The 139,561-nt window shown below is 51.8% G+C and overlaps 4 protein-coding genes across 9 annotated transcripts; 2 read left to right on the plus strand and 2 right to left on the minus strand.

Annotated features, from left to right (window-relative positions):
• Positions 1-7,170: 7,170 nt before the first annotated feature.
• Positions 7,171-88,944, minus strand: COL28A1 (collagen type XXVIII alpha 1 chain). 4 transcript variants are annotated; one of them, XM_021000067.2, is made up of 37 exons: positions 88,792-88,943; positions 75,883-76,071; positions 74,833-75,389; positions 71,314-71,334; positions 69,896-69,952; positions 68,724-68,777; positions 67,700-67,741; positions 67,389-67,415; positions 64,197-64,241; positions 62,187-62,231; positions 61,645-61,698; positions 51,441-51,509; positions 50,549-50,617; positions 49,393-49,461; positions 48,005-48,073; positions 46,861-46,929; positions 44,721-44,789; positions 44,044-44,112; positions 41,546-41,617; positions 40,368-40,436; positions 38,414-38,485; positions 36,124-36,192; positions 35,382-35,450; positions 33,768-33,836; positions 32,674-32,742; positions 29,806-29,874; positions 28,019-28,087; positions 25,081-25,149; positions 24,428-24,508; positions 24,305-24,340; positions 23,107-23,143; positions 21,673-22,227; positions 18,667-18,824; positions 12,209-12,413; positions 9,865-10,039; positions 9,246-9,290; positions 7,171-7,619 (listed from the first exon to the last, which is right to left on the minus strand). In XM_021000067.2, the coding sequence occupies exons 2-35, from the start codon at positions 76,010-76,012 to the stop codon at positions 9,867-9,869; spliced, it is 3,456 nt and encodes a 1,151-aa protein (XP_020855726.1). In that variant the 5' UTR covers positions 76,013-76,071; positions 88,792-88,943; the 3' UTR covers positions 7,171-7,619; positions 9,246-9,290; positions 9,865-9,866. The 4 variants fall into 4 exon arrangements, with proteins under 4 accessions (XP_020855726.1, XP_020855725.1, XP_020855730.1 ...); XM_021000066.2 differs by lacking the exon at positions 7,171-7,619 and having other exon boundaries at positions 8,066-9,290; XM_021000071.2 differs by lacking the exons at positions 7,171-7,619; positions 9,246-9,290; positions 12,209-12,413 and having other exon boundaries at positions 9,930-10,039; positions 88,792-88,944.
• Positions 88,945-96,385: 7,441 nt separating this feature from the next.
• On the plus strand, positions 96,386-110,575 carry MIOS (meiosis regulator for oocyte development). Of its 2 annotated transcripts, XM_078150618.1 has the most exons (12): positions 96,386-96,482; positions 97,033-98,364; positions 98,624-98,722; positions 99,902-100,162; positions 100,684-100,853; positions 102,590-102,655; positions 103,496-103,654; positions 103,898-104,050; positions 106,090-106,294; positions 107,359-107,601; positions 108,182-108,407; positions 109,584-110,575. In XM_078150618.1, the coding sequence occupies exons 2-12, from the start codon at positions 97,068-97,070 to the stop codon at positions 109,732-109,734; spliced, it is 3,030 nt and encodes a 1,009-aa protein (XP_078006744.1). In that variant the 5' UTR covers positions 96,386-96,482; positions 97,033-97,067; the 3' UTR covers positions 109,735-110,575. The 2 variants fall into 2 exon arrangements, with proteins under 2 accessions (XP_078006744.1, XP_020855709.1); XM_021000050.2 differs by lacking the exon at positions 109,584-110,575 and having other exon boundaries at positions 107,359-107,488; positions 108,182-108,372.
• Positions 110,576-113,274: 2,699 nt separating this feature from the next.
• On the minus strand, positions 113,275-116,555 carry RPA3 (replication protein A3). The gene is made up of 4 exons (XM_021000062.2): positions 116,421-116,555; positions 115,333-115,407; positions 114,693-114,801; positions 113,275-113,552 (listed from the first exon to the last, which is right to left on the minus strand). The coding sequence occupies exons 1-4, from the start codon at positions 116,517-116,519 to the stop codon at positions 113,470-113,472; spliced, it is 366 nt and encodes a 121-aa protein (XP_020855721.1). The 5' UTR covers positions 116,520-116,555; the 3' UTR covers positions 113,275-113,469.
• Positions 116,556-116,658: 103 nt separating this feature from the next.
• Positions 116,659-128,923, plus strand: UMAD1 (UBAP1-MVB12-associated (UMA) domain containing 1). 2 transcript variants are annotated; one of them, XM_021000060.2, is made up of 4 exons: positions 116,659-116,766; positions 118,467-118,596; positions 123,969-124,039; positions 128,042-128,923. In XM_021000060.2, the coding sequence occupies exons 2-4, from the start codon at positions 118,515-118,517 to the stop codon at positions 128,294-128,296; spliced, it is 408 nt and encodes a 135-aa protein (XP_020855719.1). In that variant the 5' UTR covers positions 116,659-116,766; positions 118,467-118,514; the 3' UTR covers positions 128,297-128,923. The 2 variants fall into 2 exon arrangements, with proteins under 2 accessions (XP_020855719.1, XP_020855720.1); XM_021000061.2 differs by having other exon boundaries at positions 116,726-116,830.
• Positions 128,924-139,561: the final 10,638 nt, after the last annotated feature.

The raw sequence follows: 139,561 nt of genomic DNA on the forward strand, positions 1-139,561 counted from the left end.
CCAGACCTTTCTTTCCCTGGATAATGACAGCTCAGGCTGTGGCTGGGAGACTCAATGGGCAGAAAGGCCTGTGTGTGGAGAAGGCCCCAGAGCAGGGCTTTTGCCACAGCAGCTCCATGGCCCCTCCGGCCGGCATAGCAAAGGAGCAGGGGACACGGCTGAAGGGGCCTTGTCCACCAGTACCTCTGTTGTCTTCTCTCTGACTCCTCAGCCAGGGAGTGAGGAGGGACCACATCCCAGGGGCACAGATGCCATAAGGGATTAGGCCCAGCTGATGGAAAGAGAGATGGCAGCCACCATCGGCAGAAGTGGGGAAAGACAAGAAAAACAGGTTTAGTGGGGAAGGTGTCCGGATGAGTCCGCTTTCCACCACGTGGAGATTAGAGCACAGATGGGGCAATCTCAGGAAAGATTCTGCCAGCTGCTGAGTGTGGGCCTGGGGCTTGAGAGAGCGAGACCAGAGTCCCCTGCAGCTGATTGAAGTGGCTGAGGGAGACAAGGGAGACGGGGAGAGGAGAAAGAGAAGAGGGCTAAGGGTGCAGACACACAGTGGGGGCAGGGTGTCAAAGAGAGCTCCCACAAGCAGGACCCCAGGCAGGACCCACTTTGTGCAGGAGAGGGAGGGAGGGCCAGACCAGGAGACAGAGCACCAGGCTGCCCCTGTGGCCCCAGAGCCCTGGCCGCTGGCCCTTTCTGCCCACAGGGGACCCCGTGTCTCCTGTTGTCCCTCTTCCTCTTAAAGGATGTTTTCCTTAAATTTCAGTGGCTCCAGTCAAGTACTGGCTAAATTAAGTTGATGACTAAGTGTTTTCAATTGCCAGTGTTCAGCAGGGTGGAGCACACCCAACCCCTGAGTCAAATCAATTCATGAAACTAAAATGAACCCAGTCATAATGATCTGTCCTATTGAAACGCGAACAGTTCGGTCTATAGTCCAATTATCAGGGGCTAGCATGAGAGGCAGTGTGGCATAATGGCTAGAAGGATGGATGTTTTAGCTTCAAAGTTTTCATTTTTATTTATTTTTAATTCTTTTTTTAGAGTTCCAAATTCTCTCTCTCCCTGCAGCCTCTCCCCCACTCATTGAGAAGGCAAGCAATACGATGTAAACTGCCTATAGGAAGTCATGCAAAACACTTCCACATTAGCTGTGTGGCAAAAACAAACAAAAAAGCAAGGGAAACACAGGAAGCGAACAAAGTCGGCTTCAGCTGCACGCGGGGCTCCTCAGTTCTCTCTCTGGAGGTACAGAGCCTCAGTGGGCCCTTCAGAACTGTCTTGGGTCATTGTACTCATCAGAGCACTAGGTTTTCACAGCTGATCACTGCACAAAGTGGCTGTCACTGTGTACGATGTTCTCCTGGTTCTGCTCACTTCACTCTGCAATCGGTTCATCTGAGTCTAGCCAGGTTTTTCTGAAGCCTGCCTGCTCATTTCTTATAACACAATGGTATTCCATCACAGTTATGTAGCACAACTTGTCCAGCCATTCCCCCATTGATGGACATCCTCTCATTTTCTAATTCTTTACCGCCACAAGGGGAACTGCTATAAAATATTTTTGTACAAATAAGTCATTTTCCCTTTTCTTTGATCTCTTTGGGATACAGACCTAGTGGTGGTGCTGCCTCGTCAAAGGAGTACTTAACAGTTTCATAGCCCTTTGAGTGTAGTTCCAAATTGCTCTCCAGAATGGTCGCATCAGTTCACAACTCCACCAATAATGCGGTGTCCTTATTTTTCCACATTTCCTCCAGCGTTTGTCATTTTTCTTTTCTGTCATGTTAACCAATTTGATAGGCATGAGGGGATGCCTCACAGTTATTTTAATTTGTATTTCTCTAATCAATAGTGATTTAGAGCATTTTTTAATGTGACCATTGATAGCATTGATTTCTTCTTTTGAAAAACTGCTGGTTCATACCTTTGCCCATTTATCAACTGTGAATTGGCTCCAATTTTTATATGTATGACTCAGTTCTCCCTATGTTTTAGAAATAAAGCTTTTATCAGAGAAAATTGCTCTAAACCCCCCCCCCATTTCCTACTTTCCTTCTAATTTTGGCTGCGCTGGTTTTGTCTGTGCAAACCCTTTTTAATTTCACGTAATCAAAATTCTGCCTTACCCTTCACATGATTCTGTCTCTTGTTTGGTCACAAGCTCTTCCTTTATCCACATTTTTCCATGCTCCCCTAATTTACTTATCACTTTTTATGTCCAAATTATGTATCCATTTTGACTTTATCCTGATATATGGTGTGAGATGTTGTTCTAGGCCTAGTTTCTGCCAGATTGCTTTCCAATTTTCCCAGCAATTTTTGTCAAAAGGTGAGTTCTTACTCCAAAAGACTGGCTCTTTGGGTTTATCAAACACTAGACTACCGTGGTCATTTCCTGCTGTATACTGTGTACCTGATCTATTGCACTGATCCCCCCTCTGTCTCTTAGCCAGGATCAGATTATTTTGACGATCATTGCTATGTAGCATAGTTTTAAACCTGGTACTGCCAGGCTGCTTTCCTTCGTGGTTTTTTTTTTGCATTGATTCCCTTGATATTGTTGATCTTTTATTCTTCCAGATGAGATGCTGTTTTTATTTTTTCTAGCTCTATAAAGTGATTCTTTGCTAGTTTGATTGGTATGGCACTGAATAAGTAAATTAATTTAGGTAGAATTGGCATTATTATATTCGCTCAGCCTACCCATGAGCAATTGATATTTATCTAATTGTTTAGATCTGTCTTTATTTATACAAAAAATGGTCATTGTGCTCATATAATTCCTGAGTTTAGGCAAAAACACTCTCCAGTACCTAATGTGGTCTGCAGTTACTTTAAAGTGGGGTTTCTCCTTCAATCTCTTCCTGTTGGGTTTTGTTGCTAATAGGTGAAAATGCTGATGACTCAGATGGGTTTATTTTATATCCGGCAACATTGCTAAAGTTGTTAAAAGCTGTTCATTGTTTCCACTGCAACCTCTTTCTGACCAGTTTTCCAATCCCCTTACCGCCTCTGGGCTGAGGGCTTCCAAGCTAGCTGCTACTTCCATCTGTGCCCCAAGCCCCATCACGGGTGTGGCTACTGTGTGTGCTCCAGGCAGGCGCCACCTCGGTGTCCCTCAGTGTCCAGGACCTCTCCTCTAAGCTGTCTTAGGCTGGAACGTCTCTCACCCTGCTGCTCCAGAGTTCAACTTGAAGGGCTATTTTAGAGCTGTTTGGAGAGGAGTGAGGAGAGCTCAACTGTAAAGCTTCCTCTGTCCTGCCATCTTGGGCACAGTCAGGAAAGCGTGGATTCAATAGCCCAATGGTGCTAGGTAAGTCAGGCAACTTTAAGACCACAACTAAGGTGGAGTGACCTGGGCTTTGCTTCAGGGCAATAGTCTTTGGAAGGGTTTTCCTCTTTTTCTGGTAGCCACTAACTCTCTCCACCAAGTTCTCATTACATCCTGGTGTTGGGAGTATAACTTCCACCTGGCAATCTTCCCCTACTGTGTCCCTCATCGTGCCCACCCCACTTCTCCCTCTCCCCCACGGTCACGAGATCAGGTGGCATTGACTACACTGCCAGAATGGGAGCTAGAACCTTTCTCCAGGCATCACTGTGCCTAGTCTCATATTGTTTCCATGAAAGTCAGCTATGTGGGATGAGGCGCTGGAGCAGGGATCCCTGGGCCTTCTCTCCCTCGGGGTGACTTCTCCCCAGCCCAGCCACATCCTACCCATTCTTCTTCTCCCAGAGGCAGCTTCCTCGTCATCTGCTTGGAGGGCTCCCCTTGCCCTACCCCCCAACCATCCCTATACTTGCCCCTCTGCTAATCCAAGCTAGGCCTCCTCCACATAAGCAAGCCAGACCCCTTGGGAAAGGCCTAAATGAATAGGATGGAGCTTTAGCTGTGGAATGGGCAAAATGAGCTCCAGACTCATTCAGATGTGATCTAACTGCTCCGACTGGCTTCACGTGAAGATTTTGGAGTGGGGATTGGGGGAGGCAGGAGGGAGAGGACCTAGGGGCCAGAGTATATGAAAAGCAAGGGACTTCACCTGGGATGGAGTTACATGGTGTGCTGCTGAAGAGTCATTAGACAAGATCTGGAATGGGAGGGGAGATTCCTTGGAGAAGAGAGAGCCATTGGGAGGGGAGCTCCACTGGATGGGAGAATCCACTGGGGGCTTGTGTTGAGGCAGGCAGGGCCCCTAAAGACTCTCCAGGCTGCTGGTCCTTCCAGGGTGGTCCTACCCAGTGCGGAGGCTCCCTTTGCTCTCCATTTATGGCCCCCCAGAGGTCACAGCCCACTGAACCTTATGGACATCAGCCTGTTGCTCACTCATTCAGTTGCATCCCACTCTTTGTGACCCTGTGGACCAGAACATGCTGCTGCCGCCCATGGAAACAGTTTTCTTGGCAAAGATACTGAGGCTGGTTTGCCACTTCCTTTTCCAGCTCACTTTACTGATGAGGAAACCGAGGCAGACAGAGGTTAAGTGACTTGCCCAGGGTAATACAGTTACTAAGTGTCTGAGGTGGTGTTTGAACTCAGGTCTTCCTGACTCCAGGCCCAAGCACTCTCTCCAGTGTCCCTGTCGCTGCCCCGGACATTAGCCCCAGCATGGCTCTGAGGTCTCGCTTTGGACATCACAAGCTCACTCCCTCCTAATCAAAGCGCTCCCTCCAAGGTGACCCAATGGCTGGCTCCAGGCTCCTTCTCAGCCTTCTTTCTACCAGGCTTCTCTCAGCTTTCAGCGCCACAATTCTGTCCCTTTCCTGAATTTTTGGTTCCTCCTTGGGGTCCTGCAGCTGAACAGATGTGGCTCTCCTCCCGCCTGTCTGTCTGCTCCTTCTAGCTGACCCCTCCCTGTGCCCACCTCTGTCCTAGGACATTCCTTTCCCCTCCCCTCCCCTCCCATCCCTTTTCCCTCCCTTCCCACCCCTCCTTCCTTTCCCTTTCCCTCCCCTTCCCTCCCCTCCTCTCCCTCCCCTTCCCTTCTCTCCCTCCCCTCCTCTCCCATCCCTTTCCCTCTTCTCCTCTCCCTCCCCTCCCCTCCCATCCCTTTCCCCTCCCTTCCTATCCCTCCCCTCCCATCCCTTTCCTCCCCCTTCCCACCCCTCCTTTCCTCACCTTTTCCTCACCTTTCCTCCTCTCCCTCATCTCCTCTCCCCCTCCTCTCCTTCCCCTCCCCTTCTTCCCCCCACCCAACATCTATATCCATATATCTCCTCTTCTCTGCTTCTTGGAACACCCCTCTTCCTTCAGCATGCAGCTGTCGCATCCACATGAAGATTGCTCTGATCACTGCCCTCCACTTGTCCCTTTGGAGGTTTACTCCCTGCCTCTTGGAATCACCGGCATTAAGACCAGAGTTCTAACCTGACGTTAGAGACTTGCTAGCTGGGCAGATTACCCAACCTCTGTTTGCCTCAGTTTCCTCCACCATAAAATGGAGATGAAAATAGTGCCTCACTTCTTGTGAGGACCAAATGAAGTAACATTTTTTTTGGAGGGGGGCTAGGCAATGGGGTTAAGTGACTTGCTCAGGGTCACACAGCTGGTAAGTGTTATGTGTCTGAAGTCAGATTGGAATTCAGGTCCTCCTGATTCCAGGGCTGGTGCTCTATCCCCTGCACCACCTAGCTGCCCCTGAAATAACATTTCTAAAGCGCTTTGCCCAGTGCCTGGGAGGCAATGAGTGCTGCAGTCACCATCAGCATCACTGTCTCTTTAGCGGTGTGTATATGCCCTCTCCTCTGCCTGGGGCAGGGATTGTTCTGTTGGGGGTTTTCCTGAAGAATTTTGGGGCCCTAAGGTTTACTCCTATGAGCCCGGGACAGGGCCTTCCAAAGGCCCTTTTGGCTCCACTCCCCACCCGGTGTGATGGAGAGGACTCTCTGGGCAGGAAGATTGGCATTTATCCTGAGTGATTGATCCTCATTAGAGGTGGACTCATGTGGCTTTGCCTAATTTCTGATCGCCACTCTGACTGATTGTGAACCTGCTTAGCAGGGGGGAGCAGGCCAGATGAGCTCTTGAAGTGCATTTTTAGGTGGTCAGATTTTGAGTGAAGTGTATTATTTCTCCATTCAAACCGTTGGATTCTCTCTTGCTTTTTTCAGAAGCTGCTAAGAGATTTATTTTCCCTGAATAACGACTTGTTCTGTGACTTCTAAGGACCGAGATTGTCCGAGCCACTGCTCACTGTCCAGTTCACTGGAGCGCGCAGCCATTTGCTAGAAATTAGCCCACATCCTGAGGAGTACATAATGCTCATGGCCCCCAGGCCATGAGGGGCTGGTTTTTGTCTAGGAAAAGATAGCTGGGTTTCATGACAGAGTCCCTTGTTTCAGGCACCCCAGGGAGTGTTGGCCAAGAGGGTCTTGGGAATCCCCATCAGAGAATCACCGGAGGGTACCTCAGCAAGCCCTGGGAGCAAGCAGACCCTGCCCTGCTCAGCCTAGCCTTCTCTGCCTCCTAGAACCATGGGCACCTCTCTGTGGGCACAGAGCCCGACATTGTATTGGGACGTGAGGAGCTGGAGGCTGCCCGACTGATCGTGGACGGGGTACATGGCGCAGATCTGGGCTGCCACGCAGGCGGCCTGGACAGTTTCTGCTTCTTACAGAACTCAGCCCAGAAGTGCGGCAGTGCCCTCTCATCATTCTGTTTGGCTGGCTCAAGCCCATGAGCCCGCTTATTGCTACCCAGCTTCAGAAGGCCCTGGCAATCCTCTGGGCAGCCTCTACGGTGCTGGGAGTCACGAGGAAGCTGGCTGTGGCTACATTTGCAATCACCAATAGATAACCACACGAGCTCCTAAGAGAACACAGGGGGCACAGGTCTCAGAGAACAAGGGTAACGTGGTGGGAAAGGCACAGGAACAGGGACCCTGAGCTTTTGCTCTACAGCCAGCTTGGCCGAGCCCCTGGGGCTCTGACAGTGGTCCTGGCTAAGAAATCAGTGGCTTCAGCTGGGCCCGACTGCGAAAACCTCCCATTACTGAGAGGAAGTGTGATCCGGCCGGCTCTGGGCCCTGGCTCCCCTGTCACTTTCTAGGTCCCCTTGCTTCTGCCATTACTGTGCTGTGCCATGCTCCCTCCCTCAGATGTCCATCACCAGACAATCCTCCCCCTGGCAGATAGCATCACTACTATTAAAATAATTGGTAGTAGTAGCCAGAATTTATATAATGCTACTTCATTTGATCCTCACAAAAAACCTTGGGAGCTCAGTGCTCCTACTGCCCCATTCTACAGATGTGGAAGCTAAAGCTGAGAGAAGGCGGTGACCTGCCCCTGGTCACACAGCCTGGAGTGTCTGGGCATCATTGGAACTTGGGAACAGCACTCTATGTGCTGTGGTGCCACCTTGTAGCCAAGTTAGGAGCAGAGGATGGAGGCCACTAACAATGTCCACACCACAATCCTGGTTTCCGGCTTCTTTGTTTTCCCTCTGAGCGGGGCACAAGAGGCTGCAATCATCACCACTGGAATGAGCGTCCCCAGTGAGGACATTACCACCCCACCAAGGGATCACAATGTGGATTTGCATGAAATACAAACTGCTGATATTTGAGGGGCGAAATTGCTTTCTGGGGGTGGCTCCCCTTTCTGACCCTCAGTTTCCTGACCTGTAAAATAAGAGGGTGGGGACAAGGCTTGCTTTAGGATCCCTTCCTAGCCGTGAATTTCCCCGCAGTGGTCCATGCTGAGCTCCCCTCCTTCCACGGTGACTGCTCCAGAGAAGGAGCTCTGAGCCCCTGCTCCAAGGGCCAGGAAGCAATGCTCTGCCCGCACGGATGGATCTGTGAGATCCCTAGTGTGCGTAGCCCCTCCGACCCCCAGGGCAGATTGTGACCTGTCCATCCAGGCCATCTCAGCCTGCGTGGCTGAGGTGCCACCATTGATCTTTCATGGAGAAGCCACCCCACGGCGTGGTTACCATTCTGTGGGATGAATGCTACCCTTGAGTATTCCAAATGCTCTCCCCTTCACTGAATTCAGCACTACTGAGTGCTCTGTGCTGTGCTAGGCAACGGGGTTACAGCGACAAGAAGGGAGGACAGTCCATAGGTGCTGGTGGTAGTCGCGGCCAAAGAGTACGTATTTAATGCTCACACAGACATCCATCAGAGCAGCAGCCGAAGCAACCGGGACATTTAGGAGCATCGCCAATGGGAATCCGTCACCCCGGTCAGTGAAAATCCTGCTCTGATCAAGCTGGAGCTCATCGGTCTAATGAATGCTCCCCCGCCCCGCCAGAATGTCCAGCCTTGTTTTTTAGGGAGGGACATGTCTGCTCCAGAAGCTGGCAGAGCGCTGTGCCCGCCCCTGCTTCCTCCAGAGCCAGGATTTGTAGTTCAGAGACCAGGGGGAAGCGTCCCCTGAATTCAGAGAGAGGGAAGATGAGGCTGGGACAGACAGTCCGACACACGGGGTGATGCTTGTGACGGCGTTCAGCCTCAGTCTGGTGACTGACAGCCCAGAACTAGCGCCCCTCCTCCACCTCCATCTTAATGACAAAGGGAGAGAGAACAAACATCTGCCTTCCCAACCCAGTGGTCCCATCCAGAGGGTGTTGGTCTTTCAGGGTTATGCCTCATCTTATCCTGTAACCTCCAACAACGTCCCCACGGGTGATGCTAGTGAGTCCATGACTCTCTAAGGGTAGGGAGGCAGGAGGGGGAGGGGAGAAACCAATGTCCCCCACCCTGCATCCCCTTCAGAAAGTTCTGTAGGGACAGAGCATCAGTAAGCACTCCCACCCCCACCTGACCCTTACAGTGCACTCTGGAGGATGGACACACACACACACATACCACACACACATGCACGCACACACACACACTCGGAGCTTGGCTTCTTTCCTGTCAAGATAAGATAGAATCTGTCCCAAGCTAGTCTTTTTTGACCAAGGGGAACCTTCTCAATATGAACCCCTTGACCCCACAGCCATCTGCGGCCGCCTGCTGTCTCTGCTTGGCCACATTCTGACTGCTAATAATCCCTGCTCTGTAAGCAGGGAAAATGCCAGGCTGGAGTGAGAGGTAGGAGGGGGAAGAGGGAGGACCAGGACCCGGCTTCTAGGACCCTAGATTCAGGAGGTTAGACAGATGTGCGTTTAGCTTGTGGTCACGTGCCAAGAAAGACACGCATGCGGGCGACGTCAAGGGAAGCAAGCAGGCAGGCATGCAGGAAGGAAGATGAATGCAGTGTCCTCTGGTGTGGGGAATGGCCCGTCTCCCAGAAGTCCTCACCATGAGCCTCCTCACCACTCCTGAGAAGCCTTCTCTGGCCGAGTGCTGGAAAGAAGGAAGGGGACAAGCTTGCCAAGTGCCTGCCACGTGCCAGGCCCTGGGCTAAGCCTCTCAATGCGTCCTATCTCAGATTATCTCACAACAAGCTGGGGAGGTAGAGGCTATTATTATCCCCACTTTCCATTACAGGAAACTGAGGAAGGAAGAAGTTAGTGATTTGCTGAGGGTCACACAAGCTGATGAGAGTCTGGGGCTTTGGAGACTGGGCTCCTGACACTACAAACAGAGAGAGCCCACGGTGGAAGTTCAGTTATCAATGTCAAGGGGGGGGGGAGGTCCCACTTCCAGAACACCCACGTGGCCCCGGTGGCACTTTGGGCATCCAGCACCCTTGCAACACGCTCTTCCTTCTGCCTCCTGGGAGGGTGCTCCAGGGATTGGGTGCCCTGGAGCGGGGAAGGGTGCAGAGAAACAAGAGTCAGGGATGGGCAGGGCCCAGAATCCTCTTGGCCAAGATAAGACCATCCTGGTTGCGAGTGGGCCAAGGGCTCCAGGCTCCACTCTGGGCTTGGCTGTGTCTTAGGCAGAAGCAGGGTGGCAGAGAGCCAGGTACGCTCACCTTCATCCTTGAACGCAGGCTTTGCGACATTCCCGTTCACTGTTGAACCGGTTGCTGGTGCCTCCGCAGCCGCCGTACCAGAAGCGGGCACACGCATCCACCTCCTTATCGTAATACCACCGGACGACGTACTCCCCACAGTCTCCGGGTCTCAGGGCCTCCAGGCACCGGGGATCTGGGGGGGCCCGAAATGCAGCGAGTTAGCTTTGAGTTTCCTCTATAGACCAGGGGATAGAAGCAGGTCGTTCTTGGAAGACAGCTGGAGGAAGCGACTTGGCTCTTAGTAGGGGGTTTAAAAGGCTGAACACAGGATGGGGCACTTGGGGAGCATAAGCTAGACCCCAAGTGGGTCAGTCCCTTCGTTAACTTAGCAAGGGCTGTGAGGGCTTCCTGCACACATGAGCACAGAATGAGTGCGTGAGGTGTGCTCACACTAAAAGGAAGTGGAGCGTGACCTGGGTTCGAATCTGATACCAGTGCTCATTTGCTAGCTGTGTGATTCTGAGTAAGTGGCCCCACTTCTCTATGGCTCCACAAATAATGCCAATTAATGACAATATCCACATGCTCTGCCTCACAGAGGGTGAATAAGGAAAGCCCTTCGACCACTATAGAGCCAGAGAAAACACTGATTAAAGTCTTCCTAAGGGCCAAGGCATTAGTTTGGAATTAGGGTCCAGGAAACAAGCATTTATTAAGCACCTACTGTGTGTCAGGCACTGTGCTATGCACTTTACAGTATTACCTCATCTGAACCCCAAAACATCCCTGGGAGGGAGTGTTATTATTACCTCCATTTGCAGTTGAGGAAATGGAGTCAGATAGAGATTGAGTGACTTGCCCGGGGTCATACAGCCAGTAAGTATCCGAGGCCAGATTTGAGCTCAGGTCTTTTTAATTACAGGCCCAAGCGCTCTGTCCACTGTATCATCTGGCTGGGGTCAGAGTTAAGAGTCTGAGAGGGTTAGGGATCAAATGGGGTCCAATAGAGGTAGCTCTCTGCAATCGAATGCAAAGGGTGTGATGTCTGGGGAAGCACCTTTGGGACAATTCCAGGAGGTTCCCAGGAGACAGGCCCCTCATCTCCTTCTCATCTATTTTCGGTTTCTTCTGCTGAGTCTCTAGACTTGGGCGGGCTTTTCCTTTCACATAAATGGGAGTCAGTACTATGAGGCAACACTCTATAGAGGGAAATCTATCAAAGACAGCTTCTTCCTGTGTTAGGGTAATGAGGTGTCCACACAACTGTGGGACATTAGCCGTCTTGTCCAGGCCGCTGTCGTCCCACTATGGTTTATTTATGGGGTCAGAATTGAGGGTTCACTTTTGTAGCGTAGGGACTCCCAGAGCTCATCTGTGGGTTTTTGTCTTCTCCCTCCTCTGTCTTGACATCTACCAACCCTCTTCTTCCTCTTTGACAAAAGTATTCCTGTTTCCATAGCTGTCTTGGGCTCATAGGCCTTGTAGGCTTTCATCTAGAAGCTTCCAATTCTACTCTAATGCTCCAAAAGCGCATAGGAAGATTAATGTGTTTAAGCTGTCTGTCTGAGGCCTGGGACCAGCTGAGTCCTCCTCACACCTCATCAGTCCCTGCTTTGAGAGGAGGAGGAGGACGGGACAAGAAACGCCCCGTAGTGGTGGGGAATGTTTGCAAAGGTGAACCAGTGAGACAGTCTAGGGGGCAGCTCCTCTCCAGGGAGACAGGAACGAACCTGATTCAGGGCATAGCCCAACAATGGCCATGACAACGGTGATGACGATATTGTGCTGGCCTTCCTGCGCGATGGGGCAGGGGGCCTCCGGCTCCATTCTCTGGGAGCCCCTGTTCTGCATCATCCCACAGACAAGAAGCTGAAGTGGAGAGGCAAAGCGGCGCCCCAAGGGTCCGAGAGCCGGTCCTCCACCGACCCTAACACCTCCTTCTCTGTTGCTCTCACTCCCCACACCTGGAGGCCAAGGCAATCTCGCTGACGATGAGAGCTGTCCCAAGGGGCTGGTTGGGGTCTCCTCCCTGGGGTTCTCAAAGAGAGGCTCGATGCCCTTATGTTGGGGACGATGTTCACATGGGGCCTGGTCTGGGGTGGCCTCGGAGAGATTCTGGGGTTCCGGGAACCAGATGCCAGGTGTCCTAACCTCGTGGCCCTAACCCAAACTCCAGGCCATACATGGAGAAATCAGAAGATGGTGGTCTGCTCAACCCGCTAAGAGAGGAGAGGTGAATACACTGCTCCCCCTCCCAGTCCCATTCAGTCTGAGACACTTTAGAACATTAGCAGGTCTAGACATCATTGCTTGTTTTATAGATGAGGAAAGGGAGGAGCGCGTCACTAGTCAGCCTTCTCACCTCGGCGTGCAGTCTTGGGGGTGGCCGCAACAAAAATGGGCTGACGGGTGCTAGCGTCCTCCTCCTGTGTCCCGCCACCGTCCAAGGGGCCGACTGACTGTCTGTGGTCCACAGGCACGTTGCTTGGCGTCGTCACAGCAGGGACTTCACTCCTGAGGGACGGGAAAAGGCCGGGTCCTTCGTCCTGGGCTCCTGGAGGACTGAGCTACAGGAAAACTGAGTCAGTCCCGATGCTCCCTGCTCCAGGGAGCTTTCAATGCCTCTGTCCTTGACACCTCTCCTGCCCCCATCAATCAGTGACCACTTACAGGCATCGTCTCTGGGCCAGCCCCACACTATAGCAGCTGGCAGGACAAAGATGGCACAGGAGAGACCCCTCTTGGGGGTACTATCCCCAGAGCCTGAGGTGCCAGCTCTCCAAGCCCTGCCTCCAGCCCAAGTGCCTCCCAGGAAGACAGGGTTCGAGGGCACAAGATGGAAAGAAGGGAGAGGGCCCAGGAGTGACCCTTTGCTCAGCTCCCTCCCCTGTGCCCCATTTTCAGAGTCATTATGACTTGTCAATCCTACTTCCATGACAGCCTTCATATCACTTGACCACCAGCTCTGCTTCCAGACCTGGCCCCTCCAGTCATCATCTAGGAATGTGACCCATCCCTACCACCGCTAACACCAACAGGGCAGGCAAGTGTCCCAGGCAAGGCAGACCACCGTCACCTCCCCTCAAACCCCAGGCCCCAGACCTGAGAAACTGGCACTTCTGCTTCTAGCCCAGCCCTGAAGCCACTGTCCAGTGCTGTCACTCCTCTCCCCACGGTAGTCAGAGCTACTGAAGACCCAGGAAAGATAGTCTTTGGCTCCAGAATGTGGCTTCAGCAGGAGAGCTGGGTGTATCTCTCCTCAGAGGCAGCTCAATGGATAGAGTGTTGGGCCTGGAGTCAGGAAGACCTGAGTTCAAATCTAGCTTCAGATCTGACTAACTTTGTGACCCTGAGCAAGTCACTTAATTTGCCTGAATCCACTGGAGAAGGAAATGGCAAACCTATCTTTGCCAAGAAAACCCCATGGATGGTAGGGTCCAGAAAATTTTGTGTGTACTTTTAATGGAATTTGTTGTTATTGTAGGTCAGTCATTTTCAGTTGTGTCTGACTCTTTGTGGCCCCATATGGGGTTTTCTTGGCAAAGATAATGGAGTAATTTGCCGTTTCCTTCTCGAGCTCATTTTACAGATCAGGAAACTGAGACAAACAGGGTCGAGTGACTTGCCCAGGGTCACATAGCTAATAACTGTCTGAGGCCAGATTTGAACTCAGGTTTTCCTCCTCTGGGCCCTGTGCTCTATCTACTGAGCCACCTAGCTGCCCCATTTGATAGAATGCTAGCATTTCAAAAGTGTTTTAAAATGAGCATTGGGTGTGACCATCTGCTGCTGTTGTCACAAGTGAAAATGCTCAAGGACCAGTAGCCAAGTAGATGTTCTTCAAAGGGAGACTGGTTGGGCCATGCAGAGGTAGTAGACAGGCCAGAACATTATGGCCCTGTGAGCGAGGACAAGCCTGGGAAGGCTTCTCTGAACAGATGCAAAAGGAAGTCAGCAGAACCAGGAAGACAATCCCTTCTGCGCAACAGACGATGGTGTGCAAGATGGTGCCCTCGCTCAGACCCAGTGGACGCACCGGTTAATTGCGCTCACTTGCTTTTGTCCTCTCTTCTTTTGGTCCTTCTTTACAAGGGCTATGTCTCTAGGGAGCGGAAGAAGAGGGATACACTTGTAAAGGAAAGTGACGTAGAGATGAATGGATCAGGAAAAAGAACTGTAGATGAAATGCTTAGTAAGAGCTCCAAACCTCAGCCCCTGCTGGGCTCTCCCCTTCCTCTACCTCCACACTGAGTCTCACCTAATCACTGGAAGCAGGCAGGTGCTCACAAGATACACACTTCAAGGAAGGGCCAGTGATGAAGCCTTTGGACTTGCAATTCTAAGTAGGAGCGCACAAAATGCAGGCAATGGGCGGGGTGAGCTAGAGATACTAAAAAAGCCAAAGTCCTGATTAATCTTATAGGTATCGCCTAGACTAGGGGGACAAGGCAAATGGTCAGCACGTGGTCCTGGAAGAGTGCACCTCATAAAAGAAATAGGACAGGTGCTTGGGAAGGGGGGAGGGCAGCACGTTTGTGAAGAAGACCTCTTCATGTCAAGAAATCCAGGGCCCAGAATCATGTGGAGGTGAGCAGGATGTAGCCACAACCTACTGCACAAGAGACCCCTGGGACACACAGAGGAAATGGAAGAGAAACTGAGGAAACAGAGCCTCTGCAAGCCCAGGGATTCCAGGCTGCGGCCACGATGGGACCGTTGGCCTTCTTCTGCTGGCTCTGATTCTCAGCATGAATTGGAAGGAGGTGGCAGCTCCAGGCGCAGCAATGGGATCCTTGCCAGGGAGCCCCTGTGCCATGCACGGTTTGTGAGAAAGGAGAAGAGGGAAGCTGGGCCCCGTCAGAGGGGAGCCCAAGACTTGGGAAGAGGCCACTTCTGAGGAAACATAAGTGGAGTGCGGCAAGCACTAGGTTCCTGCCAGGGAAGTCTGGGCAGAGGGAAGCTCCCCAGAATGACTTTCTCAAGGCACAAAGAGGATGATTCCAAACAGGGATCGTCTAAAAGGCTGATATGGGCACGCAGGGAGCTCAGTGAACTGAACTTTGAAAGAAACATGCCCCCAAAATGGGAGCAGAGGCCCAGAGAGCCAGGGACACCTGTCCCACCATCCCCCCACCAAATGTCATTACCCAGAACGTATGGCACAAACTCCATGAAGACGAGACCTGGCCTCATGTGCCCATGGCTGGCTGTGGGTGGGGACTGGGTGTGCGGGCTGCCAGGCGACTCCATGCCCTTCCTCTTCAGGGGTGTCCACCCTGACTGACCACACACCCCTACGCTCAGCCTTGAGGCTCTCGGCCCATCCCCATGCCCCGTATCTGGGGGCCTTCACTCTGCAAGGGTTTTTAGGCCCTTCAGCTGGTTCCCCTAGCCATAGCCATCCAGCAGCTTCCCAGAGGTCCAGAGCCCTGCTGAAGAGGACAAGGTCTCAGGAGACTTTGCCCCAGTGGGCTGAGGAATCTTGGCTGAGTCACTCCACTTTATCCTAGGGTCTCTTGCAGCTCTAAAGGACTGTGATTCTACGATAAGAAGATGTGCGTCCACCCCACAGCTGGTTGGCAGCGGCCCCAGGTCCCAGCTGGCTCTGGACGCCCAGCCCCACACTGCTTTGCTGCAGGCCAGTGCTGCTGGCCAGTCCTTCCCCGTGGCTGAAGGGGGAAAGGAGAGGAGCAGGGTCTCTTCCCCCCCAGCTGCCAAGGGGACAGCAATGGTGTGCCCCTTCCCCCTTGCACCCTGAGTCTTAACTGGGGTTCAGGCCAGGGCAGCAGCATCTCTGTGCTTGGGGAGGGAGGTCGCCCAGACCTGGGCCACTCTGACCCATCATCCCTGATGGAAGGGGGAGGCCTGGTTAAGACAGAGCAGGGGGTTGGGGGGGGGGAGAAGGTCCTGCCCCCAGGCCATTCTAGACCCATCAACAGTCCCTGAGGCCACCTCTCTAGGACATAACTGCTCCATGCTATTGACACCACTGTCCTCCCTGGTGCATTGACCCCAGTGACTTCATGCAGGAAGTGACCCCACCTGTCTGTCTGTGTGGGCAGATGGACCTGGCACGTCTCTCTGTTATGTCTCGTTCACTTTCCTTACCAAGTTACCTGGGATCCTTTTTTTTCCTAAAGTGGGGCATTTGCCCCAGACAGTCACCTCCCCAAGCAGCCCCAAGACAAGAAATGGCCCCACCCTAAGCCCCATGATTGCCTGAGATCCCCAGGAGGATAGGGGAACGCACAGACACACATACATGTTGTATGTACATGTATAATCACAATAAAATCCTCATTATCTGAAGAAAACCTTCCATTAGCACAGTGCAGCCAACGACAGTTCCACCCAAATTTGGGGGGAGGGGAATTGATCTCCAAGCTGTGGCAAAGGTACCAGAAAGCCCCCCAGCACCCCCCAGTGGCTGCCCCAGCGTTAGAGCCTTCCCTCTGCCCATTCTTCCCCCTTTCTTCTCTCTTGATCTTGTCTGTACATAGGTGTTTGCCTGTTGTCTCCTCATTGGACCGTGAGCTCCTTGAGGGCAGGGACTGGTTTTTGCCTTTCTTTGTATCCCTAGAACTTAGCCCAGTGCCTGACATGCAGTAGGTCCTTAAGGAATGCTAGTGACTGGCTGGCTGACTGATGTCTAAAGTCCCCTCTCAGCGAAGAAACCCTGCCATTCCAATATGAAATTTGCTTAGACATGCAAGTTCTCCTGAGAAACCTGGCTCCACCAGAGGTGCCATTTGAGAGCCATCAAGCCCACGTCACCTGAGAGGAGGCTTGCCCATGACCCCAGAGCAGGGAGAGGTGGGGTTGAGCTGGGGAGCCCGGGGCCGATATTGAGAGCTCAAGCGCTGTGGACTTGTGCCAAGGACAGGCCTGGAGGAACTAGACGTTTCTAGACAACTCCCCTTCTTTCTGCTCATCAGAGTCCTTTCCCTTGGTGCTCCTCCTGGCCGACTTCCTTCTCCATGAGAATTTTAGATCCTGCTCGTCCTTTCCTGGAGCCCTCTGAAATCGGTTTTCCCAAACCTCTGGGACAGGTGAGTCACCTCCCAGTTTTGCTCCCAAATTCCCTCCCCCTGTCCCCAGGTTCCATCATTTGCACCCCTGCCATGATGTCCTCCCTTTTGGTCAGAACTCAGGCCAGAAGAGGATGTGGCCCTTGCTGGTTTCTCGGTTTCTGAAGGATGGACTCATTGAGGCGTGTCAGATAGTCCTGAGCTGGGCTGCTCTGCACAGAGGGTCTGAGACGAGGGTTAGGGTTAGCACGTCTTCCCTAGGGTCCCTCATGCTCCCCACCAGGTCTCTGCTTATCACATCAGGAGTAAACAAGCACAGATGTTCCAGAAATAACAGCCTGGACACCCTCACTTCCCATCCCAGGAGCTCATCTTGCAAACCCTCACTCCCTGATTGCCTTTCATGATGCATCTGCCCAGGATAGCTTGGTCTCTGGGGGCCACAGACACCAGGAGGCAGCACTGAGGAGGGAGCAGTCCTTGAGACCCCCACCACCTGGATGGTGGGCTTGCTTCTGCTCCCACAGAGAAAAGCAGGAAGAGTTTGTGAGGATCCTGGCCAGAGGCCTTAGGCACCCAGGTGGGAGCCCCCCAGGAGCCGTTGGGCCAGGCTTGCTCCAATGCCCCAGCAAGGTTGTTCCATGCAGGAGTGGCTGGGGATCCCTCAGAGAGAGCAGCCACCCTGTCCTTTGAGCATCTTACAGTGCACGTGGAGGCTCCCATTGGAACCATTCTGATCCAACACACATTTGTTGGTAGAGCAAAAGCTTCCTGAGGACAGGCACATTTTTCTCACTTGTATTCCAAGGCCTCTCACAGGACAGGCAGATGGGAGAGGGGCAGGGGATGGACAGACATCCATGAGAGAGGTCTGGGAGCCAGAGGGCCCAGGAGATGAGAGGTGGAGAGGAAGTGTGGTGGGAGAGAAGAGGAGGGTCAGGATGCTTGGGAATGATGCCAGTGAGCTCATCTCACCAAGGCTAGGCAGCCAGCCTGCACCTGAGCAAGAATCCCCCTCGGGTATCCAGCCCTGGGCTGCTGTGTGACTGTGACCCTGCACAAATGTACCCCCTGCCTCATTTAATGTAGTCACCACTCACACAATCGGAGGAAATGGACGGCTGTCACTCTTTTCAAAGCAAGCACACAAAGAGCAGCTCAGACCCAGGACCCCACCCCTCAAGCAGCTGACATTCTGCTGCACCAGCTGCCTGGGGGCCAGCTTTTATTCACCTGGGCATTAGGTAGAATGGAAGATCCCTGAGGGCCAGGGCCAGGTCATGCTTTGCCTTCCTATAGGAAGCACCTATCATGGGGACTGGCACACAGTCGGTGCTTAATAAATGCTCGTGATCATTTGGCATCTCAAGGTCTGCTCAGGATAACCTCAGCAGAGCTAAGCTTCAAGGCACCGACAGAATCAGTCAGTAGACCACCTAGGCACTATGCTAAGTACCGGGGGTGCAAAGAAAGGCAAATCCACAGTCCGTGCCTTCAAGGAGTTCCACACAGACAGAAGGTAACTGTGGAGGGGAAGTGGGGAGCGGGAGGGGCTGGCCTCTGAAGAAGGTAGAATTACAAAACCACATCACCTGCAATCTACATAGACCTAGCAGCAGCACCCCAGAAGCCACGGAGCACAGCCCACTCATTTCTCCCAGATGGGGGAACTGAGGCCAAGAAGTGACTTGCCCAGGGTCACACAGGGAAGAGGCAGCAGAGCTGGAATCTGGTCCTCCACCAGACGAGAAGGCTGGTCCCACGCTTTCCACTTGGGAAGGTGCTAACTTACCGACTCGGCGCTCTCCAGCTCCTCTAGCTCTGTGGGGGTGGCCACAGTTCCTCTTAGCTTAGTACCAAATCCAGAATGAAGAACTGAGGAGCCCAGAATCTGGTCGAGGTAAGAGTTAAAGTCCTCACAGATTTTTTGGAGCAATTTGTCCTCCAGGGCTGCCAAGAGAAATGGGAGACTTAAGACACGAGGCTGACCCCCTGAAGGTGGCTGGCCCCTTCCTCCTCAGCCTTCCAGGCTACATGTCTCAGACTGGTGAAGGGGGAGGGAGGAAGTCCCCCAACGACCTCGCCAGTCAAGAAGGCCTCCTTCCCAAGGAGCAGACTGCCTTGGTCCAGAAGGATTTGTGGAACGCCTGCCCTGGTGGCTGAGGGCTCTAGCTAACCCCCACCCCAGCCTCGTGGGCTCTGAATGTCCATGACTCCCACGTCTCTGGCCTTTGTTTGGGATGAGATCTTGAAGACACTTTTCCTCAGGGACACGAGATATTCTGCTCACCCTATGTCAGTAAAACAGGTTTGCTTTGCAACCCAATGTAGTTTATTCTATGCATTTAAAATGAGACTTTATTTATAGCAGCTCTTTTCTGGGGGCAAAGAATTAGAAACTGAGGGGATGACCATTAGTCGGGGAATGGCTGATCAAGTTGTGATACGTGTTTATGGTGGGATACTATGGGAAAGACTTGCATGGGCTGATACAAAGTGACATGTACTGTGTACAAAGTAACAGCAATATTGTGCTGCGAGTGACTTAGCTCTTCTCAGCAATACAACAACCCAAGACAATCCTGAAGGACTTACGATGAAATATGCCCAGAGAAAGAACTGACAGGATCTGAATACAGACTGAAGCACGCTTTTTTTTTTTACTTCCTTTGTTTTTCTTGAGGGTTTTTTTTTTGGTCTATGTTTTCTTTCATACCATGACTGTTACAGAAATGTTTTGCATGACTACACATGTAGAGCCTATATTAAATTGTTTGCCTTCTCAATGAGAGAGAAAGGGGGAGAATTTGGAACTCAAAGTTTTAAGAATGAATGTGAAAAATGTTTTTTACATGTAAAGGGGAAAAATAAAATACTAAAAAGGAAAAAGAAGGATTTTGAGAAGGGGTTGTCTGTAGGCCTCACCAGACTGCCCAAGCGACCCACAACATACAAAAGGTGAGGAACCCCGGGCATTGCTTAAGCTGGGACAAACCAGTGACCACTGGGCTGCAAGGAAGAGGAGATGCCACGAGAGGGGTTTGATGTGTGTGTGGCTGGGATGGGGGGCCCCAGGAAAAGGAGAAGGTCCAGGCCTCAGACCACTGCTGAGGGAAGATAGCATCAAACAGGATCCCTGGCGGGGTGAGGAATAGGGCTGAAAGCAGCCTCAGCTGCATGGATTCCCGAATAAAACACACTTGATATTAAACCTACAAGGTAGCCCTCTATCCGAGCTGGTAGCTCAGTGGATGGAGTGCCAGCCTCAGAGTCAGGAAGGCCTGAATTCAAATCCAGTCTCTGACACTTCCTGGCAATGTGACCCTGGACAAGTCACTTCACCTGTCTGCCTCCATTTTTTCAGCTGTAAAATGGAGATATAACCAACATCCCAGGGTTGTTGTGAGGACCAGACTCTGAGAAGGCTTTCAATGCCCAGAGAGTTGAAAGCGCTTCTTTACCCAAGGCCACATCCCCAGCTAGGAGCAAATCTGGCCCCAGATGAACTTTCTTTTTGGGCTCCCCCCAGGCCTGGCCTCAAGGAGTGTCCATTCTCCCAGGACCTTCCCAGGCCACGGGCCACAGACTGTGGCTGTGGATTTTTCTTGATTCCCTCCTCTTAGAGTCTGGGCATTGGTGACATCCGAGGATGGCCCGAAGGCAGCTCACCTGACCTCACCTTGCAGGCAGACATCCAGGTGAGAGCCTCCCATCTGACATTAGCGTGGGCAGGTAGCTAGGAAGTATGGCTTTGTCTCCCAGAGTGGGCGGCTCAGCCTGTCATCTGTGGGCATGGTTGGTTCAGGGGCTGGGCAGGGCATGCTTTGTTTGACATGAGTGGCTGGCACGGTGGATCATTGGCCAGCCACTTCCCCAGAGTTCACAGGGGATTTGTGGTCTTTTGTGCGCTGGGGCTCTTCCTCCTTCCCTCCCTTCCTCCCAGGTGTGTAGAAGGCTGTGTACTGTGGTGGGAAGTCAGGAGACCTAATCTTGAGGGGGACACTGGCTGTGTGACCGTGGCTGAGTCCCTGCCCCTTGGTGCCACCTGTGACTCTCACTGGGTTTGTCAGCTCGTCTCCGGAGCCCAGAGCCTGAGGCAGTCCTTGTCCTTTGGAAGTCCTGCCCACTCCCTGCTGGGCAGGCATGGCATGGCCCGCTCCAGGGAGGCCCTGGCATCATGTTTCCCCTGCTGGCTCACCAGGCTCTGGGGGTGAATGAGGAGGGGCCCTGTCAGTGTTCCTGGGGCTGGCAATGGCCCAAGCTAAGATAAAGCAAGGCACCTCCCAATGTGCCCGCACAGATGACAAGTAGGCGCAGGGCATGGCCCGGAGTGCAGCCAGCACCAGGAGCTACAGGGCCAAACACAGGGAAAGGCTTCAAGCCTGGCAGCCTTGGGCATGGACCTTGTGCCAGTAGGGGAGGGCCCTGGTCCTGCTTGGCAACACAGGCCAGGGCTAGGAGCTCTGGGGAAGGTACAAGGTGCTAACATCAGCTCCTTTCAAGGCAAAGTGGAATCAGCTGCCTTTGGAGGTAATGAGTTCCCCATCTCTGGGAGTCTTTAGAAAATGGCTACAAGGCAAGCACTTATTAAGCACCTACTGTCTACCAGGCCCCATACTGGGTACCGGGGCAGCAAAGGCAGGAACCAAGCAGTGCCTTCCCCTAAGGAGCTTCCAGCCCTCTCTCTCCTGGCTTTCCCAACTCCCTTCTGGGGAGGGAATTCCTTGGGGATCATGGGCATGCCTCCCTGGCTGGGGCAGTGGGGAGAAGATGGGGTGCAGGCTTAGGCTCCCCTTACCTGGGAGGGTTAGGAAGTCATCGATCTGGTAGACATGCTCACTGTCAGGGTCTGTGGCAATCAGGTCCATTTCTAGGCGGAAGACCTCAAAGTTGGGGTCATTCTCCTTCACCACGCCGATCACAAAGACCTCTACACTGGAGGCATTGGCCTTCTTCACCACCTGCTCCAGGTTCAACTCGTCACGGGTGTCCGCTTGCCCATCAGTGATGACCAAGGCCACCTTCCTCACCGAAGGCCTGGCAGACTGGAACATGGTGTTGGCCACATGTAGCGCGGAAGCCGTGTAGGTGCCTTCCCCCAGGTACGGCATGGCGTCCACGGTGCTCCAGAGGCGGTCCTTGCCGGAGAAGTGCTTAAGGTCGGCCACCACCTCCACTTTGTGACTGTAGTTGATGAGGCCCATGCGGGCACTGGCGTGCTCCATGGCCACACGCTCAATGAGCTTCTTGACAAAGTCTTTGATGAGTTGGAAGTTCTCTGGCCCCACACTCTCGGAGCTGTCAATCACGAACACCAGCTCCAAGGGACTCTCCCTACACTTGGCCCCACAGCCTGCAAGACCAGGATGGTATAGGTGAGCCTCCTGGGCAGCTGGGAGAGAAAGCCCTCAGGACCCCTGGCCCTGGGAGCCCAGAGCTGCCCCCCACCCCCGGCCGGCCAAGCCTCTGGCTCTGGACATTGCCCAATGGTGCAGCCCACAGTCCCCCTGGCTAGCTGAGCCTCTGGCCCTGGACTGGATGCTGCCTGATGGTGCAGCCCAGAGCCCTGGGAGTGTCCCCACCCCCCACCGTTGGCTGAGCCTCTGGCCCTCGACTAGATACTCCCCGAGGGTGCAGCTCAGAGAGGCTGTGAATGAGTATCACAGGGCAGGTTGGTAAGGATGGGGGACCCAGAACAAAGGATGTGGGGCAAGGCCCAGGCTGCTCCCTATCCACCCCCCCAATACATGCCGTACTACAGGTCGTGGAACCCCTGCGGGCTCAGCTGGGCTCAATCCCAGGGCCTCCAGCCACTTTCTGCCAGGCGTGTCTATCACTGACCTGTCAGGGGGAGCCCCAGGCTCTGGGCCTAGCCCTAGGGCAGTGTTGTGGGCTAGGGAGGAATCTATCCACACTGTTGTTAATAATAATAATAGCTGCTATTCAAATGAGGTTAACTAAGTGCCAGGCCCAGGACTGGGCTCTCCTGTCCTCTGACCCTCCCAACGATCCTGGGAGGCAGGTGTTATTATTATCTCCATTTTACAGATGAGCAAACAGAAGCCCACGAGGGTTAAGTGACTTGCTCAGGGTCACACAGCTGGTAACTCTCTGAGGCTGGATTTGAACTCAGGTCTTCCTGACTCCAGGCTCAGTGCTCTATTCCACCAACAGCTGCTCATGTGAATATCGGAAAACGAGTTATTGCTTCATTCCCCATTTCAAATCTTACCACATATTTCAATCAGCAGTTTGATAATTTCTTCTCTCTGGAAGGAAAAAAAAAGAGAAAACAATCATTTGTTCCAAAGGTATAGACACAGCTCTGCCGGCAGCTGGAGTTACCACCAACACAGGCCTGAGCGCCTGTGCACATGCATGTGCAAGCACTCGTGTCACGTGTCCATGCATGTTATGTGTGTGCAATGTGTTGTGTGTGTACATGCATTGTCGCATCCACATGTACACGTGTTGTATGTGCATCGCACTGTATTGTACTTATGGGCACAGTGTTATGTCCATATGTATACTGTGTTGTGTGTGCATGTACACGGGTCCCCTGGCAATCTCACCATATCATGAACCCGTCAGAGCCCTGCCCGTGAGTTTCGGGCACTGTCCTCACGCCATCCAACTGAGGCCCATTGCCTCTGGTGACCTTGCCGCCCTCCCCAGGCTTCCACAGTTCCTAGGCCTGCTGTGCTGGGCAGAGGGGAGGGGGGCCTGGTGAGGGGCCTTTGAGTGGCTGTCAATCAAACTGTAGTCCACGTGCTATTCTCTAGGTCAGGCTCGCACCCTGCTTAGCCATGCCTGGGAACATCTTTGCCAACCCCCACGGGCTCCTTGGAAGGTGGGAGAACAGTCCCCTGCCTTGTTCCAGCCAGAGTGCTAGGCCTCAGTCATGCCTGGAACCAGGAGGCTGCTCTTCAGGGATAACAGGGTCAGACCTCCTTAGAAAGGGAGGAACCTCTAGAGACGGATCATAGCTGCTGGAGGAGAGGGGTCAGCCAGGCAGAGAGGGGTGGGGAGAATGCACCTGGGGTGCAGCTATGGTTTGGGGTGCTGGGGAACCAGAAGCCTAGTTTGGTAGCTTATTATTTCACCTAAGGATAATTGCTAATCGGGGCTTTCTAGGAAGCTGAACGCCTTCAAGTGCTCCCAGCACCCTGTCACCATCAGCGCCCGGGGACAAAGCCCAGTCTCTCTGTCCTAGTTAGGATCTGAGCTGCCCTCCATGGCACTTCTTAGAGGCGCAGGATTTGGGCTTCCTTTCCACATTTACACCAGACTCCCAGTGCCTCCAGAGTAATGTTAGGACCCATAGGCCATTTGTGGTAAGGGGGCTGGGGGGGGTGAAGCATAACAGTAAGCCCACGGCTTTGTAAAGGCAACATGGCCACCCCACCTTGGGAATGAGCGCAGATACTCACAGTGAGTCCAAGGTCCCCTTTGGGTCCTGGCAGGCCCTAGGGAGCAAGAAGACAGTAACCATGAGCACACACTGCACACTTTTTACTAAGAAACAGGCCCACGAGGCCCCCAAACTAGCTTGCCTGTCTTCCTGGGGCTCCAGGCTCGCCGATCTCGCCCTGGTCTCCTTTCTTCCCCATGTCCCCTTGGCTGCCGGGCTCACCCTGATCAACACAGCAGAGACACAACAGTCATAGCAGGACAGGGAGGTGCTAACCCTGATAAGAGCAACTCTAAAGCCAGAGTCCCTGCAGGCAGCCTCTTGGCCCGAGGGCCTCCTTCATGTGCACAAGACCACACCACACTGGCATGGCTTGTTTTCCCTTCTCGCGTGCCCACGTCGACTTCCAGGATGATTCGTAGATGTGGGAGCCGGGGCACCCACCCGTGGATCAGACAGTGTCTCTGAGATGCCCTGGCCCAGAGCCTGGCCTATCATGGTCCTGCCCAGACAGGGATGTAGGCCTCTCTCTGTCTCTGTCTCCCTCTCTCTGTGTCTGCCTCTGTCTCTCTGTCTCTGTGTCTGTCTCTCCCTCCCCACCATCTCTCTGTCTCTGTCTCCCTCCCTCCTTCCTCCTACTCCCCTCTTTCCCAGGTTCTGACTCCGAAGGGCCGGATGGAGTTTGGAAGGAGTTTTGGAAAGGGAGGCATCTCCAGATCAGGCCTGGGAGGTTTTCTAAAATGTAAAGAAAAAAGATCAGGAAAAGAAGCCATGGATCCAGTGGCCGACACTTACCTTTTGGCCAGGCAGGCCATGGCCCATGGCACCCTTCTGCCCCTGAGGGCCCTGGGGGCCCTGCTCCCCCTGCAAGAACACAGCAAGAACACGTTTTCTCCCCATTCTCTGAAAAGGCGGGCAGGTCCTCCTGGGGAACTCAGTAGATCCCCTGTGTGCCCAGCAGATCCTCCCACTGTGACCCAGCAGATCCCCATGTCCTAGCAGATCTCCATGTATAACTCAGTTGATCCCCCTCTGGGACCCAGAAGATCCCTCATGTGGCCCAAGAGGTCCCTCCTCTATGCCTCAGAAGATCTCCATGTATAACTTAATTGATCTCCCAATGTGTGCTAGCAGATCCCTCTCTATGTCTCAACAGATCCCCCTCTGTACCTGAGAAGATCCCCCTGTGTCCCAGCAGATCCCCCTCTGTGACCCAGCAGATCTCTCATGTGACCCAACAGATTCCCTCCTCTGTACCTCAGAAGATCTCCATGTATAACTCAGTTGATCTCCCTCTGTGTCCTAGCAGATCCCCCCTCTGTACCTCAGCAGGTCTCCATGTGCTTGACTGACTCACTTGTGCCCGTCCCTCCCTAAGGCTCAGGGAGACCTGCTCCCCCCTTCCCCTGTGCATTTCCTGCCCTCCCTGCTCCTGCTTCCCCAGGTTCCCCCACAGCTGCCTCTTCTGATGGGGGAAGGATTTTGAGAATGAGGGGAGTGATAATGGTGGCCTTTCCACATGATCTCTCACTTGATTCTTTTTCACGAGAACATGGACAAGTCTCTGGCGTGGAGTCTCCCTGACTGAAGCTGTTTGCCGCTGACTGCGCCCTGCTCTCCTCTCCATGTCAGGCCCCCTGATGGGGCAGGCAGCTAGCATACTGTCCGCTCTCTTAGCTCAGGGAGGGAAGCCCCTCCCAGCTCAGCCCCTCACTCCCGGCCTTTCTAAGGCCTCAGTTCTCTCATCTGTAAGATGGGGGCCCTGGAAGGGAGCATGGAGGCCATGGAGGCCAAGCCCTCATTTTACCAATGAGGAAACTGAGGCAGTTTGCCCAGGGCCACAAGTGAGTAGGCGTCTAAGGCAGGATTAGTCCCTGGCATTCCCACCTCCAGACTGGCTAAGGAGTCTAGACTTTGCCTTGGGGGCAGTGGGGGGGGAAGGAGAGGCCATTGAAGGTGTCTGAGCGTGGGGTAGTAACAGAATGACAGCCGTGACAGAGGGAACTTTATCTGGCAGGGAGGTGCAGGAAACAAGAAATGAGGAGGCCAGAAGGCCAGGAAGGAACCCATCTGAGTAACTGAGGGTGAGCGCTAGCATCCCGGCCGCTCCCCCAGAGAATGAGAGGGGGTCAGAGCGACTCAGGTTGGGGCCTAGGAGGTGCTGGTGCCCATGACAGAAGCAGAGAGGTGAGGCTGGGAGGAGAGGTCAGCCCCAGGCTCGCCTGGAAGTGATGATCAGCAGGGCCTGCAACGAGGCCAGAGCCAGGGCAGGCTGCCCCGTGGGGAGCTGACCACACCTCTTCACGAGTGAGGCCACTGGAGCAGAGCGACCTCGGGGGCATGACTGTGGACAGAGGAGAGCAGAAAGAGAGAAAACGTACTGGACCTTCAGGGGCACAGTCGGCAAGGGGCTGGGAGGGGGGAGAGGCCCAGGGAGAGAAGACAGCAAAGGGGGAGAACGGGGATGGCCTGAGCATCACAGGAATTGGGGGGTGGGCCGGCAGATCCGATCCTGAGAGGCAGGAGGGAGGGCTGACCTCTGAGAAAGCCCAGGCCTGAGGCAGGGGGGCAGGAGCTAAGGAGCCAATAGGATCAGAATCGGGAGTTGTTTGGCACACAGTTGGTGCTGTATAAATGTCAGTGAAGATGGGAGTGCAAGGTAAGAGGCTAAGGAAGAGAGCGCAGAGCCGCAGACTCTGGGGAGGGTCTGTGCTCAGCATCAGGGACACAGGCTGAGCTTGTGGACAGAGCGGGGGAGGCCAGAAAGGGGATCACTGAAGAGGCAGTGGCCTAAGGAGGAGAAAGCTGGGACCATCAAGAAGTCAGTCAGCGTGCATTTATAGATCACTGCCTGTATACCAGGCACTGTGCTGAGGAAGCCTTGAGAGCAAAGAAAGGCCCAAGCTGTGTGCCAGCATCAATCCAACAGACGAGTTGGGAGCCATGCATGACCACGGTCACGTTGGCCCCACAGGGCGGCTGCCTTGATCGGAGCATGGCCCTCCATCTGTCTCTGTCTGGCTCCCACGGCTGTTCTTAATAAGTCCTTGCTGACTGTATCACTCATTGGATAATTCATCGTGTTCTAGGCTGTGACACAGAACTCTGTATTGTTACTTAAGGATTTTTTTTTTTGAAGTTTGACCTTCCTGGGGTTTATCCCTTCTCTACGCAGATGAATTGTGGCTCCCCAAGGGCCGGGTGTTGGGGGTTTCTCCATCAATATTTGCTAAATCAACTCAGACAGGAAGTCAGGTCATTCAGCCTTGGGGGGGGTGGTAAAACACATCCCCCTCTCATTTAATGTTTCCAGGCTAAATATTTGATCATCAGTATGTGGATAATTGTCTTAAGACCCCACCCCACAAAACGGGAGCCATCGCCAAGGGCTATCACTTCTGCTGGGGTTCTAGAGACCTCAGTAACTGAAAAGGCCCCAGATACTGAGATCAGCTTGGGGGCAGGGCACCACTAGGCCACTGAGGCTTCGATTCCAAGGCAGGCCTCCTCAGCATGAGTTCGTGGGGTGGCAACCTGGAACCACTCACAAGCTGCCGGCTGGGTATCCACTAAGCAGCTTGTGTCTCACCTAAAGGTGGTGTTCCTTTTCCAAGTCAGGTTGCTCCAGTCCTGCTTAGGGCCGGTGTCTAGCCTTCATTCCTGCAGCCCCCCATGCCCATCTCCTTGGGCCCTGGGAAAGTGCCCAGGCAGGAGGCATGCCCTGCTCACTCACCTTTGCACCCTGTGTGCCATAGCCTGGGGGGCCGGGGGGCCCAGGCAAACCTTTCTGACCAAGGGAGCCCTATTAGAGAGAAAGGGTAAGAGGTCAAGAAACACGCTGCCCTCTAAGCCCCCCTCCCCAACACTGTCCTGAGCTCTGATCAGGACAAGCCAAGGAACCACTGGGAACAAGGCAAGACCCTGCCCTCAGCCTCCCTTTGCAGCGCTTCTCACCCCCACTGTCTGTGCTGGGCATCCAGGGTCCTCACATTCTCCCCTTCCCCTACAAGGGCTTGCTCCCAGGAAAGGGTTATTCACACTAAAATGTAATGGACTGATAAGGCCTAACTGGGCAGGAGGGGAGGGATTTCCTTTTTAATGGGAGACTCACCCTCCCTCCATATCCACCCCCTCAACACTCCCACACTGGAAGAGCCTCCAGCCCACACTATAGAATGATCTGTTAAGAAGGCTGTGGATGTTTAATCTGGAAAAAGGAAGGCTGAGACAGAGGCCCTGGTGGCTGGCTTCAAGTACTTGAAGACCTGCCATGGGGAGGCATGGGGAGGAGCAGGGAGGCCAGGCCTGGGACCTATGAACAGGCGGGGAGGCAGGCGTGGCCTGGATATCTGAGAAAATGCAACGGTCACAGCATCTCTGAGGGGGAAGGGACCTTCAAGGCCTCCTCAGGCCTTTGAGGGCACCAAGGGCTGAACATCTGGCCTCTCCTGGGATGGGGAGCTCACCCCCTCCAGAGCCAGCTCTCTGTGCATCAAGCTCCCTTTGAATGGATTTTCTCACCAGAGTGTGTGTTCTTGAGGCTACTTAGCTATTCACACACACACACACACAAATGGACTTATACACACTTATGCACACACTGAGACCTGTACTACTTCTTATGGAATAAGAACCCCAGCTATTTGGCTTTGGGGGGTGGTTGGGGAAAGAGAGGCCTCTGTGGTTGCCTGGTAACTGAAGGCCCCCAGCACTGCTGTGCCAGGCTCAGTGACTGTTCTGTGACAAGACAGAGAAAGCCTGATCCTGTTCAGCCTTGCTGGGTGGATAAAAAACGAAGGAAAGGGAAGAAAAGAGAGCTCCCCTCCCCTGCATCTCTATTCCCCCCCTCCCCTGCTTTCCTATCCTCTCTTGTGTCTGCCTCTGTCTCTCTCTCTCTCTCTCTCTGTCTTTGTCTCTATCTCTGCTTCTCTCTTCCCCCTCTCTGTCTCTGCGTCTATTTCTGCCTCTGTCTCTCTCTCTCTCTGTCTTTGCCTCTGTGTTTGTCCTTCTCTGTCTCTTTCTCTGTCTCTCGGTCTCTGCCCTTGCCCTCCTCTGTCTGTCTATACCCTCCCCCTTATCCCTGGTTGGGGTGGTGGCAGGGCCTGTGATACTGACCATCTCTGGGGCCAGTGTGACAGGCTAACTGCACTGGCCTTTCTCAGGAGCCGACTGGGCTTAGCACCTTTGGCCACTCCCCAGTGGAAGCCAATGCAAAAGGCCCCTTCCTCCTCCTCCTTCCTCCAGGGGCCCTCAGCAGTTGCCTTAGAAACCAAATCCAGCCAATGAAGGCATCATTTTGACCGCATCTTTGCCACTACAACCAATTTGCTTAAAGGGGCCTGGACTCACTGGAGCTTCAGTGTCATTTCACTAAAGCTCCGGGGGGAGGGGCCAGTCGAGGGAGAATCTCCAAGTCCACTTTCTCTAAGAATTAACAGATAAAGCTCCTAACAGGAGGAAAGCACCTGGGGAAAGTCCAAACTACTCTTCCCTCAGCACCCAGATTGCCCAAATGCTGACCTTTGGTCCCTGGCTTCCTATGCCCCGAGGTCCAGAGGGTCCAGGAGGGCCTCTCCCACCAGGTTCTCCCTGAAAAGACACCAAGTACAGAGAGACATTTGCATATCTCTTGACAAAGCCAAGTTCATAACACAGTACTTACTTCAGGCCAAAAGACATCTTTAAGCCCTCGGGCTAAGGTTCTGTCCCGCTTTGAGGTGCTGGTTACTCAAGCTCTGATGGCTGTTTGCCCATTAAACATTTCTGTCTCCATGCCCAGTCCAACCAGCCCAACCCCTTCCCACTCAGCATCCACCCTCAATACGGCTGCAGAGCATCCTTGTCACTTTTAAATCACACAAACAACGCAGAGCCTGAGCTGGACCAAATCAAATAGGTCTGTTATTGTTGTTACAGGTTCATGCTACATTTAGGGAAAGGGAATATTTTTTAGATCCCTTCTTGTGCGCTTTCTGCATCCCCTTCCTCAGCCTCCTGGATGCAGTCCTTCCTGCGTGCACAAGGACTCCCCTGCAGCACCAGGTGGACAGCTGCCCTGGGGACAGGGGCGGGCAGAGAAGAAGAGGCAATGCAGAAAACCATTGGTTACTGGACACTGGGCTCTTTGTAGGAAGGATGGGTAAGCCAGGCTGCTCCCTCACACACCAACTCCTCCAATCCTATCCTGAAATGAGGACTGGGCTGGAGGGTCAGATGGACTTTCCCCTGGGCTCCTACCTTCTCTAATTGCCTCCCCCTTTGACCAGCCCCATCCTGTTTGACAGACTCCTGGGCCTATTCAGAAAGCACCTGGGCTTAACAAGGCTGTGGAGCTCCACATTAGGAAACATGGTTCAGGGCAACCATGAAGTCACTGGTACTCAGATCTTGCCCCCAGAACACCAGACAGGTGAGGCTAGACATCGGCTGACCAGGATCCACAGACTGAGAGCTAGGAGGGCACTTCACATATGAGGAGCCTGAAACCCAGAAGGGTGCATGGAGTTGTCCAAGATGACCCAGACAGTGAACAGTGAGATTGGAAACCATGGCTGCGGACTGCAAAGCCAGGACTCTGTCTACCGTCCCATGCTAGCCAAGCCTCGGCAACGTGCATCGATCAGACTCCCGCTATGTGTCAGGCGCTGCGCTAAGTGCAAGGGCTCACAGGAAGGCAGAGGACAGGCACTACTCTCAGGAAGCTTAGAGTCTAGTGGGCGAGGTCACAAACAAGCTGCTGATGGGACAGACCAGAGATCATCGCAGAGGGAAAGCGCCAGAATTTTGATTGGGGCAGCGGGTGTCACAGTGAAGAGGGTGCCAGCCCTGGATTCAGGAAGACCTGAGTTCAAACCTGGCCTCAGACACTCACTGGCTTTGTGACCCTGGGCAAGTCACTACCTTGTGTTCACCTCAGTTTCCTCATCTGTAAAATGGAGATAGTAATAGCCCCTCCTTCCCTGGGTTGTTGTGAGGATCCAAACAGATAATTGTAAAGTACGGGGTAGGCACTATAGAAATGTTAGTTGTTATTATTATTAATTCTCATCTTGATTTAGTCTTCCTATTTCTTGTGGTCTGATGTAGCACTTCTGTCCGGAGCCTCTGCCAAGCTATTAATTCTCCTCCCAAGTCTGCCCTCCCAATCTCTCGTTTCTTTTTCTAGTTCTTTCCCATACTGTTCTCATTTCGTTTGTAACATTATTTTGACTCTTAAAAATTGGCTACATCATTTCTTCTAGGAATTTAAATTGATCTTGCTGGTTAGCTATGTTTTCCTTTGAGGCTTTGCTGGTCAGTATTTTAGAGGTTTTCTCTTCTTTGGGGTTTGTGCCTTGGGCATCCCTGACACCATAGTAACATTTTTATTTACCAGATTGGGACTTTGTACTAGGGTCAGGCTCTGCACACTCCTGGTGGGACTGTCACAGCCCTGGCTTATCTTTCAGAAATCATTTCCTGGGTTCTTCGGGGATCTGAGGGCTGGTGTGGTCAAGGTAGCTGCAGACTTTCAGCACACCCTTAGTGGTCTGGCCACGGGCAGTCTGATCACTGCCCTCCTGGACTTTTCAGGCCCTGGGTCCTCATCTGGGTTGAGGCAACAACTGTGCAGAGCTGCCTCTGGGTTCTGCAGCAGCCAGTCACTGGCCCAGCTCTGTCTGGGAGCCAGGAGGATCTACAGGTCTAGAGTGTCAGAGGTGCCTGCTCACCCCTGCTCTACATCCAGGAACTGAGTCGAGGGGCCCGTTAAGGAGTCAGAGAACTAGCACCTCCACTGCTGGCCTGCCCTGGTTCTGAGCCGAGCCTGAATCCTGGAGACATGCCCTGGAGCCAGCACATCAGCATCGCAGCCCTGTCTGGTGGCTGGATGCTGAATCCTGGATCTCCTCTTGGGGTCTTGAGCCTGTCCGTGAAAACCTTGCCCCATCCTGTCCAGCCCCAACTGCAGCTGCCCCCAAAACACCCACACCTCAGACATCCCCTGACTTTGGAGGCACATCTGTCGGCCGCCAGCCACCAATGCCCAAAAGGGCCCATCAGCTTCCAGGAAGGAGAAGAAGTGCTAGATTGAATAGGGGAAACAAAGATTGGCTTCTTGCGAGGAGGTGCTGGGAACGTCACGGAACAAGATCAAGGCGTAGCAGAGGCAGAGTCCACATGCCACACTGGCCCTGGACCATCCAGGCGACCAAGACCAAGAAGGGGAGCCCCTGTGGGTGACTGGGGAGCATGGACAAGCGCACAAGGACCCATGGCAGAGTACTCTGAGGCCACAAGTGCCACATTCGTGGACATGTGGAAGCCCTGTGAATGTTATCCCACTCCTGCCAGCCATGAAGCAAGAGACTGTCAGAGTCCCTCACGTGGCTGCGCCACTTCCTCTCTTACCTTTGCTCCAGGGTCTCCTATTCCCCGTAAGCCCATGGGTCCAGGGGGGCCTGGGAGTCCTCGAGGACCCTAATGTGAAACAAGAACAAAAAGAGTGATGCGCCCTCCTAACCTGAGCTTCATGAAGCCACAGGCAGGTTCTCCTGCTGGTGGCTCAGTTGACAACATTCTGTGTCACCAGGTTCCTGTGTGTGCAGTCACAGCAGGGGGATCCACCCCACACCCCCTTTCCTATGGAGTCCTGCACTGTGCTTGGATCATGGACGTGGAGGCAGGACTGGACTGTCCTCAGAGCGGGCTGGAGGGATGCATGGAGCCCACCTGGAGAACCCAAAGGAAGGGCCAGGGGTCCCCAGAAGCCTGAGGAATTCCAAGGTGTGTGTGTGGGGGGTCTGCTGCAGCCCCTCAGTCAATCAGATTCCAAATACAAGAAATGGCGATTGCCAATCCAGGGAACACAAGGTTTGTCCTGGTGGTTCTGGGCAGACCAGAAGAAGGGCATCAGCAACACTTGTTGATTCATTGATATGCCCTCCACGGATTGGCAAAAGCTGGCCAGAGTGGGTTTCCATTGAGAGCTACTAGGCTATATGTTATCTTTTGATGCTATAATTTCAACTTAAATGAGGTTAATAGGTTGACAATATTTTCCCTTTTTTCTTAGAAAAATATTCTCTATCATCTCCATTTTTTAAAAAGTTGGACGCAAGCAATAAAGGGTAACCCCCAGCATGTGGGGTAGATTTAATTTGGAGGATTTACAGAGAGACATGGTTAAGAATCTCATGGCATGAGTGGTAGGGGGCTAGGGCAGAGGCAGAGCTCCCCCCATGAGGGCTAGGGCAGAGGCAGAGCCTCTCCTAGGGGCTCAAGGAGCCATGCAAAGATCTAGATCCCTTTGGGCCCAGACCACTCGGAAAGGTGCATCCTCTAGTCAAGCACCCTGCTCCCGTGGTTCTTCCATATGCCGGCTTTGCTAAATACAGCACCCTGCAGACATCAAGCCAGCAAGAATCCACTTGGCTTCCCACTGATCCTTCAGCCAGAGGCTCCCTCACCTCTCCTAATGGGAGGGAAGACACGTGCACACTTACGGTCACTCCAGGATAGCCATCACCCTTGGGGCCTGGAGCCCCCTCAGGGCCTTGAGGACCTTGGGCACCCTGGGGAGAACCCAACAGCAAACATCCAATGAGTGATGCCATAATCAACATTACTTAGCCAATCCCAAGCTCCAGATATTCTTGCCAGATGCTACCCCAAGAATGCTCCCAGGGCTCAGTCAGCAGACCTCCTGGGGATGCCCCAGGCCACAACTGTGCTCCTTTGGAGTCAGTGGGGCAGGACCCAAAATGGACGTGAGCCAGGACCAAAACATCACCCAGAGCGTGAGTGAGAGCAAAGGGAGCTGCTGCCAGGACTCCAGCTTCTATTGTCCAAGCCCAGCTGTGCTCTGGAATGCAGGGGTGAGAAATTCTGAGCTGCTGAGGTTAGATCCCGGAAATTCCAAACTCTAGAACTTTTAAGCCAGAGGAAAGGATAAAACAACTCAGAGCTTCCGAGTCACAGGTGACCCAGGGGTATGTAAGAGGCCCCTTCCGGAACTGGCCGTGGTCTGTGTAGCCCCATCTGCAGCACAGACCCACCACAGCCAGGCTCAAATGGAGGGGCTGCTACAAAGCTGTGATGCAAGGCGTGATACATGGGGCAGAAAGGTCTCTGGGGAAGGGGGCGCGGGCAGCGCTGTGGCCAGGCTTGCCCAGAGCCTTGGTCTGGGAGACAGAGGGCAGCGGGGCCCAGGTGTCCCTTCCCCCACACTTTACCAGCCAGCCCTTTGAGTTAGACATTGGGAAAGGCAGAAGAGAGGGACCATTGCTGGAACATGTGTCTGTTTTACAAAATGGAGCTGGGGGAAGGGAAGGCAAAAAGAAGCCATCTGACCATTTCACATTCTCCTTATGGGACCCTGGACACACACACATCGCTCTCCTTCTCTCTGCTTCAGTTTCCTCATCCATAAAATGAGACTAATAATAGTACCAACCTCTGAGGGTTGGGCAACTGGGTGGTGCAGAGGACAGAGTACTGGGCTTGGAATCAGGAAGACTCACCTTCCTGAAGTCAAACCTGCCCCCAGACACTTACTAGCTGTGTGACCTTGGACAAGTCACTTCACCCTGTGTGCCTCAGTTTCCTCATCTGTAAAATGAGCTGGAGAAGAAAACGACAAGCCACTCCAGTATCTTTGCTGAGAAACCCCAAATGGGGTGACAACATTTGTCAAGTGTTTTGCAAACCTAAAGTGCTAGAGGAAAGCTAATTATCATGATTAAATTCCACCAAAGGCCCAAGGATTGGGAATTCCACTCTCTATTTCAGCCTTGGGAGTAGCAGCCCTAGCAGCGCTAAGTAAGAGCATTGCTATAGCACTTCACAATTATTGTCCCCTTTTATTCTTACAACCCCTGGAGGTGTGGGTTGTACCGATGAGGCAGAGGTAAAGTGACTTATCCAGGGTCACAGAGCAATCATCTGGGGCAGGATTTGAACTCAGATCTTCCTAACTCCTCTCCCCACTCTTCCCCTCAGTATAGCATGGGTGTGAGGGTGGATTTTCCCTTCCTTCGGCCATCCAGAGAAACGAGCCCTTCTGCCTAGAGCAGTGAGTTGGAGGGGAGAGAAAAGGAGGGAATGGGGCTGAATGGTACCTTAGGGCCTCGGATGGAAACTCCAGGTTCTCCTTTGAAGCCTGGCCTCCCGATCTCTCCTCTGTCTCCCTACACACACAAACATACCTGGTCATTCACTACCTCCGGTCACCAGAGAAGATGGGAGGGCTGCAGCCTCTGAGGCCTCGAGCCTGGACAGGCCTGAGGGGCTGACCACAGCTTAGCAGGGCCTGGAGCAAAGCAAGGGCTATCTACTGATGGACTCAGGAAAGACCGAGTGGGACTGTGGAGTTGCGGTCTGAGCCAGGGACCAGGAGGCCTGGGCTCCAGGCCCAGACTTAATGGGCGATGTGACCAAAGAAGCCCAAGCCCTTTCTGGCCTGCAGCTCACTGACAGATGGGGCTGCAGATGCTTCTGCTCCCGCCCTCCCAGGCCTGATGGGCTGGAGGATGGGGCCCCTTCCTCCCACATCTGTCCTTTGTGGGCTCATAAAGAGTCAGCTCCATGGAGCTTACAGCATCACCCCTGCCCCAGGCGGTAGGGAGAAAATCTCCCATTTTCACGGTCTAAGAAATGGCCATAGTGAGCACCACAGAATCCCCAGGCCGTCATCCCACTGGTGAAGACCTCAAGATCTAGAGAGAGAGGCCAGAATTCAGGTGCGCTCACGATTGTCTCTGGCCAGCTGCAGCCCGTGGCTGGGGCAGCCCTTGCCCAGCCCCTTCCTCCCAAAGGGCTCAGCCTGCCCTTCACCTCAAACAACCAGGAGAACATCTGTACCTTTGGCCCAGGAGGCCCTTGAATCGATGCCCCAGGCATGCCAAAGGGCCCCAGGATGCCAGGCTCGCCCTGCGGGTGAAAACCAAAAGATCCCCCTTAACAAAGGTCATGTCGACAGCTCTGCACTGCTGTGAAGACCTGGTCAGACCTAGAAAGGACCTTGCAGGCCATGAAGGCCAGCCTTCCTGATTGGGAAAAAGGAGGACATAAGACTGGGTCTGTGTCACCTCAGGCTTAAGGGGCCGACCGCTGCCAGGGACACCTGAAGAGGTCGGCCAAGGAAACTGCAGGAAGAGAATTGTAGCTCAGTCAGGTGTGGCCCTCCTTTGACAGTGAGCCAGGTGACCTTGGGCAAGTCATTTCAATGTTCTGAGCCTCAGTTTACTCTACTGTATAATAGGGTTCAGCTAAATTAGGACTAAGGTGCTCTGCCATTCAGCAGCACCTAGACTGGAAAAGGTGGGTCCCAGAATCACATACTGCCTGTGTATGTGCTTGGGGGAGGGGGCATCATCCCATTCTGCCTCCAACTGGGGCAGCTTCTCTCCACCATAAGGTCTAACCTTGGCTGGAAGGCCAGGGACAGATCCCAAACTTGCCCAGCCCAAGGGACCGCTCCCAACAGACCCAAAGATTCTACTGCAGGGAGCAGAGCCAGCCTTGATAAAGCTCTGGCCCAGTGCGGGCACCTGTGCTTTGGCTTCTGCTGCCTCCCCCCCTTCCTGCTGCCGGACAGTGTTTTCAGAGAACAGGAGCTCAGTCTCATTGCCCAAGGAGTCATTCCCTGGAGGCCCCCAACTGGTCCAAGCCCGTCCCTCTATGGTCTGAGCCAACGTGCCTTGACCACTAATAGCTCCATCTCTCTGACCCATCTGGGCCTCCAGTCTGGCCTGAAACTAGCTCTGCCCTGAGCACCAGCCCCATCTGCCCACCCTGAACCGCATCCCAGCAGCGGGAGGGAGGCAGGTGCCCGACATCTGGGAGTGACCCCTGAACCGCAGCCCGGCAGTGGGAGGGAGGTAGGTGCCCGACGTCTGGGAGCACCCAAGCCATTTTACAGGTGCGAGTGTGGCAAAGGTAACGGATGACCTGGTCACTGCACCATGAGGCAAAGGGCAGATCCTTTGGCAGATGAGATAATTCACTGGTAGTGAGGTCAGAGACATCCAGGCTGACTCTGTGGAGGAAGGGACACTTTGGAAACTTCCGTTTCTCAACAGTAGTTTGGGCCCAGCCGTGGCAGTAGCTGAGCCTCTGGTAATTCTCTATCCTGGCACACCATCAGCAAACTCGCCCAGTCCAGGGACAGGACAGCTGTGTAGGGTGTTGGGGGCTCTGCCCCAGGGCACTGACATGGTGGAGGCAGGCCGCCCCAGGGGCAAGGGCAACCTGTACCCACTAATCTCTGGGGCTGCCCCCAGGTCAGTGGAATCTCTCCACAGCATCTGTCCCTAGCTCTGGCTCTGGAACAGGTCATCAGAGAGACTGGCCACTCATGCCTCTGCACTGGCTTGGGTGAGTCTGCCTTTAGAATTCAGGCCCTTCTTGGGGCTCATGTGTGCAGGAGAGAGGCAGGCGGGCATTGGCTGGAGGCCCAGGGATCCCTGCTCCACCTTAGACAGGAACACTAGGCCTCAGCTAGTTTTTTTACCCTGATTTTCGTCAGCGTTTGAGGTCTGGCCTCCATGCCTATTACAAATCTGGAGAGATTGCGCACTAGACCCTCTAGCTGCTCCAGGCACAGCCTCCCATTCCCTCTCCCTCCTCTCAGTTTGTCACAGACCATCCCTCGTGCCTGAGATGCTCCCCCTCCCCCACCCCTGCCCTGTGACCTCTGCCTCCTGAAATCTCCACCCCCCTCCCAGTCTCAGCTCAGGGTCTGCTGCGGCCAGAGCCCTCCCCTGATCCCCCAGCCCAGACAATAGTTTGCATTTACTTGTCTGTCTTCCCCAGTGAAATGAAAGCTCCCTGAGGACAGGACAGCTTACTTCTCTGTGGTCTTTGTACCCTTCAGTGCCCAGAGAAGAGCCTGTAAGCATCTCACAAGGGGACCAGTGACCAACTGGAAACAGAGTCTCCTCCTGTGTCCTGCCCAAGCAGACACCGGCCAGCTCCCGGCCCTGGCCCTTGGGCTGCTATGTGACTGGGGCAAGCTGCTCGTCCTCCCAGTCTCAGTTTCTTCTTCTGCAATGCCTGCACCATCTCCCTCACAGGAGGGGACATATCCTAACCCTAACCCTTGTCAGCCCCAAAAGGAGCCTGAGACCCACCCAAAGTGTCAGCCACATACCTTGGGACCCTGAGGACCTGCCATGCCCTTCTGCCCTGCGTTACCCTTGCTCCCCTTCTTCCCTTCATCACCCTGAAAATGCAAGGATGACAAATGTAAATGCCAGCGACCAACGACACCCGTGGAGAAGCAGCCGGTTTTCATCTTCGGGCCTCTGCTCCAAGTCTCTCCCTCCACTTAGCTGTCGAAGTGACCTCCCTAAAAGGGCAGGTCTGAGCATGTGACTGGGGCAGGAAGGTGGCGCAGTGCACAGAGAGCCGGGCCTGGAGTCAAGAAGACCTGAGTTCAAATGTGACCCCAGACACTTACCAGCCGTGTGACCCTAGACAAGTCACTTCACCCTGTTTGCCTCAGGTTCCTTGTCTGGAAAATGAGCTGGAGGAGGAAATAGCAAACCTCTCCAGTATCTCTGCCAAGAAGACCCGCAATGGGTAATGAAGAGCCGGACATGACAGAGATGACTGCATGACGGTCACATGACCTCCCTAATCAATCAGTTCTAGGGAGTCCTTTTCACCTCCAGGATAACATAAACAATCCTCCGGCTTTCAGAGCCTTTCACTACCTCCCTGCCTGCTCCTCTCCAGTCTCCTTACCCCTACAAGAGGTAGATAGAAAGAGTAGAGAGAGGTAGAGAGAGATAGAGAGATAGGTAGAGAGAGAGAGATGGTAGAGATGGATGGGTGGATGGGTGGATAGATGGATTGGTGGATGGGTGGATGGATGGATGGGTGGATGGGTAGATGGATGGATGGGTGGGTAGATAGGTGGATGGATAGATGGATGGATGGATGGGTAGATGGATGGATGGGTGTGTGGATGGATGGATGGATGGATGAGTAGATGGATGGATAGGTGGAAGGATGGATAGACGGATGGATGGATAGGTGGGTATATGGATGGATAGGTGGATGGGTGGATGGATGGATGGGTGGGTATATGGATGGATGGATGGATGAGTGGATGGATGGATGGATGGATGGATGGATGGATGGGTGGATGGATGGATGGGTGGGTATATGGATGGATGGATGGATGAGTGGATGGATGGATGGATGGATGGATGGATGGATGGATGGGTGGATGGATGGATGGATAGGTAGATGGATGGATGGATGGATGGATGGATGGATGGATGGATGGATAGATAGGTAGATGGATGGATGGATGGATGGATAGGTGGATGGGTGGATGGATGGATGGGTGGGTGGATGGGTGGATGGATGATATACAGATAACTGATAAGCATAGATACATAGATTGATAGATGGTACAGACACAACCAAAATCTGCAGAGATCTTCTGTCTTGGCTTATTGGAGATACTTAGATATCTCAGACAGCAGCTGCTGATGGGCAATGAATGGGGCCCAGACCTCAGGAGAGGGGGCCAGATTGCTCTGGGGACTCAAGCAGTACTTTTGACAATCGCACTGTTCCCTGAGCCCCAGGCCCATCTTCTTTACACCACTACTCTCTAGAGATGCTCCATGCTGGGCAGACCCCGAAAGACTGAGGAACAGGTGAGACCAGGGCCAGCTGAAGGGTGATGGCCAGTGGGCATGGGAAGGTGTGCCCTGTTATCAATGGAGACTCACGTATGAAGTGGGGTAAAAGCTGTAATCGGGCAAGATATCAGCAGGACAAGAGGTCACCCAGAGATGTCATGAGGCTGAGGCCATCCTGGCAGACCTCTAGCACATTGGGAGGATTACTGAGAGGACATGGAGAAAGGCTAGGAAAGGCAAGCCCAGGGGGAGGGGGGGCAGTGGGGGCAATCTGCACCAGGGAAGGGACACAGAAGAAGATCCTATCAGTCTCCCAATTCCAGGGGTGATGGTGGCTCTTTCTGACTCTTCCCCCCTCATCACTCCCTATAGCCAACAAGAGGTCCACTCAGATGAACCCTGGACAGTGCATATTCCTGAAGCAGCCAGAAGCCAGCCTGTGGATACCTTTGGGCCAGGCTGTCCTTTGCCAGGGGCTCCTTCTGGGCCTCTCACCCCCGGAAGTCCAGTTTCCCCCTAGAGGTAAAGACATTGGTGTTAGTGGCTGACTCTGCTGACTAGGGGCCCCAACACCAGCCCCAACTGATCGGTGGCCTGGGCCAAGCCTTCACTCCAGGACTGAGCAGAATCTGGGAAAGCTCACAGATGTGGCCAGAGTGAAGTAACCAATGGCCAAGGACCAGGCAGGGTGAGAAGATGCCAAACAGCAGAGGAAGTCGAACTGTGACCAAAACAATGAGGACATTGGGAAATAGTCTAAGAAAGCCTAGGCTTCCCCAGTGATGGGCTCTATGTCAGTCAGTCCTTCCTTCTGCCTCTTCCCCCTCCTCTTTCCCCCACTACATTTCTCTTCTTTTCTTCCTTCCTTTCTTTTTCCTCTTCCCCCTCCTCCTTCCCCCACTACATTTCTCTTCTTTTCTTCCTTCCTTTCTTTTTTCCTTTTCCCCCTCCTCCTTCCCCCATTACATTTCTCTTCTCTTCTCTTCTCTTCTCTTCCCTTCCCTTCCCTTCCCTTCCCTTCCCTTCCCTTCCCTTCCCTTCTCTTCTCTTCTCTTCCCTTCCCTTCCCTTCCCTTCCCTTCCCTTCCCTTCCCTTCTTGGAGTCAGAGGACCTCAGTTTGGTCCCAGCTTCACCACTTACAAACATGTCACCTTGGCCAAAACATTTAGCCTCTTTGGGATTCAGCCTCCACATCTGCCAGGCTGGGCTAAATGCCAGTGAGGTCCCCACTAACTGCAGACTTCTGATCTCATAGGGTCGTCTCCCTTGCCAATCACACAAAGTGGGGACCCCCCAGAAAGTACAAAAACTCTCAGCCCTCTCTGGTGATGCCTCGTCTCGTGGTCAGGCATCTGCATCTGCGTTAGAGGCTCTCAGGTCCCTGGGTCCATCTTGGGCCTGATGCCACGGTGCTCACTCTTTGGGGCTCCACTCCCCTGTCCCTCACCAAGACCCTGCTGGCTCTCAGCTGGGCTCAGCTCATGGGGCCACAGTGGTCCCAGGCCCAGAACAGGCCCTGTGGGCCAAGCTGTTTGCCTTCAGCTGACTGAGAACCACTGCTGGGGTCTGGAGCAGGGTCCGGGGCTCCAGAGCTGCTTCCCAGAAACTAAGGAAAAGAGAGTCACCTTCTTGCCCTCGGCTCCATCTTCTCCTGGGGATCCTGGCTGGCCCGGGAGCCCCACGGACCCTGGCTCCCCCTGGTGGGCAAGGAAAGAGTTGCACCGTTAGGTCCAGACAGCCAGAGAGGAGACTCACTCAGCCTGGGAGCCAGGGCACTCAGCCCCTGGGCCTTGCTCCTCCCTCAAAACCAGCCCCCCAAAGTCTTCAGTCGAACACTGGCTGCCCACTTGGAACGTGCGAGAAGGGATCTTTTAGAAGGTGGGTGAGAAGACCCCCAGGGTCCCTGCCCATTCCTTGGTTCTAGGATTTTGTGAGCTTTGATCATCCTCATCTGTAAAATGGGTAGGAGGACCTACAACTTCACCAATGTGAAAATATGTTTCATGGGTATGTAAATGTAAAGCCTATATCAGATTATGCGCTGTCTTGGGGGGGGAGGAAGGGGGAGAAAAAGTTTCAACTCAAAAGCATATGGAAATGATGTTGATAAATCAAAATAAATGAATAAATTTTTTAAAAAAGAATTAAACATCAGTTTTTAACTTAATCTAAGTGAAAGCATACTTTACCACTACAATGCTAAGGCAGAATGCCGTGTCATACTCTTTTAATGACATTTCAAAAATTGCTTAATTGTACGTACACTGTTGTGTTGCATGGCATATTGTGTGTGTGTTTGTGATTAGATCATCAACAGTCGTTCACAATTTTTGAGTTATTTAGCTGCTGCTACTGCTGTTGCTACTTAGAAATAGGAAGCTCTTAATCCTAGTTCAAAGAATACTATATTGTGTATAATTTGACTAAAAACTTAATGTTTATTTTTTTTATCTATTTCTTACCAGCAAATTCCCAGTTCTATATCTCTACCAGTGAAGTCATAAAGTATATATATTTGTTTTCAATAAATCTGATGACATGTATACTAAGAAAAAAAAATGGGTAGGAGGGTGGAATGGATGCGTGGGGCGATGACTATGGCCCTTCTGGTTCTAAATGTCTATGCTGCTGCATCTTCCTCATTAATAGGCAATGGAATGAAGTGGCTGGGTGGGGCCATGGGCAGTGTGCTGGGGGTGGAATCAAGAAGACCTGCCTTTAAATCCTGCCCTAGACACTTAGCTCCGTGAACCAGGGCATCAAGAGCCTGGGAAAGTCCCTTAACCCTTCTCAGGCTCAGTTCCCTCATCTGCAAAATGGGGAGAAGCATCTCCTTCCTAGGACTGCTGGGAGGATCAGAGGAGCTTCCAGGGAAAGTGCTTTCCAAATCTGAAAGCGCTATAGAAATGCATGATGTGAGGCCTGGACTCAAGCCCCCAGTCCTGAGGCATGAAGGTCGCTCCTCTTTGGTGGAGTTCAGTGCCCTGCACTGGGGGAGGGGAGCTGTCTCCAGACCCTTCAGGCCCTGGGGTTGCACCAAGAGCGGATAGTTTAGTGGGTCCAAGTTCTGGCTTTGACATTCCTTAGCTGTGGCACTGTGGGCTCATGGCTCACCTTCTCTGAGCTGCTTTTTCATCTACAAGATGGGCCCGAGAATCTGTACCCACCCCCCTCACAGGGGTGTTCTTAATCAGAGGCCTCTCAGAGGGCCCATGATTCTCCTCTTCCCTTTGGCCTTGGCTTAGCACCATCCCTTCTACAAAGTTGAACCCAAACCAGGCATCTTGCCATGAGATCAGCCCTATGTACCTGGCCCCTCTCTGCCCATCAGGTGCTGCCCCCTACCTGCCATTAAAAGGGGGTAGGGCAGTTTAATGGAGAGAGGATGCAAAATGGGGGTGCTGGATTAGATGGTCTCTAAGTGCTTTCCACCTCTAAATTCTTTGAAAATGGTTATTTTCTCCTGCTGCACTTTGGCCTGAAACTACATAAGTTGTATAATGCCTAAGTACAAGTAAGCCAGTCAGTACCAGCCTTTTGGTGACAAATAAGGCCATCTCCAGGGCCCCTGTGCCTAGAATGCCCTTGGACACATTCCAGATCTCAGGACAGAACCTGGCAGTAAGGCCATCAGGGTTCAGTGGGGACCTCTGACACTGAAGCTCTGGGATAGACCCTTAGATGTTCAAATGCTGCAGGAGATACTCTAATACAAGTCCTGGGATAGCCCCTCTGACACAGAAGCACTAGGACAGACCCTTCAAACTTGAATATGAGGTTCGGTGCTCTGAAACTGATCCCAAAGTCCTGGGACAGCCCCTCGGATACTGAAGTTCAAGGACAGGGCCTTGGATACTGAAACCCTGGGGAAAAACACAAGGCATAAAGGCAGCTTCTCCCCAGAGATATGACCAAAGCTGAGCTGGGAGGCAGGCCACATCACCATATCAGATCTTATCTGCTTTCAGCACATAGGCAGATAGTAGTGGACTCCACTGGTACCATAAATAAACATGGCCCTAGGAAGGGCCGTGGCACCTGCAGACATGAATAGACCCCACTCCCACCCCACCAAGTACTCCAGTGTCCACTTTGGAAGGAGGGAAGTTGGCTACACACTCACCTTCGGACCTGGGACTCCAATTCCCACTGGTCCCCGAAGCCCAGTGGGGCCAGGCTGGCCCACTTCTCCCTGGAAGGGAAAAAGCAGATATATACTGAGCACTGGGGATGAGAAATCAGGGATCTCTGGGAGCTGCAGGCTGCTCAGCCTCCTCTTTGTGCATCCTCCATAAATCTCTGACAACTTTCCCACCTGTCACACACCCCAGACAACCTTCCTGTCCCTGATCTCCTGAGGAAAAGAAGGGGCCTGAAAGACGGCTCTCACATGTTATAAACAAAAGGACGGTTGTGATTCCCCAGCACATAGAGGAAGAAAAGCCCTTGTGTTTCTTTGCCTGTAATCCTGGCAACAGATAATGGAGGGGGCTCACAGACACATCTCTGCCCGGCTCCTTGTCAATGTTACTGATCTCAGCCTGAGCTGTAAGATGGCTCGGGCAGGAGGATCCCGGAGCAGAAGACAAAGAGGCTTCAAAGATCCCACAAAGGCAAAGATCCCTAAAGAACGTGGATCACAAATGCAGCCTTTGGCTAGGCTCTACAAGAGTTGTGGGCCAGGCCGGGGGAAGCTGCTGGTTTTAAATCATTATTTTCCCCAGTGGAGTGCTCCTGGGCACCAGCAGCGGACCCGGGTTACTAACTTCAACTGAAATCTCCTCTTGTTTAGGACCTTACCTTGGGACCAGGAAAGCCCTGGCCTGGGGGTCCTTGGGGGCCAGATGGGCCACTTGGACCTTGGATTCCCTTTCAAAGAAAAAGAAATGTGTTTAGGTTAAGAAGAAATTAACGGGCCAGGGTCCCCTCCTGTGGGATGAATGCAGGCTCCAGAGTGAACAAATGATCTCACAAACTTGGCTTCCTCCCCCTCCTGAGGGGCCCGGGCCAGTGTAGCACCTGGGAGCAGTAACAGTCTGCTCCACTCTAAACAGGATGTGAGGCCGGCCAGGCCTTTAAGGATGGTGGAGGCTGGGGGCTCCTGTGTCTCTTCTCAGTTGCAAAGATTCTCTGTACAGAATCCAAAAGGGAACAAAAGTACCTGGGGCAGAGAACAATTCAAAGGGCATAAATCTAAGCCTCTGACTGGGGGAAAACTCCGCAGGAAATGTGGACAGTTTGACAAGCGGCTCTCTTTTTGCTGCCTGAGAGGCCCATCAGCTGGTCACCACACAAGTGGATGACAGCCCAGGTGGGAGGCAGTGCCAGTCTGCCCTGGGCAGGAGGAAGGCCAGTGGACTCCCGGGGCTCAGAGATCAGAGGAGGCTCGGCAGTGGCCATCACGCACTCAGACTCAAGGTGCGAGAAGCCAAGATGGGGAGGTCTGTGACACAGAGGCCCCTGAGCATTCCACACTTGGCACCAGATGGGTTTCTGCCTTTGAACTTCAACCGTGAGACTCTGAAGGACAGGCTTTCAGGTCCAGCATCGTGGCCTTGTTTGGGGACCATGTGGGGGCCCAGCTCAAACCGAGGAAGGGGCTCCAAGGCTGGAGATTGCCCCTGGGTGGGTGGCATGGTCAGCGGGGAATCTTAGATGCACACCAGCTCTATACAGTTCAGGTAGGAGCTGCCCAGGTGGGCCAGGCTTATCCCATCCAAGGCCTAGAAGCTCCTTGAGGACTGGCCAGACTGCTTTGGGTTTTCCTGACTTCTAGTAATGACAGTTCATTAGTGACCCAGGAACAAGTCCCCCAAAGGGCGAGAGGGGGGAAGGGAGGCCAACCACTCATGGGGCTTGAGAGCTCATGGTAGAAAAACCAAAGGGGAAGGGGAGAGGCTGGCCAAGCTTCTACTAAATGAAATGAAAACAAAGTCCAGGACTCTGGTCTCCTTTCACATCTCCCACACTGCCTCTTCCCTTCCATCCTTTCGAATAAACCCAGCTAGGACCAAAACAGCCACTTTGATCACACCACCATGCAGACAGACCACATGTCATCAGGTTTTCTGGAAGTCATGGTGGAAGTAGTATTTTCCTTTCTTTCTTTCTTGCTTTCTCTTTCTTCCTTCCTTCCTTCCTTTCTTTCTCTTTCTTTCTTTCTTCCTTCCTTCCTTTCTCTTTATTCTTGTTTCTTTTTCTTTCCTTTTCTCCTTCCTTCTTTCTTTTTCTTTCTCCTTCTTTCTCCTTATTTCCTTCTTTCTACTTCTTTATTTCTCTTTTTTCTCTCTGTCTCAATCTTGCTCTCCATGTTTAAGGGAAATTCCCCACTCTCCAATCAATTTGGACATATCTTTGTCCCCACAGCATATGGACATGAGTGTTGGCACCTCATTTAGACTTCAGACAACTCGGGCTTGGTGCCCAGTGATGGAGCTGCCCCCGAGACCACTGGCTGGCAGGAACATAAGGGGTCCGCCCCTCCCCATGCTCTGTCCACCTGAGCTAGCAGACCGGCTTAGCCCTTCCTAGACTCCTCTTCACTCCCCTTATTCTGGAGCAGCTCAGTGCATGGCAGTGAGGTGGTCAGTGCCTAGAGACAGCTCCTCCCCCAGGAGCTAATTGGTAATAACTGCCTTAGGGTTGAAGCAGCTGGGAGTTACAGGGATTTTCTCACAAGCCAGAGCAGAGATCCTGAGAGCAGATTTGCCCAGCAGGAGAGGCAGCAGCCCTGGGAACGGAGGTTTCCTGCTGTGAATGTACAGGGCCCGGTTCACGATGGGGACTCATGGCCCGCGTTCCTGAATCCCGGACCTATGATTGTATGTTTTAGGCCGAGGGAGGGAGGATATTTTAACATCCAACGCAGCGCTATTCCAGAATCTGGCCGCCAGGAGGGGCCTTCGGTGGAAGGGGATTTCTCCCAACAGATCACACATACCTGAGCACCCTGAGTCCCGAGTCCAGGAGCACCCCTTGGCCCTTGGGGCCCCACAGGTCCCAAATCCCCCTGTGTGGAAAGGAAGATGATCTGTGTGTCAGAATAAGGCAGCCACGGTGGTGCCATTGTATACTTCTAGAAAATACACTCCCCACCCAGAGGGGGAAGTGCTCTGACCTCCCTCCCAGCTCCCAACCGCACGGGTGTGGTGACAGATATGAAGTGACTTATCCAAGGGGACACAGCTAGGAAAGGTCCAAGCCAGCACTGGACCCCACATCTTCTGCCCTGGGGGCATCATGACATGGGAAAGAACGGCGCCTGAGTGTGAAACCCTAGGCCTGAGGTTCAGGGCCCAGCTCTCCTTGCCACCCCTGCCACACAGTAGCATCACCAATACTATTTCTACTTCTCCTTATTGACCTTCTGGGTAATGGGTACAAGATTAGTCTCCCCAAACCCAAACCAAAATAATGCTGCCCCTCCCTCAGGAAGGAAGGGCCGATGGACAAAAAGGCATGTACAAAAACGAGACACCCTACTTCCTTCACCACCGTCCCTCGCTCCCGTTAAACAGAGGACAGTGGACATCATCTGATGACTTGGGGCCAGACTGGAATTGTTAGGGTGTGAGGATTCAGCAGCTCCTTCGGTGCCGTGGAAGAGGATGTTGGTTTGGAGAGGCGTGGGGAATTGAGGAACGATTTGTTTACACCCTAACCAGCTCAGATTGATTTCTTCTTTACTTTTCACCATGATTTCCATAGCTCTTTTGTCCCCTCCTCTGTCCTGAGCTGCAGACAATTTGTCTGACTCCAGGGTGCAGTAGCCCCTGGTCCCAGTCAGCTCTTGAGGGAAGTCAGACACCAAGCCTGTTCAGCCAAGAGCCTGATTTTACCAGTCAGCTGCCTAGGTGAGGGCCCCAGGGCCCAGCTGCCCTTGGTGGGGGGGGGGGCTCCCCAGCTAGAGGCCATGACTCTCGTTCTGGCCTCAAAGCCATGTTCTGGATGGTGCAAATTACTGGGAGTCTGACTTAGTGGCTGGCCTGTGGATTTCCCATAATGCGACACCATCAATTCACTCACTCACTCATTCATTCATTCAGCATAGCTTTCTCTGACGTTCGATCTGAGTAAGCACATACCTTGTCCCCTTTGATTGACAGACCCTGTAGTCCTTGGGGGCCAATAGGCCCATCAGAACCTTTTTCACCCTAGAAACAACACGGCAGTGTATCAGCGAATTCAGGCTAGGGTTTGGAAAACAAGCAAGTGTCCCACCGAGTAAACGACTGACGTGGAGTCAGGCTGATCCCTGAGACGAAGCTGTCCGGCACTTCCCACCCAGCGCTGGTCCATTGGTGCTGCCCAGAGCAACTCCCATTTGTGAAGGCTGACGTGGAAATCCTGTCACTGGGTCCCAGAGGGACCAACCAGCAAGTAAGCAAGGGCTGGACCCAAAGTCCGGGGCTCTTCCCCAGGAATGTGGGCTGGCTCCTGTCATGAGGCCTCGTGTGTGTGTGTGATGTCTAGGTCTGTCTCTATGTGTATATGTCTATGAATGTGTGTACATGTGTCTATGTGAGTATAATGTGACTATTCCACTCCTTTTGCCATTGAGGTCTTGCGTGCCCACAGCCCCATCTGTGACCAGCGTGGGGCTTTGGGGCTTGGAGATACCTGAATACTGTGATACAAATGTCTGCTCGAGGTCAGAGAGTTTGGCATCCCTGGTACTCTGCCTCAGCCACGCCCTCCGGTGTTTGCAGAGGGTCCAGACATGACAACGACCTTCCCAAATTGTGACCCGTAGACCTGAGCCCCTCCAGCTGAGGGGCATCTGATCAAGGCTGGGGTTGGAGAACCCTCCCCGCCTCACCCTGGGCTCAGAGCCTCTCAGGGCAACCTCTGAATGCATTAAATAATGCAGCTGCTGAGTCAGCCCAGCAAAGCTGTCCTCCGAAGTCCTCAAGTCTTCTCCAACCACATCTCCCTCAGCAGAAGTGAGCTCCTGAAGGGCAAGGACTGTTGCGGTAGGAAGGAGAAGCTGTCCCCTGTAAGCGACCCCTTCTCAGCCAGTCTTCTGCCCCCCTTTCCCTCCCTCCAGCCCCTCCTGGGGGTCCCCAGGGCAGTCACTATATAGCAAGGATATGTTCTGTCAGTGGGGGTCCATGGGGCCTTTCCCCAGCCCGTGGCGTCTCAGGGTCCTAGCCAAGGCAGCCTGACTTTTCCCCAAAGCAGACCTCTGTTAGTCAGAGCTGTCCCTACAGCGGAATTGATACCATCTCCTCGTTGGCAGGGAGGAGCCCCTGACAGCCATCACCTTCAGGATGATGGGATGCTCCAGAGGAAACCAGGAAGCCTCCCTGAGCCTGGCCTGCACACAGATATCGCCCAGCTGGGGACAAGTGTCCTGACCACTCAGCTGACGTTCGTGACATGGTCAGGTGCCCACTGTGCGTCTGAAATGTTGCTGGGGACCCTCGTTTTCACTTCTTACTCAAGTCTGCCGAACACTGAGTTTGGACGTTACCTTGGGGCCTGGAAGTCCTTCTCCTGGTACACCTCTCTCTCCTGGGGCTCCTTCAGGACCCCGGGGACCCTGATTACAGAGGGAGGAGAAGAAGAGAGAGAGAAAGGAGAGAGAGAGGGAGGGGAAGAGGGAAACAGAGAGAGATGAGTACACCAGAAGGACTTGTGCTCTTTGGGGTCCCCTGCCTTTGGGGTCTGGCTACAGTCCATCTGTAGAAATAGCAAATGCAGCAATAAAGACAGCCTGTCATTCATCACCTCTGTTGGCCAGACTCCCTGGGGTGCCAGTTTGAGTCCTGCGGGCCTCCATGGAGGCAAGGGCCTCAGGCCTCCAGATGCCCAGGAGGCGTGGCCAAAAGTGCCTTCGAGCAGGGCCGAAATAGCTGGGATTGCTCAGCTTGCTCAATGGAACAACTTTTGCTATCATGTTTCAGAGATGGGAGTCTGGCCACCTAACCTGAGCTGCCCAGTGCAGGTGAACCAGAGGCGGGTGGGAAAAGAAGGGCGTGGGGACCTCCCAGTATGCTGCAAAGCTGAGAGTGTCCCGTCTCCCCCCCACAGCTCCTAGGGACCAGCCCCCTGCCCCAGCCCCACTACAGGCAAGCTGCAGGTGGGGCAACCACAGAAAAGCCAAGCCCATCCGGGCCTTCCTGACACCCCCATCCATCTCTTTGCTTTCTAGGCACCTTGTCTGGGGTACTTTCTTTTCTTCTCAGATAACAGAGAGCCGATAGACTTAGCTGTTCATGCTCTGTCCCAGTGCAGGGTGACCATCCCCTTCCACAAGGCGGAGACCAAGGACCCCAGAGTAACTGAGCCACGTGTCCAAGGACATACAGCACCGGGGGGCAGTGAGGTGAGGGTGTTATGTCAGGGGCGGGCTCTCATCTCAGACACCCCCACCCTGGTCCTGAAGCAGCAGCCCAAGCTCTACTACATGCCGGGAGGAGCCTGGCATCCTTACGGGCAGGGTCCAAAGCTGGCTGCCTCCCAGCCGACGACACAGCAGCTCAGCCCCCTCTGCTCTGGCTCCCACCTCCTCACAGCCCAAGTTCCATTCTGCTCCTGCCTCTGCCCGGAGGTATCCCAAGAGGTCTGAGACTTGTCCTTTTCCTGAGTGATTCTCCTAAGTCAGGGACACAGCTCACGGTACTTACGGCTTGTCCTGGCTCACCAATCCCCACAGGTCCTGGAGCTCCAGGCTGGCCCTCCTGACCTCTTTCTCCCTAACAAGAAAGGGAAAATGCTGAGTCGCTGCTGCCGCTCCAGGCTGTTAAAAGCCCCAAAGCATCTTCAGGGATCGGGAAGAATGCTACCCTGGGGGACGCAGAACAGCCCGGACACACAGGCAAGATGGCCAATGCTCGGCCAGGTGAGCAGAGGGAGGTGAGGTAGAGCCGTCGAGCTGAAACCTTCCAAACCAGGTCCTCCAGAAGAGGGCCAGCCCCAGCCTCTTCTGCTCTGCCCTGGCCCAGCCCCTCCACGCCCTCTGCAGACAGGCCAGGACCCAGTACTTCTGGGTGCCCTCCTTGTCCGATAAAATCATCGAGCTCTGGGTGCGAGGGGCGAGACGGACATGTTGGCATATGGGCGACCAGCTCAGGGGCCGCAGGGATCGCCCCACCGCACCCTTTACTGGGCAGCCAATGGGAAGGCTGGGTGCGCCGCGCGGCAGGTCACCGACACCCACATCACTCCCCCTGGCCTTCTGGAGGTTGGCTGGCGGGTTGTCCTTTGTTCCCGAGGAGGACCAAAATGACGTCCCCCCTTCGGGGTCAGGGCGCAGCACGTCCGACTGTGGCTCAGCAGAATAACGTGAGCTCGGAAGGCTCCACCACAGGTCGGGCACAAACGGTCCCTGTGAACATCTGGGGCAACTACAACCCACACCAATGTGGGAGGTTGAGAAGGGCCTCAGGTCATATCCCATGCTCCCAGAAAGCAGGAGCAGGCCTTTCCCACCCACCCCAGGCCAGCCCAGCATCTTGGAACAGGGCCCGAGGGCGGCAGCCTGGCTGACCAAGGCTCCGAAATGGCGGGAGTCCTTACCTTAAGTCCCTGCTGTCCAATGCCAGGGGGACCGGGAGGACCGTAAGGACCAGCAGGGCCTGGTTCTCCCTAGAAGAAGAAGGGGCCACGTTAGGCGAGTTACTCCCATTACTGTCACATCATGACCATTTCCCAGGACCCTCTGGCTGAGGGGTGTGTGCACCCGAGGGCTCCACGTTCTCACCACAACCACCACAAAGCTGGGTGTGGATTGGCAACAGGAGAGGCCTCTGGGAGCTGCAAACTCACATCCAGTCTTGGGGGTGCCGGGTTCCAAAGAAAATGTGAAGGTCCCAGATAGACACGCCCCCTCCCATCAGTTGTGGGTCATGGAATTAAAATACGATTTAAAAAATGTTCATTTAGTATCTGCTGCGTGCAAGGCCTGCATCAAGGTTGGAAACCACCGGCATGTTTTCAGTTAGTGGTCATCAGTGATGCTTCCAGAGCAGTACCTATCCAGGAAGGAAGCCCCAGCGCTGGCCAGTGCTTTTACACTGACCACCAGAAATATTAAGACAGAATGATTGAAAGGACTCGAGGGCAGTCAGACTATGTAATAGGGAAAGAGCAAGGTTTGTGAGGGACTTCCACGTCTATGTGTGCTCAATGCCCCAGCCCAATAAGGGGCAGAGCAGAAGAGGCTGCAGCTGGCCCGCACTCCCACACCGCCCCTCCCCAGCCCCAAGGCTGGCCCTGGGACAGAGCTGTGTCCAGAAGCCCTACCTCGGCCATAGCTTACTCTGCCAAAGCATAGCTGGGGGGTAGGGGGGAGGAGCCTCCACCAGGCCTCAGGGCACAGTCCCACCCCCACTACCAGGCAGCCTCTCTGCACAGGTGCCCCCCTTCCTTTCCCCATCACTTTGGGCAGACTCCAGAAGCTGCCCAAATCCACTACCACACCCCTGCTGGCTCTGGGGCTGCTGCAGCTCCCCAGCTGGCCAGTGGCCTCCTGGCTCTCCCTTTACCTTCCTGCAGAACAGAAATCTGTTGCCTGGCCTCCCTCTCCAGTGCTGGGTGAGACAGGGACAGGGAGGCAGTTTCCAGGATGGACCACACCTGAGTCTTCCTCGCCTCCCACACTCTCTAGGGGCCAAGGTCCAGGAGCCAGAGGGACATGGCTAAATTCTGAGCAGACTCTGCTGGGTGGTGTTGAAGCCTGGGGCCATTGTGAGGCTTGGCCATGTGCTCCTGGGTACTGGCTGCCAGGGAAAGCTGGACAGTGTCCCAGTGAGGTCCTAGCCTTTTTATTCTCCCTGGGATCCAGAAAAGGTGAAAGGACCAGTTGGTATGAAGTGGGCCCTTGTGCTGGGGTCTCTGATCACACAATGAAGTGAAGACAGCCAGCCCCAGAGCCGGCCCATTCCCCTGGCGCCAGACAAGGCCAGTCAAGGCTCTGCGCCCAAGACCCTTTGTCTGGAGACTCAGAGAAAGCTGCTGGACCAGCGGGCGTCTGAGCCTGAAGTACCATTGCTCAGCCCTGGATTGGAAGAAGTCAGGGACCCTCACGGGGAGAAGGCAGAGTGAGCTTTGACCCACAGGCCCATCTGCCCCCGTCCACCCCGAAGGGGCTCACTGGGCCCAGGGGAGGTGGGAGACCTCATGGGGAGGCGGGACGGGAGCTGGCGAGTCGGGCCAAGGTGACCCGGCTCGGGGCTGCCCTGCCCGGGGTTGGGAGCTCCCAGCGGGGGGCATCGCTCGGCACACGTGGGGGCGTGACAATTGTGTCCTATTCTGCGCCCCCAGCCCCACCCCGCTTCTGGTCAGCGCAATAGTGAGTTTACACACGTAGCCGCTGTAAGGGGCAATCACAGAAAATAAGATGGCCAAGGGGAACCTGGAAGTCGCTCACACACGTCCGAAAGACTAAAGGAGTGTGGTTTACAAACCGTGTGTTAACCAAAGCAGCTGGGGACGCCACGGCGCACGGAGCTCCAGGCCGGGAGTCGGGAGGACTCAAATCCCGCCTCAGACCCTTCCTAGCTGGGAGACCCTGGACAAGTCACGTCACCCTGTTTGCCTCAGTTCCCCCATCTGTAAAATGACCACTGCAGTGTCTTTGCCAAGAAAAGCCCAGATGGGGTCATGGGGAGCTGGACCAACCGGGGCGACTGAACACGAGATTGCCCAAATTCACCACATTCACCGCATCTGGAGCGCGGCTGAATCAGCAGGAGCCGCCCCGGCTGCGGTCAGGGCCCCCGACGTGGACACTCCAGACCCCCGCGTCCGAAAGGTGCGAACAGCACGGGGATGAGCCGGCCGGGGCCTTGAGCCAGCCCCGGGAGGCGCAGACGGACCCCTGCCTCGCGGCCCTCTGCCTTTGTCGGCTTTCTGCTCCATGCCCTTGGACTTCACTGAAGTGCGATTGCCGCCGCGTTTCCTGCCGCCGGCTGTGGTCTTTTGGGGAGGCACCGGGCGTGCCTGCCTCCATTTTGTGATTGCTTCCATTAATGAGCGATTCATGCCCACTGCACCCGCCTACCTACGTGCCTGTGTGTTTGCCCACAGAGATGACATGGGGGGGTGCTGAGGGGAGCCCCCAGAGACACTTCTGTCCATCCCATGGGCCGGGCCCCACCCTCGCCCAGGGCCAGGCAGCAAAATCCTGCCTCCCTTGGAAGGGGATCCTTCAGCAGCGTGCTCCTCGGCCGTGGGGCCCCGGGCCGGGACCTCTCAGCTTCCAAAGCCTCAGGAGGAACATTCTTTTGCCCCAACACACACACACACACACACACACGCACGTGCACGCATGCATGCACGCACACATACACATCTCCTCAGGCTCCTCAACCTGTGTACATTCTTGTCTCACAAAATCCCTGACAATCAAGTCTGGAGCCAAAGCAGAATGCCCCAGAGAGGCCCCTTTCTACACCCCAGGGCTTCGTAGACTGTGGGATCCACGTCAGAGCCACGCCAGAGGCTAATGTCTCTCCTGCGCCTAGGTCACACCCAGGAGTCCTGGGAACAGCGGGCATTGAAAAAGTTCAGGGCGAAGTCAGACAAGGTGCAGGGGAGGGGCTGGCAAACTGAGAGCCCCCGGCAGAGCTTCTTTCTCCTTTGGGCAAGGAGGGTTTGGCCACAGAGCGCACTCTCTGGTCTCTTCTCCTCTCCCCTCGTCTCTTCTCCTCCCTTCCCTTTCCCCTTCCCCTTCCCCTTCCCCTTCCCCTTCCCCTTCCTCTTCCTCTTCCTCTTCCTCTTCCTCTTCCTCTTCCTCTTCCTCTCTCTCTCTCTCTCTCTCTCTCTCTCTCTCTCTCTCTCTCTCTCTCTCTCTCTCTCTGTCTTCTCTCTCTCTCTCTCTCTCTGGCTCTATTTTTCTCTCTGTCTCTCTCTCAGTCTTCTCTCTCTGTCTTCTCTCTCTGTCTCTCTGTCTCTGTCTCTCTGTCTCTGTCTCTGTCTCTCTCCCCCCCACCCGCCTGCCCACCATGCTGTTTGTTCTCAGCTAAATCTAGGTCTCATTAGTGACTCCCTTTAGTGACTGATCTCACCCAGCCTTGGCACAACCATGTCATTGAATGATAGAAATACCAAGGGATCTGATGGGGGGAGGGTAGAAAACTCCCACTTTCCCTTCTAGCAGATGACTTGTGGCCACACAGTTGTGCTAATTTACTTATGGATAGAAAGTGAACCCAACATTAAACTCTTCCTAGTTTTACAAACATTCTGGTACGGTCAGAGTTTATATTTCAAGGATTTTTCAAACCATCATCTGTCAGCTTTTATGAAATAAACTCATTGAAATTGAACCTTCCATTGTGACAAAGAAGCACAGTTATTCAGAAACAGCCTGGACTTTGCTGTGTCTACCTGTTTATGCGCCATTCTGCCCTGGCAGTCTTCTGCTGTCTGCCAAGAGGAGTGCTCCCCTCCTCCAAGACCACTCAGCACCCAAATCTTCCTGAGAAACAGCATCTCCCCCACACCTTCACCTCCTGCCTAAGGACTGTCTTGATGCCCTTTGGCTTATGGTCAGAACACCTCCATGGCTCTTTTCCTTGAAAGGAGTGGGCAGGAGTCCTTCAGAAAATCCTGTTTTCCACCAGCAGGTGTTTTTATGTGAGACCCACGTTATCTCCAACTGACTGAACCTGGCCTGTCAGCCGTAACTTGGGCCCTTGCTTTGTAAACTAGACACCTTGTCCCCCCAAGACACACATGCACACCAGGTCATACTTATGGGCCCATTAGCCAATGGCCAACATCTAAAAACACCGGCAAACTACAGTTTGGGGGAATCCTTTTGTAAAGAGAGGACTTGTTTGCAATGTGACTTGTCCACTTCTACATGACTGGTTTTGCATGACTGGTGTTCCTCATGAACACTCTGAGCACAAGTCAGAAACGAGGTTGTGTCCTTTGGCACCTCAACGCCCCTTGGATATTCTCAAGCAGAAGGAGAGAGCTTGATTGGTCAGACTGCAGCTGTGGCTCCTGCCACGGCCATGGGAAAGATCACGGGCCCCAAAGCTCCCTGGGTGTTGGGACCTGGACTCAGCAAACACATGGGTTGGAATCTCACTTCTGACGCTGACTGTGTGACCTCGAGCAAACCACATGATCCATCCAGAAGTGTTGATTCAGGGCGCACCATGTGCCAAGTGCTTCATCTGGAGAAGGATCTAGGTGCGGGATTGGAGGCTCCATTCAAACCCAAATGTGAGACCATTTTAAACAGCAGTCTTTCTCACCAGAAGCAGAGCGATTTGGCCATATACAACAATTTGGCCTGAGTCAGGGCAGCTCTGTTCTCCAGAAACATCTTGAACCTCCCCAAACTTTCTTAAACTTGAGACAATGGACTCCTAGACAGTCCCCTGATGAGCTAAACTTGCTTCACTTTGAGAAGAGGGGGCCTCCACTTCTTCCAGCCGCTCTGACAGCTTTACGCCCACCATGCTTGCACAGACCTCGCTGCTTCTGTAAAGGACAGAATGACTGTTTGTCCAATGAGTTAGAAGGCAGGAGGGTAGCTGCCCCATCGTGTGCATTTGATGGGGAGTGGCCGGGATGTAACATGTGAAAGGAGTGGTCTAAAAGGCAACTGGAATGATTTCCTAATTCAAGGACTCAAGAAGAAGAGCTTTCAAGCTGCTGGGAAGGTCATGGGACATGGGGAGGAGGAGGGGGTAATGGGAATAAGAAATCCTGGGGACATTTCTTCTTTTTGGCCAAATGTCCCTGGGAAATCTGTAGGCCTTGGAGGGGAGGGGTAGATGAAGGGAAGAATGTGTAATAAAGGATCATTATAAAGTTCTAGGCATTTTTGGCACCATGCACTCTATGCGCACATGACCGTTACTGTTTGAAAACTAGGCCTGCCCCAAAAAAGTGAAGCTCACAGCCTGAGATGCTATTTAGAAGGAATTTTAATGGTCAAAGAAGGAAATCGTGGCTGCTGGAGGGTTTGTGAAGCCAGGCCTGGCTCTGTTGGGAGAGCTGGGGCTTGTCCAGTCATTCTGGAAAACAACTGGGATGACGGCTCCCTGCCTTGCTCCCCTGTGATCCCTCCACTGGGTGTGTTCCCCACAGAGGTCACAGACAAAAGAAAGGTCCCACAGATGGCTGGATCTGAAGGAGGACTTTTGGTGGCAGCTTGAAGCCTCAAATAAAGTGATGTCCTTCATCTGGGAAATGGCTGAACACCACAGGATTATAATAACTATTATCGTCCTGTCAGAAATTCTGAATATGAAGATCAGAAAAATACACTCAAAAAAACACCAATCGATTCACCCAGAGAAAGCAGCACCAGGAGAACAATATAGACAGTGACAAAAATCATGAGAACAGAAACAACCCTAACAGAAAGGTGCTAGATTCAGGTGAAATGTGCTCATCGACACCGGCCCCCAGAGGACCTAGGACCAAACATTCTTCCCTCTCTCAGGAAAGAGGTGGGGACCTATGGAGATGGAATGGTGCATATGCTGTCAGATTGTTCTCATCTGTTTTTGCAGCTGGTTTTGCTGAACTGATTTTCCATCTTACAAAGGAGGAATCAGTGTGTGTTAGGGGCAGAAACAACTGGAACTTTCAAAATGGCATAAAGGAAATCTGAGAACCTTAGTTCCCAGCACAGAAGCACTTCATGCACACATCACCCAGGAACTGTGACTGATCCTGGCCCCTAGCCCCCCACCCTTGTCAGATCTCCCTGGAGACTGGAAGCAGGTGTGGACAGAAGGATGGCCACATGGGGAGGGGAGGTGGAGCCAAGGAGAGGTGGGCCTGGGACATCGACGCAGACCAGCTCAGCACAGACCAGCCTGGCACAGAGCTAGCTTTTAGTCAGCGCTGGCTCATGGGCCCTTCTTAGCCCACTCTCCATTCCACTTGGCTAAGAATCGTGGAGAGCCCCAGGCTTCCTCTAGGAGAAGCTTCTGGTCACACACATAGCCTCTTTACTCAGAGCGGCTCTCTAAAGATTGACTTTTCCGGTTTCCTGACCTGGCACTAAATTTTAAGTTGTAGAGTAGCTTTGTAATATTTTCTTTTCTCTGTGGCTGGAGCTGCTGCCCAGGCAGTCCCCACAGGGCTGGGGGCTCAGGGTCCTAATGAGGATATGCTGCACTTGGCTGAATTTGGCTCCGATCTTCAATCCAGACCACAAGCTCTTCTTCGAACCCCATGACTCAGAGTAGGAGCATGAAGCATTGCGCGCACACACATGCCCTGGGCATCTGGGATGGACACTCCATTTCCTGGCCATCCTTTACCACCCAAAGGGATTCCAGGAGCCGACTGTACTTGGCAAAGGCTTCTTGGTTGTTCTTAGCTTTCCAGGAGCTGAGCCAAATCATGGGGCTGAGTCCACGGTCCCCCGACTGAGGGGTTGCGGGGTGGTGGGGAGGACTTGGATCTGGCTAGGGAGGATGAATGAAGACAGGAGGGAAACAAAAGCAGAGACATGTGGGAGAGCATCTTCAGGAAGGCTGAGCAGCCTGAACCCCACGTGGGTGCTCCGAGTGTCTTATCTGGGTCCAGGGCCTCCGGCATCCACCTGACACAACCCCTCATGCACACACTCAGGCACAAGGGTGGCCCAGCCCCACTCACACAAAGAGAGCCCTCGGGAAGGTGGGAAGGCAGGGCTGGCTCAGCTCAGCAGAAAATGGGGCTTGTAGAGTCCTTCCTTTTATTTACAACAGGAAGAGGTGCCTGAGCTGTAAGGTTGTAAGCTGCAAGAGCTGTAAGGGTTATTGCGCACTCTACAAGCATCCAGAGACAGTCCGTAGAGTGAGTGCCAAGCCTGGACCAGGAGACAGAAAGACCTGGTTCACAAGCCCCCCTATGACTCAGATGAGCTGTATGGCCCTGGATAAGTCATTGAACCTCTCTGAACCTCAAGCAGTCTGAGGCAGAGACAGATGGCTACCAGGGCTGGCGGACAGAGGTCCCTCCCTACCTGAGATCCTCAAGGGGCAGAAGTGGGAAGGATGTCACGGAGGAACGGACACAGCTGGCCACCTCATTTGACCCTCACAACAGGCAGGTGAGGAAGGTGCCCTACCACTAGGAGTGTACCCATTTTATAGGTGAGGACACTGAGGTTCCAGGAGGGGATGTGACTTGTCCATGGGCCTGCAGCTAGTAAACGTCAGAGCGAGATTCCAGCTCAGGCCTTTCCTGACTTCGAGCCTCAGGCTTATTCCTAACTGAGCCACCCAGCTGTGGCCATGACCCATGCGGGGTCCCAAGAGGCGGTTTGGTGAGTTTAAGCTGCGATGCCAGAGGAAGGAGACCACTTTCTGTGAGATCCAGCCACGAGCCCTCTCCTACAGTAGTCTGTGGCAACAGAATCAATCAGTCACGCAGCAAGAGCAGGCCTGAGGAGGACAGCTGGCGTTCCACGGCATTCGCGCCAAGTCTCAGGAAGTCTACAGCAGTCACCTGCAGAATGGCAGCTGGTCCCCCCGCCCCGGGTGTGGCCACCCACCTGGGACTCCCCTTCCCCTTCCCCACAATAATCACAGATCAGGCATATCAACCCCACCCCTTGATCCATTACATGGAAGCTCCCCATTCCACTAAGATTCCTCTTTCTGCACTTAGATCTAATCCCAGCTAAGGCACCAATAGCTGCCCCTTCACAGGTACTTTGAAAAAACAAAGCATCCATGCCAAAGCTGCATCTAGGATGGGCCCAGGGAAAGAAGTCACTCCTCAGGGGTGGGATCACACAAACACGGAGCCAGCTACTTCTGGAGGAAGGCACCAGCGTCCTGAGTGGACCCCTGCAGCACGACGGAGGCAGGGGCACGCAGGCTGGACAGGCGCAGGCAGGTCAGGAGCTGCGTGCTCCGAAGGAGCCCCCACATCAGAAGGGTAACCGGCCAATCCAAACACCCGCTCTCCGAACTCCAGTGACTTCCCCTGCCCACGCATTCCTCCGGAGCCCCCTTGGATGGAAGAATCACGTTCACCAGAGAAGCCAGTCCGTCATAAGGAACATCCATGTTTGGTTTCTCAGGCAACCAGACCATTTGGGGACAAATAAGAAACATTCCACATGTGGAAAATATCTCTGATAGAAGAGACCCAGAAATGGGGGCTGCGATCACATTTTCCAAGACTTGACTCATGTTCCTTTTTGGCCACCTTTCATGCAAACCCTGGATGGAGAAACCTCGCAGCCCAGAGCAGGCAGAAGAGCAGCTGTGCCTCCTGAAAGGGGCCATTCACAACGCCGAAGAAAGAACGCAGCGGTATCTCCTCCCCGCCGGGCTCGGAGGCTGACTCAGGCTTTGCGTAGGCCAGCTCTGGGCCTTGGGGTCCCAGGGTCAGGAAGGCCCAGAGCCCTGGGGAGCCCTCACTGCTTGGCTGTGTCCTCACACAAAGCAAGGAAGGACCTTATTTTTTTAGGTGTTCAGGCAAATGCTGGACCCAGCGGAATGCACCTTTCCTGAAAAGGCCCCAAGCCAGAGGCCAGAGGGGCTCTGTCAGTGCAAGGCCAGGAGGGGAGGCCGAATCCAGAGGATGCTGCATCTTTCCTAAGAACGCTGTGAATTCTCTGTGCACAAGGGATGCTGGGGTGGAGGGCACAAGGCCGCAGGCCTCCAGGGAAATCACAGACCTGTCCAGGCTTTTTCCCTTGCCTGGTCTCGCTGCACCTTGACTGCAGAGGTCCAAAGGTAGATGCCTTCACTTGGGCCGAGAGCCACCCCTCCCCCACACTCCCCTATCTCTGTGTCATCTTGCATCCTCGCCCCCACCCCACCCCCAATGGAAGCAGGCCTTGTCAGTTCTATCCCCCACCTTTTACCTTGGTCCCCCTCCCTCACCTCACTGGGCCCCATCCCCCTTCGGGCCCTCCTCACACCGCATCCTTGCACATCTCTCTGCCTCGCCTCTCTCCTCCCCTCTCCATCCTGTGCACACCTGTCAAAGACATTTCCAAAAGCTCAGCTTTGACCTGTCGCTGGCTCCCCACTTCTCCCTAGGGCTGATGGGTCTCAGCCAAGCGGGTCAGACATTTTCCAGGTCTCCCCTTCACACACACTCATTGCCACTGTCCTACCTGCAAGCCCAGGAGTCATCTTCACCACCACCACCTACCCCCACCCCCGCCTCCTACCCCCATCCATCTGCCTCTTAAAACCCTTCTCAGACGTCAGGCCACCTCTGATGGCAAAGCTCACTCATCCTCTCTCCTTCCGCTCCTTGTCTTGGTAAGTGAGTTGTAACAACCTTCTCCCCCTGCTCCAAGGAGATGGAAGCTTTGTAGGGGCTGTTGATCCCCTCTGTTCTGCTGAGTCTCAGCTCTATTTGCCTGGCCCTAATCTCTCTCCTTTCCCCCTCACCATCTGCCCACTGGCCACCTCAGAGGGGCTTCCCAAGCAGGTCCCAAACAAACACATTCTTTCCCTGTCTTCAATGTCCTTGTTACTACCAAGGGCACCATCTGCCTCTGAGTCACACCCAAACAGCTCAGAGGGAGCAGACATCCCCTCTGGTTACAAAGCAAGGTGGCCCATGACAGCTGTGTTACTAGGGGCAAAAGGCACTGGGAGACACAGGAAATGAAGCCATAGATGAGCAAGCATGTGCCTCACAGCCCTGAAGGCTTGGGCCCAGGGCGCATGGAACCACTCCCAGTCCATGCGCAGGGTGCTGGGCACTCACACATTTCTAGAGTTCTTCTTTCAGTGTTTCAGGGTTCTCAACTCACAGTCCATGCATCTCGAAGGGTTAATGTTACCTTGTTCCCTTGAAAGCCTTTGGGTCCTGGTTCACCTGGAGGTCCTCTCACACCCTGCCCAACAGGACAACCAAGAATGAGTTAGGTCCTACAGGACAGACCGTAGCTCAGAGGCAAACTCTAACCATGTGAGACTTGGGGCCCTCTCTCAGGGGCCCAGAGAAGGCCGCTGGGCTGGCAGAGGGGGAGCTGCTGCTGAGGCCTTTCTGGATCTTCACTAGGCTCTCTCCTAGGGGATGGGGGCTCCTGGGATGCTAGGCTGAGAACTGGAAGCACCCCCCCTCCATGGGGATGCTGAGCCCAGACACAGCCACAAGAAGAAAACACCACATGGGATACACCTTCTACAGGGAAAGGCTGCACAGGGGACAGGCTGGATTGGACAGCTTCCATCCTCCAATTGGATGATTTGGCCAAAGGCAGGTTGCCACCATCTTCCTCCCTGGGAATGACCACCCAACTATTTCTCCTAGGGCAGAACTGGAGGGAGGGCCCAGGGCTCGGCTGTGCCCCAACCTGGATTTGATTTCAGTCTCTCTTACCTGAAGTCCCCGGGGGCCCTTGGGTCCATAGAGGCCTGGGGGTCCCTAGAGAATAAGAAGAGACCACAAGTTCAGAGGACAGCGGTGCATGAGACCTGACATTGGGGCAGTTATGGAGCGAGAACTCTGAGCTTCTCCCAATGAGAAGAAAACACACAGAAACAGAAGGACAAGTTGTTCCATGACCAAGGAGCCATGCTCTCCTCATGCCATGGCCTCTCTGGAGAGGACAGTGGATGCTCCTGCAGGGCAGACTGCTTGCTGCTGGTGTTTATAGGTGGTTTGTTTTTTTAATTGAATTGAGCTCGTTGGCCATGGTGGTAAAAGCTACCTCAGCAGTTTTTTCTTCCTTTCCACCTGGATTGGACATTTAGCTCCCACTGTGTGCAGAGCAGCTTGAGGAAAGGAGGGGAGAGAATAACCATTTATTAGGCACCTACTATGTGCTAGGCATTGTGTTAAGCCCTTCACAAATACTATCTCATTTATCCTCACCACAATCCTATGAGGTAGGTGCTATTGGTACCCCCATTTTACAGATGAGGAAACTGAGGCAGTCAGAGGTTAAATGACTTACCCAGAATCACGCAGCTAGGAAGTGTCTGACGCTGGATTTGAACTCAGGTCTTTCTGACTCCAGGCTAGGTGATCTATCCACTGTACCACCTAGCCGTCACCTAGCTGGATGTGCTGTGGTGTGGCACTTTGGTCATCTATTCCCCTAAGCCAAGAGGACTTGGACTACTTCCTCTGCAGGGCTGTAACGTGGAGGAGCCTGCTCATGCCCTGACACCAATGCCTACCTCGCTTCCCAGCGGTTCCATCACTGCCTGCATCTCTCACAGCCACACCCTGCGTGGCACTTGCTCAGATTTCCTAGGCCATGGGTGTAAGTGCTCCTTGGCCACAGTCACCCCCTGCCCTGCATTTCCAGAGCTCTCTGCCTGTACCAGCCCCTCCTGCCCTACTCCTCATGGGATATGAGCATCTGGAGGACAGTTGCTTTGTCTCGTCCAGGGTCCCTCCCATGCATGCAAAGCACACTCGATGCTCAAGCTCTGCTGACTGATGTAAACTGCAAATAGAATTTTCTTTCCAAGAAGGTCAAACTGCCCTGAAATAGCTTATATTTGGCTCTGCCAGCCTCTATAGCCCCCAACTGCCCACTTCAGGGCACCTTGATCCAAGAGGGGTCCTGGAGGCTCATGTCAAGAGGCTGGGCTTCTTCCTCTGCCCCATTTTCCCATCAGAGAGCTCAGTGTGGAAGTCACAGTGCAGAAGTCAAGCTCAAGTCTGCTATTAAGTGTTCTTCACCATCCAGTGATCCATCAAAAAGCATGTATTAAGCACCCACTGTGTGCCGGCTACTAGTTCAGAACTGTCCTCCTTTCTGTCCCACACTGGGGTTTTGTTACTTCTCAGCAGATGTTACAAAACATTCCTGCTGGAGAGCCCTCTGGCTGTCCGTCTGACCCAGTAAACATCTTCACTAATGGTGCTTCCCCGACTCTTTGTCTTCACCCCAAGGTCAGGGACGGCTAGGCTTTCCCTACCATGTCATTGCTTTTACATAGTCCCCAGCCAAGCCTCGATGCCCATTGGTGACAGTTTTGTAGCTCCAGCCTCCTGCCAGTGCCTCCATCACCTAAGCGTCAGCTCCAGTCTGACTCAGCTGAAGCTAGAACTCAGCTCAGTCATGATGGCGATGACAGTCTTCATGTAGGGATTTGAGGTTTGCCAATCTGACCACACGCAATGGAGTGAGGTGACTGGCTTCTTGACCGCCCCCAGGCCCAGCTCACCCCCGGAGAGCCGGCAGCAGGCCCACTGGATCAGTGTCACTCCGCCTCCTCAGCTGTGCTGGCCTCCGAGCAGGATTTTCTGTCCTGTGGCCCCACTCCCACTCCCGAGGGGTACAGTTGAGCTCAGCAAAATGGACCCCCTCGCAGATTGCTTCCGTATGGGAATCTCATGCCCGAGTGTCCCCAGTAGTGTCAAAGCATTACTTACTTTGTCACCTTTGATGCCAGGGGTGCCACATTCTCCTCGTTCACCCTGGAGGAATAGTAAGAGTGTAACATTGATCATCGCTCAGAACTGGCACTGATATTCTTTAGATTTATAAACACTAGATTACTATGGTCATTTACTACTGCGTATTATGTACCTAATCTGTCCCAGTGACCCACCACTCTATTTCTTTTTTTCTTTTTGGTGGGGGGGTGGTTGGGCAATGGGGTTAAGTGACTTGTCCAGGGTCACACAGCTAGTGTTATGTGTCTGAGGGCGGATTTGAACTCAGGTCCTATTGAATCCAGAGCCAGTGCTCTATCCACTGCATCACCTAGCTTCCCCTCCTGGCACTGCTATTCTTAAGCTGTGCTGTATTAGCATGCGAAGAGGGCTGTGGAGAGCTCTTCCTTCCTCCCCAGCACTGGGATCCCCACATTTCCTTACCTGTCCCCCAGGGAAAGAAAAAATTGTGCTAATAGGTACAAGTCACCCACAGCTCTGGAAGAGGAGACCAGCCAATTCAAGAGGGGATGGGTGAGTGAATTCAAAGCAGATTTAACAACCATCTCCAAAAGGCCTGCCCTGGGGCTCTGTCCAAGCCTCTGCATTCTCATGAATGCCTTGTGAAAGCCTCGATAACCTGGCTCTGAATCTGTGAGTGAAATATTAGCCTGAAGCCACTCATTTTACTGACAAGGACACTGATGCCCAGAGAGGTCTGTGACTGACTCAAAGACAGAGAATAAAAGTGGAAGCCCAAGGTGGGAACTGGAGGTCTTTCCATGCATGCCAGTCAGGATACAGAGGATCTCTACAGCCTGTAGTGCAGCCGCATCTAATGAAATGACAGTGAACAGGGAACGCAGATTTCAAGCTGAAAGGGACGTTTGAGGTGCCTCATCCAGCATGTCACCATTTCAGAGACAGCTCAGAGACACTTTGAAGATGACCTGGCCAGCCAGCACTGGTCAGAGGCTCTGCAGGGGCCCAGCTCTTCCTGCCTCCAAGCTCCATGCCCCAATCTGCTCACCACACTGCCTCCCAAAAGCATTACACATAGGTTCCAAAAGATCAACTTTACATGTACGAGATGGGGAACAGCAAAGTCATAATAGACCTGGGGATGCTAGGGGACTGAAAATTCAGTGATGAATCAACAGGACAATATGGCAGCTGCACCCACCCAAGGCTTCTGTGATCTGAAGCTGAATAAAAAGTCAGAGCATCTAGAACGAGAGATGTGATCTGCCCCTTCCCTCTGCCCTGGTGGGGCCACAGCTGGAATCCTTTTTTCATCCTGGGCATGACAGAAGGAGGACCCTGAGAAGATGGTGCTGGTCCAGGGAAGGGCCCCCAGAATGAGGAGATGAAGGGAGACCTTGCCTTGTGAGGAGCAGCTAAAGGAAGCAGAGACATTTGCCTGGAGAACAGAAAACTGGGAGGGAGGCGGGAGAGTGGTCTTCCCCTCTCTGTCCTCACATATTTCCTCCTACCAGAGGGTGGAGGGATCAGCCCTGTCCCCTCCTTGACTCTTTCCTTCTTTGTCCATTAGAAGGCGATAATAAGGTGGAGTACGTGGAGCATGGGAAGACCTGGAGTAAGGAAGTCATAGGTTCAGAGCCTGGGTGACACTGGACAAGTCACTCAACCGCTCTAAGACTCAGTTTTCTTATCTGCAAAATGGGCATAATAGTGCCTACCTCCTAGGATTATGGTAGGCTCAAATGAGATATTTGTCAGTCAGTAAATGTTTTTGAAGTGCCTGCTGTGTGCTGAGCACTGTGTCAAGTGCTGTAAAATGCTGTTTATTGCTGTTACTATTTTGTGGACAAGGAATCAGACGCTCAGAGCAGGTAACGGAGTTGCCCCCAGCATCTCTCTTCTGTTGGTGGTGGGGAAGGGGGCCGCTTGTGGACCCTCGATGAGAGGGGAGGAGGGGCAGGCTGAGTGTCCAGAGAGATCAAAGGACCTATTTGTACACCAATGCTTACAGGGGTTCTCTTTGTGGTGGCAAAGCCCATCAACTTGGGAATGGCTGAACAAGATGGGGGATGTGACTATAATGGAATATTAGTGTGCTTTAAGAAATGCTGAGGGGGACGCTCTCAGAAAAACCTGGGAAGACATATATGAACTGTTTCAGAGTGAAGAGAGCAGAACCGAGAGAACATTGTATACAGTAACAGCCACATTGTAACCATGGCCAGGGCTCAGCCACTCTAATCAAGACAGCCACCCAAGACAAATCCAAAGGACCCATGATGGAAAAGTCTCCCATCTCCAGAGAGTGAATTGATGCAATGAGTCAAGAGGATCCCAGGTTTGTTTTTTCACTCTCTTTAGTTTTCTTGCCTTCTTGTTTGTTTTTGAACATAGCCAATCTGGAAATGTATTGCACGACTTCACAGTGTAATTGATATCATGTTGTTTGCCTTCTCAATGAGTGAGTGGGGAAGCAGCTGGAGGGAGAGAGAATTTGGAGCTCAAAAATTTAAAAATAGATACTACTTTAAAAAGAAAAAGAAGGGAGCTGTCCCAAGCATTAGAATGTGCCAGCTCTGCCCAGGCCAGACGGAGCCATCTGCACCATGTTCCTCCCACATCCCACGGAGAATAAAGTTGAGAGACACTGAATGCAGGATTCAGATGGAAAACGTCCCTCAGAAGCCAGCGCCCCAAAGCAAGCCATCAGATCATGGGTGAGGGGAACAAGATGAGTCAGTCTCCAAAAAGGGAAGCAAGAAGAGCCAGCCCCAGAGAGGCCATAAATGTTGGCCCAGAACGCACATTCCATTTGGCCCAGCAGATCTGGAAGAACAGCTTTTGTGTTAAAGGCTAATTTTGTGAAGGAAAGGATTGTCCTCACTTCTTTTTTTCTGTCAGAAAAGGGCTTCTCCTCCTTGGGGGTGCCATCCATCTTGGTGGAATGCCCATGGCTATGAGGGTCGGTGCAAAGGCAGCGGGCTTGGATGCAGAGGACCTCATTCAAATCCTAGATCTGCCATTTGCTGTCTGAGTGACCTTGGACGAGTCACTTGCCTGCTGTGTGCTTCAGTGTCCTTCTCTGTAAAATGAAGGCCTCTAGGGTCCCTTCCAACTCTCTCCCTAGGATCCCATAGCATTCCCTGGGAGGCTTATGGTCACTTTTCTTCCTGCACTCCAAGTTTATTGATCACATTAACATCTTACCTTGTCTCCTTTGTACCCAGGATCACCCTGAAGAAGAAAGGGAAGAGGGAGATTATAAGTGAGAGCCAGCACCAATCTCCTTCCAAGCCCGTGGTTGTTAAAATGGACCAACAAGTTGCTTGGGGGGCCAGGGACCCGTGTCTGGGGAGAGTGAGGAGAAAAAGGGACTTTCCGCCTCCCCTTCTCGCATTCCCACCTCATGCCCATGACTCCAGACCCTGAACCTGAGATCACTGGACAGAGTGGCCCTTTGGCCTCAGGTGCCTCCCAGCCCCTCCCCCCAGGTCAGCACGTGGCCTGCTGGGACTTACCCCTGGGCCTTTCTCTCCGGGCTCTCCTTTCTGGGCATCACCCTGTCACACAAAAAGCAGCCTGGTCAGAGGTGCCAGTGCTTCAGAATGCCTGCCTCCTTCTCCAGCAAGACAAGCTTCAGCCCCCACAGCCCCCACCAGTCACCCTGCTGCCTGCAAAGGGCGGGAGCCATGCACCATGCACCAAGCGCAGCCTTGACCTGACCAGAAGAGTCATCCATGTCACCCTGGACAGTCATAGCCCAGGCAAAGCCGTCGGGCCTGGATGACCTCATGCCCCAGGTCATTCCTGCATGGTGTCAGGGGCTTCCTGGCCTCCGAGGACCCATGTAGATGGCTACACCTGGGCATGATTTCCATGAGGTCCTCCAAAGCCCCAGGGACAGAAGGAGCCAAGCAGCATCTCCTCTGTGGCACTGCGTTAGTATCAGCATTCATGATCTGGGCCCACGGACACACACACGTGCGCACATACACACGTGAATGAATGAATGCCCAGCCTCCCAAAAAGACAAAGAAAACCCTGAGCATTTCAAATATGTGCACAAGGCAGGTGCCCACACCAAAACTCTTGGAAAAACTAAGCTCTCTCTCAGTAAAAACAAGGAGAAATTGGAGCAGTTGGCAGTGGATGGGCGAGCTACATGCCACCTTGCTGGTTTCCATGAAAGGTCTGCTAAGCATGGACAGGAGACAGCTGTGAAGACCATCTCTCTCAATCTGCTGCTTTCCCACGGCTCTGGAGGCCATCTGGGGACCCCCACCCTTCCTCATCAAGCAGCTTTGTTTCCAGTTACTGCCCTCAGCAGCCCAACAGGCATTCAGGAGAGACCAAGCTGGACTTCCACTTGGGCAGCAGGGGCCAGGGCTCTCCCAAAAGCCAAGTTTTGGGCAGCTCCAAGAGAATGTGAGGTTTTGTTGTTTTGTTTTGTTTTGTTTTTTGTCCTGGGCTTCTGTGTTTTAAATACAACTGGAAGGGGAGATGGTGGAGGAAGGGAGGACTGAATTTGAAGGAAAGACTCACCAGCTGGCCTTTTGGTCCTCGCTCACCTTTGCTCCCTGGATAGCCCTGGGTCCCCTGTGCGGGGAACAAAAATCATTAGGAACAGGGGTTCTCTCCTTGCCTGGCTGAGTGCAAGACTAGTTCTCGCCTGGAACCAGAAGGGGTGTGGGGGCCCGATTATGCAACAGCCTGCCTGGAAAGATGGGGCCCCCCAGAGGGCGAGGGGCCCCCAAGTGAGCAGCAGGATGCTCTCCAGGGGTCAGGAAGGAATGCCTCTTCCTTCTGGGTCTGCAGCCAAAAGCACACTTATGTGACCCCCTGGAAAGTGAGCCAGGTGGACATGGTGAGGAGGGAGGGGACCAGAGCACAGGGGCCTCCTAGTCTGGACTCCCTCACCTCAGCAACACCTAATGGGGTAGGCAACCTCACAAGGGTCTGCCCTCCCTCCCCAGCTCCCCAGTGCTCCTATTGCCTCCCCAAATCCTGGGTCATCTGCTCCTAGAGCCTAGAGGGACCCTTAAGAGTGATCTTGTTGGCCCTGTCACTTCACAGAGGTGAGAACTCAGGCTCACACGGAAGAACCTGCCAAAGGTCACCCATGACTGTGGTCAGCAGAGCCAGAATCCAAACCCAGGCCCTCTGACTTCAAATCTGGCGCTCTTTCCCTCCCTCCTCCAGCCCCCTAACCCCATCCTCTCTGGTCAGAAAGGTCAGGATATTCCTTCTCTTTGGCTTGAGTCTAACTAAAGTGTAAGTTTACCTTGTTTTAAAACTCCAGGTAAGGAGGGTAAGGGGGGGGAAGGGAAGGGGTGTGAGTAGATGGGGCGGGGCGGGGCGGGTGTGAAGAGGGGAGACTCTGACAGGCTGTGAGGAGGGCGGGAACGGGCGGGGGGGGGGGGGACGGGGCATGAGGAGGGGGGCGGTGTTTATCTAAGGCGTTATGGCAAGCCGATTTAGCTCGGTTTATTATTCCCTTCCGCCACAGTGAAGCCGGTGAAGAAACGTGGCACCCCATTTCCCCACATCTGCCCTGAGTTTAGCTCTGTGCAAATGCCCCAAGCTCTTTCCCAAGAGAAGCTTCGCAGGTTCCTCTGCTACTGAAAACCCCAAGCTGGGCGACAACCCTTGGGTTCCATCATTCCTGAGCAGCCTCCCTCACCCCGCCCTAGGGTCCAAGGGAGACAGATACTCACCGGAGGTCCTGGCTCCCCGGGATCCCCCTTCTCACATTCACAAGACTTCTGGACACACTGAAACACAGAAGGGCCACACTGAAATGCCAGAAGTGGCCAGCATTTGTATAGAACCTTAAAGTTTGCAAAGCACTTTCTAAATGTCGTGTTTATGTGTGTCACGTGGGCACTGGACCTGGAGTCAGGAAGACCTGAGTTCAAATCCAGCTTCACATCCTTGTTAGCTGTGTGACCTGGCCAAGTCATTTCATTTCTCTCTGCCTGAGTTTCCTCAAGTATAAAATGCAGAAAATAACAGCACCTACTTCCCAGAGTTGTTATAGGATCAAATGATATCAGAATTTGTGAAGCACTTTGTAAGCTTTAAAATTCTATATAAATGCTAGCCATTGTTATTATTATTATTATATCTTGTCTGAGTCTCACAACAAGCCTGAGAGATAGATTTGATTATTATTCTCATTTTACAGTTGAGGAAACTGAGGCAGCTGACGATTAAATGACTTGCCCAGCGTCACCCAGCCAGTAAATATCTGAGGCGGGATTTGAACCCAGTCCAGGACTCTATCCATTGCACCACCTAGTATTTCACACTCTAAGTGATGTGCAACAAAGGACACATTTTCTTTCTGGTGCATCATAACTGGAGGTCAACCAGCAAATTCCTCCCCACCCCGGATGGCTAATGGGCAGGGCACAGAGGATGTAGGAGTCAGGTGACCCCCGGTGCCAGGAATGTCCCAGGTGCTTTCCTCCATCCTGGGGCTGGTTTAGCTGGGCAGCCCTGAGGTGCTCCCACAGCCAGTCAGAGATTTTGGTGAGGAGAGAAGCAAGTAGGACTCGTGGGTGGGGGTCTGCAGAGCAGCTGCAGTGACTCCTCACATGTGTGTATGTGTGTGCATGCACACATGTATATGCATACATACACATGCATGTATGTATGAACACACGTGTGCATGCATGTTTGTGCATACGTGTGTGTGTGTGTGTGGTTACACTGTTCCCCAACACTCTGGCAGAGGTGGCCAAGAGAGCAAGTGGGGTCTGGATCTGCCTTCCTTGGTTGGTTCTGTGAGTGTGGAAACATGGTGCACTCTCTCTGTGCTCTTTGGGGCTTAGGAGAAGCTTGGCCCAGGTCTCAGTCCAGACAGTGTCTGAGAGTACAGGGACTTCCTTGGATGCCAGGGGATCCCGGTCCCTCTCTCTGCACTCTCCCTTTGCCCACTTTCCTTCTCTGCCCCGTCAGGGGAGGCCAAGATCTGTCTGTGCAAATGGTGAACAGAAGAAAACTCTTCCAAGTCACAGGAAGAATCCCCCCTGGGAGGTAGCACTTTCTGGGGGCTGCCTGATGGGCAGTGCTAGAGGGAAGTGCCAGTGTGCTAAGGGAAGGCACAGGAAGGCAGGTAGGTCATGCTTACCTTCTTATCAAAAAGTGTTTCCTGAAAAGAAAAAGAAAAGGAAACACATTAACCTGGGAAGTGGCGCTGCCCTTGCCCAAGCAGATGAAGGATGAGTGCTACAGACCCTCAGGCATCTGCTGGGTAGAAGATGGTCCCCACTTTCCAGCTCTTGCTCTGGGCCTGGCAGCCAAATCAATAGCCCCTACCAGGCCTGTCCTATCTATCAGCTCACCATCGCTGTGGCTCCCCAAAAGTCAGCTCGCTCCCTGGTCACCTTTTCCCCATGCGGGCTGTCTTCTCCTGTTAAATTGTAAGCTCCATGAAGGTAGGCACTGTCTTTTTCTTCTATTTGTATCCCTGGTGCACAGTGCCTGGCACATAGTAAGTGCCTAATCATTTTTCATTCATTCATTCATTCATTCATTCATTCACGTCCTGTGACTCCAAGAGCAGTCTTTCCACTGTCTCACACTGCCCCCATCCCCCCATCCCAGCCCCTACCAGAGGCTGCTCAGAAGGAAGAGGGGAAAGAGCAATGGCCATGGGGCCACCAGGGGTTTGGAGAACTCCCCAAGAAAAAGCTTCAAGGCTCCAGTCACTCCCTCCATGGTCATCATCCCAGCCTGCTCAGGGACCAGGAGACATCACTGCTTATTCTCCAGCCACAAGCAATGGAAATTCTAGGTGAAATCCACATTCAAGGCGAGCCAGCCACATGCAGACCACTTTGGTCCACAGAGGCAGGCAGAGATCTACCCTCTCAGAGACTATGCTCCTTGTCTCTCTTTGTCAGAGACCCCACAAGGCCCTGACCGAGGAGTGGCTCAAGCGAACAGCCCAAGACATCAGAAGAAACTCCCTGTGATGGAAAGGAAAGGGTCCAGAAACCACATGGCTGCCTGGAGAGGGCGGGGGCCCCTGGGCTCTTGTCCAAGGTACTCTAGTTTGGGGCTGGGGGGGGCCTATGGGTCCCTGCTAGGTCTGGGGGTCTGCAAAGTTTGTGATTTTGCAGTTGAAATAATAAAATGGTGGCCAAATAAATATGAAAATCCAGGGGTCTCCTGTAAAATCCTGTAGGTTTGAATGCACCATCTCCATGACAACACCACTGGCAGTGAGGTACACAAGGGACCAGGGAACTTCCAACAAAGCACGAAGTCTGCCCAGCTCCAGGGTCCATGGGGCAGTGTGTGTGTGTGTGGTGGCTATAGGGCCGGGTTGTCCTGTGTAGATGGCTAAGAACCAGTAGTGTGGGCAGGAGCCCAACCCTGGCTGAGAGGCGCTTCCTGGAATGGGTGGGTTTGCGGCAGCTGTTTGCGAAGGGTCAGCATCTAAGAAAGGAGACCGAAGCTAACGTGGGCCAATAAACAAAGGGAGCAGTGAGGAGGAAGGTGGGGAGGACTCATCCCACAGTGACGGCGTTATGGAGGGGCTCTAGGTCAGGTGGAAGCAAAAGGGAGGGTCTGGGAGGGAGACAAGCCATACAATCTGAAAGGGAAGGCACAAGCCTCAGCTCACGGTTCACTGATTCAGGGCTGGAAGGCATCTTTGAGGACACCCTTCATTTTTATGGAGGGGGAAACTGAGGCCCAGAGAGGTTGAATGCCTTGGCCAAAGACACACAAGCATAAGAGGCAAAGTCAAGATTTGAACCCAGGTCTTCTGACTCTAGATTCCATGCCCTTTCCACTTGAATTGGGATGAGAAGTGTGCAATAGTGAGTTAAATTAAATTATATTATCCATTAAGTGCCTGTTCTAGGCAAAGCCCTGTGTTTCCAAGGAGGGAGTCGATCATTTCGCAGAGGGTTACAAGCCTCATACTCACAGAAGACCATGGATGATGTGGAAACGAAGAGCCAGGGGCCAGCTGGGGTCAGGGGTGGCTGTGCACAGGGACTCCTGGCTCCCAGAGTCTTTAACAGGTGGTCAAGGGCAGTGGGGTGGAATGGAAGGGAACAGAAACTCATCTGCTTCTCCTGTGCAACCCTTACTGGAAACCATGGAGCCAGGCAAAGTGTATAGAGTAAGCAGAACTCAGCCTAGAGTTCTGTGAGGCCAGACATACTACAAAGGCGGCTTCTTCCCAGAGGCCTTCCTACCTCTGTGACCCGGGAGAGGGTAAGATCGGAGCAGAGGGAGGGAAGCAGGGGCCCCAAAGGGCAGCCTGACCTCCCTGGGGGGGGAGGCTGGGCTGGAGGCAGCTCCCCAAGCTCAGGAGAGTGGTTTGTTAACATTTCAGTGAGAGCAGGGAGCAGCTAGGTGGTGCAGTGGATAGAGCACCGGCCCTGAAGTCAGGAGGACCTGAGTTCAAATCCGGCCTCAGACCAAACATTTGACACTTACTAGCTGTGTGACCCTGGGCAAGTCACTTAACCCCAATTGCCTAAAAGCAAAAAAAAAAAACAAAACCAAAACAACATTTCAGTGAGAGCGTTCACACCTCAGAAATCAGCAATGCTGCACATCTGGGCTTGGTTTTGTTCTGTTCATTGTCTAGACTTAAGAAAGTGATGGAGAAAATGTAAATGATGAATTTTTCTAATGTGTCACGCGTACATTTTTTTGGAGTTGTTCAGCATTTACCAGCACACCCTGCGTAAGGGCGAAGCAAAGGGGTCATGACAGGCACCCCTTTTCTGCTCAGAAAATGGAAGTCCAGAGGCAAGAGGGTCATGGCTAGCAGGATTCATCTCTACAGGTTCTCAGCTTATGTGACACTTTGGAATGAAGGGTCCGTTGCTGTCTAGCACAGCAGAGGCAGTGAGGGCTACTCTGAATGAGAGCAGGTGATGGAAGGCCAAGGCCAGACAAGCCTTTAGTGAACTCAAAAAGATAGACAGATGGACTCTTTGGTGGCTACAGTTTGCCAGGGACACTAAATTAGTGAGGTCCTTAGAATCAAAGCAAAGGAATGGACCATGAAGGGGAGTTAAAAACTCCTGGAATGTAATAAGGGCAGGCTATGGAGGAATGCTTTGGGGTAAAACATGCCCCAAAGTTCCCAAAGATGTGGTCAGGGCAAAGGCATCCAGGTAGAGTTGAGAAAGACCTGAAAGCCACAGCGGAACACAAGTTGGCTCAGTGTTATTCCTGCTTGAACAAAGGCCAAGAGGACTGTAGCATGTACTGAAGAGCATAATGAGATTTATAAGCATGGAGGAGGAGGCGGTGAGGGCTGGGTCAGGTTCTCAGGATTAACAGTTCCCGCCCTTGTCTGCAGTGGGAATGAAGGGATCTTTGGTCTGGGATGTCCCAGAGGACACAGAATGGAAGGAAGTGACCCTTCCACCATCTGACAGCACTGGCGATACTCAGCCAGGAAAGCCACTTGGTAATATGGACGCGGGAGACCCTGGATTACTCTCACGTGTGGTCACACCTCTGAAGGAGGCAGAGACCCTCTTCCTCCCTCTGCTGCCAAGAGAGACCAGGTTCACAGCTGAGCGCAGCAGGGGCCTGTCCATCTCTGACTCACAGGGCTCCATCCCATGCACACAGAAGAAGCCCAGAGTGCATGAATGAATCACTAACTTACCAATTGGTGCTGTACATTCTCGATAGCGTTAGGGTCACTCAATAGTGGAATGTGTTTGCCTGAAGAATCGCCCGAGATCAGCCGAAGTTTGGCTTCATTGGCCACCCGGGAAAGGCCAACGGGGATAAATGAGATGCCCAGATTCCGGGCTGCTTCTGAAATGCCATGGACATCAGGATTCTTAGGGTGGTCAATGCCATCGGTCATGAGCACAGCCACCTTCACGTCACCATCGCGGCCCTCTTTCTGAAACAGGCGCGTGGCATTGGAGATGGCATAGTAGGAGAAGGTGCCTTGCCCAATGAAGTTCATTGACCCGACCTTCTGCTGGAAGCTCTGCAGGCCTCTCCAAGATGCAAAGGGCTGGTCGACTTGGACAGAGCTGCTGAACTGCAGCGCCGCCAGCCTGACATCGTATTCCCGTGAGGAGCTCAGAGGTGAATGGGAAATCTTGTCACTAAGGCTAGTGACAAACTCTTTCTGTTTATCGAAGAGGATGATCTTGGAGCTCTCTGAACTGTCCACAATGAAGAGCAAGTCAATGAGGCAGGTGGAGCCTGGAACAGGAAGAGGGGAGCGGGTGAGGCCAGAGAGCCACCTCCTGGAGGGAGGCCATGGGGCTGTCTGAGATAGGAGTGGGGGAGGAGGCAGCCCTGCATGTGCAGAGGAGGCCCAGACAGCTCTGCAAAACCCTGTCCAGGCACAGAGGCTCATCCCCTCCTTCCCCTGCCCATGCCCAAAGAAGGTGGAACACACCAAACCACAGTCTGCCGAGCCTCAGCCCACGAGGGGGGAGGTGGCCCTCTCCCAGAAGGATGCTCAGCAGGCAAACCCCAGTCTGCCCGCTCCTCAGACCACACACTTCTGGGAGGTCCTCTTTTGGAAGTCCCTGAGACAGGGTGAGCCCAAGGAGGCTTGCTGGGCAGCGAGGACTGGGCAGCCCAACGAGACGATGAGAGCCAAGGCAAGTTACTGCATACCTTGAGACTTCTCCGAACCTCGTGGCATCCTACTAGCTAGCTAGAGAAAGTCAAGAGAAAATCCTCTCACCCTGCGGGTCACCTCTCCTGGATGATGATGACGGGTTTCCCTTTGGCCCCCTCCTCCGCTGACTGTGCACTTGGAGAGTCACTGCAGCCACCCAAAGGAACAGGCGCAGAGTAGGATGTCTGGTCCACATGGTGGTGCCCGGCGCAAAAGCATCTGCTCTGCGGCACAGAGGATGGGGTTGGGGCAATCCTGGGAAAGAGGGAGCAACATTTGTCCAGAGCTGGGGGCTGACCAAAGGGAAGAGGCTGCCCCTGGCATTCCTCAGCTGCAGTGGGAGGCACAGGCAGCCCTGGGCAGCCCGAGCCAGAAGGGGCCATGGAGGAGGCTATCTTGTCTTGTTGCAAAACTGGCAGCCAGGCCAGAGCTGAACCTGTGACCCCGAAAATGAGACTCTGCCCCCCACTCTGGGCACTGCTCCCCCACATACATACATGCCCCACACATACCAACACACATGCACAAGTACACACAGTGTACACGTACACTGTACATGCACACGCATACCACATACCCACACAACACATATGTATATACACATAGGCACTGCCCCACACACATGCCAACACAATGATTCACACACACAACATAAGTGTATACACACATGTGCACATACATCTACACACATGCACATACATATACAAACACATACGCATGCACACACATACACACAGAGGACTGTGCTCCTGACTGTCACTTGGCCTCCTCTTTAAGCTTCACTACGGCCAGACTCATTCAATTCAGTGCAAGAGATTTAGTCGTAACCACTACGTTGTGCCAGGCACTGCCCAAGGTGCTGGGGACTCAGAGACAGAGGCACAGCTGCCCCTGCCCTCCAAGAGCTTCCATTCTACGTGGAAAGTGTTTGGAGGAGGGAGCGGGATCAGGGCAAGCTAGATGAATGGAGATGATCCGTGAGGGAAGCCAACCCTCAGAGCGGCAGAAGGGCAGAGGGGCAGAGGGATGGCCATCCAGGCACAGAGGCAGCCAGGGCAGGCTGTGGAGCACCACGCTTTGAGCCAGTTTGGTTAGAATGCCAAGCAGACAGCCTGGAAGGATGAGTCAAATCACCCTGTATGGGAGGAGCTTGTATTTTATCCTGGGGGGACAGGCAACCACTGAAGGGTTAGAATCAGGGAAACAACTTTATCATCATAACTGGCATGTGCGTAATGCCTCTAACTTTGCCGAGCACTTATCCACACAATCTGTTTGAGTTTCGCATTAACCCTACAAGATGAGGGCTATGATTAATCCCATTTTACCGATGAACAAACAAACGAACAGAAAAAGAAGACCAGATGGATATACAAACAAATTCTATCAAATCTTTAAAGAATGGTTAATTCCAACACTATCCAAGGCACTTGCAAAGACAGGAAAAGAGAGGGTTCTCCACAATTCTTCATGACACAAATATGGTCTAGATGTCTAAAGCAGAAAGAATCAAAATGGAGAACGAAAACTATAGACTCATATCCCTAATGAACACTGATGCAAAACTTGTAAATAAAGCACGAGCAAAGAATTGAAAGAATCCTATCAAAAAGATGATAAACTCTGACCAGGCTGGATTTATATAGAATTGCAGGGCTGTTTGATATTTGGAAAACTATAAATATAATAGGCTATATTAATAGCAAGAACAACAAAAATCATATGATTTTATCAATGGTTGCAGAAACAAACTTTTGACAAAATACAACATCCATTTCTGTTTTATATTTAAAAAAAAAACACACTAGAAAACACATGAGTAGATAGACCTTTCTTCAGTATGGTCAGTGATATTTATCTAAAACCATGAGCAAGCATTATATAAAATGGAGATAAACTAGATGCCTTTCCAGTAAGATCAGGTGTAAAGCAAGGATGTTAGCACCACTGCTATTTGACAGTATTAAAAATGCTAGATATGGTAAGAGAAAGGAAATTAAGGAAATGAGCATAGGCAAAGAGGAAATTTTTTTTCAGATTATATGAAGTTTGGGGCAGTTAGGTGGTGCAGTGGATAGAGCACTAGCCCTGAAGTCAGGAGGACCTGAGTTCAAATCCGGCCTTACTAGCTGTGTGACCCTGGGCAAGTCACTCAACCCCAATTGCCTAAACAAAACAAAACAAAATAAAAACAAAAACAAAAAACAGATTGTATGAAGTTTACTGACAGAACTATAGAAAGCCAACTAAAAAATAAATAAAAATAGGGTTAATAATAGCACCTGAAAGGGAGAGGGAGGAACCAAGATGGCAGAGAGAAGTCAGAAAGTCACTTGAGCTCTCCCAAATTCCTCTCCAAGTAACTTCAAAAATAATTCCTCAAAACAAATTCTGGAGTGGCCCAACCCACAAAAGAATGGGGTGAAACAATTTTCCAGCCCAAGATAACTCAGGAGGTTGGTAGGAAAGGTCTGTCACATTGATGTGAGAGCAGATTGCTGTCCATGCAGGCAATGCCCAGGCAAGACAGCAGCAGGTCTTGGGGGCCACTGAATCAGCAGCAACAGATGGTAAGTGGGCCCGACAACAGATCAGAAGGAAATTATAGGGGTTGCTTTTCTGGCACTGGGTGCAAGACTCTTTTGCATAGCTCATGCATGGATCTGGATTACAGTCCTGGGTCACAGTTCCAGGGTGAGGAAGAGTACTAGCACACCAGAGCTTGTGACCATGGGGGAGCAGGGACCATGGTCACAGTTCCAAGGTGGAAAAGACTGCTTGTGGTCACTCATAGAGGCCAGGAGAGCAATACACACATCTCTCCTTAGATCATACCACTTTAAAAGAACTAAAAACCTACAGATCCCCAGAAATAGCTCTGAAAATAGCTGCACAAAGAATCTGAAGCTCATGAGAGTGCCCCCTCCAACACAGGAGCAGAGCCCAACTTTAACATCAATTTAAAAGTCGAGAAATAGGCTGGAAAAAGGAGGAAATATCAACAACAAAAAAATCATCTGACAATGGAAAATTACTGTGGGGACAGGGAAGATCAAAACACAAACTTAGAAGTCAACAAAGTCAAAACTGCTACATTCAAAGCCTCAAAGAAAAAAATGTGAATTGGTCTGAGACCCTAAAATAATTCCTAGAAGCACTCAAAAAGGATTTTTAAAATTAGTTAGAAGACGTAGAGGGAAAATTGGTAAAGAAATGAGAGCAATGCAAGAAAATAATGAAAAAAGAATCAACAGCTTGGTAAAAGAAGCACACAAAATACTGAAGAAAGTAACACCTTAAAAAACAGGATAGGCCAAATGTTAAAAGAGGCACAAAAATCCACTGAAGAGAAGCACTCCTTAAAAAGTAGAATTAGCCAAATGCAAAAGGTAGTAGTAAAGCTCATGAAGAAAATAATTCCTTAAAAATTAGAATTGGGCAAGTGGAAACTAATGACTCCATGAGGTATGAAGAAATAATAAAACAAAATCAAAAGAAGAAAAAAGAAAAGAAAATGTGAAATATCTCATTAGAAAAACAACTGACCTGGAAAGTAGATCCAGGAAAGATAATTTAAGAATTACTGGACTACCTGAAAGCCATGATCAAAAAAAGAGCCTAGACATCATCTTTATTTTTTTTTCCAATAATAATCAGCAAACATTTATTGATGCTTATTACATGCAAGGAAATATACTATTATCTGTGTTTCTATGAATTACCTCACATCCCCTCAGCTACCTCCTTGCTGAGTTCATGAAGGTTCCCTTGCTCATTGATAAGATCTTCTTTGAACCTCTATTTTAGGGAAGGGCCCAGAATAGCCATCCTTCATTGTCCAGACTTAGCCATCATGGCCCCATGCGGTGACTTGGTATCATAGAAACATATGCAATTGACTAGGCAATGGTTGTCTGATTGTTTAAAATAAGTCCAACAAATATTTGTTTTTGTTTTTTATATATCTTTTGACAATTCTTGAAAATAAATTCCACTATAAAGTTTTTACCATTAGAATGAAACATCAGACATCATCTTTCAAGAAATTATCAAGGAAAACTGCCCTGATATTTTAGAAACAGAGGGTAATACAGAAATTGAAAGCATCCACTAATCACCTCCTGAAAGAAATCCCAAAATGCAAACTCCCAGGAATATTATAGCTAAATTCTAGAGCTCCCAGGTCAAGGAGAAAATATTGCAAACAGCCAGAAAGAAACAATTCAAATATCATGAAGCCACAGTCAGGTTCACACAAGGTGTAGCAGCTTCTACCTTAAAGGATTAGAGGACTTGGACTATGATATACCAGAGGGCAAAGGAGAGAGTATTACAACCAAAAATCACCTACCCAGCAAAACTGCATGTAATCCTTCGGAGGTGGGAGGTGGGGAATGGATATCTAATGAAACTTAGGACTTTCAAGAATTCCTGATGAAAAGACAAGAGCTAAACAGAAAATCTGACATTCAAACACAAGACTCAAGAGAAGCATAGAAAGGTAAACAGGAAAGAGAAATCATAAAGGATTCAATAAGGTTAAACTGTTTAGATTTCTACATGGGAAGATATTACTTATAACTCTTAAGAGCTTTAATATTATTAGGGCAGTTAGAAAGAGTATACGTAGACAAAGGGCATGGGTGTGAGTTGAATGTGAGAGGATAATATCTAAAAAAATAAAATGAAGAGGTGAGAAAGAGGAATGCATGGGGAGAAGGGGAAAGGGAGAGATAGAATGGGGTAAATTATCTCACATAAAAGAGGTATAAAAAAGCTTTTATAATGAAGGGGAAGATGTGGGGATGGGTAGCAGTGCTTGAACCTTATTCTCATTGGAATTGATTCAAAGAGGAAATAACATACACTTAGTTGGGTATAGAAAGCTATCTTAGCCTACAAGGAAGTAGGAGGGGAAGGGGGTAAGAGAAAGGGGCAGGGCTGATAGAAGACAGGAAGGACTGGGGGAGTTGGTAGTCAGAGGCAAAACACTTTTGAGGATGGACAGGGTGAAAGGAGAGAGAATAAGATAAAAGGGGAAAATAGAATGGGAATGATAACTGTGATAATGATAACTGTAATGATAACTGTGAAAAAAATTGCAGCAAGTTTCTCTGATAAAGGCCTCATTTCTCCAATATATAAAAAACGGAGCCAAATTTATAAGAATACAAGTCATTCCCCAATTGATAAATTGTCAAAGGATATCAATAGGGAGTTTTCAGATGAAGTAATCAAAGCTATATGAAAAACGCTCAAGATCACTATTGATTAGAAAAATGCAAATTAAAACAACTCAGAGGTACCACCCCATACCTATCAGATTGGCTAATATGACAGAAAGGAAAAATGACAAATGTTGGAGGGTGTGTGGGAAAATTGGGACCCTAATGCATTACATTGTTGGTGGAGTTGTGAACTGATTCAACCATTCTGGAGAGCAATTTGGAACTATGCCCAAAGGGCAATCAAAGTGTGCATATCATTTGACCTAGGAATGCCAGTGCTAGGTCTGTATCTCAAAGAGCAGGGGGAAAAAAGCAAAAGGACTTAGATGTACAAAATATTTACAGCAGCTCTTTCTGTGGTGGCAAAGAGTTGGAAATTGAAGGGGTGCCCATCAATTGGGGAATGGCTAAACAAGTTGTGGTATATGATTGTGATGGAATACTTACTGTATTATAAGAAATGGCAAGCAGGATGATTTCAGAAAAACTCAGGAAGACTTACATAAACTGATGCAAAATGAAATGAGCAGAACCAGGAGAACATTTTACACAGTAACAGCAATATTACATGTTGATCAACTGTGAATGACAACTATTCTCAGCAATACAACGATCCAAGACAATTCCAAAGGACTTATGATGAAAAGCACTATCCGCAGGGAAAGAATTGATGGAGTCTGTATGTAGATTGAAGCACACTTTTTAAAACTTTCTTTATTTTTCTTGTTTGGTATTTTTTTGGTCTGTGTTTTCTTTCACGATATGACTAATACGGAAATATGTTTTACATGACTACACATATATAACCTATACCAAATTGCTTGCCTTCCCAATAATGGGGCAGGGGAAGAAGGGAGAGAGAGAATATGGAACTCAAATTATCTTTTAAAAATGTTAAAATTTGGGGGCAACTAGGTGGCACAGTGAATAGAGCACCAGCCTTGGAGTCAGGAGGACCTGAGTTCAAATCTGGCCTCACATCAAACACTTAACACTTACTAGCTGTGTGTGTGACCCTGGGCAAGTCACTTAACCCCAATTGCATAAAAAAAAGTTAAAATTTGTCTCTATATGTAATTGGGGGAAAATGAAATATTAAATAAATAAACAAGTGGAAAGGAAATACAAGAAAAAAACAAACAGTAGTACCTGCCTCTCAGGGTTACTGTGCAGCTCAAATCAGATAGTGTCTAAGTGCTTTGTGAAATATTCTTTATGGAAATCAAGACAGAACTAAATAATTGGAGAAATATTCATTGCTTATGGGTAGGTCAAGCCTACCCATAAATTATAATACTACTTAAGTTAATTTACTTATTCAGTGTCATGCCTAATCAAACTACCAAAGGATGACCTTGTAAAGCTAGGAAAAATAACAATCATATTCATCTAGAGGAACAAATGCTTAAAAATTTCAAGGGAAATCATGAAAAAAAAATGGGAAGAAGGGAGCCTAGCAGGATCAGATCTCAAACTATGCTAAAAAACAATGATAATCTAAATGATTTGGTACTAATGAAGACATAAAGAGATAATCATTAGAGTAGATTAGGTCTACATCATATAGAAGTCAACAAACCCAGTAACCTAGGGCTTGATAAATCCAAAGACCCTAGCAACTGAGGTAAGGACTCACCACTCAACAAAAAAACTCCAGGAAAAATGGAAAGCAATTTGGCAGAAATAGGTTTACTAACACTTCATACCATGTACCAACATTAGCTCTGAATGGACACGTGACTTAGATATTAAAGGTCATACCATAAAAAAAAAGGAAAAAGGAAGAAAATACTTTTCATATCTATGGATAGAAGAAGAGTTCATGACCAAAGAACATAGAAAATAAAAGGGACAGTTTAGATTATATGAAATTTGCACAAATAAAAATAATGCAGCTAAGATTAAAAAAGAAATAGCTTACTGGGAGAAAAAAAAATTTTGCAGCCAGTTTCTTTGATATATATATCCAAAATATATAAGGAACCAATTCAAGTTTATAACAGCTATTCCCCAAATGAAAAATTGCCAAAGGATATGAACAGGCATTTTCCAAGGAGAAAAATCCGAGCTATCAATAGCCATGCGAAAAATATTTCAGATGAATAACCCCATACTTATCAGATTAGCAAATGTGACAAAAGTGAAAAATGACAAATAATAGATGGACTCCTGGAAAACAGGCATATTAATGTACTCTTAGTGGAACTATGATTTGGTCTAACTATTCTGAAAAGCAATTCTGGACGATGCCCCTAAAGTTGTTAAACTAACCCAGCAACACCATTACTAGGTCTATACCCCTAAGAGATCAAAGAAAGAGAAGAAGGCCCGTTTGTATACACAAACATATTTATGGCAGCTCTTTTTGTACTAGCAAAACCTGGAAATAAAGTGGGTGCCAATCAACTGAGGAATAGCTAAACAAATTATGGTATAAAGGTGTAATGGATAGTATTGTGCCATAAGAAATGATGAAAAGGATGGTTTCAAAGAAACCTGGGAAGACTTGCATGAACTGATGCAGAATGAGGCGAGAACCAGGAGAACAGTGTATATAATTACAACATTATGAGGATCAACAACTTTAAGAGACTTAAGAATTCTATCAATGCAATGACCAACAAAGATTCCAGAAGACCCATGGTGAAAAAATGCCCTTACCTCCTGAAGGAAAGGAGATGAGCGCAAGGTGCAGAAGGAGACCTATGTTTGTGGATATGACCGATGTGGGAATACTTTTCTTGATCATACGTATTTGTTATAAGAGTTTGGCTTTTCTTTTTTTTTTTTTAAGTGTTGGCGGGGATGGTGGTGATGATGGATAGAACTGGGAAAGAAAAAATACATGCTTGTTAACTGAAAAAAAATTTTAAAAGAGAGAAGAGGGTGGATGAATGAAGTGTTCATGTGGAGGTAGAATCAACAGGACGTTGTGAGTGATGTGGACATGGTGGGGGGGACCATGGAAGCATCAAGAGTGACTGTCAGATTACAACTGCAGGTGACGAGAACCAGGATGAACCCCTTCACAGAAATATGAAAGTTTGGGGGAAAGATAAAAGGCTCTGTGTTAGACATGTTGAATTAGAGACTAGACATCCAGCATGTCCAGCAGGTGGTCAGACATTCACAGGAGAGACCAGGGATGGAGGGGTCAGCATACCGATAACAATCAAACCCTTGGGATTTGTCAAAATCAAACATGGGTGAGATCACCAGAAGAGTGTAGAGGGAGAAGGGAAGGGAAGGGAAGGGAAGGAAAGGGAAGGGAAGGGGAGGGAAGGGGAGGGAAGGGGAGGGAAGGGGAGGGGAGGGGAAGGGAGGGAAGGGAAGGGAAGGGAAGGGGAGGGGAGGAGGGGAGGGGAGGGGAGGGAAGGGAAGGGAAGGGAAGGGAAAGGAAGGGAAGGGGAGGGAAGGGAAGGGAAGGGGAGGGAAGGGAAGGGAAGGGGAGGGGAGGGAAATGGAGGGGAGGGGAGGGGAGGGGAGGGGAGGGGAGGGGAGGGAAGGGAAGGGAGGGAAGGGAAGGGAAGGGAAGGGAAGGGGAGGGAAGGGAAGGGGAGGGAAGGGAAGGGAAGGGAAGGGAAGGGGAGGGAGGCCAGGGGAGAGAAGAGAGAAAAGACAAAAAGAAGAGAAAAAGAAGGTAGGGGAGGGGAGGAGGAGGGAAAGGAGGAGGAAGAGGGGAGGGGAGGGGAGGAATGAGAAAGGAAGAGGGGCCAGGGCAAAGTCTTAAGGGACACAGATGATGGTGTGCTGAGACACACCCAGCAGGAGGATCTAGGAAAGAAGACTGAGAAAGAGCAGTCAGACAGCATTGGCTCCCCGAGTCTCCAGGATCCTATGATGAGGGCGTATGAGCTGAGAGAGGCAAAGCAAGGGCGTGCCAGCCTACACAGAGTATTTGCTCTACAAAGTGGCATCTTAGGGATGAGGGTGGCTGGGAGTCTGGGTCAGTGAATACCAACAGTGGGTCTCTATGGCTCCCTCACATCCAGACTGGCCAACTCTGGGCCTTCAAGATTATTGGGGTGGGAGGGACCAGAAGACTGGGCAGCTGTGGGTGCCCTCATCTTCTTTCCTTCTCAGGATGAGCTCTGCATTCCCCAGCTTCTCCAGCCAGACCTGCTGCTGTCCAGCTGGTGTTCTGATGAGGAGCAGAAGGGCTGGCAGGATGGAGGTGGGAGTGGGGGAGGCTGTTAGGAAGGGAGCTGGTGGGGCTGGAAAGAGGGAGGCTGTGGGAGAGGCTGGCAGGAGGGACCCTAGAGGAGGTAGCAGGAGGTAGACAATGAGGGGCAGCTAGGTGGCACAATGAATAGAGTTCTGGCCTTGGAGTCAGGAAGACCTGAGTTCAAATCCGACCTCAGACACTTGACACTTACTAGCTGTGTGACCCTGGGCAAGTCACTTAACCCCAATTGCCTCACCAAAAAGAAAAAAAAAAAGGAGGCTATGGAGGAAGCTGTGGGGGGAGGCTATAGGAGAAGCTGGCAAGGGGCAGCTAGAGGGGGTGGTAGTGGGGAAGCTGGCAGGGGGGAGGCTGTGGGAGAGGCTGACAGGAGGGACAGCAGAGGAGGTGGCAGGAGGGAGGTTATTGGGCATGTGGCTTTTGGTGGTGCTGACACTGTTTCAGAGGCTTCCTTTCTGGGAGCCCTGACAGGAAGGAACAGGCCTTGAAGGCAGAGCCCCCCTTCGCTCCTCCCTCCCCCAGACAGTGCAGCAGTCTTCTGGCAGAGGACCACTGACAAACTTCATTTTCTTTTCTGGGAGTTTTCTGCCCTGCTCCTCTGTCTCCTTCCTCAAGGTCTGGGCTTCTTTTCTTTCCTCCTCTCTCTGTCGCCTTCTTCATTCATGCCTGTCTCTGATTCTGAGGCTGGTAGAGTGGTATAGTGCTGGAGTCAGTGAAACCTGATTTTGAATCCTGCCTCAGATACTTAGCACTCTCAGTGCCTCAATTTCCTCTTCTGTAAAATAGGGATTATAATAGCACCATCCTCCCAGAGATGTTGTGGGGATCAGTTGAGAGGTGTGCAAAGTGCTTTTCTTGCTGCTGTTACTTTGGGCTTCATGGCCACCTCTGGGCAGATGATGCTCGGCTCCCTTTGCCCCTCCTAACCTGTCTCATGTGCTCCACACCCACATCCCCAGCTGGCTGTTGGATCTGAATGTCCTGCTGGCTTCTTAAACTTAATCCATCCCAAACCCAGCCCATCCACTCTTCTCCTGGTGTCCCCATTTCTGCCTGAGGTACCACCATTCACTGCATTTCCTGTGAGCTAACTTCAACTCTCCCGTTTCTCCCCTTTCCAATCCAGGCAGTTACTAAATCCTCTGTCCTCACATCCACCCACCTCAAATAGGTCCCATTCTCTCACCTGCTTGGACTCGGCTTCCCACCTCCATCTGCCTTGGACACTGATCCAGTCACCTCCTTTCATCTCCAATCATCAGTAGCTCCCCATTACCACTAAGAAAAGTTTCAACTCCTCAGGCTTGGAATTTAAGGCCCCTACCACGTCTACCTTTCCTCCAAAGACCTGATGCTCCTAACACGTCAACGTTCTTCCAAACCACCTCCCAAGTGGAGTGGCTGTCCTCAGGGGGAAGTGAGCTCCCCTTTCCTGCAGGACTTTGAACTGAGGGTGGATGACCACATGTCAGGGAAGTCCTAAAGAAGAGTTTTGTTCAGGGCTGGGTGGAATGCCTCAACTTCATTCATTTACCCTTCAATTTACTCACTTACTCCTTCATTCATTTAGAAAGCATTTTGTAAACACCTGCCACATGCTGGGTATTGGGAACAGAGACAAACACCAGCAGAGCCTGGCCTCTGGGAGCTGCCCTCTCTCCAAGTCTTCCTCTGCTGCATTGTGACTTGCTCTTTAGTTAACTCCGATGTCCCCTCCCTGACAGAGCCGGCGGGTAATCCCTTCCTCCTCTGACTTCATCTAACCCACAAATTCATTCACTCCCTCATTCAGATAGTCAGAAAACATTTTTCAGGCCAACGCTTTGGGCTGGGGCATTGGGGAGATCTGAAGATGAGTCCCAACAGGGTCTTCGCCCTTAAAGCGCTCACATGCAAGGGGGATGGGAAGGTGCTTATGCAGGTGAGTCACTAGCCTGGTATCCGAGGTCAGAAGAGACCTCACAAGGGGGTCATCCTGTCAAACCTGCCTCCTGATAGAGTATCTGGGCCCACCCCGTCCCCTCCAGGCCAGGCAACTTTCTCCTTCCCATTCTCTCTGGCTCTCTGGAAACAGGCTGGAGGTCAGGAAAGTGGCAGGGAGCTGGAAGGTGAGGCTGCCTTCCTTTAAGCTGCTCTGACGTGAGGAAGGGTCCAGACAGAAAGAAGGGGACCTGGCACTTGGGAAATCCTGAGCCCACCCCCGCTGCTGCTGGCAGGGGCCTGGTCAGACAGCTTTGGGGCCAGGACCCCACACTTTTCTTGGTGTGAAGATCAGAGAGCCCACAGAGGCCTCCCCCTAAGACAAAATTCACCAAATTAGTATAGCGTATCTGGGGATATTCATTACAGCGCCCAATGTCATCTCTGATATATGCAGCATCCAAAAGGGATGATTTTGGTAGTTCAATTGTCTGGTCATCCGAAGCAGCTCAGCCTGAGTGAGAGGGATGTGGTGTGGAGAACAGTGGATGCAGAGCCTGAAGCCTGGGATGGAAAACCAGCTCTGCCTCCTGGGGAACTCCTGTTTGCCCTCCTGTGCTGGTATAACCCCCTGCATAGCCGCCCCCCTCCAGCGTAACCTCCTGTTTAACTGCTAGTGTAACCCCCTGTGTAGCTGCCCCCCTCCAGTGTAACCCCCTGTGTAGCCCTTGGGGAAGGCCCTTCCTTCTCTTCCTTAGCACCCATAGGTGAAGGGAGGAGCTAGCTTGGGGGCTATCAGTCTTTTCCAGCCTTGCAGCCTTTAGACACACCCTCCCTTTAGCCCCTCTGTCTGCTCTTTCCTTAGTTCTCTAAGCCCTAAGTTTCCTGAGGCCTTTTTCCTTTTTTAGGGTGACAGGAGTTCAGGCTAAGTGCCCCCCTGGGCTTTGGCCCATCCTCCCTTTCACTTTCAGGGGCCCTCTACACTCTAAAGTCTCCCAGCCTTTGGCTGAGCCACAGAAACCTGGCAGGGCCACGCATTGTCACTCCATCTCCCTCTGGGCAAGTGTGACCAGGCACCCCCAGGAAGCTTCTATCTAAACTCCAGCCTCCGGTTTCCGGGGTGTGCCATCACCTGTTACACAGGCAGCTACCGGACCTGCAGAGAAGCGGCCCTGAGGAGTCCACTTGGACACCCCGTCTTTGGGCAGGGCTCAGGCAGGCTCCTGTCCTCAGCAGGAGGCTACAGCCTTCCCCGCTCCTGAGCTCGCCCACTATGCTGGAAGAAACAGCTCCGAAAAGCAGGCAAGCCCCTTTCCTTCTGGAGGTGTTGGGATGGGTGTGGATCCACGCACTAACCATGGAAAGCCCATGGTCAGGCGGTTTTAAAAAACACCCAGAGTAGCCCCCCTCGACCGCCACAGTCCATATCCAGCTAATGAACTAGGGGTTGGGGAAGGAAGGGTGAGGAAAGGAGCACCCCTAAAGACTCAAGGAAGGGCACCCCAGAGGCTCGATGGAGGGAGCACCCCTAGAGACTCAAGGGGAAACACCCCAGGGGCTGGAGGGAGGGAGCACCCCAGAGGCTCTCTCTTGGTGCAAAGCCACTCAGCCATCCAGTTCACACAGGTCATAGGCAGGGCTTACCTAGCTTCAGCAGAGCTATCTGGCCTTCAAGCAGATAGCAGCAGCCAAGAGGAGAGGAGAGGATGATTGGAGAGATAGCCCGGGGGCAGGCTGGTCTGTTGGAAATGAGAATGAGCTTTGATTCCAGACCCTTGGTGAGCCTGAATCAGGCTCATTAGCCTCAGCTGGATGCTGAGTGGCCAGGCAGGGTGCCAGGGTGGAGATCTGGGTGGGAGCATGAGGCCACTTAAAGGCACAGGGCCCTCTAGGAGCAGGGCTGGGCTCCCAGGCTATTCTCCAGATTGACGTTAGTATTTTGACGGGGCATCTCTGCCTGGACATCCGGCTATGGTGGAATAGCTTTTCTTGTCTCCACATGCCTGTGGCTGAAATCCATTTTGTGGGGCTTCTGCTCAGATCATAATTAATAACAACAATATTAATTCTCTTAGCACCTTAAAGTTGGAAACTGCTATTACATATGTTCTCATTTGACTTTCACAGCAGCCCTGGGCCTTAGGCACTATTATCATCCCTATTTTACAGATAAGGCAACTGAGGAAGGCAGAGATTAAGAGACCTGGCCAGGGTCACACAGCTAGTGAGTATACAAGGGAGCATTGGAACTCAAGTCTTCTTTCCCCTTCTGGTCCAGTGCTTTATTGGCTGCACCACCTCACTGTCTTGTTGGCAAATACTCCTGTAAGGATGGATGCAGGTTTGCTGTGTCTAACTCTTGTGTCAGAGTTTTTCTTCTGACATGAACAAATTGGGCACCAATTTGTGAGGATTCTCATTCTTTAGCTAATAGGTGTCAAACATGCTGCCAGAATGTGGCCCACAATACTCTTAAGTGTGACCCAAACCAGATTCAAATGTCGTTCCTTTCTGGTTTTAATGTGATGATGTATTGATTTTTTTAAAAATCAATTTTTTTAAAAAAGAAATCTATGAATGTGTGGTTTTCTAAGTCAATTTGCAGCTCTCAGGGACCATTATGTGCAGCTTGATGGCTCCCAATTCCATTTGAGTTTGACACAAATGCTCTAGCTCCCTGTTCCCACCCATAGCTTCTGAAAATTATTTGTCTGATGCAAGTTGGGATGTTGCCACCAAATCCCCTTACAAGCATCCAGATCACAAAGCTCAAAAAAGAAACCCATGAACGAACAAGTCACAGAACTTGTTCATGAGATTCATGTCAAAGCCTATAATGATGCTCCTCAATGAGCAAAGCCTTCCCCAGAGGCCGGTAAACTGATGGCTTCCATCTCCCATATGGCCTCTCCCTGGGGGTTTCCTCCCCCTTTGGGTCTCCTCCTTGCAATTCTCCTTTAACCCAGGACTACAGGACTCAGCCTGGGTTCAAATCCACCTGAGTTGTCTCTCCTAGAAGTCCCTTTGTAATTTCCCATGCTCCTGACTTCCCAGTGACCCAGGGCAGGCAGTCACCTCTCAGGGAGCTCTCTCTCAAAGGAAGGGAAAAGGCTTCCAGAGCCAGGTCCTGGCCAGGGCATGCCCCTCCTCAACCATCTCTCTTGCTCCAGGCAATGCCCTCCACTTTTCTTCAGATGTTCCCATTCTGCCATCTTTTCGCCTCGTCAGGGGCAGGGCAGCAAGTCCACCCTTCAGAGGAACCCACCCTCCACACAGCCTCTTAGGACCTCACCTCTAGAATCTGGAAGAGATCCCACCAGAATCCCATTATGTTTTCTGTGACCCCACCTGGCTTCCCTGATCCTGTGAGGTCTGGAATGGGAGAGATCAGAGGGGAAAGCTGCCCACAGCATCGCAGGAAGAACAATTAGGGTTTTGTGATTCCTACTTCCCCTACATGTTTGTTTTAGCACAAAGGATGATCACTATGATCTCATTTTCTCATCTTTGTGAAGGAGTTCAGCTAAAAATCACCTGGGGACAAGTCACTATCCTGCTATTATTTCTTAGACTTACTGTTTGGAAGACTATTGTGGAGTTGTATAAAATGGCTGCTGTTTTGTAATTAAAGAGAACCATGGGGCTGTAAGCTCATGTTTTTAGGCTTCTGACAGCACCTTTAACCCTCCTCTCGTAGCAGGCAGGATGATGTGTCCCTCATCCTGCTCCCAGTGGTTTTTATGTCATCTGCTAAGTCTCTTTGCTTCCAAAGTTTCTCATCCCATATAGTTGAGAAACTATGAGTATTTGGTATGGCAACATGAAGCAGTTGATAGAGCGCTGGACTTGGAAACAGGAGGATCTGAGTTCAAATCTATCCTCAGACTAGTTTCGAAGCCCTGGGAAAGTCACTTTAGCTCCCCGTCTCAGTTTCCTCATCTGCAAAATGGGGCTAATAAGAGCACCTACTTCCCATGGTTGTAGACAATATTTGTAAAGTGCTTTGCAAACCTTGAAACACTGTGTACATGCTAGCTACCATTATGGCAACATCTGCTTAGAATACTGTTACAGGTGTTGTATCCAGGGAATGCTTGGCAACAGTTTTGTCAGTGACAATTGTCTCAAACATATAGGGAACTGAGCCAAATTTGTAAAAATAAGAGAACTGAGAATTGGCCAAAAGATAGGAGGGTTTTCAGTAGAAGAAATCAAAGCTATCAATAGTCACATGCAAAACTCTAAATCATTAATAATTAGAGAAATGTAATTTAAAACAACTCTGAGGTATCACCTCACAGCCATCAGATTGGCTAATGTGAACAGAAAGAAAAAAATGACAAATGCTGGAGGGGATGAGGGAAAATAGGTACACTAATGTACTGTTGGTCCAGTTGTGAACTGACCCAACCATTGTGAAGAGTAATTTGGAACTATGACCAAAGGGCTATAAAACTATGCATACCCTTTGATCTAGGAGTACCAGTACTATGTCTGTGGCCCCAAGAGAAAAAGGAAAAGGACCTATATGTACAAAAATATTTGCAGCAGCTCTTTTCATGGTGGCTAAGAATTGGAAATTAAGAGGATGCCCATCAACCAGGGAATGCCTGAACAAGCTGTGGTAAATGATTATGATGGAATGCTATTATGCTATAAGAAATGAACAGAAAGGTTTCAGAAAAACCTGGGAAAACTTATATGAACTAATGCAAAGTGAAGTGAGCAGAACCAAGGGAACAGTTTATACAATAACAATATTATAAAGACAAAATGATCTAAAAAACTTTGGAATTCTGATCAACACAATGAAATCAACAACAACTCCAGAGGACTTAAAGATGAAATATGCTGCCCACCTCCATCTGGAAAAGCAGGAGACCTGGAGGACAGATTGAAGCACACACACACTCACATATACCACACACATACACACACCACACACACCCACCACACACATATACCATATAACATACACATATACACATTCACATACACCACACATACACACACATTCACATATACCACACACATACACACACATATACCATACACAAACACACCACACACATACACACACATCACACACATGCACCACACACACATACCACACACATGCACACACTCACATATACCACACACCATACACACACCACACACATATACACACACTCACATATACCACACACATATACACAGCACACACACACACACACACACTCACATATACCACACACCATACACATATACACATTCACATACACCACACATATGCACACCATACACACATACACCACACACATACACACTCACATTCACTGCGCACACATACACACACTCACATATACCACACACATACACCACACACACATGCACACACTCACATATACCACACACCATACACATATACACATTCATATACACCACACATATGTACATCTCACATACACACATTCACATATACCACACACATACACACACATATACCACATACACACCACACACATACACACTCACATTCACTGCACACTCATACACATCACACACATGCATACCATACACATACACATACCACACATGCACATACACAGTACACACCATGTGCCACACATGTGTGTGCAGTACACTCACACATGTGTGCACACTCTACAACACACAAACACCACACACATACATACATACCATACACACACACACTCACACAAGTCACACATTTACCCATACCACACATATACACAATGCACACAAACTATATATAATACACATATATACATGCATATACACATACGATCACACAGACACGTACATCCCTCCCCCCGCCCCCCGAGTTGGATGTGGACAATGTGGCGATTTGTGTTGTTTGACTATAAACATTTGTAGCAGGTTTAGTTTTTCCTGCTTTCTCCATGGGTGAGGGTAGGGGTGGGAGGGAGAGAATTCAGAACTGAAAAGAAAATAAAATTGAATTTAAAAAAAAACACCTCTGAGCTACAACCAAGGATAGCCTTGGAAAAAAGAACTATTTCTCAAAATGTATATGATGTCGAATAGAATACAAATGTGACCCACGTGATGAAGAGTTTAGGAATATGCGTCAAATTCTGGTGGGATCAGTGCCAAATTGTGCAAAGTTACAGCACATTAAATGTTTTTAAAGATATGAAATGTTATAAGGTTTACTGTATGTCAAACTGATTTTTAAAATTTAATAAAAATATTTAATCATTAAACCATGCAGATGACTTGACCGGGGAGAGGTGCTAACAAATGGGACGGCTGACCCAGGACTCCGGGATGTCCCCAGTCTAAGACGATGAGTGGGATCTAATAAGAAGCAAAGCTTCAGCCTCCCTGAGGCTCCACTTGCCAAGGAAGCACCGCGCTTTGGCGACCTCTGGTGGCAGGAGCGCCCCCTCCCCCCTTACCTTCAGTGGCTCCCCTGGGAGGCTTTCTCTGAGCCCCACCCCCCTTTATTTACACTCCATGGATCTTCTGTGGACAAAGTCCTTTTAAGTCTGTCTCCCCCACTAGACCAGACTGTGAACTTCTTGCAGGCACTTAGTATAATGCCTGGCACATGGTATGTGCTTAACGACTATTGAAATATTTGGCCTCATTGAGGTAATCCAGTGCCAGAAGGCGAAGGAAAGCCCGGGATGAGTTGCCTTGGTGGGAACAGGTTGGGGATGTTGCACTCAGTTCTGGGTATTTAGCCAAGAGAAGAGGAAGAGGAAGGGGGAAGGAGGGGAAAACAATGGGACTGCTGTTCTCATATACTTGAAGACTAGAATAAGAATCATAAGCATTCATGAAGAACTTTAAGATGTAAAAGAAAGCCCTTTACAAATTGTCCCATTTGAGCCTCACAAAAGGATAGTAGGTGCCATTGTCAAATCCATTTTGCAGATGAGGAAACTAAGGCAGACAGAAGGTAGGTGATTTGCCTAGGGTCACCCAGCTGGTAAGTGAATCCTGAGACAAGATTCAAACTCAGATCTTCCTAACCCATTCACTGTGCCATCTTCCTGAGCTAGTGAGCTCCCACTGGCAGAGGCTGGGCCACCAGCTTGTGGGGAATGTGGCAGGGAGGTCAGACAGGTGATCTCTGAGGTCCTTTCAGCACTGGGGTGACTCTCAGAAAGAGTCTGACATCATTGTGGGCCAGGGGAAGCTTCATGGAGGAGGGGTTGGACCTCAAAGTAGAGCTTCCTCTGCAGTCATCCTCATGCAGCAGCCCTGTGAGGCACAGAGTGCAGGGACGGTTGTCCCTACTCTACAGATGAGGAACTGAGCCACACACTTCACAGCTGCACCTCGGGGAAGCTCTCCGACTGAAGGGACCTTCTTTCTCCCCTTGCATCCCCAGGGTCTGACACCTAGTAGGTGATTAATAAGCACTTGTTGAATTGAATAAAGGACATCTTGGCAGATGGCAGAGTACAGATTTGAACCCAGGTCTCCCCACACCAAATCCCACATTCTGGTTGCTCAGCCATAGGCCTCTTAGGATTACAGGTTGGGGCAGTGACTGTTTGGGTGAGACAAGGTCCAAGGAAGGGAGCTGGCATACACAGGGCAGGAGAGGCCAGTTTGGCTGAAACATAGAGTATTTGGAAGGAAACCGCAGGTTGGAGCTAGATTTTGGTGAGCTTTGAATGCCAAAGCCAGGAGCTCCTATTTCAATAATAGGGAGTCAGGAACATTTTTGAGCAAAAGGGTAACAACATCAGTCACTCAGAGAAGAAGCATTCATTAAAACTCTCTCTGCTAAGTACAGAGGATCCAGCCCCCTCCCTTCAGGAATGCCGTTATTATGGGGGAGTAGGAGGTCCATAGACATGGACAGGAGCAAGGAGAAGACAGTCTGGGGGGAAGGCATTGGGGACACCCGGAAGCCTCTCCTGTGATCTGACTTGGGTCTTGGAGGGAAACAAGAAGCAGAAGTGAAGAGGGAGTGCACCTATCACCAAAACAGCCGGTCCACTAACAAGATAACCTTGGCATTCGAGCCCAGGGTGGGCTGGGAAGAGGAAGGGGAGAGTCCCGAGGCAGGGAGACCCAGTGGAAGGCTGCTCCAGTCGGAGACGCACGTGTCTGGGTGAGGAAAGAGGTAGTGAGGGTCAGGGACCCCTCCCTGATGCCAGAAGAAGCGAAGCCTCTGGGGAAAGGCCCGAGTACCCGGCCAGTGGAAGTCCCTCTCCCTTCCATCCTCAAGGCCCCTCGGAGCCCAGGCTGGAAGCGCTTGCGGACGGACAGTGCTCCAGCGGGGAGGGTGGACCAGAGGGGGCTGAAGACTGGCCCCAGCATCTGCCACCACGCCCCGGACAGGTGTAGGTGAGGAGGCGGGGCTGGCTTCCGCCTACACCTGGCAGACTGAAGAAGGGACGGCCCATGTAAAGCCCGACAGCTCTGGCCCCGCCACCTGCGCTCCCTTTGTCTGGCTGATGCCCATCCCGGGCCTCTCCTCTCTCTGCACCGGTTCATGAGCTCAAGCTGGCGGGGCTGAGCACCCCGCCAAGGGCCAAGAGCCCTGCTGACCACCCCGCCAAGGGTCAGGGCTTGGCTGGACCTTGGGAATGGATTGGGCACCACTGACCTCGTGGTCGCACCACTGACCTCGTGGTCAATGGCTGGCGGCCCCCAAGCCCAACCTGGCCGGGTGGCCCCCCAACCCCCGGGCTCGGAGCAATTTGCTGGGCATGAAGGACCCTCCCCCGAATTGGAGCTTTGGGGTGCGCTCGTGGCGCCTGCTTCCATTCAGTCCACTCCTAGGAACAGCGATGGGGCGCCTGCTGGGTGCGGGGCGTCGGGGCAGCAGCCGGAGCCCCGCGGGCGGGGTGGGACGGGGCGGGCCGGCCAAAGGCCGGGACCCAAAGAGAAGGGCAGAAAGGAAAGGTCCCCTAGGTACTGCAGTGTTGGCAATAGCGCTGTGCGTCCCGACCTCCCTCGGCAGGGGGTCACGTAATTTTCCACTGTCCGCACCAGTAGGAGCGCCTGGGCACGGTCTGGGGGCGGGGCCCAAATCTAGGGGCGGGACCGTGGGCGGGGCCTGGAGCCAAGGGAGTGCGGGGTTGGGGCGGGGCCTGGAGCTAGGGGCGTGGCCCAGTGGGGCGGAAGCAGGTCCGGGCTTTGCCCCGACTCTCGAGCGACGGGCAGGGAAATAGGAAGTGGGCGTACTCAGAGGGGCGTCGCGGGGAGGGCGCGCATGCTCGATGACCTTTTCAGGCCCACTCGGCTTCCGTAGTGGGCCGTGCGCGTGCGCAGAGGCCCCGCCGAGGCGGCCGGGGCTAGAGGGAAGCTCAGGCTGTGGAGCCGCGTCGGATCACCTGCGCCAGGTGAGCCCGGGCGGACTGTGGCGGCGCCCCGAGGAGCTTCAGGGTCGGGCCGGCTGCTCCGATGGGCATCCGGAGAGCCTTCCGGAGCCGGCGCTGGGGGGAGGTGGCGAGAGTGGTGCGCGGCGCCTCCCCAGCCCGAGCTCCCCCGTCTCCCGACTCCTGGTTTTCTCGGGCCCGATGCCTTCCCCTCGGCTTTGAACTTGAGTAAACGCTCCGCCGGGGAGGGGGCTAGGCCTGGAGTCAGCACTTAGGAAGCGCCTGATGTGTGTCTGCACCCGGGGAGGTTCCCGGGAGCCGGGGCCGGGGTCGTCGAGCCCCGAAGGGCTCTTTGAACCGTTTGTGTGCGGGGGCCACTCTGACCGCCTCCTTGTCGTCTGCCCAGGCTTCCCACAGGACCCCTCCCGGAAGCCAGCACTTGCCTGCCTGGGTCGTTGAGCCCCGAAGGGCTCTTTGAGCGGTGGTCGAGGTCGCTGGGAAGTGGCTGGTGGTGTGGGGAGGGAGCGGGTTGTGTGGGAGGGCCATTCTGACCTCCTGCTTGTGTTCTGCCCAGGATTCCCACAGGACGCCGCCCAGAGGCCAGCCAGCATGAGCGGCTCCAAGCCGGACATCCTGTGGGCCCCACACCAGGTGGACAGGTTCGTGGTGTGTGACTCGGAGCTGAGCCTGTATCAGGTGGAGCCGGCCGGCAGCTCGGAGCTCAAGGCGGGCTCCTTGAGGCTGTCGGAGGACACGGCAGCCACCTTGCTGTCCATCAACTCGGACACCCCCTACATGAAATGCGTGGCCTGGTACCTGAGCTACGACCCCGAGTGTCTGCTGGCCGTGGGCCAGGCCAACGGCCGCGTGGTCCTCACCAGCCTGGGCCAGGACCCCAACTCCAAGTTCAAGGATTTGATAGGAAAGGAATTTGTCCCCAAACATGCACGGCAGTGCAACACCCTGGCCTGGAACCCGCTGGACAGTAACTGGCTGGCTGCCGGCTTAGACAAGCATCGGGCCGATTTCTCCGTGCTCATCTGGGACGTCTGTAGCAAGTACAGCCCAGAAGCCACGGTTCCTTTGGAGAAAGTCAGGCCCTCAGCCGGAGACGCGGAGGCCGGGCTGGTGGTGACAAAGCCCCTTTATGAGCTGGGGCAGAACGATGCTTGTCTGTCTCTTTGCTGGCTGCCCCGAGACCAGAAGCTGCTGCTTGCCGGCATGCACAGGAACCTGGCCATCTTTGACCTTCGCAACACAAGCCAGAAGATGTTTGTGAACACCAAAGCTGTCCAGGGAGTGATGGTGGACCCCCACTTCCACGACCGCGTGGCTTCTTTCTACGAAGGCCAGGTGGCCATCTGGGACCTTCGGAAGTTTGAGAAGCCCGTCCTGACCCTGACGGAGCAGCCCAAGCCTCTCACCAAAGTTGCCTGGTGCCCCACGAGGACGGGGCTGCTGGCCACGCTCACCAGGGACAGTGACATCATCCGGCTGTATGACATGCAGCACACGCCCACGCCCATTGGCGACGAGACAGAGCCGACCATCATCGAGCGCAGCGTGCAGCCCTGTGACAATTACATCGCCTCCTTCGCCTGGCATCCCACCAGCCAGAATCGCATGATCGTGGTGACGCCCAACCGGATCCTGTCTGACTTCACCGTGTTTGAACGGATCTCCCTCGCCTGGAGTCCGGTCACCTCCTTGATGTGGGCCTGTGGCCGTCACCTCTATGAGTGCACCGAAGAGGGACGTGATCCTTCCTTGGAAAAGGACATTGCCACCAAGATGCGCCTCCGCGCTTTGTCCCGCTATGGCCTTGATACCGAGCAGGTCTGGAGAAACCACGTGCTAGCTGGAAATGAAGACCCTCAGCTGAAATCCCTCTGGTATACGCTGTACTATATCCTTTGAAACAAGTGCCGGCGGAGACTGGCAGTTGGCGTCTAGAGAAGCGCCCTGTGTCTGGTGGGCAGGGGCCTCACCTGCTGCCTTCGAGGAGGCTGGGACGCGCAATACTGCTTTTAGTGTACGGGAGGGAGAGGGCCTTGACAAGGCCTTAGTGTGGCCTTAGCCCTGACACTAGTTCTGTCTTGATTGGCCCTCATTCAAAAGGAAGCTTCTCCTAAGCCAGCCTTAGTATTTCCTATGCATTTCAATACTTATGAAGCAGTATACAGAAGATTTGGACCCGAAATCTCCAGGCCACAAAGGGTCACTGGTTTATGCGGGCATTAAAACCATCGTGAAATCATCTTTGGGTAAGGACACGCTTATTTAATCATCTTGGAATATTCTTTAGACATTGGGATTTTGACTTAGCTATTTTAGTAAATGATGCTAAGTTAAAAATTTGGCTAGGATTTCTTCCAAAATAGCTTTTTTTGGGGGTGGGGGGGAGTGGCTGGCTAGTGGGTCACTCCTCCAGCTTGATGAGCACTGAAAAGCTCCCTCCTTGGTGACTGGCCTTGCTGAGAGAGCCCCCCCCCCCGAGGGCAGGCATTCTCCTGAGCTCTCTGCCCGCCCCCTCCTTCACCCTGTTGGCCATCAGGGCAGAGCCTAACACAGGAGAGTGGTTTGCCACGTGAGAATTTTAAAATCATTTTTCTTTTGTATGAAGAAAAGAATGAGGCCTTTCATTTAATCCTAACTTAGGATTTAGCCTTTATAAAGAGAGGCAGTGTGTCAGTGCACAGAGAAGCAGGGAGTTCTGGGTTCAAATCCTGCTCCTGACACATGATGACTGTGTGACCCTGACCAGGTGTCCTCACTTCTCCCTGCCCCCAGGGGTGAGGGAAGCTTCCTAGCTGGCTTATTTATTTAATTTTTTACTTCAGTGAAATAACAAGTTTGTCTTATTTTCCAACAGCAGTCCCTCCCCCTCCCCATGCCCATGTGACTTCACCCCAGAAGGGGCTGATGGCTCCCTTAGGCAGACCCAAGGACTCTGTGAGGCTACCGAAGTGCCAGGCTCTTAGGGTGCTGGAATCTCGTCCTCAGCCAGCAGGTGGTGGCTGTCATCAGAGGTCCAGGCGGCCTCATGATAAGACCATTCCCCACCCCCTAATGACAGGGCTGCCCAGGGTTCCAAACCTCTAATAAAGAGGCTGACATGTGCAGCCTCGGAGGGTTTTAAGTTATATGAAAGTGCTCACTATGCGTCTTGAAGAGGCCGGGTGTCTAATGTGGGCGCCTCCCCATCTCACCTTGCTCTTTACCCTGGCCTGGCCTTGCCTGGCCTGGCAGGGGTCGCCGTGGAAGAGCTTACAGCTTCCCTGTTCTGGCCTAGTTACTTGAACATGTGTCAGCATCTGACTGTTCACAGATGAGCTCCTCAGGCACATCTTCCCCCTCAGCTCGCACCTAGCAGAGAGCTCCCTCTCAGCTGGTCACTGCTGCCCACCAGGCACACCCTGACAGCAGTGCCCATCCTCTCCTAGGCATGGCAGAGGGTGGCAGCAGACACAGCTGGAGTGGGGCGTCCGAGAAGCCGAGTGAGGGACCGAGTCTGAGTGAAGAGAGAATCTTGGCCTTACAGCTCTGTGGCTGGATCAGCAAGGGGACAGATGTGGATGTGGGACCCTTCCTCAACTCCCTCGTGCAGGAGGGGGAATGGGAGCGAGCCGCCGCTGTGGCCTTGTTCAACCTGGACATCCGGCGCGCTATCCAGATCCTGAACGAAGGGGCCTCTTCTGAGAAAGGTGCCAGGGCATGGGTCACGAGGGGAAGGGGATCAGCACAGTCTGAACATGATCCAAGGGCCATCCTGGAGTTCTCAGACTGCTGGGAGGGAGGTGGGAGAACGAAGGCGTTGTGTCTTACTCGGGGCTGTGGGGGTCTGAGAGCGAGAAGGAGCAGAAGGAAGTGTGAGGGCACAGAGCCACAGGGAGAAAGGAGTTCAGACTCGGGAGGAGAGACTGACTTATGTGGCAGAGAGAGCAATGGGGAGCCAGGGAGGGATGCAGCCTGAGGGAGAGAACGACCCTAGAGCTTAATTTTAGAAAGGCCTTTGTTAGCCGACACTGCTGATGGCTTCTGATGAGCCCCAGGCAGGTGGAGCTGGGGCCCCCAGGGCCTCCCTGAGGACGCCCAGAGGGTGGTTCTGAGGTTGGCCTCCCTTTAGGGTATTTTTGTGGTGGTGCCTTCCCTGGGACATCGTCTGTGATAAAGCCCAGCGGGCTGACCGTGCCTCCTCCTCTATGGGGCTGCTTCTGATCTGTAGGCGACCTGAATCTCAACGTGGTAGCCATGGCGTTGTCGGGGTACACGGATGAGAAGAACTCCCTGTGGAGGGAGATGTGCAGCACTCTGCGGTTACAGCTCAGTGACCCCTACCTCTGTGTCATGTTTGCCTTCCTGACAAGCGAGCCCGGCTCTTACGACGGTGTCTTGGTGAGCTCCTTACAGCTCTGCTCCAGCCTCCTCTTCCCTGCTGGAGATCCCGGGGCCTGGTGCTGTTCCCTGTGGGGGTTGCCCCTTCATTTGTCACTCTTCTTTGGTGGGGTGGGTGTCCAGCCTGGAGCTAGCTTCCTGCAGCCCCAAGACTCTTAAAAAATGGTGCCCATCACATGGTGGTGGGTCTTATGTGCCCAGCTGGACTTGTCTCATGCCAGTGACCCAGTCTGTGCACCTAGAGGAATCAAGACTAGCTCCCGTAGCCAGGGGATGCTGGGGGGCCCAGCATCTTCTCAGGTCCATGCCAGAGGCTGGCGGGCCACTGCTCAAGCCCACCCCCCATGAGGGCCCCCAGAAGTCTCCTGCAGCTCTTCTCAACTTAGCGCCCCCCAGAAGGGACAAATAGGCCTTTATTAAGTGCCTACAATGTGGGAAGTCCAGCATCTACACAAAAAGCAAAGACCTGGGGCCGGGGCCTCTTTTGCCCCGACTCATTTTCCAGGCGAGCAGAATCTGAACGTTCCTCTGCCTCTTTGGACGGTCCTTGCCCCCCTTGCGATTTGGAGGGAGCCAGGCTGAATAGGGTATCTGCTGTCTCATTTGTGCAGTGGTCTTCTCAGAATAGGAGGTGTCAGAGCAGTAGAGTGAAGATGGCCCTGCATTCCCATTTCGGGGACAGAGGGTCCTCTTGACTTGGCCCCAGAGCAGCCCTTGCCTGTCTCTCCCTCAGCCTGGTGACGTCTCACCTCTGACAGGGGCCTTTTGACCCTAGGCACTTGCTCCCTCTAAGCCTTAGTTTCCACACCTGCAAACTGGGCATGAATAATACCTGTGGTGACAGTATCTCCCAGGGTGACCATAAGGCTCCTCAGAGGACATGTCTTTAAAAGGCTTTCGAAACTCTGAAGAACCTTGATCACTTACTGCCATCTATAAAGTGAGGAAGGTACCACTTTGAATAATGTTTAAAGCATGTTGGATAAGCCTCCTCTGCTAGTGTTGGGGGAGACATGGAGGAGAATGTGCTGGCCAGGCCGGCAGGAATGGGCTGCCGTCTCCTTGGGAGATAGATAATGCTCGCATCGAGGAGGTCTGCAGTCAGTGGGGCGCCTGAGCGCTCGAAGACACTGCTCTGACATTTCTCCTCAGGATGCCAATATCTAAAGGAAGTCTATCTTTACACCTGGCTCCTGGTGTTTCTGATGAATGTTTAGCCCCAGATCTGTTAATCAATTCACAGATTTTTTAAGGAGTTCCCAAGCCATTGTTGAACTGGGGCTGCTAGGATATTGTCTAAAAGTAGTATTTTGGGGCAGCTAGGTGGCGCAGTGGATAGAACACTGGCCCTGAAGTCAGGAGGACCTGAGTTCAAATCCGGCCTTAGACCAAACACTTGACACTTACTAGCTGTGTGATCCTGAGCAAGTCACTTAACCCTAATTGCCTAAAAAAAAAATAGAAAAATAAAAGTAGTATTTCTACTGGGCAGTTGATTATCACACCGTGCCTCAAGCATCGTGTGTTGCCAGGATGATTCCCTTGTGCTGTTTGGTGGGATTCAGTGTAGTATGTTTGGCTCCAGGACCCTGGCGACTGGTGCCCCTAGAGGATGTGGGAGGAGAAGGTCTGTCCTCTTGCTTCAGCGGGTGGCCCTTGTAAAGTTGTGATACGAACGGGACGGCGTGGCCCTCCAGAGGTCGGTCACTGAGTAACGGCTCCCTTTTTCTTCTCAGTATGAGAACAAAGTGGCGGTGCGAGACCGGGTGGCGTTTGCCTGCAAATTCCTCAGCGATGCTCAGGTGAGGCCTTGTTAAAGGGTGCGGCTTGTCTGTGCTGGAGACCTGTGGCACAGAGTCGCTGTTTCAGGGCACTTTGTGAGGAATTCTCCCCAAATGCAAAGCGGCCTGCACTAGAGTGAGACGTCTGTAACGGGCGGTGCTGCTCATCAGTCCAGGCCTTCAGAGTGTTTTAGACGGTACCTAGTTGGCCTTCATGCTGTGCGTAATCATGGTGTATGGAATGGAAGCAGAACCCTGGGCTGGGATTCTGAGGACCTGGCTTCTGCTTTGCTCTGCTGCTCATGAGCTCCGGAAACATCTTGAAGTCATTCACTTCAATGGTCCTCAGTTTGTCCTCCTGAAAAATGGAGGTGTTAGACTAGATGGTGTGGCTTTGTCCAGCTCTGGGTTATGTTCTCTAGACTCTTGCTTTTAGACCCGTTTTCCTTTTTTTCCAGCTAGCTTCATACTTTACTTTCCCTTGAATTAACAGGCTGCCCCACCTTATTGCCAGAGTTATGTTTTCTAGATGCCCCTAGTGCCTAGGGTGTAGCTTGGTCTGGCTGACTGCCTCTGTTGGTACTGTGAGTGCGGACACTTGGTCGGCTGTAGAGCCAAGTAAAGTTGGTCTGCCTTCTAAAGAGTGTTTAAACCGAATCTCAGATACTTTCCAAATGGTCTTCCAAGCACCCTCTCCATGGATGTGGGCCCAGTTGTAGATCCTATAGCACGAGGCCAGAGTAGGCCTCAATCCTCTCCAGATCATTTGTTCAGAACAGATTGAAGTTCTAAGAGGAGACTGTCCAGTGGGACTGCCATTGTTAGACAAAATTAATGAAAAATAACTCTTGAACTTTCTAGTTGAACAGATACATTGAAAAGCTGACCAATGAAATGAAAGAGGCCGGAAATCTAGAAGGAATCTTGCTGACGGGTCTAACAAAGGATGGAGTCGATTTAATGGAAAGTTATGTTGATAGAACTGGAGATGTCCAGACTGCAAGCTACTGTATGCTACAGGTCAGTGTAGTGACCCGGCTGCAGAAAGCTTTTATACTTGCTGCCTTGCACCTGGGGACTTGTCCTCCTACATTGGGAAGAATATGGTGGACACTCACTAGATCTTCATTGTGTTCACTTTGACTTGTTTCTTTGTCAGATCATGCCAACCAAAACAGAGCTTTTCATTGGAGTTGAAGCCAAGAAATGCTTCAGTATATTTTAAAGCAATTCAAATACTAATGCTTGTTTTTCCTTTGTTAGGGTTCTCCATTAGACGTACTTAAAGATGAGAGGGTCCAGTATTGGATTGAAAACTACAGGAATTTGCTAGACGCATGGCGCTTCTGGCACAAGCGAGCAGAATTTGACATTCACAGGAGTAAACTGGATCCCAGTTCCAAGCCTTTAGCACAGGTAAATGACAAGCAGTTTTGACAGAATATCATTTGAAAGTATATCTAATATTGCAACCGAAGAAACATGGGCTCATACTAGAAATTAAGGATAAGGTTAAAGAGTTACAACAACAATACCATTTTTGCTAATGGCTGCTTCATCCTCTAATGCTTGTCCTGAGTCCTGCTGACTTTTCCTAGATTGTTTATCTGCATGGCCTTGTTTTCTGGTCTTGTTACTTGGCTAGCAATAGTCTTATCAATCGGGACTGTCCTCTAACAAAGTGGGATGCTTTAAAGAAAATGGCTCTGAATCCTACTGCCAGCTTCATTCACATTTATCAGCTTGCCTATCCTTGGCCTACCCAGGAGTGGCAGGTCCAGGATTTAGGGATTTATGTGGCCCAGAACCACTTGGGAAGGTACAGCTAGGTCTTTGGGTTTGGTTCTGGAAGTTCTTAAAGAGATGAGGTCAGTGCTGAGCCTGGCTGGATGTATTCTGAGCCCTCTCATGATTAGATTATCCCCAGGGGAAGATTTTGTCCAGGATATTGAAATACTCAGGAAGGAAAGACTTATGAGAAAAGCAGAGGCTGGCTATTTGTCTACCTTTATGAGATAATGTGAGGCACCACTTGGCAGAGGGGAGGGAGAGCCAGCCTCAGAGTCAGGAGACCTCCATTCACATCCTGCCTCTGATGCATACTGGCTTTGGGACCTGAGGTGTCTCTCTAAGATTATAATCTGCAGAGAAGGTGCCCACCTTCATTGGGACAGGGAGTGTCCTCACTGAGAGTTCCTTATATCAACAAAATCACAAGTTTGGCCCCTACCCATTTTTCTTTTTTCTTCTTTCTTTAATTTTTTAAAATAAGTTTTTATGATGTCTTCTGGCTCTTCTGGCTCTTATTCCCAGCATCCCTCCTGCTCCCTCTCCCAATGATCCATCCCACATGAAGTATATTTTTTAGAGACGAAATGAAAATCAGCACCGTGTGCTGTGTCATTGCACCTTTGGGCCCCACCACTCTTCTCATTTCTCTGTTTTGTTACATTCGTTTTTGATCTGGGGACTGTGTGGTTGTTTCCATTTCCATGGTTGTGGTTACTGTGTCTGGTAAAATTTTCTTGGCTCTACTGACTTCACTCTGCACTGTGTCATAGAGATCTTTGCAGGCTTCTTTGTATTCACCACATGCATCCTTTCTTACAGCACGGTAGTTTTCGATTCTGTTCATGTAGCACCATGTGTTTGGCCATTCCCCGATATCACAAAAAGTGCTGCCATAAATATTTTGGTGTATATGGGGATGCTTTTCTTATCAGTGACTTCCTTGGGCAGAAGCCCAGTAATGGAATCTCTGGATCAGGAGTATGAACATCTTAGTCACTCTACTGTCATAATCCCAAATAGTTGTGTTACTTCACAGCCCTGCCAGTCATGTATTAGTATGCCTTTGACCGTTGCCACTTTTTGTCACTTTTGCCAATTTGGAAGGTGGGAGACAAATCACAGGGTTGTTTTGATTTGCATTTCTCTTATTGTTAGTACTCTGGCGCATTTTAGCATTGATTTGAAAAGATCAGCTTACTCTGTAATGCTCTGGATTAAAGCCATTACTTATATCTTGGACACTCCCATCCCCTCTCCCAAATCTGGAAAATATCACCTCCTAAAGGGCATTTCTTCCTTATGACCCCAGGAGCGTTTCATGCCCTCATGTCTGCGGAAGTGCAGCAATCTGCAGCCCGTCTCCCGCCAGGAGAGGTGGCATCTGCCCAGGCTGAGCACAGCCCCCAATCCGCCAGAATGCCCACCTTTTCTCGCTCACTCAGCAGCTCTCCCAAGCGGGCATTTTGAGTCCCCAGCAGGTTGCACACTCAGAGCGCACACCCAGGGCTCTGTTGACTTTACTTAAACTGTAGGAAGAGTCAGCTGCCTCTTCCCTGGGCCTCCCTCTCTGGTCTTAGCTGGAGCAGTGGGTGATGGGTGCAGGATCTCAGGCTGGCACCCGGCGACGAAAACCATGAGCCTGATGGGAGCCGTTTCTTTGACAGGTGTTTGTGAGCTGCAACTTCTGCGGAAAGTCCATCTCCTACAGCTGCTCGGCTGTGCCCCACCAGGGCCGGGGCTTCAGCCAGTACGGCGTGAGCGGCTCCCCGACCAAATCCAAAGTCACCAGCTGCCCCGGCTGTCGGAAGCCCCTCCCCCGATGCGCGCTCTGCCTCATCAACATGGGCACGCCCGTTTCTAGCTGCCCAGGTAGGTCTGGAAGCCGAGGAAGCCCTTGGCAGTTCCGGCGATTACTTCACTTTATTTTCATTTATTTATTATTTTAAACGTTTTTATTTTAAGTCTTGAGTTCCAAATTCCCCCTCTCCCTCCCCCTCCCTGAGACAGTAAGCAGTCAGATGTAGGTTATCCAGATGGAGTTATGCAAAACATTTCCATGTTAGTCATTTGGTCCAAGAAGACTTAGATAAAAGGAAACAATGAAAGAAAGAAAGTGAAAACTAGCTGTATTCAAGCAGTGTGAGCTCCTTCTCTGGAGGCCATCCTTTGGGATGGTCTTAGAGCAAGGCACCCTCTGACCAGGGTTGCACCATTCCCAGTTCTTCATCAAATAACGGGGTCCTTACAGGGTTACAGGGATGTTCAGGCGCTTTGTTTGCTACATGGTGCTCCACTGAGGTCAGATTGGGAATATTCAGAATGATGTCCACATGAATGAACAAAGCGTGTATTAAGTGCCTGCTGTGTGTAAAGCACCGGGGACACAAGCGCAGCAGTGAGGCCGTCCCTGGTGTATGGGAGGGACCCCCTCCATGCTGTGGGAAGGCGTCCCAGAGGCTTTGAGGGCAGCGCAGAGCAGGCAGGCAGGGTCAGGACAGCCGAGCTAAGGATGGCACCTCCTGTCCAGGCTCCCGGGCCCCAGGCCGCATCTCCACAGGATGCTGGCCACGGCCCTGGCCTGGCCGCGTGTCCATCCTCTAGGTGGCGTGTAACTGAGACTTCCGTCTCTCCTTTTAGGCCTGCCCTCTGCTCACAGGGGTTGGTAATGGGAATTTAAACCCTCCTGAGGCCAGGGGGCATTCAGTGGTGGTAAAATGAGCCTGTATCCTTGGTGCCTAGCACAGTGCCTGGCACCTAGGAGACGCTTTAAAAAAACTCAGTAACTGACTGACTGTCAACTTGTGAAACTTGTGAAAAGTGTGGGCACTGTCCCCCATCAGCCGGCCTGGGCCCTGTGGGTAATGCTTTTACAGGTGGTGGTGCGCCTGCAGTGAAGTGTCCTGCCACACTAATGGAAGGCCTTCCTTTCACAGGAGGATCCAAGTCAGACGAGAAAGTGGACCTGAGCAAGGACAAGAAGCTGGCCCAGTTCAATAACTGGTTCACGTGGTGCCACAACTGCCGGCACGGTGGCCACGCCGGCCACATGCTCAGCTGGTTCAGGTATGCCACCTGGATGCCGTGGCTCCTGAGAGCACGACCAGATTCCTGCGTTGTGGGGAACCTAAGTGTGAATGAAAATGCAGCCAAACTGAGTCCGTGGTCCTCCGGTGCCGGTCAGTGGCTGTGGTTTCTATTTGACCTTGACACCGCTAGGCAGATAACCCAGAACTGAGTCAGTTACCAGAGAAATGGCTGAATTTCTGAAGGATTTCATTTTTGACCCAATGCCTTGGGGGGGGTTCCCCATGGATTATTAACTTGTGAAGAATCGCTTGGCCTGTTGCACAGCTTGGAAGAACTCTGGGTAGTCGAGCAGTTTTTGCCTTTGCCCATAACCCCCTGCTATACTGGTATCTCATATGGATCCACGTTGTTAGATCTGCCATATCCCTGGCTGTCACTTGAACTGAACACATGAAGGTGTTTTTTTCTACTCTGAGTGAGGCCCAGTAGCCAAAAAACCTTTCAAGAAAAACCTAGCTCGAGCCCTTTGGAAGGAAGAGCAGTCTCCTCGCCTTCTCTCAGTGATCCCCCATTTCAGCTTGAAGTCCTTGACGTTCTGGGGCGTCTTGCTTTGGGTTTCTTTCTCGCTTAATCCAAAGACTTTTAATAGAGTTGGGGAGACAGCGAATATGAGGGTGAGCTGTCTCTTTCGTTGGCTGGTTTTCTAACTCTGCCTTTGCCTCTGTCTAGGGACCATGCTGAGTGTCCTGTGTCCGCATGTTCCTGTAAGTGTATGCAGTTGGATACAACGGGGAATCTTGTCCCGGCAGAGACTGTGCAGCCCTAGCTGGGAACCCTTCAAGGGAATGGCTTTCTGGCAGGGCCCTCCACAGATCCATGTCCCCCACTCATCAGCTTTGCCTCCCAGCCCTCGGATGGCCGCGTGGGATTGGGCTGCTTCGCAGACCCTCCTGAGGTGGGTGAGCAGCCTGTGTCCTCAGGGGTAGTCATTCACTGGCCAGAGCAGTTGTTTTAGAAATTCTGGTAGAAATCCGGAATGCCTTCTGGTCAACCTGTCTGGGAAAGCAGGAAGTATTTTGTTAAGACATAGACTCTCAGACGTGGGATTCACCCCGTGTTTCAGAAGATGGGGCTAAATCCCTCACTGAAAGTGGCGGGTGAATCTCTGGGCAAGTCTGGTTCCTTCTTCTCCCTTGTCACCAGCCCCTGCCCCACATGTGCCACTGCAGAAAAGGAGTGAAGGTACCAGTGGACGAGGGGTTTGTGTTCACAAGGGCCTCCTCTCCCTCAACCACAATTACCATTCAGTCACACGTTTTCATCGTAAGACGACGAACGTTATATGGTGTTGGCCATCAGTTTACGAGAGGGCGCTAGAGAACCCCACATGAACACATAGCCCCAAACTTAACTTCTCTGCGTGAGAACACACATTTCTGACATGCCAGTCGTCAGACGTGAGTGTTGCCTCTCCAGCTTGATGGACTTGGATTCCACAGCTTCCCTCTATCCATGGTCATAATGGAAGGCCCAGGACAGCCCTGGAGCCAGCTTCTGACCTTCCCCCACCAGGCCCCCCAGGTCTTCTCCAGACACTGACACCATAGAGGAGAAACCTGGCTCTTCTGCTTTCATCAGTCCTCGTCTGGGGGAAGATTTTCTTCTGGGTGTTGACGCCTGCAAATGTGCTTCCTATTCAGGCCGTGCCAGGGCCTGGGAATCCATCTGACTGAGTGCAGTGGTTTGGTTTCTTCTGCATTTGTGTGTGTGGAGGGGGAATGGACGTGGGGAATCGGCTGAACGAGGCTTTACTGAACACTTTGCTCAGAGCCAAGGCCCGGCCCGTCACCGCCGGACATCAAGCGTGATGGAATGGAGAATCTCAGACTGACCGTTAGGGTTGTCGTTGCAGGTTGGGTGGCTTCAGAAACCGGGCAGTGAGCCAGAGGTGCTTGGAGATGTGCTGGGGAGGTGAGGGTGTGGGCTTTGGGCCGGGGCAGCAGGTGGAGAGGAGCCTGCCGTGTGCTGATGCTTCTGCCCACCGAGGCGATGTTGGGACCTCAGGTGGTGGATATTTATGGTTTTTGTACAAAAGTGGTTTTGTTAATAAAGAGGATGTTGTTTTATTCAGGCTCCACATCAGAGGAAGTTGCACTGGTTTCACGTCAGGAGGGAAGCCCCTTTTCTCCAACTGCTTCAGAAAGACCATTTTAGGGCACGTTGGGTGCAGAGCTCCTGCTGAACACGGGCAGAAACCCGGCTGCAAAAGGAGTGGCAGCTGACACCCCGGTATTTGTTGTAGAGGAAGAAGTGGTAGAGGAATTCCAGAGGGGATGCAGAAGCTGCTCTGAATTAAATCAGCACGAACTTTGTGAGGAGGGAGAAATGGAAGGTCTGGCTCAGGACTGAAGGAATGGGAGAGGCCCCTGCTGGGCTCCTGAACGCTTCTGTGAAGGAGGCTGAGGGCCTGGACATGGCGCCAGAGAGCCTCGGAAAAGGGGGAAATGGGTTCTAACAGGAAGGTAGAAAAGGGCTCTTTATCGAGGAAGGCATTCTCTAATCAGCGGGATACCCTCACGCTACCCACTCCTGGGGTGAAAGTAGAAATGAAGACAGAGCTAGAAAGAATAAAAACTAGGAAAGGGCATGCAGCTACAACCATTCCAGCCTGACCTTGAGACAAAGTATGCTGGGAGGTGGGGAGGATAAAGGACGCCTCCGATTTCCAACACCCTTGAGTAGAGTTTAGCTGATCAGAATTGGCTGTGTCGCTCGGGAGATCCAGAGAGCCTAAAACCCCACTTGGTAACAAGTGGACTTGAACAGGGGGCAGAGAAGGTAAATTGGCCCAAGAAACACCAGAGAGGCGTGTGGTGGGCAGGGGCCGCCTGCCTGCAGGAGCCAAGTCAAGGGTGGCCAAGATGGGCCAGGTCCTATAGTGCCAGCAAGAGCAGTGACCCCCTGGGGCAGATGTGGGATGCCCCCAGCCACCAGGGCCATGTTGGAAAGGGTCAAGGAACAGCTGGCCAGAATAACACTTCCTTTGCTGGTTGAGTTTCCTGGTGTAACCTTAACCCTTCTGGGTGGGGAGGGATTCTGTAATAAGACATAAGGTAAACCTTTCTGGCTCGTGGTTCAGTTTTTCAGTTGTGTCTGACTCTTCATGACCCCATTTGAGGTTTTCTTGGCAAAGGTACTGGAGCTGTTTGCCATTTCCTCCTCCAGCTCATTTTACAGATGAAGAAATTGAGGCAAACAGGTAAAGTGACTTGCCCAGGGTCACACAGCTAGTGTCTGAATACAGATTTGAACCCAAGCAGATGAGTCTTCCCGACTCTAGGCCTGGTCCTCTGTGCACAGCACTACCCAGCTCGTATAAACAATGTGCTGCTTGTAATTTGGATTAAATGCTTAGTTGTATTAGCCATGAGGCAATAATCCATTCTTGCCTGAGGCTACAACATGAGGTTTGAGAGGGCTGAGCTAATCCTTCATCACTCAGTGTGGGCCATTTAAACATGGCTACTTTCACTTCCTGGTCGGGCTGCGGGTAGGTGGAAGAGGTTTGGATGTGCCCAGTAGAGGCAATTGGGTGAGTGTGGTTTGGGCATTGGGTAAGCCTGTGCCAAGACCCAGTGTCTTAACCAGGCGTCATCTAGGCCCAGCTATGTGTTTGCACCATCTAGAATGAGGCTAACCTTGAGAGAAGGAGGGCAAGCAGAGTGTGCTCATGCCCAAGCTGGCCGAGGGGGAGTGGGGGGTGCAGGAGGAGAGGGGGCAGAGAAACAGACCTTTATCCCTCCAGCAAAACCCAGTTCAGTCCTGGAATTCTCAACCTTAAAATCGATGATTAGCTTTGGAAACGCTAAGATTTGTGTTGTGAGCCTGATACATCGGGGAGCATTAGGAAAGGAAACGCAGCTCTTGTATCTAACAGGACGGCTCTGCTTGAAATCCCACTGCCAGCCGTGGCCCGGAGCCACAAAACAGGGAACCGAGTCATCTCCACATGGAACTCCTATTTCAAATACACAAAACCGAGGTGTGGCCAAGAACTTGGCGTGGATTTTTAAAGCACACAACTTGCTCCGATTCACCAATGGGTAAAACAAAGTTAAGGAAGCATCTACTGTGTGCTCAGCACCACACTAGAGTCTGGGGTAGGACAGAGAACGAAGTAATTCCTACTTACAAGGGGAGGCCACAAAGGCCTATCTACATGTACACGGGCAGCACAGTGAATGGAAATCCCGCGCGGGACGCGGGAAGACCACGTTCCAGTCCTCTGCCAGATGCGTGCCAGCTGGCTGAGTGTGGGCGAGTCACTTCAGCTCTACTTGCCTCAGTTTGCTCATCTATAAAATAGGGATAACAAAACCACCTCTGTCCCAGTATGTGGTGAGGACCAAATGGCACGATGCCTGTAAAGCACTTACCACGGTGCCTGGCACATAGTAGGTACTGTACAAATGTGAGCTGTTCCTACAGTCATTAAAAAACGGGAGCTGGGGTGGGGGACCCTGGGAATTGAACTCAGGAGAGGCTGTGTCTGGGAGGAGGACAGGGAGGGGCCCTGTGAGGAGAGGACACACCTGGCTCAGCCCAATCAGCCCCCAGCCTAGGTCTCAGCATCAGCACAGAGGCCATTCTGGGAGACCCAGGTCAGGGATCAGTGGGGGGCAGGCCTTGCCCCTGACCGGCTGGGCACAGGATGGCTGGAGGCCGCCTCGGCCTCTGCCGTGCCAGCCTGGTGCTCTTCACGCATCTCTGGGACCGAGGTCACACTTATCATCTCTGACCCATCAAACCCCGGAAGCCAATTCCCTCCTCAGCCCCGACGTTTTAGAACAATATGCTTAATGTTCAGGTGGCCTGCTTGGATTTCCGATCTCTTGCACTCACTTCTGTGGGCCTGAAGGTGATGGAAGGCCTTGGAAGATGATGAAGCGGGCCCAGAGAGGAAGCTGCACAGGCAGATCTTAGAGCAGGGCTGAATCTGAACTTGGGTCTTTTGATTGGGGTGGCCACCAGGCTGAACTGGGGTCAAAGGTTCTGTGATGACCTGTGATGGAATGGGGCCCACAAGCAGATGCAACATTTCCAGCAAACCAGTCTGCCCCCAAAAATGCACTACTAAAATACCTAGGATTGTAATGGAAACCAAATATACTGAACAACAGTTTCAAAATGTTAAAAAGAAATTCATGGCCCCCAAGTGGAGGACCCCTGGGGGTTCTACAGCCTCCTCTGCCCTGGCTGGGAAGAGGACCCACATCCCACAAAGGGCCCAGGGCCAGTGACAAGCAGCTACCTGTCACCAAAGGCCGGCAATGTCCACCTCAGAACATCACCAGCTGAGATCTCCCTATCTCTCCCGTCCCTCATGATCTTCCCTTACAAACACAATGTGCTTTATTAGTTAGTGTCTGTGGAGCACATGAGGAAGAAAGGACAGAAACATTTAAGAGAACGTTTCCCTTCTGATCTTTGGACCTCTGGCCGTCCCACTTGTGATTCAGACTGTAGGATTCAGCAGGAACACTACAGGTTGTGATAAAACCACACCCAGGCTCCCTGTTAAGCATCACTGCTCCTTTTTTGGTGGGCCAGAGGAGAGGGCAGGGGGTGTTGCGGATCTTGGCAAGGGGATGTGGAGGCTCAAAGAAAGACTGGTGAAGATAAAAACCAAGCCTGGCCAGAGGCCTAATGCAGCTGATGAAGGACACACGTGGCTCCGGAGGGACACGGGGAGGCTTCTGGCCCCCCTCGGCCGGCCAAGGGAGCAATTCCATCCACCCACAAAGTGACTCCATTCAAAACTCTAGAGCACATAATTGTTCTTTATTAATAAAGCAGAATTGTTTGCCCAGGCGAAAGGACCCAAAGCTCACTTCATAAGACAGACTGACAGTCATTTGAGGCTGCCGCTGGGAGGCCACCAGGGCCTCAGTGTTCTGGGAGCTGCAGGCCAGGAGAGGCGCAGTGGCGGTCGGTGGGAGGAAGGCCAGTCAGAGACATCAGTCCTGCGGTGTGGCCCCAAATGGGTAATACTGCGGGAACTCATGGATGATTTTGAGAGCATCATTGTACAGCCTGAGGTCTAAGAGAAAGAAGGTTTCTGTCCACCATCTTGTGATGTTGACATCACGGATGAGGTCACTGGTCAGTTCTACCCACCCACTCTTTAGGAGTATGTCACTTAGTCTCCTGGGACTTTTAGTGTCAGGTTTGTCCCCCTGCCTGTCTGCGCCATCATCACCTTGCACCTTATACCAAGACCGAGCTCCAAATGGAAACGTGACCTACCCACAAATAAATCAGAAAAGCATGGCAGAAATGACCAATCAGAGCACTGGGCAGAAGAAAAGTTCAAGGCCAATCAAGGGATAAAATCGGACCACCAAGATGAAAAAAGATAAGATGAAAAGGGAAATCATTAACTGGAGAAAAAATCTTTGTACCCAATCTCTCTAAGACAGGTCTTGAAGAGGTATTTGTTTACACTTTCTAAGAACAAAACCATTCCCCTGTGATTAAATGGTTTATAATAGGAGCAGCCAGTCTCAAGAGAAACCGGGGCTCTCTACAGCCACAGGAAAAAATGCTCCAAGCCAGCCCCAATTCTCATCATCGTCAGACCAGTCAAGACAGCCCAAAAGAAGTGTGGTAAATGTGGGTGGGGCACCCGACGCAACGTGGAATCGGCACTGGCTGGGGAGCCCACTGGGTCGCTGCCAGGCCCGGACGCAGCCCTTCTGGTGACCCAAATGGGAACGTGGGTGGATCTCGCAGCGCCGTGCAGACCAAGGGAGCCAGGGTGCCAGAAGGGCGCAGCCCAGGCACCACACCGCCTGCTGCGGCTGAGCAAGGACCGTGTGCTCCTGCAGACGGGCTTGAGGGAAGGCCCGCATGTGGCAGCGTGGGAGTGGGAAGGAGAGAGGGCAGATTTCTAAGATGAGGTCACCAAGGTCACTGCACCGTCAAGGTAAAGCTCTCCCAGAGTGAGTGTAGGTAGTCTGCGAACGTCTGGAGGTAAAAACCCTTTCTAAAAAGGAATGGGCACGTTTGGCTGGAATGGAGAACAGGGAGGGGCAGTCGAGGTACTGAGGAGCCATGGAGGTTTCTTGAGGGTGCGTGTGTGAGACAAGGTCACCTTGGGAGCTGGGTGAAGGCTGGTGGGTCACAGAGCGCGGGGACACCAGGGCCGGGGGCAGGAGCCAAGGGGGGGGCCTGGACTCACCAAAGCTGTTGTTGTGGTCTCTGAACGGCACATAGGACGCACACAAGATGGTTGCCTTGGCTGTCACTCTGCCGACGACTTCCAGGATCCCAGAAATCTCCTCTTCGAGCTGACGAGGCAAACGAGACTCTGCTTGACCCCAAGTGCCCCCGGGTTCCCCAGAGAGGGTCTCCCTCACCTGGGACCGCTGACTGAACCGGGTGGGGGTCAGAGCCTTCCGCAGCTATGCCAGCAGCGGCCATGAGCCCAAGGTGAAGGCCTCTGCACGGACCCTCAGAGGCCACCGGGCCCCCCACGTAAGCAGGAGTGTTTTGGGGGGATGGAAAATGCGATTAAGCGCCTACTGTGTGCCAGGTGCTTAATCGCATTTTCCCGCTCTTGGAAGAGTGTGCTATGATGAGGCCCGTTTTACAGCTAAGGAGACTGAGGGAGATGGGACCCGTCCAGGGTCTGAGGCCGGATCTGAACGTCTGCTACTCTACCTCGGCACCCCGTGCCGCCCACGTTCACAACAGGTCCTATCCGCTAGCTGTGCCATCCACGGGCAGCTCCCTCCCGGGCAGGCGGACTGCCCAGCGCCTTGCTGCCATCCCAGTGTGACCAGCGGCTGGCATGGCCTCCACCCCTCCTCTGCACTCACCGGCTCCGCCAGCTCCACCGTGACCTGCTTGCCTTCTCCGTCAGAAAGGACGAAAGACTTCCCGCTGGGGTGGATCTGAAAGACAGCCGAGGGATCACGTCCAGACCAGCCCGGCCAGGGCCCTCAGGAAGCCCACCGGGGCCTCGTGTCCTGACCAAAGCAAGAGGGGACGGTCGGGGCTAAGGTGACCCCGAGTGCCCCTCCCCGGTCTGCCGGTCCAGCCTGCCACCCCTCTGCACCGGGGGGCCTTCTGGACGGGGGCCCTGGACGATGCCGGGCGGCCAGGACGGGCCAGGGAGAGGCCCTTGCCCACCTCCCTGGCGCAGCCTCCCGGAGACATCCCTTCCGGCCGGTGCCTAATCAATGCTGATGGAGTCTCAGAGTCTGCCCCTCTGGACCGCAGCCTCAGCCCCTAACCACCAGGAGAGCCTCCGGGCTCTGCACAAAGAGGGCTAAGCCCGGCTCCCATCATGCCCCGGAGGTATCACCGCTGCCCCCCACCCCTCCACTCTGACCGTCCGGGCTGACTTCGGGGCGCTGCACAGGCGGAGTCCAGCCTCGAGCATGTGCTCGCCCTCAAATGGAAGCTGACATTCTGCGGGGTCCCCGACAAGGGCTGGCTGTCCCCCAAGCCTCCTCCCCTCCGCCTCCAATGTCGAGGCCCAGCTCGGTTTTCCCTGCCTCGGGGAGCCCGTCCACACTCTCTTGTCCTGGGGTCCTGACAGTGACGCCGCCCGTGCGGGCGACCCCCGCCCCGCCTCGGCCTCCTCCTCCTCGGACAGAGCAGGGAAGTCCTTCCCCAAAGAAGCCAAGCTCTCGGGGCAGGGCTGGCTCCCCTTCTCCCGATCTGGCCCCTGCTACGGGCCCGGCCAGGGCGAGGTGCCGAGCCGGGAGCCACAGAAGCCGTGCCTGCAGCACCCAGCTAGGGCGGAGCGCGGTCCCTCCTCGGGGATGACGCGGGGAGGGTGGGGGAGCGGCCGCAGGGCAAGGGGGGGGAGGGAAGAGCTAGAGCCAGGGTCGGCCTCAGCGGAGGGTGGGGGATCTGAGCCTTAGGGGTGGGGGTCTCTGCCCCCCCTGGACACCCGCACCTTCTCCAGCCGCCCCACGAAGCACACGGGCCGGTCGATGAAGTGCGCCACATGCGCGGCTCCGATCCGCGTCCGCGGCAGCTCCAGCACCTCCGCCATGGCGGGAAAGGTGCCGGGGTCTGGGCCAGCCCGGGGCGGGACTTCCGGCTGCGGCGCCAACCCGGGCCGCGCCTGCCCGGAAGTTGGTCCCGCCTCCCCCACCGTCCACCGGAAGTCGGTGTTGGTTTCCTGGTGACGAACGGCGTCCCGGGGAAGTGCCTTGACGACCAAGGAGGGAGGGTGCGGGACCGGGTCGCGCCCCGGAAGTAGCCCTGAGGGGAAGGAGGCGGGACCGCGACAGGGCCAGGTACCGAGGTGCGGGGGCGGGCAGCGCGCCAGTGCGCGAAAGACTCCGAGAGTGGGAGCTGGCCGTGAGTGTTGGGCCCGCGCGCCCGCCTCAGTTTCCCCATCAGTAAAGAGGGACAGAGGCAGCGGGAGTGTTCACCGGCGTCCCCTGCGGCTAGGCCCCCACGGGGCCACTCTTAGAAGGGAGGAGTCCCTGGGACCCCGGACGAAGCGTGCCCCGCAGAGCGCCTGCAGAGGGGGGCCGACCCTTAACCCAGAGGATGCCGCAGCCCCGTTAGGACGCAAACTCCCTTGAGGGCAGGACGTGCGCCTGCAGAGGGGGGCGACCACTCGCGGCTGCGTGGGGTTCCCGGACGGAGCGTCAGCCCTGACCCTCCCCCATGGCTCGGAGCTGGGGGGACGATCCTGGGGGGCCCGGCCCTCCGGACCCGCCTCCCCCGGGACTTCTGCCGCCCCCCTCCTCTGTGCCCCTGCCCGCTGGCTGCAGAAGGGCTGGGGTCCTCTCTCCCACTAGCTCTTGTTCTGGCCCCGACACCCGGTGCCTGCCCTCAGGCGGCTTCCCTTCTGTGGGGGTGGAGGAAAGCATATCCAGAGGGGAGGGAGGGAGGGAGGAGCTTCCCACTCGTGGACAGGACTACTTTTTGGTGAGGCCTTTGGGCTGAAGTGACTCGCCCAGAGTCACACAGCTAGCCAGTGTCAAGTGTCTGAGGCCGGATTTGAACTCGGGTCCTCCTGACTCTGGGGCTGGTGCTCTGCCCACTTCGCCACTCGGCTGCCCCTGGCGTGACCGATCCCGTGACTCGTTAATTGGAGTCAGCCGGGTGAGGGCTATCTGATTAATTTCCACCACCATTGTAGCCCCTGCTTTAGTCTCTGGTCTCCAGGACCTTCATTTTACTGATGGGTAAACTGAGGCTGAGGGTAGGCTGGGTGGCCTGCCCGGGATTCACTCAGCGAAGTCAGCTTTCCTACTTAGTGCTTAGCAAGTGCTTCCACCCTGTGCCCCTTTTTACAGATGGGGAAACTGAGGCAGGCAGCAGGGAAGGGGCTTGCCTCAGGGTGGGAGTTAGTCTTCTCTTTGTGTTGGGTGTGGGCTTTGACTGTTGCCTTCAGTGGTTGATGACCTCTTGGGCCGTCATGGGCATGGGTCTGTGTGTGCCAACATGCGTGGTCGTGTGTGATGTGTGTGTGTTTGAGAGGGTGAAGAATGTACGTGTGCATCTGCATGAACATGTGAGTGTATGTGTATGTTTGAGAGGGTGGGTGGGTGTGTGTGCAGGTGTGTGTTGGAGATGGTGAGTGTGTGTGGGGGCACATGTGTGTGAGCCCCTCCTCTCTTCGGTGCATTCCCTCCCCCCAGCTATCTCTTCTACATTGTGGGGCTTGGGGGCATGGTCCCTCCCCCCCCACCACCATCTGGAAGTCCACACAAACTTTTTGGGCCCCTCTGTCCCAGAGAAGTCTGAGCTTTTCCCTTCTCTTTAGGGGTGTTTCCGGCACTTTTTGGTAAAAGTGGGGTTAGGTGTTTGGTCACAGGCTCTGTATCGCCTGTGGCTGCCACAGACCTCCCCCCAGTTCCCACTTTGTTTCTCACACCCCCGTGATGCCGCGCAGTGCAGGGGTGGTGGTCCTTGTCCCTCCAGTGACATCTCACAGCCTTCCAGTCCTTGGGCTTCCCAAGGTCCCTTTTGTGCTTTTCAGTTTCCTGCGCAGCCGTGAGCCCCACGCGGGGCCTGGAACAGGCCAACCATGTTCCACTTCTTCCGGAAGCCCTCGGAGCCCAAGAAGGTGCCGGTGCCGGAGAGGGAAGCTGATGGATTCGTCCTTTTGGGTGAGGCTGGGCTCAGGCCATCCTGTCCCTCTGTCCTTCCAGGAATCACAGTAAAAGATCTCTAGGAAGCCAAGAACAGGCCAGGGACTCAGAGGGAGAGCTTCAGAGTAATTGGAAACACCCACTTGTTGGGGGGGGAGGGGTGTTTAAAATGCTGAATTAGACAAATCTGGTAGAGGTTCCCTCTGGCCTAAAATGACGCCCAGGAGGGCAGCGGGGCCTTGAGGACTGTGGCTTCCTCCGTCTGCCAGGGGCCTACTGTGTGCCAGGCACTGTGCTGAGCACAGGCTCTCATGGTATCTTCCCCACGCCAAGGAGGGTCCCCATTTTACAGATGAGGACGCTGAGGCACACAGGCTAAGAGACTTGCTGGGCTTGCCCCACTGGTCAGTGTCTGAGGCTGGATTGGAACCCAGTCTTCCTGGCTTCAGGGAGGCATAAATACAATGCTAACAAATACAAATGTTTACAAGTACAAGGGGGTTTTAGAGTGAGAGCCCCAGCATTGGGGGTGGGGATCCAGGATAGGCTTCAAGTAGACGGTGGCGATGGAGGGCCCAGTGGATAGAGCTAGGAGGGGGGCCTTCCAGGCACGAGGGATGGCCAGTGCAGAGGTACCCAGACAGCAGACGGAGTACTGCGTGTACTTGCAGAAGGGGGGAGGTGAAGAGGCTGGAGAGCTGCCATGTGGGTGCAGGAGGAGTCCCTGTGGGGTCCTCGTGAGCCCCCACACATGATGCCCACTTTGGGAATGATAAAGGGGGTCATTGAGAGGCTGTCAGTCCACAGACAAATCCTTTTCCTTAGAAAGAGGGACGAGCAAGGACCCCCTCCCCTTTCCCAATGGGGTGGCCCACAGTCTGTCCCAGGCCCCGGGACATCCAGTCTTGGGAGAGACCATGATTCCTTCAGTCTTTCCTGTGTCCGCCTGGCTTCCTTAGAGGAGGGAGGAAGCACACTGAGTGGGCGCTTACTGTATGCCGGGCCTTTCCCTTTGGGCTCACGGCAGCCCAGGCAAGTGGACGCTTTTATTCTGTCATCGACCTTAGAGGGAACCTGAGGTGGGCACTTTGCCCAGGGGCCCCCGCTCGTTTGAGGGTACTATCAGTCAGTCATTTGGTCAGTATGCATTTTGTGGTGCCTACTGTGTGCTCTGAGCTCAGGACTAGGGATACACAGAAAGGCAAAAGTGGAATGAGTGAGCTGATACAGCGGACACCGTGCTGGACTTAGAGTCAGGAAGACCTGAGCTCAAATCCAGCCTCAGACACCTCCTCCCTGGGTGACCCTGGGCAGGTCACCGAACCCATCCCAGCCTCAGTTTCCTCATCTGTAAGATGGGATGATAATATACATGCTTGAGCTTTACCTCACAGGACGGTTGTGAGGAGCAAATAAGATAACCATGTTGGAGCGCTGTGACAGTCTGAAGGCCCGTGTGAATGTCCGGGCTTGTTCCTGTTCTTGGCTGAGGTGCTCGGCCCTCCACTCCCTCTGACTGACCTCTCCAGGCCTCTGCGCCCCACTTCGGGGAGTGCTCTGCCCTTTTACACCCTGTCCTTCCCTGTCCGCTGGGTGTCAGGCAGTGTGCCAGGTGCTGGGGGATACAAGCAGAGGCCAAGGACAGTCCCTGCCCTGCAGGAGCTCACAGTCTAACACACAGCTACTATGTATGAGCAAGGGAGGATGGGAGAAATGAGGAGACCAGTGGGGGGCTTTCCTGGCCGCCTCCTCTGCTGGATTCCAGCCCTCTTGAGACAAGGCCGGTGCCCTGTTTTATCTCTGTAGTCCCACTGAACCAAAATCGTCAGTGTCGTGTAGACACGGAGCAATCTTGGCTTCTCATGAGCTGGTGTCCGCGGGAGGGCAGCCAGCAGGAGATGGAGAAACTAAGTCATTTGCTCACCTCTTGTCATTTTCTTCTAAGCCTTCATTGCTTCTCGGATGGTGTGTCCCTTGACTTCATTTCACTCTGTGTGTCTGTGTGTGTGTGTCCATGTGTAAACACGTGTGCATGTGTGTGTCTTGCCTGTTCTGCATCTCTGTGTAGAGTGCTTTTCTTCTGAGGCAAGAAATAAGAGAGAGAAGGCATCTGTCCCTTTTGCTTGGATATATGATAAATGGCAATGAATATTTTCTGTGAGCCAACTTCTTTCACTTTCATTTTGAAAGCCAGTTTTGTAGAGGGTCCAGAAATTCAAATACAGCTTGCACCATCTGAGTGATGAGAAAATAAGACTTTAATCCTGGTTAATCCGTGGGGTTGACCTGGTTGTTCAGTGATGCCTTTCGTGCTGGTCCCTGGCCAGAAAACTCGGGTCCTGAGATGAATGATTCCCTCTGTGCGATGGCTCGTCTTTTGGCCGATTCTGAGAGTCGGTTTTCTAAAGTCTCAGCCCTCCTCAGAGACCGTCTCTCGCCATCTTGTCTCATTTGTAAATGAGGTGGGCGCCTTGGGTGTCAGCATGGAGAGCTTTGGGCCCTGGTTTTGTTGGAAGGGGACAGTCAGGGGGTGTGCTCCGGAAGGTCTTTGGCTGGGAATTGGGGGGGGGCGGTGTCATTGTACAGGAGAGTGAGGACCCTGTTGTGGCCCCTTCTCTGGCTCACAAAGGTGGGCCAGTCCGGCTGCCAGATCATTTGTGTAATAGCACCGTGGAACGCCTCTGGTCAGAAGTCGCTCTGGAATCTTGCTCTAAATTGATTTTTCTGACATCTTTAACTATATCTGGTGGGCTCAGAGACCGCCCATAGCTGCTCCTTTGGGGTGTTTCCCCTTAACTGCTAGAGTGTATTAAAGCTAATGCTGATTTTGAAGAATTAATGGATAATTTGAAATAAGGGATCTTGCTTGCTAAGGAAAGGCCCCGAGATGGTTTGTCTTCTTCCTTGAGTTTCTTCCACCCCTTGTCATTGGATAGATAGGCATATGCCAATGCATGCACACACACACACACACACACACACACACACACACACACACACACACACACACACACATGTCACAGATCCCTGTGATATCTTGCTTCATCTCTGATAATCCCTCGCTAGCTCTGCTACTTACTGCCTTTGTGATCTTTGACACAAAGATTCCTTCTCTGGGCCTCAATTTTGCCCTCTGTAGAACAGCAGAATATGGTGTCATGGATAGAGAGCTGGCCTCAGAGGCAAAAAGACCTGGCTTCAGATCTTGCCTCCCATGCTGGCTCTGTGATCGTGAGCAAGTCACTTAACTTCTTGGTGCTCCAAGCAATTCTCCAGGACTGTGCCATATGGTCAGCACTTGCTGTATCCGGAGCACAGCGCTAAGAACTGTGGATGCAAGCAGAACCATAGTCCTTGCTGTCAGGGAGCTCGCATGCTAGCAGGAGAGACTACACGTGAACAAGATGGCAGCGGAGGAGAGGGAAGGTGATTGTGCGAGAGGGGGAGGGGGAGGGGGAGGACCGGGAAAGCCCTGTAGCAGAAGGTCTGATCTGAGCTGGCTTGAAGGAGGCCGGGGCCTCCAGAGGCAGAGGGGGCCAGAGAGCTCGGCATTCTGGGTCTGGGGAGATGCCAACCTACCTTAGTGGGAGGAGTTCCCGTGCCAGTTGTTCCCCACATCGATGTCATCATGGGCCAGATGCTGCACCTTCACCGGCCCCTCAAAAAACCCCAGAAGGGAACTCAACCTGGTCTGTGGTTCTTTCTAGTCCTAAATCCAGTGTCCTCGTACTCCATCCTAGACACAGATATTTTTGAGAAGGATTAAGGTGTTCCAGGCGGGGGGAAAGTGACAAGAATCATGAAAGATTTGAGGGTACTGAGGCCACGTGAAGACATCATTGTTGCTGAAATTCTCCGTAAATCCCCTCCAGTTGTTTTGGCCAGTCCCACCAAGTTTCCTGCAAATAGGTTTTTCCTTCTGCTGCTTCTCCCCTTTTCACTGAAGTGATCTCACTTACAGTCTTCCATCCCTCCCTCTGCAGCTTCACACTCTTAGCCAGGTGAGCAAGCTCACTCAGCAAGCAGGAGCTTCTTATGTGCTGACAGTGTGCCTACACTGTGCTTAGTGCTGAGAATACAAATACTGGGAGAAAGGAAGATGGGGCATACGTACTAATAGGGGGAGATAACACATAAAAGGAAGCTGGGGAGGGGGTGGCTAGGGAGACAAAAGCACCAGGACATGGCGGATGGCTCTGGAGTGGGGCCTGGAGAGGAATGAGACGTGGCGGCCTGGGCGCTCTCCTTCAATTGAGGTTCTGGTAGGAGACCTACAACGAGGGTCTGGAGGGCTGGATTCTAGGGCGAGGGTGAGGCCTGCTTGGGAAGAAGGGTTTGGGGCCTGGCGGGGGGCTCTGGAGAGGAATGAGAGGGCTTTGTTGGCTGATGTGAGTTCTCTGCTCTTTGGATTTCCACATTGTGATTCATTTACATTTGTTAACATGGGAAATGGTGATAATCTGTGTTGGAGGCCAGCTTTTCTATCCATTTCCCACATTTTTGGTATTAACAGTTGTTCAAGTAGTTAGGTTGAGTTTCTTTAGTCTGCATTTATAGCTGCCCATTTTTATCCCCAATACACTTCCTGAGAAAGTAGAAGTGTCACTAAAAAAACAAGAAGAGCTTCTGACCTTGACCAAACATCCCCAAGGAAGCCTGCACCCGAGATAACAACATGGTGGCTGAGGGGATGGTTCTTAAGATGTCTCCATGAAGACCTCGTTCTTATAGGATGCCTGAGAGAATGGCAGCTGTGACCAACCCTGCACCCAAAAAGATTGGCCACAATGTAGATTGAGAGATTGAGCTTCTCCAGCTTCGGAAGCATTTTCTTGTTAAAAAATTTTTAAAGTTAATTTATTAATTTCAGTTTTTAACATTCACTTACACAAGATCTTGAATTCCAGACTTTCTTCCCATCTCTCCCCTCACCCCCCAAGATGGCATACTTCTGAATACCTCTTGCCCTGATCTGCCCTCCCTTCTATCACCTCACTCCTCCTTCTGTTTTCCTGTAGGGCAGGATAGATTTCTATACCTCATTGCCCCTATATCTTCTTTCAAAGCGTTATTTTCTTTTACATCACTGTTCACAACCAGTAGCTGTGGTGGAAAAGTGCATCCCCTTGTTTGTGTGCATATGTGTTTACATGTGGAGATGTTATGCTCTCTAGATGTACACCACGTACGGCGGTAATTATATGTAACAGAACAGTTTTTATCTTAGGGCAAAATCTGTTTGCAGACTCTCTCTGTAAGAAGCTCCAGTGTTCCTCAGTATGGTGAAACATGAACTTGGCTTCCAGCTGATTTCCAGAAAGTCTTAAAAAGTGATTTCAGCTGGGACCAGCAACACACTGGTGAGGTCCTTTTTTCCTCTTGCTTTGAAGGTGACACAGAGAATGAGCAGAAAGCATCCCCAGGAGGCAGCCCCTCAGAAGGAGCAAAGCAGCCCTCCCAGGTAAGAGGCGGCACCTTCTCCTCTGTGTCTTTGGCGACGAGTCTTTTTAGACTTCCAAAGACCAATGTGAAGGGAGAGTTGTGTCCATGCACGTTACATGCTTTGCTAGAAGGACCTTGTCTTGGGTAATATCCCAACCTACTTTAAATGAAAGTTGGAAGCAAAGTTCCTATTTTCCTAATATGCTTAAACGTGTCTCATAATTGAAACCAAAGTGATTATCCAAAGTCATCATTTGTATGGGGATGTCCAAGCTTGTGAAATATTGTCATCTACTCTCATTTAGTCAAGCAAGTCATTGTCCAAAACAGATGAAGGTGAGGAAGATGGAAAAGAAAAAGACCCCCGCCCCGCCTCCCAGCCCCACCCCTGACCAACTTTGTTCCATATGAGCGTCCCACATGACAGCCTGTGCCTGTGGAGGCAGAGCTACAATAATCACTAACAGGTGGGTGGCTGGGAGTGACAGGGTTTGCTGGGGTCCTCAGGAGGCCCCCAGCTGCCCCATGGCACTGACAGAGACACGAAAGATCTTTCAAGCCTCCAGCATGGAATGTAGGGCTCCCTTCTTCCTCCTTGTGTTTACTGAAGCAGCTCTGCCTTCTTTGGAATCACACTCTAATAACAGCCAGCGTGTTCTTTGGGGTCACTGTAGAGTGGCAGATTTAATGGGCAGCAGTTGTAACAATAGCATTAATTATAATTGAAACATGGATAAGACATATTCTCTGCTAGATTGAAAAGGCGTGTTGCAGCAGAACATCCCCAGTGGTCCCCAAAGACCCAGTTTTCTAGCTGTGTGGAAGAAGGAAGGCAGCGTCCTTTGCTTGTTCTTATTTTAAAAGAGGAAACAATGCCCTGGCTTTCTGTCTGACTGGGCCTCCCTTTGGACTGTGCGAACACGTTTGGTCTCAGGTGTTGGTGATGCTGGGATGTAAGGCAGACCTGGCCTCGATGCAGTGCTGGGGAGTATGTGGCAGAAAGGAGAGGCGTCAGGAGACAAGCAGGCTGGGCCTTGACTTCCAGGTCCAGTGCTGGCTAAGAGCCCTAGGTTTCTCATCTGTAAAATGGGGACACCAATCCCTACCCTACCCATCTGCTGGATTTTGGGGGGGAGAAAAGACATGTGTACTCCACTAGAAATGTGAAGAGACGTGGGTGAATCCCATGTGGGCTTTTCAGCCTGGGGGAATGTAGCCTCCCAGAATATTTCAGAAAAGCATGGAATGCACTTGTTGGCCAAGCCAGGCTGGGTTCTTTGAGCCCCTGGTGTGTGTCCCCCCCTTCTCCTGGGAGTTCTCTCATTGGTTGTCCAGAAAGTGAAGGAGAGTCCAACATGGAGGACTGGTGTCCTTGATCCTGACGCTTTGGGATCTCTCTTCAGGATTAAGTTGTTTTAGAGCCTCGCCGGCAGGGACTCCCTGTCCTTCCTTCTTCACACAGAACCCCACGGAGGTCTGGAAGCCACCTGAGAGTCTCGGAATGCCTTATGGGGGAAGGGGGGTTTACTTGTGTCCTCTCCCAGTCAACACAGCAAAGATGATTAAAGCCATGGAAAGTGAATGGAAATTCAGGCCCATGGGGGGACATGAAAGATGTGGGCCCTAGGAGCAGAATCAGCAACATCATCTCAATGGCATGTGAAGGATCATTTTGTTTTTGTCTGTTTGGGGGAGCATTGTCTGTGAGGGCCAAGGGGAAGGAGTAGCCTTGGATGACAAGATAAGGTTTCTGGAGCTCTCGGCTGGCAGGGCTTTCCGATGGAGGGTCCCGAGTGCATGGGGTGACAGGCGACAGTCTTCTTCCTGGGCAGCCCATTGGATTAGTGGTCAGTCCTGGTCTCCACAGCTTAGGGGAAGACAGGGATAAAGCAGAGCCTGGCTCAGAGGAAGACAGTCTGAGCGAATTGGGACTCTCGGCTTCTTGGTTAGGGATGATGACCTGTTTATATATCCCCAGCATCTTTGGGGGCGGGGCGTCTGATGCACAGTGCCTGGCATGCTATGGTCACCCAATAAACGTGTGTCCAGTGATGGACTGCATGTGGAGCCTGAGAAGCCTGGTGGGAGGGGTTGATTGCCAGTGGTTGTCAAGTGTTTGAAGGGCTGCAGCTTGGGGAAATTTTGAGTCACCAAAAGCTTATTGAGTCATTTCCATCTTCTTGGTTCTGAAGATGCTATTTCATGCAATACAGAATATGTCTTCACATCTTCTACGCTTACCATGCATTCCCCACAGCTTCTAGTTTCACATTCCATGATGTAAAATCACAGAATTGGCAGGGTGAGGCTCGGTTCCACATGGGATGAACCAGCTGTTCAGAAAGGGTGGTGAAGGCTTATTAATTGGTTACAATTGTCCTTTGTTTTCGAAGAGGACCAGTGACATCCCGACATTGTCAGGGCACAGTGGTTCTGGCTGTGGCCGGTCAGTCCAACCTGAGCCAGCAAGCCCAAGTGGTGTGCTAGAACTTTGGAGAGAGTGATGTCTTGCAAAGGTGAAAGGGGCTGTTGAGAGGGTAGGATTCCAGCTCCTGGTTTGGCAGGTATAGAAACGGGACCCGGGAGGGGAATGGACTTCCCAAAGTAGCAGGCCTGTACCTGGCAGATGGAGGCCCCAGGGGAGTGTTCCAAGCTTGAAGCTTGTCAGAGCTTTGGTTCTGGCCCATTCGGCAAAGTGGTTTTCTCCCTGGGGAGGGACCAGGTCATGGGGCCCTCTGTGCATCCTGTTTCCCACCGCTCCCCCAACATCACTTCAGTGACCACAAATACTGATGTGAATCCACAATACTTTCTTTATCGCCAGTCATACGGTGAAAGATCTGTGCATCAGCTCCCCCAATCCAGGGCAGGGAAAGCCCCTAGGGTTGGCATGATTGTGGCTGCCACACCAGATCCTTAACAGGAAGGACCTTGGGACATCCCATTCCCTGCACCTGTCAGTCAGTTGTGTAACTCATTTATTCGCTAGGTCCCCAGGCAGGGGTGGGGAAGCTGCAAGCCTCAGGGCCATGTGTGGCCCTCTAGGTCTTTGGGTGTGGCCTTTTGACTGAATCCAAGTTTTACAGAACGGATCTTTTTATTAAAGTTATTTGTTCTGTGAAGTTTGGGTTCAGAGGGCTGCACTTGAGGACCTAGAGGGCCACTTGTGGCCTCAAGGCGGAAGGTTCCCCACTCTTGCCCTAGGGGGTGTCCCAGGCCTTGGGCTGGACCCTGGGATGTAGAGAAGAATGAAAACAGTTTGTTAAGAGGAAACAACACAAACATGGGAAGGAGACACAAAACACATACCAAGTCAGTTCAGTGAGATGTGACTCCTGTCTCTGGGTGTGGTCTTCTCCCAGATCCCAGTAGCAGAAGCAGTAAGAGGGAGAGAGTACAGAGGGAAAAGGGAAGAGCCTAGGACAGAGCTCTCAGGGCTCCCGCAGGGCGTGGACATGCCTGGAAGAGGGTATGGGTGTGAGTGTGTATAAGTGGGTGTGTGTGGTGTGTGTGAGTGAGTGTGTATGCGGTGTGTAGATGTGTGCGAGAGTGCATTGTGAGTGAGTGAGTGAGTGTGGGTGTGACATGTGGGTGTGAGTGCGTATGTGCGCTTGCGTGTGTCTGTGCGCATGCAGCAGGTCCAGTCCATCTATGGGGAGGAGAAGCTGACCAGAGCTGCTCCGGGAAGCTGGTGTGGCCTTGAGGCAGCTAGGGAGGAAAAGACATCCCGGGGCAGGGGTAGCACCCCAGCAAATGCACAGAGAAGGGTGCCCCCCTGAGGCTGCTCTGGGAGCCAGGGGCCTGGCGGAAGGGGAGGCCAGCAGCACTGGATTGGCAGCCTCCGGAGCCAAGCCTTTCTCTTGCCCTGGGCAGTCGGCTTGTATGCGGCTCCTCCAGTGGGCTGCATGTGTCTCGTTGGTCATCATATCGTCAGATGCCATGCCCAGGCCACTGCAGGCCTCCTCAAGAGGGCTCACAGCCTTGTTTACAATGTCCACTGTGTGGGTTTTGTTCCCTGTAGGCAGATGTGGGAGAGCAGCCCCATGGCAGTGCATCAGGCCCTCTGAAGGACTCCGAAGGCCAGATGATGGAGAACAGCGCCCTTGCGTCGGAGCTGCTCAGGGACGTGCCCTTCACCCTGGCGCCCCATGTGTTGGCAGTGCAGGGCGCCGCCAGCGACCTCCCGAGCCACTTACTGACCCCAGAGTTCACTGACAACTTGTCACGATTTTTGTATGATTTTACTCTGGAAAATTCCGTGCTGTGTAACCCCTAATGGGTCAGCAGGACGAGGTGCGTGAGCATCTTAATTGCCAAATGTTCTTGTGTGAAACCTTGTCGCGCTTAGTGTTTTCACATGATTATTAATGTTCAGGACCTTCAGGAATCACTGATTTTCACATGCATTTGTATGGTCACCTTATTTTGGAATTGGCAACATTTACACCAGATACTCAGACCAGGCCAGAGTCTGCTCCACCCCTGCGGGAGGGAGAACGTGAATGTGCTCTTCAGTGTTTTGGAAAAGCTCAGCAGGGAAATTCTCCAGCCAAACATCGCACCTGACAGCAGGCATCTGCGAGGCTCTGTGTGTTCCTCTCTGACACTCCACATCTCACAGCCTTGTGGTCGGGGAGCTCCATGTCAGTGTTACTTCAGGAGAGTGCAGGGGCCTATCTCGGCATCCACCGGCCCGTGGTGGTCCCCTCCCGGGCCGGGCTGCTGGCTGAGTGTCTGGGGGAAGGGTCCATCTGCCTGGCTCTGCCTTTTCCCTTCCCCTCATTGGCTTTGTTTTTCAAGGACTTTTATCTGAGGCTTCCTCATGTGAGAGAGGTGAGGAAAAGCCAAGTCTGAATCTGGCCCTCAGCACTTGCTTAGCTGTATGACCCTGGACAAGTCATTGTACTTCTGCCAGCCTCCGTTTTCTCATCGATAAAATGGGAATAATAGCACCTTTCTCCCAGGGTTCTTATGAGAATTAAGCAAGATAATATCTGTAAAGTGCTTTGCAAAGTGCTATATAAATGATAGCGAATGTTGTTATCATCATTATTATTATTGTTATTATTATTGCCATCACCACCCATGTCCCTGGTTTATGCACAGATCAGCCGTCTTGGTCAGCCTCTGTTTCCTAAGGAAGATGTCTCTGGGTGAGATGTATGACTGCAGATCATCAGTCAGGTCGCCACCCCGATGCAGATGGAAGCATTTTTCAGACTCCGAGGCAGAGGGTGCAAGCCTCGAATGGACCTGTTTCCCTCCACCTCCACTACCGAGCAGCTGCCTCAGGGCAGCGGCTGCGTGGCCATTAACCTGGCGGTCGAGACTTCTGGGGCCCATGGTGCATGCCCATGTTCACTGAGGGCGCCAGATAAGAAAGGAGTGCATGAACTCCTGCCTCTGGACCCACCCGGTGTCCACCTGTGCAGAGATGTCAATTTTTCATGCGTCTCAGGCTGCTTTGATCCACGTGTGCCAGATAGTGCTGCTCAGCGGTGGAGGGAACGCGCGTGCGTCTACACTTGCTGGAGAGGATGCAGGCTGGATGTCTGTGCACGTACAAGACAGCAGCATCATTTTATGAAAATGTCGCCTGGAAGAGGGGATTGTAAAGGACCTGCTTGCTATTTATGTCACCAGCAGAAATGAGCATTATTTTTATAACATGCTCTTGTGTGATCACCTTTTCTCACATGCCCCAATGGATATATTTTTACACTTTAACCACTTTTCCTGAATGTTTTGTCAGATATTATCTAAGATACCTACACATTTCATCCATCCCTGTTTTGTTGTAAATTTACTATTATTTGCAGAAAACATTTATAATTCTATTTCAATAAACGAGAATTAAAATATGGAACATTAAGAGAATGGTTTCCTCTATATTATTCCGTGTCTGCATAGAGTGTATGAGTTTATCGGGGACTGAGAAAGTGAATAATCTGGTCTGTGATATAGAGAAATGTAAAACGCAATCTTCAACAGAAGCAGCTTTGAAAAGAAAGCGCCTCACTAAGCAGGAAGACAGGGAGGGAGCCCGTGGAGGGCAGCCTCCTGGGGGCAGAGGTCACCTGCTCGGAGGTGCTGGAGGGGTGCTTCCACATGTCATAGCACAGTCAGTTGTGTGGAAAGCCCAGATCATCAGGGCCTTTGGAAAGTGGGGTTCTAGATAAACGAACTGTAACGCCGGGTTAGCTCCGCGGACTCGTGGAGAGTCTAGGGAGTGAGCCCACGCCTCTCACTTTGCAGTTGAAGAAAGGAAGACTGAGAGAGGGTGGGTGATGGGCTCCAGGCCGCGTGGGGCCCGCCCTTCCTGCGCACCTTCCTTGGCAAAGACATTGGATCAGTAAGTCCATGGGTAAGATGGCGGCCCCCTCCCTGCTCTCGTGGGAGGTGAGGTTTCAGATAAATGCCACGGACCCGCTGATGTTGTGCCCTTGGCAGAGCAACGAGAGGCTGGGTCACCTGATGGATTGTGTGCTGGCCTTCCAGTGAGGAAGACCTGGGTGCGAATGATGTCTGTTGACACTGCCTAGTTGTAGGACCTTGGTCAGGTCTCTGAGCCTCAGTTTCCTCATCTGTAAAATGGGAATAACGATCGCAAGGGCACCTTCTAACATAAGCCACAAGTGAAGTACCATTTACTATTCATCACATGCCTCTCACATGCACTGCATGTGTGGGAACTTAAAGACAAGGTTCTCCCCAGGAAAGGTTCTCTGGTTTTGTTATTTCATTTCAGTGTGAGAGTATTCAGAACGACTCACCTGCTACTGGAAACTCTAATCCCTGATTGTCCTGCCTAGGGGGAAGTTGCTTAGACGTTCTTCTCTCCTAAAACATCCGACATGAGTTTTAAGGTTCCCTTTGATTTTGATCGTGGCTGTTTCCAGAAGCTCCTGCTCTGAGAACTGGAACAAAATAAAAGGTTCCGTGTCCCTTGGGCCAGGCCCTCAGCCTCTGCTCCTTGGTTCCCTACTCTGCAGCGACCCCCCCCACGGCCCCTTCTGGCTCTCCTCAATGATTCCACATGTCTTTCTGTTCCTCCCAGCCAGGGCTCTGTCCTCCACCTGGGCACCAGTGCCCCGGCTGGTCCCCATGCCTGACGTGCTTCCCCTCTGCCTCGTGGCACCTGTCCCTTCCCAGCTCAGACACCACCTGCAGGAAGGGGGCCTTTCCTAGTCCCCCTCATGCCCCATCCACTGCTTGTGCCTCCCAGCCAGCCCTGGCTCGATCTCAGTCCTCTCCCCAGAGATGAAGGCTTTTGGCATCTTGGTGTGTAAGGGAGAGCTCTGTGCTCATGACACCACAGCCTTAGAGCCAGGCCATCTGGGAGCCCAGAATCTGTGACATGAAGCACTCTGTGCCCAGAGGAGACGAATGTTTTTAATGTGCAGCAAGAAAGCCGTGTTGACTCACGTTCCTGGAGGAAGAAGGGGTATGTGCTTAATAAAGAAGGCATTTCACCTTTAAGCGGTAGCCTCCCAAATACCTAAGGCCAAGTCACTGATGTTTGTCCAGAAAGGTTTTTAATATTTTACCTAGTCAGCAGCGACCCAGGGTGTGTGCCAGAACAAGGTCGATCTCATCAAATTATATCAAACAAAGCAGAACATCTTTTTTGTTTTGCCCTGGAGAGAAACTTGAATCTAGTTCTTTGGCAAGACTCTGCCCAGACCCGATTTCCAACCCACAAAAAAAACCAAATTCCCCCCAAGCAATAGTAAGTCCAAGGATAATTGTCTCCAGATCAGCCCTGAGCCAGCCCCACAGACCTCAGCTATGAGCCTGCCCAGAAGCAGAGTCCACCAGTGGGCTTTTGCTGAGGTCAGTGTGGGAACCAGCAGCTGTGGCTGCTGCCAGGGTTTTAAGCTGCCTGCTTTACCCCTCATGTGGCCATAGGTGCTGCGAGGGTCATGCTAGAAGGGAATATGCCAGCACTGCTTGGTGATTTTGTGTTCACTGGTTTTCAAAAATACATGAGCTCATGGGAAGGCCAGTCTAGCAGAATAGCATCACTAAGCCCTTGTGGGGGGGGGGGGTCCCCAGGAAGATGGCCAGCTGCAGGCTTCCTTAGCCTCTTCTCCCCCCAGGGCACCCAGCCTGAGGCCCAGGTCTGCTCATGAAGGGGATGCTGGGAGCGTCTGAACCCACAGGTAGAAATGATGATGACTACAGAGGGAAGGATACCTGGTTTTCGTGTTCACAAAATGGAGAGATTAGGAAAGAAGAGCGAGTCAGCTTCCTGTCCCCTGTGACCCAGCAGCCCTGTCCCGGGCATCCAAGACACAAGCAGTGCTCAGTGGAAGCAGGAGCCGTAAGCACCCGGATGGGGCCTGGCTGGGCAGCCTGGGGTTGGCATATGAAGGTGAAGAAATAGCAGGGGATGACGTGAAGAGGAGAGATTCTGAGGAGCTCGGGAAGATGGGCTTTGACATCAGCAGAACCTAAGGAGCAAGGTACACACTGACTGCACCAGTGAGAAGGGAAAGGTCCTGACTAGGAAGCCAGGCACTCAGGAACTGAAAGGTCCTCTCTCAGCTCTTCCCCAGGCTGTCCCCTCTGCACCACCTCCTCTCGCTGATCTTGACCCCCTTGTCCTGTCGCCAGTCCTGCCTCACCAAGTTCCAAGCCTTGTTGCTCTGACCATTGGCTTCTTTTGCTCTTACTCATGCGGATGAGCAGAGCTGGAGAAATCATGATCTCCATTACCTGGGCCCACAACAGATTGATGTTGGTTAACCTCAGGCAGACACTCTCTCCTTCTGAATTCTTCTCTGCCCATTCTCCATAGTGGCTCATCTCTTCCTGAGCTTCCATTCATCCTGTTGGCCGAAGGTCTTGTCTTGTTCAGCAACAGCTCCCTCTTTCCCCTCATCTCATATTCCTGAGATCTTTCTCTGCTGTCCACTTCACGCTTATCTCAATTGAAAAGGCAATTCTTTTCTTCCCTAAGGCAAACCCTTCTGCATACCCCTTCTAGCATCTCCAACAAGTGGCTTCTACTATAAAAATCTGCTCTTTTATATACAGTCTCTCCCTGTCTACTGCATCCTTCCCTGCTGTTCACAAACGTGCCCAAGTCTTCTCCATCCTTAAAAAACCCTCATTTGAACTGTCTGTCACCATCAGCTATGGCGCTCTGTCATTCCTCGCCATCATGAATAAACTCAGTGAGAAAGCCATCTACACTAGATGCCTCCTCTTCTTCCATTCTCTAAGCTGTGGGCAGCCTGAAACATCCTGCTCCAAATAGTTTAGTATTTGCTTGTCCAGTGGCCTTTTCTCAGTCCCGATACTTCTTGGCCTTTCAATACTCTTGACCCCCTCTTTCTAGACACCCTCTCCTCTAGGTTTTTGGGACGCCGTCCTGTGCTACTTCTCTTCTCCATCCAACTGCTCCTTCTTGGTTTCCTTGCTGGTTCATTGTCCATGATGGATATGGAATTGGGTGCCCTCCAGAGGCCCTGGACCATCTCCCTCAGTGATCTCATCAGCTCCCAGAGGCTCAGTTATCATCCTCATGCAGATGATTCCCAGAGCCATGATCCCAGCCAAGTCTCTCTGCTATGATCATGCAAACCGGATGTCCTGATGGCATGCCATCCCACATATCCCAACCAAATTCATCTTCTTTCCACTTGAGCCTTTCCCCTTCCAAACTTTGTTATTATTGTTGAGGACACTGGGACCATCCTCCTGGTTACCTCGGCTCACACCCTCAGCATCAGCCTTTACTACTCACTCTTACTCACCTCCCATGACCTGTCAAGACCAAATCTGGCCATTTTCACCTTCCCATCTCATATATATATACGCTAACTGGTCTCCCTGACTCAAGTTTTTCCCCGACACTCAATTGAGCTCTCTGTTTCTCCCTAGAAATCTGTATATGAGAACACTTCTCTTAATTCCTCTTTACTGGAGAAATTCCACTTTTGAACTCCATGCTCTGTGTGTGTGTGTGTGTGTGTGTGTGTGTACAGCAGCACAATGCCTAGCATACAGTATGCGCTTAATAAAAATGACCCTCACCACAAGGCCTGACAATTCCTCTGCTCTCCAAAGTCATTCTTCTCTTAACGTTTCTAATGTTGGCTTTATAGCAGTAGACATCCATCTCTGATGCCACTGGTCATCCAAGGTTCCAGTGCAATGAAATGTAGTTTTATTTTGCCTCCAAGCTTTCCTAGCCTGCTATTGAAAGCTTTCAAAGGACATTTTCTGTGTGAAAGGGACTATGCTTCTACCTGTTGTAATTTGGATTTTGCTTTTGTTTTCTTAATGTCCATGGAGAATAAACTTTCTTTTGCCTTCCTTTAAATCGGCATTGGCTAAGGCTGATTAAATCACACCACATTCTTCGTATGTTTAAATAGATGCCATATAAGAGAATGTCTGGCGTCTTAATGGACTGCGCCATTTTGTGTTGGGGTCATAGAACCTTGCTGAAGAGTTGGGAGAATGTTAACCCTTTGAGTGGCGGTCCCGATTCATGCAAGATCTGCTCTTTTAACTTGGCTAGAAAGCAGATGAGTATCTGAGTTATAAATGAGATGACTTTGTTTTCCAGCATCCAAAACCAGGATCCTACCCATCAGGGAAAGCATTCTCTGGCTGTATGTACTTCAGGCATGCTACCCCCAGGATTTCAGTAAGGGTCCTTGAATCCCTTTAATTCAGCATTTCTGAAATGTCTGCTATGGTCTCTGTAGAACTCTCGGGAAGGTCAGATAAGTCATGGTCCCTGTTCTTCCTAGAGTTATGGCCTAATAGAGGTCAGATACATTCACAAGTGACTAAGATTCATTCTAGAACATGATAAACACATAAAGGAGGTGTGAGCAGAAAGCTGCCTGAGTGCCCAACCCCCCAAGATGTTTTGTGGCATTGGCCTAGATTGTCTTAAAGGAAATTAGTAAATCTTTTTGGTTAGTGTAGACCCTGACTTCTGCCCACTGAGACTCTGACTGTTACTGGTTTTGTGCACAAGGCTGATTATACTGGCATTCATAAGAGAATTCAACAACAACTCAAGAATCATTCATTGTGTGCTGCCATGCATCGGGCACTGTGCTAGTTGCTGGACATGTGAAGGCAATATCAGAAGAATCCTTGCCTTCATATAGCTTACACACATTTCACTAGAAGAAATAACTGGAAAGATAGTCATTGCTCATGGTTGCTGCTGTCCAGTTGTTTCAGTAATGTCCAACTCTCCATGACCCCATTTGGAGTTTTCTTGTCAAAGATACTGGAGTGGCTTTCCATTTCCTTCTCCAGCTCATTTTATATTCGAGGAGACTGAGGCAAACAGGGTCAAGTGACTTGCTCAGGGTCACACAAGCTGGTCTTCCTGACTCCAGGCCTGGAGCTCTATCTACTGTACCACCTAGCTGCCCATATGGTGGGACTGTGCAAAAAATAATACTACCTAGATTAACTTGCATTTGGGGTTATATTTATGTTATTATATTAGGTTATATTTATGTTATATCAAGGGGTTACTTTATTTTTTAAATTACTTTTTTACTCAGCAAAAGTCTGCCTTCTTCCTTCCTTTTTCCCCTTCCCTTTTTTCTCCCCCCTGCTCCTGGCATCGAGAAGAAAAATAAAGCAGAGGTTTCCCTGTTACAAATGTGTAGTCAGGCAAAACAAATTTATGCATTGGCCATGTCAAAAAAAAAGTTTGTCTACATTCTGAGTCCTTCATCTCTATTGGGAGTGGAAATATATTCATCATCAGTACTCTGGAATTTTCATGACATTGATAAGGTTCCCTAATTCTTCCAAGTTGTTGCCTTTGCCATGTTATGTAGTTGTCACTACATAAATTGTTCTGGTTCTGTTCACTTTGCTCTGCATCAATTCAGACAAATCTTCCCAGGCTTCTCCTCATCATTTCTTGTATCTCGTTAGTGTTCCAGAACATTTATATACTGTAACTAATTTAGCTATTCCCTTCTTAATGGGCATTCCCTGAGATTCCCATTCTTTGCTACCTCAAAAAGAGCGTTAAACACTTTTGTCTGTCCTTAGAGTTTGTTTTGCATAGCACTATGCAGTCACCCCCTTAACTGTTTCCCTTCTAATTCCTTCTTCCTTTTCTCCTTTCCCTCCTATTTCCCTGTTGCATTTATTTCTGTACTCAGCTGTGTCTGTGCATGTGCGTTCTTCCCTCCTTTGACCAGTCCAAATGAAAATCGGGTTCGTATGTCAGCTCCCCCATCCCTGTCTCCTCTGCCTTGTTTGCACTGAGGCCTGTTTGGACACCTTGATTCTGTGAGGTAATTTCTCCAGGCCTTCCTTTCCCTGCCACCTCCCCTCTGTGTATTCCTCCTCTTCTGTCTCTCCGTTCTCCTCATAGAGGACACATAGATCGCCTCCCCGTGTTAGAATGTAAGCAGCTCATCCTCGTTTCACCCTTTATCGCTATTCATTCCTGTTTGCTGTTTTGTGATTCTCTCTGTCCCTGTGTTTGTACTTCGGAGTTTCTATGCAGCTCTGGTCTTTTCGTTCAAGACCCATTCATTTTTCTCCTGTAGGTTTGTGCTCAGTTTTGCTGGGTAAGTTATTCTTGGTTGTATGCCTAGATCCTTTGCTTTCTGGAGTATCGTATTCCAAGCCCTCTGCTTCTTTATAGGAGTGGCTGCTAAATCAGAGTGATTGTGACTGGGACTCCTTGTTACTTGAATTCTTTTCTGGCTGCTTTCAGTATTTTTTTCCCTTTGACCTCCTGGTCAAAATCTCTGGATTTTGGCTATAACGTTCCTAGGAATTTTCACTTTGATATTTCTTTTTGGAGACAATCCGTGAAGTCTTTCTGTTTTACTTTGACCCCTGGTTCTAAGAGATCTGGGCAGTTTTCTTATTGAGATTTTTCAAGCCATGCTGTCTCGACTTTTATGTTTGGTCATGGCTTTCACACACCCCAGTGATTCTTAAAATCTCCATCTTCAGTCTGTTTTCCAGGCCACTTGTTTTTGTGATGAGATGCCTTAGATTTTCTGCTGTGTTTTCAGTCTTTTGAATTTGTCTTAATATTTCTTGGCATCTCATGGAATTGTTGCTTCTAGTTAGTTCATTCTTATTTTCAGGGAGTTTGCTGTTGGGGTAAAGTCTGGTCCCTCTTACGTCAATCAGCTAAATCTTTCTTCCATGACTCGTTTCTTTTCCAGTTTTTCCCTCTAGCACTTTCATTTCATTGATTAAAGTTTTTTTTTAACTTTTTTTTTTAAACTCTTGCTTTATATCTTTCAGGAATTCTAGCTGAATTTGTGCTCAAGCTATGTTTTTTTTTTCTTTGCAGTTTTGCTGGTAGACGTTTGGAGTCATTCTCTTCTTTTGGATTTGTCTTGAGAATCACAATAGCTTCACCATAATAGCTCATTATTATGGAGTTCTTTTTTGTTGGACTTGATGTCAGACTCCAGGGACTTCCCGAGGGAAGTTCTGGGTTTGTCCTGTGATTTCTTTCTTGCCCTATTTATGGAGTGTGGAGTTGTTCCAGGATTGCGGGGATATCTCAAAGATGGCTCAGCTTGGGGACCTGCAAGCTTTCAGTGCTCCCAAAATCATCTGATCCTAGACAAAGTCTGATTACTGCCCCCCTAGTCTGGGGTCGGCTGGGGTTTGGGTCTGAGCAACAGCAGCCCCTTTTGGCCAGCTGATTCAGCATGACAGATCATAGGCTCCTTTTGCTCTGGGATTCCTGTCCTGGTTACTCCTCTGCAGTCTGCAGATGGAGCTAGAAGCTAGAACTGAGACCCTGCCCTGCTCTCACGTCTGTGGCACTTGTTCTTCAATCTGTCCCTCTCTTAGTACACTGCCTGGGGCCTGAGGCCTGAGGCCTGAGGCCACTCCTTGCCCAGGGCAAGGAGCCCTGGATCTGTGCCCCAGACTGGAAAAGGGGTGACAAAGCTGCCAGTTGCCCCCTTTGCTATGGCAGTGCCCTGGTAGGGGTCTGGCACCACTTCTTGCCATGGGGCATAGCTACTCCCTGGCACTAGAGTGTTCTGCCCAACTGCCCCTGGCCAGACCCTATTCCCACTGTCTGCAGACCTCTCTGTCTCCTTAAGCCAACATTGGCTACAAAAAGGATTCACTGTGACTTTTTCTTGGATTTCCCAGTCAGGATTCAATCTTGTACATTTTCTAGATCTGCTTAGAGAAGTATCTGAGGGGAATTTACTGCACTTCTTCCTGCTTCTCCCAAGGGAATCCTTTATTGAACTATGCAAAATCATAACAAAATTGACTTGGAGGAACAGAAGGTCTAGCATCTCAAGGGAAATAATGAAAATGGAGGAGTAAAGCATTATCAGATCTCAAGCTATACTTTAAAGCAATAATCATCTAAAGTATTTTTTTAAATAGAAAAGTATCAGTAGAATAGACCAGAGAAGCAAGACCCTCAAGCATTTGAAAATAATAGAATAATAGAAAGCAAGCTGTATGTAATAGAATCAAAATTTTATATATAATTCTGCCGGGTATAAAAATGTTCATGTTGATTTTTTTCAAGGTCATAATAAACAAGAAAATAATAGAAAGCATATGGGTACATGTCTAAAAACTTACTGATCTCCTTTGGAAGAAGGTGCCCCCAGATAGAGCTCAGAAAATAACATCACAAAAAACCTGAAGTTTGAACTATTATCCCCCACACCTCAGGACCAGAGCCTGACTTTAACACAAAGTTAACAGAAAAAAAAATAGCCACTAAAAGAAAGAGTGATCAAAAGAGAAAGAACCTGACTATAGATAACTACTATGGTGATACGGAAGATCTGGGTTCAAACTCAAAGTAAGATAGTGAAGTTCAAACAGCTCCGTCTTTCTCAAAGGAAAAAAAAAAGTAAAATGGTCACAAGCCCAAAAAGTTTGGAAGAGGTTAAAAAAGGACTGTAAAAATCACATGAGAGATTGAGGAAAATTTGGGAACAATATAAGAGTAGTGCAAGAGAATCAAGAAAATTATGAAAAGCAGTCAACCAATTAGGAGGAAATAAGCACAGTATAATCTTACATATGTGTGTATGAGTGTGTATGTGTATATTTATAAATACCTATGTATGTGTGTGTGTGTGTGTGTATATCCATGCTTAATTGTACGAGGGGGGGGTGGGAGGGGGAGGGAGGAGAAAAAAAATAAAAGTAAAAAGTGCACAGTAGAGAACAAAAGAAAGCCAACGAGGAGGCAAAGAAAAGCTGGGCAGCTTTGAAGACAATGTGCAGTATTTATTATATAGGTTTTCTTGAAATGGAAATTTGTTTTATATTGAATCCTCTCTTATGGTCTGCTGTATGCATGGCAATTTCTTTTCTTTTCTCATTTTGTATTTAATTTTAAAATAAAAAATTACCCCCCCAAAAAAAAAAGTCAACCAATTGGAAAAAGAGATCCAAAAACTTGTGGAAAAAAAAACTCCTTAAAAAATTCAAATTAGGCAAGGGGAAGCTAATGACTTCATAAGACACTAAAAAAATAATTAAACAAAATTTAAAAAATGAAAAAATAGAAGAGAATGTGAGA

This window comes from Phascolarctos cinereus, unplaced genomic scaffold (genome assembly GCF_003287225.1).
Source record: "Phascolarctos cinereus isolate Bilbo 61053 unplaced genomic scaffold, phaCin_HiC Scaffold_1;HRSCAF=81, whole genome shotgun sequence".
Taxonomy (NCBI): Eukaryota; Metazoa; Chordata; class Mammalia; order Diprotodontia; family Phascolarctidae; genus Phascolarctos; species Phascolarctos cinereus.

What these genes read in the sequence shown, in the direction of transcription:
- COL28A1 (XM_021000067.2), bottom strand. Translation starts at nt 76,012, where the DNA reads ATGTGGACCAGACATCCTACTCTGCGCCTGTTCCTTTGGGTGGCTGCA. An exon ending in AAGGACTTCCAGGCCCCAAG is followed by an intron (nt 48,074 to 49,392) that starts GTAACGTCCAAA and finishes TGTTGTTTCTAG; the next exon opens with GGTGAAAAAGGTTCTGATGG. An exon ending in CTGGAGCCCCAGGAAGACAG is followed by an intron (nt 24,341 to 24,427) that starts GCAAGCTAGTTT and finishes CTTGCTCCCTAG; the next exon opens with GGCCTGCCAGGACCCAAAGG.
- MIOS (XM_078150618.1), top strand. Translation starts at nt 97,068, where the DNA reads ATGAGCGGCTCCAAGCCGGACATCCTGTGGGCCCCACACCAGGTGGAC. An exon ending in CATCGTGAAATCATCTTTGG is followed by an intron (nt 98,723 to 99,901) that starts GTAAGGACACGC and finishes ATCCTCTCCTAG; the next exon opens with GCATGGCAGAGGGTGGCAGC. An exon ending in GCTCTTACGACGGTGTCTTG is followed by an intron (nt 100,854 to 102,589) that starts GTGAGCTCCTTA and finishes TTTTCTTCTCAG; the next exon opens with TATGAGAACAAAGTGGCGGT.
- RPA3 (XM_021000062.2), bottom strand. Translation starts at nt 116,519, where the DNA reads ATGGCGGAGGTGCTGGAGCTGCCGCGGACGCGGATCGGAGCCGCGCAT. An exon ending in TCGTGGGGCGGCTGGAGAAG is followed by an intron (nt 115,408 to 116,420) that starts GTGCGGGTGTCC and finishes GCTGTCTTTCAG; the next exon opens with ATCCACCCCAGCGGGAAGTC. An exon ending in CGGTGGAGCTGGCGGAGCCG is followed by an intron (nt 114,802 to 115,332) that starts GTGAGTGCAGAG and finishes TTGCCTCGTCAG; the next exon opens with CTCGAAGAGGAGATTTCTGG.
- UMAD1 (XM_021000060.2), top strand. Translation starts at nt 118,515, where the DNA reads ATGTTCCACTTCTTCCGGAAGCCCTCGGAGCCCAAGAAGGTGCCGGTG. An exon ending in TGATGGATTCGTCCTTTTGG is followed by an intron (nt 118,597 to 123,968) that starts GTGAGGCTGGGC and finishes CTTGCTTTGAAG; the next exon opens with GTGACACAGAGAATGAGCAG. An exon ending in GAGCAAAGCAGCCCTCCCAG is followed by an intron (nt 124,040 to 128,041) that starts GTAAGAGGCGGC and finishes TGTTCCCTGTAG; the next exon opens with GCAGATGTGGGAGAGCAGCC.